At 42.0% G+C, this 131758-nt stretch overlaps 1 protein-coding gene across 3 annotated transcripts; it reads left to right on the top strand.

Annotated features, from left to right (window-relative positions):
• The first annotated feature begins 2198 nt into the window (after positions 1–2198).
• On the top strand, positions 2199–75897 carry SLAIN1 (SLAIN motif family member 1). Of its 3 annotated transcripts, XM_038387955.2 has the most exons (8): positions 2199–3082; positions 6969–7108; positions 52640–52789; positions 54569–54718; positions 58593–58931; positions 67532–67687; positions 69422–69704; positions 74787–75897. In XM_038387955.2, the coding sequence occupies exons 1-8, from the start codon at positions 2571–2573 to the stop codon at positions 74860–74862; spliced, it is 1806 nt and encodes a 601-aa protein (XP_038243883.1). In that variant the 5' UTR covers positions 2199–2570; the 3' UTR covers positions 74863–75897. The 3 variants fall into 3 exon arrangements, with proteins under 3 accessions (XP_038243883.1, XP_038243884.1, XP_038243887.1); XM_038387956.2 differs by lacking the exon at positions 52640–52789 and having other exon boundaries at positions 2202–3082; XM_038387959.2 differs by lacking the exons at positions 2199–3082; positions 6969–7108 and adding an exon at positions 47342–47716.
• The last annotated feature ends 55861 nt before the right edge of the window (positions 75898–131758 follow it).

Raw genomic sequence — 131758 nt, forward strand, 5'->3', positions numbered from 1 at the left:
AAACAAGATCTGAGGCCTATTGCGCTAGGCGCTGTACAAGCATAAATTAAGACAGTCTGGCTCCAAAGAATCTAAATAGACAAGACAAAATGGTGCTGGACTGAATGAATCCAATGTCTACTTGGATTCTGGACAGGGAAATTAGGGTTAATCTTCTCTTCAGGTCAAATCCTAGGTAGGGAGTTGGCACTGTGAACATGTAGATTAAAATAAAAATATCATAGTAGTGTATCTGGTGTAAACTGGTATATATACAGCATGGTTTGGACATATTTGGCTCTATAATTAACTTCTTAAGTGACCTTGGGCATATAACATCACTACTCTTGCTTTTTCATTCTATAAAATGGGGATAGTACTCCTAATTTACCTAAAAGGGATGTTATGCTGATTAGTTTAATGTTTATTCAGTGATTTTGAATAGGTCAAATGTCATTTAAGTGCAAAGTGTTATTCATTTAGCTACTGCTTAATTGGCTATGCACCAGTACTGTTATCTTCACTGTTAAGAGTGAATAACTTGGAGTTAGTTTACTATTGTATCTGTAAAAAGAAAAGGAGTACTTGTGGCACCTTAGAGACTAACAAATTTATTAGTGCATAAGCTTTCGTGAGCTACAGCTCACTTCATCGGATGCATCCGATGAAGTGAGCTGTAGCTCACGAAAGCTTATGCTCTAATAAATTTGTTAGTCTCTAAGGTGCCACAAGTATTCCTTTTCTTTTTTCTTTAAATTTCTGTTATTAGACTCACTACATGATCCCTACCTTCCATCTTGGAAGGGCAACACGCTACGTTTTCTGAACGCCAGCATTCAAGTAAAAACAACAAGGAGTCCGGTGGCACCTTAAAGACTAACAGATTTATTTGAGCATAAGCTTTCCTGGGTAAACCCCCACTTCTTCAGATGTAAACTCCCATGTGGAACAGACATAAGCTTTCAGTCTCACTGCCAGTCGGAAGTGAGTAAAGCAACAATAGTGTTGTTTAAACACTGAACAAATTCAGCTCTATAAAAATTATTAATCATTCCATTATTAAACCAAGACCCAAAATGTAGTACAAGATAATCGAAATGTTTTGAGCAAAGAAAGGAAATCTATCTCGTGGGGAGGGGAGTTAAAACCAGTGACTCTGAAATGTATAAACAGTTGTTTGATTATCTAGTATTTCACTCAGATTCTTTTAAATTTCTTTCCAGCTTCATCTATGGGTACTATATTTTCTCGACTACATATTTGCACATTCCTTGTTCCCCACTCAAAGATCCCAACTCACTACAGGTTTCAGAGTAGCAGCCGTGTTAGTCTGTATTCGCAAAAAGAAAAGGAGGACTTGTGGCACCTTAGAGACTAACACATTTATTTGAGCGTAAGCTTTCATGAGCTACAGCTCACTTCACTGGATGCATATGAAGTGAGCTGTAGCTCACGAAAGCTTATGCTCTAATAAATGTGTTAGTCTCTAAGGTGCCACAAGTCCTCCTTTTCTTTTTGCAACTCACTACAGGAGCACAAATCCCTATATTCTCCCACTCACCCACATACATATCCATGGCTATAGCGTGACAAGTGAACATCTGGTTAATGCATTTATTTCAGAATAAAGGCTTCTATGTGCGGTATTTTTTTTTTCATCCCAACCAAGCTAAATCTGCATAATTACAACCCCCCACGCTACCAGCCTCTAATTATATAGTTTATAAAAAAAGGAGATGCCAGCATAGGAGCCACCCTGTGTAACAGTACTGGTGCCTAGCCAATTAATTCAGCATCAGACTCGGGCAGTAGCTATCACCGCTGGGTAGACAGGCTATTTTTTTGGAAAGACTCGGGTTTTAATACTTCCCTAGGGCCGCGGGGATTAATTGTATTTTAAACTCCCAGGTAGTTTGGCCCGAGGGCAGGCTGCAGGCTCAGCGTGTTCACATAAATAATAATGTTTAAAAAAGCGCTGTCCTCCTTCGCAGGTCCACGGAAGGCGGGAGGTTCAGGGGCAAGGCGCGGGGGGGTGGCGGGTCAGAAGCTGGGTCCCAGACAGTCCCCTTCTCCTCACGATATTGTTTTGTGCCCAGGAGTCAATGTCAGTGTCTGGGGTGGGGCGGGTTGGGATACAGGAGCCCCCCTCCTGCAAGGCACCCACCTAGGCTTTAATGGGGTTGCAGCCAGTGCCCGGGGGGGGGGGGGGCGAGGCTGGCGCCGGGCGTGGCGGCCGCTCCCCCGCGCGGCGAGGTGGGGCGCGCCTCTCTCTAGCCCCGCTCCTCCTCAGGCGCTCGCTTTTTAACCCCCCCCCCGCCCGCGGCTCATGGCTGTGGAGCCGGGCCGCTCTTTGTTCCCGTCGTGCGGGTGCCTCTCCCGCGCCAGAGTGGGAGGGGAGCCCCCGGGCTGTGTGGTCGCGGCTGACAGGAGGCGCAGGAGCAGGCTGAGCGCGAGAGGCCAAAAGCCGCCGCTGCCAGGGAGCGGGGACCGGGACCGGGACCGGGGAAGGAGGCGAGCGAACGAGGGAGCCCGGCTGGCCGCGGCCCGGCAGCCTTGCGGCGGGCAGGTGCCGGCGGGGCGGGGCGGGGCGGATGGAGGCTGCCTGGCTGCAGGCGATGGCGGAGGGGCAGGCGGCCGGGCCCGGGGCGGGCTCGGGGGTGAGCGCCGAGCTGGAGGTGAAGAAGCTGCAGGAGCTGGTGAGGAAGCTGGAGAAGCAGAACGAGCAGCTGCGGAGCCGCGCGGCGGCGGCGGCCGCCCCCCCGGCCCCGGCCCCGGCCCCGGCCAGCCCACACCTGCTGTTGCTGCCGCCGCCGCCGCCGCCAGCCCCGGCCTTCGGCTCCCCCGCAGCGGCCGGGCTGGCCCCGAGCGGCAGCCCCGGGGCCCTGTGCATGCCCGGCCCGGCGCCCGCTCTCCTGTGCACCGCTAGCCTGGGCCCGCCGGAGCCCTTCGTCTATTTCAAGCCCGCCCTGGCTGGTCGGGCCGCGGCAGCAGGAGGCGGGCACGAGGCCGGGAGCATCCCCGCGGCGGGGGCAGCCACGGTGCTGGACGAGGTGGAGGTGCTGGACCTGGAGGACGGTGACTGCAGCCAGGACGAAGACACATGGTACGTAATCCCCGTATGGGCTGAGCGCCCCTGTGCCCCAGGGCAAATCCCCCTCGGCGGGAGCACCAGGGGCCTTGGGAGGGACGGGACGGCAACGGGATCCTCAACCCCCCCACCCCCGGTAGGCATGGAGAACCCGGCTGTGGTGATGCAGCCTGGCTAAGTGCCCCCCCCCCCATTCTTACACCGCTGGTCCCTTCAAGTCGCTGATTAGCATTAACCCTAAAATCCACTTGATCTTGTTTTGCTGAATCTTAAATCTGCTTTTTTTTTTTTTTTTTAAACGTGTCGTCTGGTTTGTGTGATTAACTCTCTCAATGAAAAAGGGCCGTTTCTGAGACCTCTGTTGTTTACTTCTCAAGTCTAGAGTTTATCTCCTAATCACCTCTTTATGCTCCATGTTCTCTGCATGCCTAATTTCAAGCCTTTCTATATCCCTTGGGAAGAGCAGGACTACAGGCTGTCTTTGCTACTGTAATCTACTCAGTAATGATCCAAAAAATAGGGAGCAATATTTTGCACTGAATAGTGTTGTTCCTACGAAGCACATTTATCTTCCTTGCTCATCTCTCACACTTGACTGAGCTTCTAAGATTTGGTGACGTCACTGGCCATTCATTCAGGACATTAAATTAACACTGTCATAAATGTGGCAATTATGAAGTGGTAGATGTCAGGAAAGGAGATGAAAAATCTGGTTTAGGTTAAAACCTAACTGGGTAAAGAATAATGAAAAGTTGTTGCTGAAAAGCAACATGACTGATAAGTATATTGGCTTTTAGTCTTGATACTGAGACTTTTGCTTCCTTTAGAATAGATTTACTACAGTCATTTTAGGAAGGACTAACAAAGAGATTACAGCCTTCTTTAAAAAAATAAGGAATGCTTTCAGTTCTCCTTGTACTGGCTATACTCTCCTTAAAATGCTATCCTCTCTCAAGTTGAATTTCAGTCCTCAGCAATATAGGAGGGCTTTGGACTTTTGGGCATTGTTGTGCAGTTATATTGTTCAAATACGTACATGGTTTCAGAGTAATGTATGAATATGTGTCAATAAACTGGAAGAAGCAGAAAATAAAATTGAACTAGGGGAATATTTGTGGCTGTTTCTTTATGCCCAGGAAAGGAAAATGATAAACAAAGATATGCAGTGGTGTTGTAACTGTGTTGGTCCCGGCATATTAGAGAGACAGTGTGGGTGAGATAATATCAAAGAAGAGCGCAGTGTAAGCTCCAAAGATGCTTTCTCTCTCTCACCCCAACATAAGTTGGTCTGGAAAAAGATATTACCTCACCCACTTTGTCAGACCAAACATACTCAGAATTGTCTAGTGTCTTGTAACTTGTATATCTCAGCAGTTTGTGTAATAATCCTCAAGTGTGCTAATAAATACTACGAAAAATGACCCGGAAGGCCTGATCTGTACTACAGAACTAACCACATTTAAACGTAGTTGTAGCTCAACTGTATTTAAAATACGTCAGTGAGAAAAAGAATGTTATAATTCTACTGAAGAGCCATATTTTAGCCTGGGTGTCTATCCAGGTGATGATGTTTCCTTAACATGTTCTAATATAGTTTTAAAATCCATGCTGATAAGAGCATATCATGATATAATGCAGTTGAGTCAGAATCATGTTTAAACATGGTTATTGTGGTAGTATAGGTATGGTCTTAAGACTCATCAAAATGTGATTATCTCTATAAAGACTTTTAGATAACGGGCCTAAGTTTTGAAGCTCTTCTCTTGGAAATCACTAACAATTGTAGATAGTTAGTTAGTTTTATTAGTGATTATCATACTTGACTTATCGGTACCAGGTGATTCTGCAGATGATTAGATTGTGCTGGACTGTTTTGGGAACATGACTAGGATGAATCAGTTTTATAATTTGAAACTTCCTTCATTGCTCATGACAGATAATGAGGTAAGGGTGTTTCTCTGGTCTCATTTAGTTGATTTGGGGTGACCACTTTGCTTGGTCAGTTGCATTTAATAATGTTTTGTACATGCTTACCTTTTAGGGCTGTATTGGATCAGTATTATTGCAAGTCTTGCAGTGCAAATGTCAAAATGTTGCAAAAATTGTGATTATTTATCAGGTTTGGTTTGCTCTTTGGAAAGAATCTTGCTATTTGGGGCAAATTCCACCTACGTATGGTATCACTGGGGACTGAACATTTGTATTGAGGTGCAGAATTTGGCCCTTGGTGTTCACCTGAAGGACAGTTACTTTCTTAAAATTATTAAAACTAAGGTGCATTACATATTTCCTTCAGGGATGGATCTCTAATGACCTGCATTGCTGGTCAGTGGTAGTTTGTCTGTTAGCTGCTGTGGGGTTATTGTTAATCTTATGATGCTTTTTGATGATTATTTAAAGAAAGGATTTAACAAATGCGTCAAATCTAGAAAGCCAAAGGCCAATGCAGTCCTAATGTTGACTTTTTAGTATTGGGGCCCTAACTGCTTTTGTAACAGCTTTTGTTCTAAAAAAAATTGCAGCTCAAAAAAGAAAAAAAAAAGTTACAAAAAAAGTAAAAACTTTCCCTTGGTTGTCATCTTTCTGCATAAACATCAAATTATTTAGAACTTGTCAGTCACATATTTTACTTTCAAAATACTGCTGAAAGTTAACCATGGATCTGAGACATTATTTTCAGTACATATGTGGCTCTTCATGGTTTTTAATTCTGAGCATTAATTGTGTAGCCAACCACTCTATTAAGTGAGGAGGTCAGCTCTATTGTCAGACAAATTCAGTCCTGGAACTCTGCTGGGATTGCAGACAAGGGTACCAGTTGTGATGAGGACACTTGTCCATTCGGCTCTGGAACGCAAGTACCAATTTATCTCCCAAACAATAGACTATTAAGCAGGCATTACATAGCAATAGCTCACTATTGAGCAGAGCAGGTTTTGCACAATAACCTAAATGTGAACAGCTCTGTCTCTAATTAGTAATCCATCTTAGTCCCTTTGTCTTGACTAGCCTTTTTGTATCTGCTATTCACATTCCGCTTCCTGGCCAGTGTGCCTTTTTGCCCAACTTCTGATATCCTACTTAAGAGTTTGTTTAACCACACTGTGCTTTAGAAACAAACAGGGTATGATGTTCAGTGAGGAAGCTGAGAACTAATGATAGGTTCACCTGGGAAAGCACACATCTTCCTGGATGAACTATGTGTACATGCATGTCAAAATCCGTGAGGACTCCAATAACAGTGGACACTGGCTTAGAGAATTTAGCTGTGAAAGCCATCAAGCCCCCTACCATGAGGTGGTTTAAACACCCGTAGAAACGTAAACTCTACCCCGGAGGCACAGGAGATGACCAGATACTCAAATATTCTTGTCTCTGTGGTTAGCTGCCTATTGTATTCCAAGCCCAGACAAAAATAGAATAGCTTCTCCTACACTTCTTTTTCTGCACGTTGGTTCATTTGGCTGGAACCAGGAGTGTAAAAATCATCATCATAATCATCCAGCAAACTTCTTGAATTTCCAAAATCTGTACATAATGTACAGTATAATATATAAAGTCTTTGTATCCATGTTGGAGAGATACTGCCTGTGAAAACTGTAATATTATATCAATTCTGACATGATTGGGTAAATCACAGAAAGTAAGAATGTAAAAGATGTTACTATTAGGTTCTTAAATACAAAGTTAAGCACTGCAATGATTTAATCTTCAGTGAGTAAATATTAACAGAAAATATTATAAAATCTGTCTCTGGGGTATGTGTACTGTCTATAAAAACTGTAGTATTAAATTACTTTAGTGTTAGAAACAAATTCTTAATATGCAGTCAATCAAGTGTCCAAAAACATAAAGCTTATGTACTGTGTACATGCTAATATTTCTGCATATTTTAATTGAGGTTGTATGTCTCGCCTACTAAGACCCTCACACTGCAAGAGAAATCTCTGAGTCCTCTGCAATGGTGTAGACATATTCTGGATCATCCAACTCCTGAGATAGAAGCTGCAAAACGTTCCCTCTGCTTTAGACTGGAACAAGGTAATCCTATGATCTTCTTTTTACTTGTTATATTTCTTTGAATTTCATAACTAATCAGTTAGCATCTGTGCTTGGCATTCAAGTTTGAAGTTCTATATGCTGATCGGTTTCAGCAGCTTTCTCTGTTTAGCAAATGGTAGATTCATAGTTTTGTAATAAAGTATATACAACTCCCTCTGTTATGAGTGGCAGTTATATTTTTAGGTTTTGCTTAGTGTGCGTTTTTAAGCAGTCTCCTTTTTGTTCTCCTCTTCTTTTTCTTCCACTCTCCAAACCCTAATTTTTAGCTATCTTATTAATTTTCTGATGTCCCCATTTCCTCTAAATAAGGGCCCATAGACTTTAATGGGAGAAATCTTGGGCCCTAACTTAGAGTATCAATCCTGCAATGAGATGTGCACAAAGCACCTCTGTACTTGCACAGAGCCTCATACATTGCAGTGGGACTCTACACAGGGGATGGGTTCTAACTGCATACATCTCCTCGTAGGTTCAGGGCTTTATTGTTTATAGGAAATACAACAAGAAATCTAACTTGATCACGGTTAATACTGTGTAGGACTTTCTATTGCTCGAATATTGGGGGGCCGAGTTCATTGCTGGCATAAAGTTGTTCAATTCCAATTACCTTTGTATGGAGTTATGTCTAATAGTGGTGAGTCTAGCTCCCTGGGTATATTGCAATGCTAAATAGAAATCAGCTACATTATTATTTAATTATTTTATTCATTTGTTGTATCACCCCCAGGTCCCAGTTAGGATTCCAGTGTGTTGGATGTTGTACAGTTGTGTGGTTCCTGCCCCAAAGAGTTGATGATCCAGTTTCAAGCAAGACTTGACATGGGAGTTCAGAAAACAATTGGGGGGGGGGGGGAAGCAGGGAGGAGAGGAGAAGTAAGACCAGGTTAATGTTAATATAGCCATATAGTTGTATAAACTAGCTATGGCCATGCACTTATAAAGCACTTAAGCACATGCTTAAGATTAAGCATGTACTTATGTGCTTTGCTGAACTGGAGTCTGTGAGTCTGATCCTGTACCACTGACGTCCATTGAGTTTTATTACTCACTTCAGTGGGAACAGGATAGGGGCTCATATTTACAACTTGGCGTTTTCCAATTTGTTTGAAAATATATACTTCATAAAATTAAATATTGGCTATTCCTGACTATCCTTCAATTTAGCCATACTTAGTTGCTGATTGAATGTGTGGGTGCACACACATGTGCGTACTAAAGCAGTAATATATCTTGGTGAAGTATTTGAAATAGGAGAGGGTAGTGTTCTAATGGATTAGTTCAGGAAGTTTGTACCCTGTCCAAGAGTTTACTTCTATTGATGATGCATGAGCTGGAAAGGAATCCAATTTAGACTCCAGTTTTGGAAAAAAGCATAACGGAGCAGATTTTAGTTAGTAATAGTTTTATTTTTTTGAAAAAATTAAAAATACAGATGCAATACAAACTGTCTTCTGCTGTCATTCTCAATTTTTAAATAATAATGCGCAACAGAGGCAGCGCTCAAAGGCAAGACTGCAAATTCATAAAAATGTCATTCACTAAATTGAGTGTTAAAACCTGTCAGAGATGGGTAATTTATTTATTTTTTCCTCCAAGGTATTGTTTACAGTTACTAGGAAAGCAATTTGCTTTCACATTTTCCTGTATATTTAAAATTTAAGTGAATTGCTATCTCTCTGGTTTTAGTTTGTACATTTTTTCAACATCTGAGAGATCATAGCAAATTTTAATGTATAATGTAATATTTTAGTCAAGGCTACCTGTGACAGAGTAATTTTTACTACATATTCTAATTATGGTTATTGCTCCATGAAGTTCCATTATTTTAAAAATAATTTGAAGATTTATATTCTCTTGAAAGGCCATCTGTAAATCTCATCTTGGGAGCTATGTGTTAAAGGAGAGAATTGTCTCAAATGTTTTTATTGCAACAGTTTTTATAATAGAATTGTTATGTTGTTACTAATTAACTATCTTTGCTCAGATGTGAATTTTTTTTAATTGGGCCATTCCCCTATAAGTAATAGTTAATCAACAAATGTCAGGTATTAAATATTAACATTCATTTCTAATTGTAGTAGGGTTGGATTAGGTTTTATAGGAGTCTTTCCCCCTGTTTTGGAGCAGGATGAGACAATTGGAACAATTTAAAGGAGTACTTGTGGCACCTTAGAGACTAACAAATTTATTAGAGCATAAGCTTTCGTGAGCTACAGCTCACTTCATCGGATGCACACGAAAGCTTATGCTCTAATAAATTTGTTAGTCTCTAAGGTGCCACAAGTACTCCTTTTCTTTTTGCGAATACAGACTAACACGGCTGCTACTCTGAAACCTTGGAACAATTTAGTAAATCTGTTTTATAAAGTAAAACTAACTTTCTGTAACGTGTCCTTTCTCATTTTATTTTGTATCCCCGTCTATTGATGATCCCTTTTATTTATATATTACAATTTGATTCTTCCTTAAAAAGTGACTATAAAAATGGCATTATGGATTTCCATAATAGTTGTATTTCAAGTGATAACATATACAGTTTACTCAGTTTAAAGGTAAAAAGTCTTTCCCCCTAGCTAACAGCCCTTCAAATTCACCATGGTATCAGAAAATCTAGTTGTGCTCTTTCTAGCTTGCGCGTCACCACCAGTAACCCTGATTCAGCTGATGAATATTATTGTGTACTTCATGTGCAGTAACAATGTACAAATCTGTATTCTGAGATAAAGTTTGCTGTTGGAGTTTACTTAATAATTTTGTTGATGATCCATGAGCTAGAAAGGAATCCAGTGGAGCCACTCCTAGCTATCTTAGCATTATAGTGGTAGCAAGAATGCAAAGCAGCAAAAACTTATTTTTGCCTTGGCTCAGTTGTTCCTTCTGCTCTTCATACAGGCCCCAGTACAGCAAGTTACTTAAGGACATGCCCAGTTTTAAGTGCATGAGTAGCTTCACTGAAGCAAAAACTACCCAGACTGGTGTACCTTGATGAATACAGTGCACAAGATCCAACTGCAGCTCCTGTCTTCTCTTCCTGAGTTTACATCTCACTCAGGCTTGGTAGCAGTTTCTCTTCTATTCTGGGTGCAATGGTTGCAGGTCCTCCTTATAACTTTATATTGAGAGGAAATAGTGCTCATGACGTTTTAGAGGCACTTGGGCTTGAATTCACAAAAGGAGTTAGGGCTGGTGATGCTGAGTGTCCTAATGTCTAACTATCAGGCACCTAGAATATCATTGTGATTCACAAAACCTGAGTTAGATGTCTAGGCTCCCATACAATGAATGGGGAGATTGTGATTCACAAAAGCCAGCATGCTAGGAAGGGAGCTGCCTACACTAGCCAATCGGATTTGCCAATGAAAGGGATGCATGCTAAACCCTCCTGCCCACAACAGGTGCCTAAGTCTGGGCTGCAGAAAGATGCTTATCTCTTCCTGGGATTCTCGGCTGCAAACCCTCTCTTGGCAGTAAGCACCTATGCTGTTAGTAAGAAGCTAGGGGAGAGGAAAGGAGAGGAGGAAGACTCTTAAGAAACCATTTGGGTGAGAGAGAGAGAGAGAGACTGATTCTATAATCTGGGGGTTAGAGTGCTCACTTGGGAGGTGGAAGACCAGATCCATTTTACCTTTGACAGTAACTCTCTAATTATTTATCCAGAATGCATCAGCTTCAACAGGGGAGATTGAGGGAGCAGCATATCAGAATAGCCCATAGCCCAGTGGTTAGAGCACTCTCTGGAGAGGTGGCAGATCCCTGTTCAAATCCCTTCTTCCCCTGAGGGGGACTTGAACCCATATTCCACGTGAATAACTTATAGCACAGTGGTTAGGGTAAGAGGAAAGTCCTCTTCCCCACGCCAACTATTTTGTGTGAACTCGCCTTCGGGGCCTACTCTGATTGATGCCCTCTGAGTATGCCTACTGGATTGGGCCCTAAAGGTGATTTAGATGGAAGAATGTCTATATTCCCCTGGTTTGTGAATTGCTCTGGGGCTTCTGAGAGGATAGGTGGTTGGGCGCCTACAGTGAGATAGCAGTTGGCATGCCCAGAGGCAAAAGTTAGGCAGCTAGGGAACTTTTACTGCAAAGATTAGGCTCTGAGTGAGTTTAGACAGCTCCAGAGATCAGTGGGAGTTTTGTGCATCACAGTGGTCCCAAAACTGATTCTTAGTGCCTAAAACAGAGGCTTAGGCACCTAACTCCTTTTGTGCTTCCAGGCCTTGCTACCTTTTTACATTTCATAAATTTGATTTGTCAGTCAGAAAATTGTACCACGTGGGTGGAGTGGGTCGAACAATACCTTTCCAGGTGAGATTTGCCACTGCGATGCTGTAGCCAAAGTACAACTAAAAAACAAATGCCCCAATTCTGTAGTGTGTAAGAGTGAGGGAGATGTACGGTTTGGAAGACACTAAGGCCAGTAGTGCAGTCATGACATAGGATCTATTCTAGAGTATTTGCTGATGTTTCATATCTTCCTTGATTGTGCAGTTTGAGGGTTTAAAAAAATCAATCTTTTGGAGGCCTAAACTTAAGAATTGGCAGTAGATCAAAGATAATTTTCAAGCTATGCAGATAAGACTGCTGAGCCTCACTCATGTCATCAAATGTTTATGCTCTATTTGTCTGAGATATGCTCAGCAAGAAGACTCAGGAAGACTTCCAACTGAAGACTGTTAGAGTTTGGGGCCAGATTTCTAGTGGAAGTTTACACGTGGAGCAGAATTATAAGAATCCTGTATTTTCCCATTGCTTTTTCTATTTTGTGTGTGTTTGTTTCCTAATTGGGAGAATCCTGAAGAATTCTTTCTAACCTAGATAGTAGCATACAACACATACAGTGCAGTGCACAGAAAGAGCAATAGCATGAAACAAATTAGGATTGAACAATTCTAGTGAATTGTATGGTGCTGGGGAAGCAGAGTTTGACTATCCATTTGCTGCAGTGGGTGGAAAGGATAGATGAGCAAGGAAGAGACATTCAGAGAAACTAGGAAGAAGTAGGATGAGTGTCATGTTTTCACAAGAAAACTATTTCTCTTTGATCCTTTGCTTGTCTGAGGGTTTCCTTTTGTCTGATCTGCAGCAATTTGTTATCTAAATTCATACCCCCATTTTTAACACTGCTCTCCACCTTTTTCATTCTGTCAAGTCAGCAGGACCACATATTAGCCTTAATAGTGTGGTGGAGTCTGTTTTACATTCTGTTAGTAATGATGGGAGGTTTGGGAAACTGCTGTTTAGTACCAAATCCTCTGAGGAGAGAGATTTGATGGGCAAGTTGCCCATTCCCTATGCTGATTTACACCAGCTGAGGATTTGGCATGTAGCTATACTGCAGTAGCATGCCATTGAAGAGCCAAGTAGATAAACTGAGGAACTAAGAGCCATAGCAAGGAGTCACTCTACAGGAGTTCAGTTAGTTTTTGTGCAGGGCTTGAAACTCGGCCTTCCAGACAGCAGAGCCCACAGGATCTGTGTCATGCCCCAGCTTTTAACAGTCCTTTGGTATAGTGATATGTTTGTGGAAGATTATATTTGGGAGATACTACTGTCCCTTATGAGGGAGCATGAATATAGAAGTTTAGAGATGTGCCCTGGAAGCTGGGGTTGAGAACACAGTGTAGCTGTGCACAGCAATTCACCACAGAAGTGCTCTTAGTTTGTTTTTATTAAAATGTTATTCCTTTCTCCTTCACTGGTTTATTGATTAACCCCAAGATCTTTACACTTGGAGGAACCCCTTCAATGTGCCAGACCTCCAAGGGGGTCTCACTCTTCCTTAAGGGTAGGCCAGACAGCCTCAGTGCCTCTGAAACTCAGCCTCTAGACTCCAGCACACCTGTTTTACAACATGCGCTCTGCCCAGTGAGTCCAGCTGACAAAGTCTCTGACCAGGAGTCTTGTATACTTCAGGGACCAATGCACCTCTGCAGTTATTTGTAGTGACATCAGGAGGCTTTTCAAAATAGAGTAGGTTTTATTAGTGAACTGGAACACAGAATCAGGAAGTCCTTAGGTTAGAATAGAGAAATAAAGGTTTGGGCCACCTGGCATTGGACACTGTTGCAAGACAGGATACTGGGCTAGATGGACCTTTGGTCTGACCCAGTATGGCCGTTCTTATGTTTCTTAAAGCTTAAGACATAGTCCGTTGTGGCCAAGCCAGCATTCCACCCGGCCAAGCTGCTGTGGAATCCGTTTTTGGCCCTCTTTGTCAGTCCTATGTGAAAGCTTGTGTCTTTCCAAAAGCTAGCTGTATTCCAGACAACTGACGCCTTTCAGTCCATTGTCCAACTCCTGTAGGTCCATACAGAGTTCATATGTTCTGCCTGCTGATGTTTCCTTGTTATTAGGTATTAATTGTTCAATCTTTGGGGTTCTCATTGTCTTTGCCATTTGGATCCTCCATTGATATGGGTCAGTTTCAGCCAGTCCTTTAATGACCCATTCATTCCATTCTAGAGAGTTGTGGCACAACACCTCCTGTCTCCTTCTGTGCTCTAAGCGCAGCTTTTTAACCCACTGCACCCAAAGGGGAACAGTGCAAAGTACAGAGGGAAACTGAGGCACACATAGACGTAATAAAATTACAGAGAATTCCCACTCTGTCAAAATATAAAATACTGTTTAAAGTACACAGTTCATCCTAGATTTGTTCTCTTTTTAAGAAATGTTGTTTCAGCTGTTCAAAAATAATAGGGTCCAATCTTGGTTCTACTGAAGTCCGTTGTGGAAGTTTTGCCATTGCCCACAGTCTTCTTTTATAGTCTCTGGTTTTTTGTTTTTCTTTTTTTAAATGATAGAAACAGTACTTAGTGTATTATAATGAATAATGTGCCTCCAAACTAAAAAATACTGCCTGTATGTGATCTTTTGAAGAGAAGGCATATTATGACACTGAAACAACTATTCAGGAGCTTGTTTCCAATGGCTTAAGATCTTGCCAGAACCTCTCAATTAAATTATAGACTTTATGTGCATAAATATAGTTAAACACTATGTTGTGTATCAATTGAGGTTGGCCTGAACATAACATATCTAGCACAAAGCTTTTCATTTCTTTGCTTTTGAAGTCAAGCCATCTAAGAATATGTAACGTCTACTCCTCCATCCAGCGACAAATATACATCTGACCAGACAATGTACCATGACTAGCACAACCACAATGTACCACAACCATAATTTAGTTGGGATGCCAACTTTTCATCAAACTTCCTAACACCACAGAAACAGATTCTGCCCCTCCTCTCACCATTATCCCTTCTTTACAGTTTTGGGAAACCACACTCAGGTAATCACCCTGCACTTCATATAATTTTGACTCTTTTTAAAAAACAAGGCAATATTTGTGAGCTATTAAACCAGTGGTTCCCAAACTAGGGATGCCACTTGTTCAGGGAAAGCCCCTGGTGGGCCAGGCTGGTTTATTTACCTGCTGCATCCGCAGGTTCGGCTGATCGTGGCTCCCACTGGCCACGGTTTGCTGCTCCAGGCCAATGGGGGCTGCGGGAAGGGCGGCCAGCACGTCTCTCGGCCCGCGCAGCTTCTCGCAGCCCCCATTGGTCGAGAACGGTGAACTGCAGCCAGTGGGAATCGCGATCGGCTAAACCTGTGGACACGGCAGATAAACAAACCGGTCCGGCCCGCCAGGGGTTTCCCTGAACAAGCGGCGCCCCTAGTTTGGGAACCACTGTATTAAACAGTTTAATGATATAGTTGCTCTTTGACAGCAGAATAGAGCAGAAAATATTGGAAGGGAGCGAGAGTTGTTTTACGTGCTTGAACTGAAGCAATGGTGTTTTGATTTTCATATAGATTTAACTGATGTTTTGAGACATCAGGGGTGTAAAATTTTATGGAATTCAGGAATTGATTTAGATTTAATGCCATTTTATCATACATATTTTTCATATGAGATGGGGACTGGAATCCTGCGTAAAATGTTTTCAGATTATGAAGAGTAGTGTGCTGAAGCATGCAGTTGTCAAGATGGTTGTTTCCATCATAAAGAATACAAAGAATATAATCTGTAAAGCTCTAGAAGCAATTGAAGAAGCTGTAAGACTGATGCAGTTACTTTATTTCTATGGATCTGATACTGAGTGTCCTGAACTCCTATCGGTATCAGAACCGGTGCTCAGCATCTTGCAGAGGCACTCCACGTCTTCCAGAACTGGGCCTGTAGTAGTCTCTTGTGTAAATGCAAGGTCTTGTTCTCCAGGCACACAGTATATTTTCAAACATCTGAGTTCTCTGTTTAGACTTCATTAATTTGGGAGACCCATTTACTGCGTGTGCATAATTGGAGTTTTCACAAATGCTATATTACTGGATTTTTAAAAGCAACTATTGAAGCTGTTTTGCTTATTTTATTTATATGAAAAAACTCTATCCTTTGATTTCTACTTAGAGACGTGTGGTTTTTTCCAGTGTTTAAAATAGAAATTTTTTCTCCAGCAGTAAAACATTTTTACTTTGCAAACATGCTGCAAGATAGAAACATTCTATTGCAAAACCTTACAGCAGTGAATGTGTATAAAATGAGAGATACTGACCTTAAATCTTTCTTCTAGGGCTGTGAAATGATTTAAAAAATTGCAATGAATCACAAGATTAAAAAAAGTCATTAATCACACAGTAAAATAACATAAATTGACTATAAATATTTTGGATGTTTCTCCCTTTTCAAATATATTGATTTCAGTTACAACACAGAATACAAAGTGTACATTGCTCACTTCATATTATTACAAATACTTGCACTATAAAAAATAAAAATTAGTATTTTTCAATTCACCTCATACAGGTAGTATAGTGCAATCTCTTTATTATGAAAGTGAAGCTTACAAATGTACAATTATTTTTTTCCGTAATGGCACTCAAACAAAACCAATTTAAAGCTTTAGAGCCTACAAGTTGAAGCATGAAGGGGCATACAATTTTTTTTTTTTAAGCGTATCTGGCATGTAGATACCTTGCATCACCAGCTACATCATGCGATGCACGCTCCTGTTCTCATTTCCAAGAGATGTTGTAAATAAAAAGCAGGCAGCATTATCTCACGTAAATGTAAACAAACTTGTTTATCTTAGTAATTGGCTGAACAAGAAGTAGGACTTGGTGGATGTGTATGAGGCGAATTGAAAAATACTGTTTCTTTTGTTTCTTACTGTGCAAATATTTGTAATCAAAAGTAATATAAAGTGAGCACTGTACACTTTGTATTCTGTGTTGTAATTGAAATCAATATATTTGAAAATGTAGAAAAACATACACAAATATTTATAATAAATTTAAATTGGTATTTTGTTTAACCAGTGAGATTAAAACTGCTATCAATCATGACAGTTTTTTAATCTAGTTAATTTGTTTTGCATTAATCACATGCATTAACTGCAATTAATTGACAGTCCTACTTTATTCGCAGATACCTTTTCTTCTGATCTTACAATCGTTCTTGCATATCACACCTACTTTTTCATGAAATTATAATAAATACAATACACAAACGAATTCTTTTTTTGGAGATGATAGGTAGGTAATTTTGTATGAAAATGTTTTCTTAACCCTACATTTTTTTCCAACTGAATTTGTGTTTAAAAAAGGTGCTGGATTTGCAGACTAATGTCTTATATTTACTGGGTGTTATACAAGCAGCATTATAAATTACCTCACACCATGCCCATCCAATCCTTGAGTGAAGGTGTTTATATAGTGTCCACTACCAACTGAGCTGAGACTACCATCTTACCATGAGTAGGTCATAGGACAGCCAGAAATTGAAAAGATCTTTGGTATTATCATTGGGTTATGCAGTCCCTGTTCTGCTCACCTCATTTGGTTTGAGGACTGTTGCATGCTTTCTTTGAAATAAGAATGTACGCATGCTGTGTATTTTCAAAATCTATAATACAGCAGACAATGGAAAGCAATGGTAACAGGATCAAGCCTATCAATCATCCTGTCTAGGAGAATAGGTAAGATATTATATTACAGTATAGCACAAACTAAGATTTTGGAAACAAAAGTCAATCAATAGCTTTTATGGAGGGGGGGGGGAAATCCAAATAAAATGGATTTGTATTGGGAGACAGGTGCTTTTGGTGGCTCATCCCTTTGCAAGAGAAACATTCAGCTGGTATGGTTCCTTCCAAAACTGAGCTTCATACACTGGGAGCTCATGTTCAGTTAGTTGTCCACTGTGACCCCTAATTCTTTCTTTTTCAGAGTCATTGCTTTCCAGGATATGGTTCACCATCTTGTGTGACTTGCATTTGTTGCTAGATGTATGACATTGATTCAAGATGGCCAAATTCAATGTTGTTTGCTTGCATCCAATTTACCAAGGGATCGAGATCCGGAACATCTGTCATTTTCCTGCTGCTAGAGGGCATGGAAACATTAGTTTCCATAAGGAATTTGGGTTAACCTTGGCATCTGTACTGATATTGTTAAATTGAGCCCTAAAAGCAATGTGATTCTTTCTTTCACAGTTATAGCAACTTCTTTAAATGTTGTTTTGTGTGAAAGCTTACTGTGCCTGATATTCCAAATGAAACTACTTTTTTAATACAATGTTAAGTTTATTTATTTGTCTGATCAGTAACTTCTCATCCTGAATATTTTTTGATGAGAGTATATTGAGACTGGCTTGCATAGCAAGCAAAATAAGTAGGGTGAATGAGTGCAGCTAAGTAAGATGTAGGAAATTATTAAAATCAAGCTTCTTGTTGTGTTCCCCTTCCACCCCCCAGCAGCTCATTTGTTTTTCATGCATCTCTCAAATGTAATTTTCTTAATTTTACTTTAGAATGAAAAGCAGTTATAAATATTTCAATTTATAAAACACATTTTACAAAGCAAGTATTTACTTTAAACTTTTTCTTCATTGATGACTTTGATGTCTGTTGAAAATGTAGCTCTCTAACATCATAACTGAATGCCTGAATTAAAAACTTGACACTTTTGAGATGACTGAGGGGGAGGAGTTAATGTAAATACACCTGTGATACAAAAATTGCTTTTTAGAAGAGAAACCCACATGATTCCTGGTATGAAAGACAGTTGGAGGCAATTTTAAGGATTAAATTGATATTTAAAATAAACATCCATAAGAAATAGGGTTGCCAACTTTCAGAAAACTAAATATGCTTGCTTCGCTCCTGCCCTTCCTCAAGGCCCTGCTCCCACCCATTCTATCCCCCCATCCTCACTCACTCGCTCATTTTCACCGGGTTGGGGCAGGAAGTTGGGGTGTGAAGGTTCCAGTTGAAGATGAGGGGTTTGGAGTGTGGGAGGGGGCTCCGGGCTGGGGCAAGAGGTTGTGGGCTTCAGAGAGGGGCCACAAATGAGGGGTTTGGGGTGCAGGAGGGGACTCGGGGCTGGGCAGGGGGGTCGGGGCAGGCTCTGGGAGCGAGTTTGGGTGTGGGAGGGGCTCAGGGCTGGGGCAAGGGCACAGGAGAGAGTGCGGGCTCCCAGAGGGAGTAGGGTGCAGGAGGGGGTCAAGGATGGGGCAGGGGGCTCAGGAAAGGGGGGGGATTGGTGTGTAGGCTCTAGACGGCTCACCTCAGGTGGCTCCTGGAAGCAGTGATGTGTCCCTCCGCCTGCTAGGCTGATGCGCGGCCAGGTGGCTCTGCGCACTGCCCCTGCCTGCAGGTGCTGCCCCCACAGCTCCCGTTGGTCGCAGCTCTTGGCCAATGGGAGCTGCAGAGCCAGTACTCAGGTAGGGGCAGTGCGTGGAGCACCTGTGGCTGCCCCTTTGCCTAGAGCCAGAGAGAGATGCCAGCAGCTTCCGAGGAGCCACGCGGAGCTGGGCAGGTACCCTGCCTGCTCTGCTGCGGGCGACCAACAAGACTTTTTTAATGGCCCAGTCAGCGGTGCTCATTGGAGCCACCAGGGTCCCTTGTTGACCAGATGTTCCAGTCAAAAACCGGCACCTAGCAATCCTAATAAGAAATCAAAAGTTCAAGTTTAAAAACCTTCTTGGAATCTCTATTTGGGCATTTTGCTGAGGGAGGCTGTAGAAATCTAATATGACTGTCTTACATTGATACAAAGCTGATAGTTTAGATCTTATTTTATTTTGTGTTTCCATGATGAAAGGTTGTGCAAAGCCATATCAATCAAGACAATGGGTTAGATTTACTGGTACACTCTGGCCACCTTGACCTCTCCAGGAAAGTAAAGCACCTGTAAACCTAGTTTATCTGGCTGGTTAAGATGTATCTGCCTCGCAACACCAGTTTAGTTCAAAGCAGGCAGAGTACACTGGTGAATCTGATCCATTAATTCTAGTTCTTGTGATAGCAGGGGGTTTTAATCACCTTTTGTAGTTGCAGAAGATTCCACCTTCCTTACCTTGTATAACTAGCTCTGCTTTTGTCTGAAGTTATGTTCTCCTCTGTACAGCCATGGAAGTAGGGTGTTGGGTTGATGATTTAACTATTTGTCGTCTTTCTCACTATCTTTTTCTGCTACTGGTTTCTTCCTAATCCACTTCTCTTTGCCTTTCAGCTAGGCCTTCATTAGTACTCCACACGTTTCTCCAATCCTTGATAGAACCTTAGTATTTTGTAGTGGGGTGCTAAATAGTGCTACCTTGGGACTATGATTGAATTATTAGAGTACTATAGAACTTTTAGAAAGTGTTAACTATAATACTATAGCATAACTCTATGCAGAACAGAGATGCTATTGCAGTTTGGAAACTGTATTTGAAATCACTTGAGATAAAGAAATAAAAATATATTTAAAGGCCTTGCTATAAAAAGCAAGTATTTCTAGGCAGATTTAGAAGTTGATTGATGGCTGTTTTATCATTCATTTAAAAAAAAGTCATGGTATATAGTTGGCAAAAAGGACATGTATTGTGATAAGTGAAGAGACTTCAACATAGTAGTTAGCTTTCATAAATGCAATCTAACTCAGGATGAATGAGAGATTTTACCATCTCTAGAGGAATTAGTTTTCCTAGGATTCATTGGACCAGTCCTTTGTGTATTGGCAGTGTTGCTTTCCTGCTTTATATTGGTCTTGCATGCAACCTAGGATTTAACTTGTCAGTACTCTAAGTTCTGACGTGATGTATTTCGGCAGTGATCATTCATCCCATGATGTGAAAAAATTCTAAAATATCAAGTGATGGATTTTAAAAAAAACAAATCAGAATTCACGATTCTCTTGACAGACTATGCAATCTCTAAGCCAAAGGGGAGAGACTTAAAGTTTATTTTGGATTTGATAAAAATAGAATCTCCACACGGGAATTTTGTCTTAGGTCCTTTTGGACTATGTTGAGTTCTTAAAGAGCCACAGGAGAAGAGAAACCAAGGCAGGGAGTGCCTGCAGCACCACACTAGGTCAGGAGAAGGTGCCAAAGGGCACCACACTCTACGACACTAAGCATTTTAAATGTCATATTGGGTTTGACCACTAGAAAATTCTGTTGAGATTTTTGTACTAATTGACTTCTTCACCTTGCCACAAGATAGCCTGTGTCACATGAATGATCTAAATAATGTGAAATGACTTTTTTGTTTGTTTTCACCACAAAGTTTAGTAGTAGTAGCAATTGGACATCTAACATAGTGAATGCCAATGAAAATGAGGTAGGATCAGAGGCTAAAATAAGGAAAGAACAAGTTAAAAATCACTTAGACAAATTAGATATCGTCAAGTCACCAGGGCCTGATCAAATACATCCTAGAATACTCAAGGAGCTGACTGAGGAGATATCTGAGCCATTAGCGCTTATCTTCGAAAAGTCATGGAAGACAGGAGATATTCCAGAGGGCAATTTGAAAAGGGCATATAAAGTGCCCACCTATAAAAAGGGAATGACGACAACCCAGTCAGCTTAACTTCAATACCTAGAAAGATAATGGAGCAAATAATTAAGCAATCAGTTTGCAAACACCTAGAAGATAATAAGGTGATAAGTAAGTTAGCAGGGGTTTCTTAAGAACAAATCATGTCAAACCAGCTCAATAGCTTTCTTTGATAGAGGAACAAGCTAATGGTGGTGGTGGGGGAAGTGGTAGATGTGGTATATCTTGACTTTAGTAAGGCTTTTGTTGCTGTGTTGCATCATGCATGACCTTCTTGTAAACAAACTAGGGAAATATAACCTAGATGGAGCTACTGTAAGGTGGGTGGGGAGTAGTTACCAGTGGTTCACAGTCAAATTGGAAGGACTTATAACATGGGATCCCACAGGAATTGGTTCTGGGTCCAGTTCTGTTCAATATCTTCCTCAGTGATTTAGATAATGCCACAGAGAGTACACTTATAAAGTTTGCGGATGATACCCAGCTCGGAGGGGTTGCAAGTCCTTTGGAGGATAGGATTAAATTCAACATGATCTGGAGAAATGGTCTAAAGTAAATGGGAGGAAAATCAATAAGGACAAATACCAAGTATTTTACTTGGGAAGGAACAATCAGTTGCACACATACAAAATGGGAAATGACTGGCTAAGAAGGAGTACTGCGGAAAGGGATCTCGGGGGCATAGTGGATCACAAGCTAAACGTGAGTCAACAGTGCAACACTGTTGCAAAGAACACTCTGATTAGGTGCGACTCTCCATTCCAGCACCTCCTGCTGGCTGTCCTGGAGATTAGCTCTGTATGCCAGTGCGCCCTCCTCTGGTGGCATCTTACTGCTGTCACTTCTGCTCCAGGAACCGACTCACTCCCAAGATTGCAGTTTCCTCTTAGTGACACAGACCTCGGGCAGTGCCACATTCTGTGCTTTCCCCCTCAGTCCATTTGCAGTCCCTCAGTGATGAGTGGGGGTGGGGACCCAGGCCTGCCCACACTCCAGTTCCCAGCCCAGGGACCCTGTTGATGGCTGCCCCTTGCTGCGTCCCTTCCGACTCCTCTGTAGACCTCCCTGGGCCAATTCCCTGCGGCCCCCCAGCACCCTCTTTGCCCTGGCCTCAGGGGCCTTAGCCTTCAGATTCCTGAAGTCTGCCAGGAGCAGCCTTTAGCTCCCTGGGTCTTTGCCTGCAGCACTGCTATGTCCAGGGTGCTTGCTACCCTCCAACTGCAAGGCAGCCAGTCCTCCTCCTCCCTCCTCAAGTTCCAGGAAGTGACTGAAGGTACTCTGCTCCCCAGCCCTTCTTATATGGGCAAGTCCAGCCCTGACTGGCTGTTCCTTGCAGCCCCTCTCTAATTTGCTGCCTCCTGCACAAGCTCCCTAGGGCTCTATTAACTCCTTATGGGCCAGTGTGGGACAGATGCCCCATCACAAACAGGAATAACATTCAGGGATGTATTAGCAGAAGTGTTGTAAGTAAGACACAAGAAGTAATTCTTCCACTCTACTCCAGTCTGATTATGCCTAAACTGGAGTATTGTTTCCAGTTCCATGTCAGCAGGGGAATAGTCCTGCTCTTGTGGGGAACTTTCCTGGCTTCTGCACTACCCCGGTGAAGTGGGCTAGCGAATGGATCGGAGTCCTCGCTCCCACTTCCTTTAACCAGTGGCCTCCCTGCCCTTGAGGACTCCCCTTCCACTCTCCTGTCTGGCAGAGTCCTCGTAACCCCAACAAGGTTGGGCCCAGGATTCCTGGGGGGCTCGACTCCCAACCCTGCTGTGGTCATCTAGGACAGGGGCTAGGGTGTCCCCACTCCGGGGTACTCTCTCTGCACTTCTCTGACCCACTGACCATTACATACAAGTTAGAGCAAATGCAAGTTATTTAATCAACAATTAATTTTAAAAAGAATAAGGGAAAATGAGAGAGGTTAAAGGAAACACATCAACCCGCTCTGTGGCAGGGAACATCACAAACAGTGTCTCTGGAATGTCAGGGCAGTTCACAGTCTGGTCCTTGTAAGTCCCAGGCCTTCTTCTCAAGCCCTGGCTGTGCTGCAGGGATGCTGTGGGTTGGACACTTGCTCTGGTGGTGGTCTCAGGCTCTAAGTGGTAGGACCCTTCTTCCCAGTGTCGCCCCCGCCCTGTCGGGGTTATGATCCAAGCCTGGCCTGCAGAGCCTCTTAGCTGAGGCATCTCCCTGTGCTGGGCCCGCTGCCCAGGGTCCCCCTCTCTCTCTCTCTCTCTCTCCCCCAGCTGCTCACCACACCCAGCTCCGGACTGCTCCAACCCCAGCTCCACCACTTTGTCTCAGTGCTGCTGCTGCTGCTCCACCTCCAGCTCCCTGGGCTGCTTCTTTGGTCCCTCTGCCTCTGGTTGCTGCAGCTCTGCTCCCAGGACAGGTCTGCTCTGCAGGCTGCTTCTGTGACTCTGCTCCCAGCACTGACCTGCTTCGTGGGCTGCTTTTCTGGCCCCTCTGGCTCTGGTTGCTGCAGCTCTGCTCCTAGGGCAAGTCTGCTCTCTCTGGGCTGCTTTTCTGGTCCCTCTGGATCTGGCACAGCTCTGCTCCCTAGCTTAGCTTGGGCCTTTCTGTCTGACCCAAGCAAATCCAGCTCGCACGGAGGACAGGACCTCCCTGGCCTCCTGACTCTCTGATTAGCCTGCCCACCCTGTCATTCAGGCTGACCTGGAGCATTGGCCTCTCCCCATTGTTCCTGGGGCCTGTCAGTCTCGGGGTCCTGATTCCCCATCGACCCTTCCCCCTTTTTAGTACTGGGAGCTAGCAACTAAAGCACCCTCACTGAATGTTAGTAAGGGGGCAACAGTCCCCATATATCTGGATGCTACGTTTCAGTAAAGACGTGGACAAATTGGAGCAAGTCCAGAGAAGAGCAACAAAAACAATTAAAGGTCTAGAAAACATGACCTATGTTGGGAGATAGGAAAAAATTGGATGTTTAGTTTGGAGAAGAGAAGACTGAGAGAGGATTTTTTTTGGTTCTATGCTGTAACTTCTCTTGAATGGTGTGTTTTATGGCTGTTGGCAATAAGTGGTAAGGCTGGGTGAGCTATGGCACCCAAATCTAAATGTCCATTTATCAGAACCAAATAGTGCTGTTGAGCAGTTTACTCCATGTCTGGCTGGAAGCTCCTTGTCCTTGGATGTCATGTGTGTGTTTATGCAAATTCACGGGAGTCTGTATGTGTGTGTTATTGCATGCTATAGGGTGCCTTCACTTGAGGGAGTTAGTATATTGATAGAGAAACCTGCTGTAATTTCTCTGACTGGAAAATAATTTTCTTGTCCCTGTGAAAAGCATGAAAAATGTGTGTATTTAATTTTTTAATAAGCATTTGAATTTACAATCAAATGTTGAATGAATGTCTCTGGAATTTAATTGCACTTACACTGCATGTAGCTGTTGAATGCCTCTTCTATTTGTGTGAGTTTAAGGGGAAGCATTTTAAGAGTTTTTTGAAGGGAAAGTTGTAATTTTTTCTAATTATTCAGTCCTTGATTTAGTTAAAAGCTCTTAAATTATTAGTACATTGGCACATGGTTGTCAAGATTTTTGTGTACCAGAATTTGACATATGGCTATGTGTGTATGTGTTTTTGTTTTTTTAAAAAGTCTACATAAAGGGAAGATCTTGGTTGCTTACTTAAAACTTTATTATATTATTATTATTTGTCATAATAGGACCTTAGTTTTGTTGACCTGTAGGTTGCTATTACAATATAAATGTTATATGTGCCTGAAATAATATAAAACTTCTAAGCAAATCTTTGGTGCATGATTGCAACATGAGCTATTATTTAATTTTTAGAAGTAGTTGGAATTTGTGTACGTATGTGCATATTTGTGACTTTGACCTAAGATTTGCTACATTTCCATCAGCCAACTCAGCCTTTTGTGGAAATACTAGTAAATCCTCTCTGCACACACCTATTCTTCACCCCCTTAAATCCACTTCCCAGCAAAAAGATAGTTTTTCCTAGCTGGAAGTGGACTTACACTTCTTTTATCATAGTGGAAAATTGAAAGCGCAGCTATTTTCTGTGAAGCAAAAATGTATTGCTATAAAGCACTAGGGGGTCAGATTCTGAATCCTCCCAAAAGATGCTAAGCATCTCAGTTCCCAAGACAAGGCAAAATAAAGTGAGGAAAGTACAACAAAATTTTTTTTTCATTTCAGAATGCTTCAAACTTTTTGTATACAGTATTCGCAAAAAGAAAAGGAGTACTTGTGGCACTTTAGAGACTAAATTAAGCTTTCGTGAGCTACAGCTCGCTTCATCGGATGCATTTGGTGGTTTCCAATGAAGTGAGCTGTAGCTCACGAAAGCTTATGCTCTAATAAATTTGTTAGTCTCTAAGGTGCCACAAGTACTCCTTTTCTTTTTGCGAATACAGACTAACACGGCTGCTACTCTGAAACCTGTATACAGTATTGTAAAACTTCATGATTTTTATCATGAGTCTTGTGATGATACTTGGCTTTTATCCTAAATTGTCCTGCATACAGTTGATTACCTGAGAATCTCACTTTTTAATGAAAGCTAAGTTCTAGCCCTCATAGTTGGAGAGAGAAGCTTGAAATTGTGACCTGACAACACATGAAAGGCAAATAAAACGAGTCCCAAATAAATTATTTTAGAAACTTTGGCTTAAAAAAAAAATCTAGTGACTCTTGTGTTGGGGTGGGGCTGGGGGGCTAACATATGACTTTTGAATGCTTGGGATTGGCAGTACTCCTTTATATAGTCTCCCAAAAGAACTGCAATTACTTTGAATTAAGCTTGCTGGATTCTGTTTCCCACCAACAGGGTCAAAAGCAAGGAAATAAAGGATTACTGTTACTGATTACTGTTACTGAGGATCCTCTCATCTCCACTCATTGGTTCCCAGCCTCGGCTATCTCCTTTCTCCTCATTCTCAGCCTCGGCTATCTCCTTTCCACCACCCTCAACCCACATCTCCAACCTCCTTCTCAATAGCTAACACGCATCCCTGATTTCAACCTTAGTTTAGTTGTATATGTTCATGTATTTTGGTGATTAATGCAGGGTTAGCGCGGCTTTCAGAAATTATAGTGCACATGATTCTTACATGGATTTATACTGAGGTGTGTAAGTATATGAGGTGTAATGTTGAAAATAGCAGTGGTGAGATGGTTTTCTGTACTATTTAGGAAGTTCTGTGAATGGATGATCTGTGGTGTTAACGATCTAAATTGGGTATTAATTTTTATGCAGCAATTGTACATACGTATGTTTTGTTATAGCCAGCATTGTTTTACATGTGTGTGTTAGCCAGATATATATTGATTTGTCCAGGGATGGGGGTTAAGGTTTGTGGGTGCTGGATGTCATAAAAGAGGTAGCAGCAGGCTCTACGTGTAAACTCCAGGGGGGAAAAACCCTCTCCTGCTTCACTTAAAAAAAAAAAAAAAAAAAAAAAAAAAAAAAAAGAGGATTGAGAAATATAAATATTAGTTATTATTAAGCACATAAGATAAAAGGACATGACAAGAGTAAAGAAGAGAATCTTTTTGAGAATCTGCTTTGACCTGTTTCTTGACGGCTTGTGTTGTCTCATTTGTCATTTCAGCCCTAGGCTGTTCTAGAGTTTAGCACATCTAACATTAAATCGAGTTACATAGTTGTTTGGTTTTTTTTATTTCTTTTTCAGCAATGGGCATGATGTACTTAAATTAAATATATATTTTGAAGACCTGGTTTTCTGTTTGTAATTGGATAAACATATCTCCACTGTGCTGGATTTAGTTAAGAGTTTTTTATTTAAGACCTGTTTCAGAGTAGCAGCCGTGTTAGTTGGTATACACAAAAAGAACAGGAGTACTTGTGGCACCTTATAAATTTGTTCTTGTCTTAGAGCATAAGCTTTCATGGGCTACCGTCCACTTCATCGAATGCATAGAATGGAACATATAGTAAGAACACACACACACACACACACACACACGGTGGAAGTTGCCATAGAAACTGTAAGAGGCTAATTAATTAAAATGAGCTATATCAGCAGGAGGAAAAAAACGTTTGTAGTGATAATCAAAATGGCCCCTTTAGACAGTTCACAAGAAGCTGTGATGATACTTAACATGGGGAAATAGATTAAATTTGTGTAATGACCCAGCCACTTCCAGTCTCTATTCAAAGCCAAGTTAATGGTATCTAGTTTGCATATTAATTTAAGCTCAGCACTTTCTCGTTAGTCTGTTTCTGAAGCTTTTCTGTTGCAAGATTGCCACCCTTAAAATCTTTTACTGAGTGGCCAGAGAGGTTGAAGTGTTCTCCTACCGGTTTTGATTCCTGTTATGATTATGATCGTGTTATCATGTTATGATTCCTGATGTCAGATTTGTGTCCATTTATTCTTTTGCATAGAGACTGTCCGGTTTGGCCAATGTACATGGCAGAGGGGCATTGCTGGCATGTGATGGCATATATCACATTGATAGGCGTGCAGGTGAACGAGCCCCTGATGGCGTGGTTAATGTGATTAGGTCCTGTGGTGGCGTCACTTGAATAAATATGTGGACAGAGCTGGCATTGGACTCTGTTGCAAGGATAGGTTCCTGTTTTTGTTGTGTGGTTGCTGGTGAGTATTTGCTTCAGGTTGGGGGGCTGTCTGTAAGCGAGGACTGGTCTGTCTCCCAAGATCTGTGAGAGTGAGGGATCATTTTTCAGGATAGGTTGTAGATCTTTGATGATGCGCTGGAGAGGTTTTAGCTGGAGGCTGAAGGTGACAGCTAGTGGCATTCTGTTATTTTCTTTGTTGGGCCTGTTCTGTAGTATGTGACTTCTGGGTACTCTTCTGGCTCTGTCAATCTGTTTTTTCACTTCAGCAGGTGGGTATTGTAGTTTTAAGAATACTTGATAGAGATCTTTTAGGTGTTTGTCTCTGTCTAAGGGATTGGAGCAAATGTGGTTGTATTTTAGAGCTTGGCTGTAGACAATGGATCGTGTGGTGTGTCCTGGATGGAAGCTGGAGGCATGTAGGTAAGTATAGCGGTCAGTAGGTTTCCAGTATAGGGTGGTGGTTATGTGACCATCGCTTATTAGCACAGTAGTTCCAATGAGAAACTGTTGAGCTTGAATTAATTATGCAAACTAGATACCATTAGCTTGGCTTTGAATAGAGACTGGGAGTGGCTAAGTCCATTACACATATTGTAATGTGGGATGAAGTGATGATGAAGTAGTGAGCTGTAGTCCACGAAAGCTTATGCTCAAATAAATTTGTTAGGTGCCACAAGTACTGCTTTTATTTAAGACCTGTGTGAGTGCGGAAGTTAGATGGTTGTGTGATTAAATGTAAATATTGCTCGATACTTCTGAGATTTTTTTGTAGAGATGAGTTTGAACAAACATTCCATAATGATATAAAAAGAACATGGATATTAAATGGATTAAAAGATGACTTATTTGGTAGGTCCCAAAATGTAATTGTAAGTGGGGAATCCTCCTCCTCAAGGGGGTGTTTTTCTAGTGGTGTCCCACAGTGACCTTTTCTTGGCCCTATGCTATTTAACATTTTTATCAATGACCTGGAAGAAAATATAAAATCATCACTGATAAAGATTACATATGACCCCAAATTTGGGGGAGTGATTAATAATGAAGTAGACAGATCACTGATATAGAACAATCAGGCTTGCTTGATGGCCTGGATGCAAGCAAACAATGCGTGTCTTAACACTGCTAAATGCAAATATATACATCTAGGAACAAATAATTGTAGGCCATACTTACAGGATGGGGGAATGTGATGGAGTGTCCGCCCCACACTGGCAAGAGCCCTGGTGGGGCTGCACAGAAAGAAGCTAGTAGGAGAGAGGCTGTGAGGAACAGCCCATCAGGGCCCAGTTGTCCATATAAGAAGAGCCACAGGACAGAGCAGAGTCAGTATTAGCCTGGAGATCGAGGAGGAACAACTGTCTGGGGTAAGCTGCAACCCTGTAGCACTTTGGACAGAGCAGTGCAGGAGAAAACCCAGGGAGAAGAGAAGGAGCTCCAGACAGGCTGCTGAGACTGAGGAAGGTGCTGTGGGGAAATGGCTCAAGGAAATGCAGTGATAGTAGAGGCAGGGGCTCAGCAGGAGGTTGCAATCCATAGGGTCCCTGGGCTGGAACCCAGAATCGTGGGCAGGCTTGGGTCCTCCCCACTCGCCACTGGGGAAGTGGCGGGACAATTGACTACATTTGCCACTGGGGAAGTGGCTGAATAAACTCCCCCAGAAGCGGGGGGAATGGATAGGGACACTGACGGAGGGCTGAGTCATGAAGCGGATGCTGTGGTTTCTGTGGGTGCGAGAGAGGCCACAGGCAGACTGCAGAGATGGAGTGACAGTGCGCAGACTGTGGATGGGGAACATCAGCCTTGAGCTGATTCCCAAGACGGCCAACAGGAGGCACCAGCCCAGCAGTGGGTGATGTACACTGTGACCTGGACTCTATCCTGGGAAGCAATGAATGGAAACAGATTTTGGAATCGAGATGAATAATCAGCTGAATATAAGCTCTCAGTGTGATGCTGTGGTTTTAGCTCTTTTGGTGATCCTTGGATGCAAAACAGGGGAATTTCAAGTAGGAGTAGAAGTTATTTTCCCTCTATATTTGGCACTGGTGTGACCCCCTGTTCTAGTCTCCACAATTCAGGAAGGATGTTGATAAATTGGAGAGAGTTCAGAGGAGAGGCACAAAAATGGTAAAAGGATTAGAAAAGCTTAACAAAGAGAAGGTTAAGGGGTGACTTAAGTGTATAAGTATTTACCTGGGGAACACACATTTGATAATGGGCTCTTAAGTCTTGCAGAAAAAGGTGTAACAAGATCCAGTCAGTAGAAGTTGAAGATAGATAAATTTAGGCTGGAAATAAGGTGTAAATTTTTAACTGTGAGAGTAATTAACTATTGCTGTGGTCTTCAATCTGTGGTTGGTAGACCTCTGGTGGTCTGCAGACTATACCTTAGATTTCTATAAGGGTCCACATCTCTATTAAGATTTTTTTGAGAGATCCGCAAATGAAAAAAGATAGAAAACTACTGAATTATTGGAACAACTTACCAAGGCTCATAGTGAATTCTCCATCATTGGCAACTTTTAAATCAAGATTGGATGTTTTTGTAAAAGATCTGTGCCAGGAATTATTTCTGGTGAATTTCTATGGCCTGTGTTATACAGGGGTTAGACTAGATGATCACAATGGTTCCTTCTGGCCTTGGAATCTGTGAATCTATAAAGTTTTTAGCTCAGGCCCATCTCTAGTAATATTGGAAATGTCTAGAAAGACGGTGGCGGTGGTGGTGGTGGTAACTTTTAAAAGTTACCTTGAAATAAACTGCAGGGTGGCTTTTATCTTGGCAAATGTCACTGGAGTAAGAGGATTTAGCAGCAGTGCATTAACTATATTGATATACTTCAGGAGTTGGACAGCAGAAACAGTAATATGCAAATGTAACTTTATCAAATGCGTACAAAAGAGTTGACAATGTTTAGTAGCTAGTGTGCTGTTACCACTGCTTATTGTGATGCTCTAATGGTCTGGTGATTATGCTGTGCTCCCCAGCTATTTGTTCTATCCACCTCTCGGCTGTCCTATGATTAGACTGCATGCTTTTTGGGGTGGGGACTGTGTCTTTGTTATGTTTTATGCAGTGCTTAGTATGATGGGCATTTTGGGCATTGCTACAATACAAATCATGATAATGCCATATCTCATCTCTCGGATCTACTGTTGTCTCTTTCCATAAATGCCAACAGATCCATACTCAAGACTTGAAAATGGTGCCTTTAGGAGACGGACGTGTGTGTGTGTGTGTGTGTGTGTGTGAGAGAGAGAGAGAGAGACCTGAATGTACCCACTGGGTATTTCAAATACATTCTCACTAACTTTAGTAGTCATTTTAGCCATCAAGGCTTTTCTTTATCCTAGACTTTCATGATTTTCTACTGTTTGATGTTTAGAAGTATGAAAATCAGATTTTACAGACTTTTTTATTTCTGACATTTTTAGCGTGGATGTGCATTTTATGCACGCTGCCCAGTTTGATTCTTATGAGAAAGTGTTGAGATTTTTTTTTAAGTGCTTCATTGGGACACCAGTTATATTTAGCCTATGAGCCCTGAGGGGCACTCCTGGATTTGAGTTTAACTTCTAAATTTTGCACTTTGGTTCAGCAGAGACATCAAGTGTTGTGTAGAAAAACAAATTATGTGAGAAATAGGGTGGCAGACTCGAAAACCCTGCATAGAGTATTCAGGACTCTCTTGCTGTCAGGGACTTGAATCCTGCACAAAGATGCTGGGTAATTCCTGTTAAGCCATAAGGGCAGCTGGATCTTGTGGTTGGAGTGTGTCTCTTGGAGGTGGAGGGATCTTGGGACTGACCTGGACAGAAGTTCTAGGAACAGCTATGCTTAGGGAGAAAGCTTATGCTGAGATTTGATACTTTATTATTGGAATTACCAAGAAAGCTAAACCCCAGCGAAGGGGTGAGTTTGGATTAGGTGCAGTATGTGAAAATATTAAGAGAAGGATGGGAATTCCACCTGCTTACAGTATTATATTGGGGTTCATTCTATAATGCAAGAATTTTACCTTGGGCTCCAGATTCTGTAGTGTGTCTCATCTCGCTCCTGTGTTTTTGGGGCAAGCAGATCTGGTTGCCCATAGCAATACTAACGGTAACAACGCTATTAAAATTAGCAGAAGAAATAATTCTATTAGCACTGCTAAAGCTATTAGTGCTAATGTTCTTGTAGTGCTAATAGAGATGAGAAGAGCCACCTCTTGGCTGAGATATGCACATGATCACATGTATATCTTCACTGTCGCCCTTCCTTGTGGCACAGTTCTCTCTGGATGTGCAGGGGAAGGGGTGAGGCTGAGGGTTTGTCTTCACTATGGGGAGATCGATGCTGCTGCAATCGATGCAGCTGGTGTCGATTTTAGCAGGTCTAGTGAAGACCCACTAAATCAAGGGCAGAGCGCTCTCTGGTGGACCCTGATACTCCAGCTCCCTGACCAGAGTAAGGTAAGTCGACCGGAAAGCATCTCCCGTCAACACAGCGCAGTGAAGACACCGGGGTAAGTCAACTTAAGCTATGTCGACTCCAGCTACATTATTCACTTTTAACTTCGGTCTGAGTTGTTAGTAGCCTTAGCCCTGCCTACCTGAAAAACTTCTCCCAGTTCAGATCTTGGGCCTCTTCTCTTTCCTGTCTCTGGGTGGAATCATGCAATTCTTTTGCTCTTAGACTGGGACTTGGGTATAGCACCTGGTGTATACCAGCCTGTTATCACCCTCCAAGTCCAACTGGATTTCAGGGACCTGTGTTTCTTCCCTTCAGTAGCCTATGACTAGTGATATAGTGAACAACAGCCTTCTTAAAACAAATTTTTTATTTAGCAGTTGAACAAAGGATTTTAAAACAGACACACACATTTAGTCTCATCTAAACTTATGCTTCACTACAAGCTAAGTTAGATGGGCTGCCCTCTTAAGTTACAAGAAGCGCAGAACAGAACCAACTTTTATTTGCAGTGTTGTAGCTGTATTGGTCCCAGGATATGAGAGAGACGAGATGGGTGAGGTAATGCCTTTTATTGGACCAACATCTGTTGGTGGAAGGTACAAGCCTTCGAGCTTCGCAGAACCAAGTTGGTCCAATAAAAAATATTACCTCCCCTACCTTGTATCTTGCATTATCTTACATTCCTTTATGAAGCCAAGGAGCTCTTCAGAGCCAGCATGGTCTCAGTTTAACTCCCAGATACTCTATTCCCAGTCTGTTTCCTCTAGGTCCTCACCCTCACCCCATGTATGTCTGGATGCAATTACCATATATCACCCAATAGATATCATTATAAGGCCCAGGTGTGATGTCTTCCTTTTGTATCAGACTGGTTTTTCCTAATCAGACAGGCAGGCCATCTGGGACCTTGCCCCTGTGAGACAGTTACTCATTCAGCCTTAATGGCTTGTGATCAGTGGCCTTGTGACAGTATTTACATGTGGGGGAGTGTGTTGAAATAGTGTTTGGTCTTTGAGAGTGGAACAGACAGTCTCAGAAGTTAGATACATGAACCATATTGAGGTACAGATCAGTGTTAATTATCAAGCACTCCCACATTCATCACAGTGAGATTTTTGATGTGCATGTTCCCAGATCATCGGCAGGACACATTTTATAATCCTAAAATCAATATAATAACCTAATTTTGCCAAAAAAGGGGGGGAGTGGGGGGAGAGAGAGAAACATAGAATTAATTCACATGGTTTTAAACCAAACAAAATCTAGGTGGGGTGTTCCGGGGCGGGAAGGGATGGTGTGTACTGAAAATAAAATCCCCGGGCTTTTGCCAATTACAAAATCAAAGAGATTAAAAAAGAGAAGCTTAATTTTCTTGGGGGGGGGGGGGGGAAACAGTGCCAAAATTCCTGGGCAAAGGTATTAGAAAAGGGCCATAATACACCTTTCATTTACAATGTAAAATGTGGGCTGTTTCTGTCCTATGGAATATGTGAAAATTGTTTGCCTGGAAAAGAGGCTACAGTAGACTAATGCTTTCTGTAGTATACCCAACACTGTTCTCTGGTCTATGTAATCTTGTTATACAACAGACAGTCATAACTTTTTGAATCTGAACAAGTCTCCTTACAAACATTCTTTCTGACAAAGGTTTTTGGGAAAAAAGATAACCTGCAGCTTGTATGGGGACTGATTTTTTTTCCATGGCTTAAATGGTGGTTAGAACTTAAGTACTAGAAATTCACTGGGTACTTAGGGTTGCCAGGTATCTAGGTTTTTGACTGGAAAGTTCAGTCAAAAGGGGACCTGTCATAAATATAAAGGGAAGGGTAAACACCTTTAAAATCCCTCCTGGCCAGAGGAAAAACCCTTTAATCTGTAAAGGGTTAAGAAGCTAGGATAACCTTGCTGGCACCTGACCAAAATGACCAATGAGGAGACAAGATACTTTCAAAAGCTGGGAGGGGGGAAGAACAAAGGGTTCTCTCTGTCTGTGTGCTGTTTTGCCTGGAACAGAAAAGGAATGGAGTCTTAGAACGTAGTAAGTAATCTAGTTAGATGTGCGTTAGATTCTGTTTTGTTTAAATGGCTGATAAAATAAGCTGTGCTGAATGGAATGTATATTCCTGTTTTTGTGTCTTTTTGTAACTTAAGGTTTTGCCTAGAGGGATTCTCTGTTTTGAATCTGATTACTCTGTAAGGTATTTACCATCCTGATTTTACAGAGGTGATTCTTTTACTTCAATTAAAATTCTTCTTTTAAGAACCTGATTGCTTTTTCATTGTTCTTAAGATCCAAGGGTTTGGGTCTGTGTTCAACTATGCAAATTGGTGAGGATTTTTGTCAAGCCTTCCCAGAAAAGGGGGTGTAGGGTTTGGGAGGGTTTTGGGGGGAAAGACTTTTCCAAGCTCCAGGCTCTTTCCCTGTTATATAATTGTTAGATGCTTGGTGGTGGCAGCAATGAAGTCCAAGGGCAAAAGATAAAATAGTTTGTACCTAGGGGAAGTTTTAACCTAAATTGGGTTAAAAATAATCTTATGGAATTTTTCATGCAGGTCCCCACATCTGTACCTTAGAGTTCAGAGTGGGGAAAGAACCTTGACAGGACCTGTGCAGTGTATGGTCAGCACAGTAACTGCAATTGGCCTCTGCTGCCGGGAGGGTGGGAAGAGCGGCTGCTGCTGAAGGAGGAGGGTCCTGACAGTACATGGCATTTGAGGAGCAGGGCTGGCAGCTGGGTTCACTGCCCGTGACAGCTTGTCCCGCCTTCTCAGCCTCCCGGAACCCCGGCTCTCTCCAGCCCCTTGCTCCAGAGACCTGACCCCTGCTCTCCCCATCACTCCTCTGAGCCCAGCTTTGCAGGCAGCACGCGAGTCCCAGAAGAGCAAATGACTTTGAGGGGTGTGAGCGACGTGAATGGGTGGAAGCGAGTGATGGGGGGCCATGTAGTGTCCGGTTTTGAAAAACTGGAAAGTCAGCAACCCTACTAGTACTTCCAGTAACAGACATGTTGAGACTGCTAGTTATGCTACTCCTGACTTCTCCTTCTCTCTTTCAATGCCCATGATTAAAGCTGCTGCAAAAAGGACTTCCCCAAATCAATGGTATTGTGACTGCTCATGTTGCATTACAATGCAAAAGGAATAATATGTACTATATAGAAAATTAATGGGAAAATAAGTACTGGTGGCACTGATAACTCTAGAACTAGCACTCTGGGAAAAAATATCAATACTCTGGGGATCATGAAGGAACAGTTTCTCAGGGGATGATAAATAATGTTGCCAAAACTATGGAAAAGGCCATTCAGACAAAGTGCTATCATTGTAGGTCTAAAAACTGTTTCTTTGGCAGACTAAACTAAACCCATCCAATAAACAGATACAAGAGATTAATGAGACTTCTGTCTGGAAAAAGAACAAAACCCCCTAGTATAGATAAGGAAGAGAGGCTACATACTTCTCAAACTATGGCTAATGAAATGTGGGACACTTCTTTCTTAGATATAGAGAGCAAACTGACGACAAGATGAAGACCTCTCCTAGCTTGAAGACAAAAGCACATAAATAGGAATGCAGAGAACAATCCCTTCATGCTTGCTTGGTTGACCCACAGGTTATGAGAGCAGCTTAGTGCCCTCAAGTTGAACAGAAGTTGGAGGGTATCCTGCACTTTGCATAACTGGGCCTCATGTAGCTAAAATTCAAATTGGGTGTCAGACCCTTTTGTTGCCCTTACTAGACCCTGGGCTGGAGCCCAGTGGAATGGAAGGATCCTGGCTCCCATACCACAAACACCTCTGCAGGTCAAAGGGCCTATGCCCCCCATGAGCAAAGACTATCACAATTTGGTGGAGAATGTGGGCAACTTTCCCACTCCTGGAGAGAGGGTGGACTGACGGATCCAAACGGTCAGATAATCCCAGATCAGAAGACCTGGGTTTGGGAGGTTAGTTGAAATGGCCTAGAGTGTCTATTTAAGTGGATGACTGAGAACCAGCAGCAAGAACAGGTAGCCCAGCAGCAGCAACAGCTCCTGCAGTAAATGGCTGCCCAGCAGCAACAGCTGGTCTGAGATTTAGGGGCACGACAGCAGGAACAGCAGCAACGATTGCACAACAAGTCATGGCCTTAAAGCAGCCCCAAGGTCCTGCCGGTCCCCAGGAGCTATAAGCCAGAGCCAGGGGACCCCCTCCCGTATCCATGAAACTCACAAAGATGGGCCCTAAGACCCAGAGAGCTTCTTAGTAACAGTTGAATGGGTGGCAATGGCAGCCCAAAGGACACCTAGCCAGCTTGGCCATGTGTTGGCACTGTACCTGATGGGACCAGTCTGCTTGCAGCATCTGTCCCTGGGTGAAAGCAGCTATATTGGACTACCTCAACATCATGGAGGAGACTACCTGAAAGAAGTTCTGGGGGAGAAATACCCCAGAGGAGCCCGACCCCGCATGGTTGCCTAGAAACTGAGGGAACCTGTGCTGGTGATGGTTGAAGCGAGAGATGCAGACTGGACTCAAGGTGGCCAAGCTCATTCTGGTGAAGCAGTTCACCTGTCTGCGGGTAGGGGCTGGGTGCTTAAACACCAGCCAGAGTTCCTAGCCAACATGGTATGACTAATAGAGAATTATTTATCAGCAGAGACAGCCCTAACTGCCTTGCCCAAGCAGCTGCTGGAGGCCATGGGATTCCCTTGACTCAAAGGAGTGTCCAACCTTGGGAACTGGTGAGCAGACAGGGTGGTGTCTGAAGCCTCTTAAGGAGCCCAGCTGGCTACCAAGCCTGCCATCCATAGGAAACCCCAGCCTGTCTGACCCAAGCCCGGACAAAGGACCTTGGGACCATGTGGACTCCCCTGCCTGAAGGCCAGGAGGGAGAGCTAGACAAGGCAGCTACGGAAGGGTGCCCCCAGATATCAGGCCCCTGTCCAGTGGCTCCTCAGCCAACTGCAGGGGTATGCTTTTCACATGGGTGCCTGGGTCACCAGTATCATGAATGCTTGTATAGGGAGTGTGACTGACAGGTGTGGATGGCAGAAAGCCATGCCCATAAGCCCACCCTAGCAAAAGTAACTGTCTCTGTGCAGATAAATGGATCTGAGATTATGGGACTTGTGGATTCTAGATGTGGGCATGCCCTAGTCTGTGACAACTTAGTCTTCCAGGGGCCTTCAGGGTCTGGAACCATCTTCCTGCAATGTATTCATGAGGACGTTAAATCCTATCCCAGTGCATGAGTGCTGTTGACTATTGGGAAGAACACTAAGTCCCTTATAGTGAGGCTGGCCTCAACACTAGCCTACGCCATTATCTTGGGTCAGGATTGGGAGTATTTCTCTGAAGCATTGACCATCTCCTAAGACCCCAGAGGAAGTAGCCGAGGAGACCTGGGGAGATTGGCTGGCGTAGGTGAGAGCTGGACTCTGAAGAAGGGGGATCCAGCCACAAGGAAACTCCACCAGAAGGACATCTTAATTCTGAGGCCCTGTTAACCCTCCTAGAGGAGCGGGACATTCTGACCAGAGAGACCGATGTCAAAGGATCAGAGGGAGGACAAAACCTTAAGCTGGGCATGTAACTGACTGCTGGTAGTTAATTGGAAAGTGATAGACTGGATCTCATTAGGTTTGAATTTTGTAATAACTGAACGGTTCCAGAAACACCACTGAATGTATTGCTATGCAGTGCCAAATAAAAGTGCACAAATATAACAATTCAGACAGACCTTCTGATTATGCCTTTCCAGGAATGCTATATTATGCATATTGGGTCAGATCCTCAGCAGGTATATCCAGGGACTTAAATGGAGGTACACCAGCTGAGACTCAAAGTTAATTTTGAGGCCTTGTACAACAATTTTATAAAGAAGTTGACTGGTGTGTAATAACGTATGAAATAAACTTCTTCAGGTACTCCCATCTCTTATATGCTCTAGGACAGGCAGTTTTGTTTTGTGCATGCGTGTTTTGTTTTTGTTTTTTTCCAAAAAAATCTTTGTAGAGTTAGAACTGAACTGTTCTTTTAAAAACTTTTTCTCAGGTATCTTCTAACAAATATTCTTTAGCTAAACTAAAGTTGAAAAGTCATTTAATCAAACACGTTCTACTGTATTTGAAGTTGTATTTGACTGTTCTTGATTATATTAAACTAATGTGGGAAAAGGATTTAACTCCCCCTCCCCTCCTCCTCCCTCAGCAACCTTTAACTTTACTTTGATAGAAACTACCCTGGGTACTTAGAATTTTGGAGGTAAATTATGTTGTTGAAAATGAGAGAAACAAATACAGGGAGTATTCTATGGTTCCTCAGTAATCAGATGGTCTGAGAGCCTGTGAAGTCACATTACTTGGGTACCACAGGGATCGGTGCAATATAAAAGTTGGAGAGAGTTTATTCTTAATAGTTTCATTTTTAACTGCTTTCAGTTTGGGGTTTAGGCTACAATAATATTATTTTCATCTGAATATAGAAAAAGTGCTTTGGGAATACAACTATTGATGATTACTGCCAAGAATTTTGATATTTGAGAAAATGTTCTGTAACACTTTGCTTGCCATTATGTCATTATGACCATTGATAATGTATTTGTGTATTCAACTGCAGTACACTTCTGGGAAAAAAAACACAACAAAAGCAGGCTTTAAATGTAGGCGTACTTAACCTGTTGTGGGTAACAAACTTTTGACTGGGCAACTATTTTAGACCAGGCCTTTTAATATAGAAAGTACTCTTCGGTGTAAGTTGCACTGACTAAAGGTTGTGGCAGTTAAATCTAATGGGAATTACACTGTTTAAAATAAAATGCAAATGTGTCAAATATTTTCTCACTGTGTTTTACAGGCCGTTTCTTTGACAATGTTTATGGTCACGGATTATTTTATAGGTGGTATACAATTGCTAGTTGGTTCTCTCTAAAAATAAATAAATAAATAAAAAATTAAGGCATAGAAGAGGAAGGATGGTCCAGTAATTAGAACACTATCCAGGGCAATACAGACATTTTTGGGGGCCTGGGACAAAGTATGAAACTGCCCCCCCACCCCCAATATTGAAGGGAGGTGAGGGGAGTGGGTGGATTGGAGAGTGAGCTCAACCCACACTGACCTGGCAGTGGCAGCTTGGCTTCTGTCTTACAGGGCTGGACCAGGCTCCACACTCTGGGTGTTGTGACCTGGTGTGCAGCGTCTCAATGCCACTCAGGTTTGCCCTGGCTGCTCCTCCATCATGAACTCCACTCTGCCCAGGGGTCCCGGAGACCAGAAGATGCCCGCCGCCACCTTTAACAACCCCATGAATTTTTGAAATGCCTTTTCCTGATTGCCTGGCTTGGCAAGCAAACCTAGAAGCTCTCCATTGTTGTGTGCAGCTGCCCAATCGACCATGCCAGCTACACAGTCCAGATGTGATCATGCCTGGAGTAGACAAGAGGTATTGGATTTCCTGGGCTCGTGGAGAGAAGATGCTGTGCAGGTGCTGTTACAAAGCAGTGGTAGAAACATGGACATCTATGAGCAGATTGCCTAGGAGTTGCAGGCAAAGACATACAACAGGGATCAGCAGCAGTGCTGTGTGAAAGCGAAGGAACTGTGGCAGGCATACCAAAATCCAGTGCCAAGATGCAGACCTGGTGCTTTTACAATGAGTTGCATGCTTTACTTGGTGGAGTCTCTTCCAGCACCCATCAGAGCACTCTGGGTACATCAGAGGAACCCGAGACACAACGCGCCGCCCCCCACTGCCAGGAATAGCCAGGTGGAGGAGGATGGGGATACATGCCACTGAAAGGGTCCAGCTATGGCGCAAGCCAGGACCTGTTTGGGACCTCAGTCTTGGCAGTTTAACACGGGCAAGCCTGATGCAGGGGAAGGAACCTTGGGTAAGTATGTGTATGCATTTCCCATTACAATGTTTAAATGTAATGATGGGGCAGATAGCATAACATATGTTTTTTTTCTTCATTAATTTAATTTACTTGTACTAGAAGATGTAGTGGTACAACAAAGAAAAGTAGAGCTATTATCTGCTTTTCATTCCCCTGTAGAGTTAGGGAGGGAGGGAGATACAGGGAAGGTTGTTTATGTATACCAGAATGTCCGTTGAATCATCCTGAGGGAACTTGATGAAACTTTCATGGAGGTACTCTGCAGTCCTTTCCTGAAGGTTTCTGGGGATGGAAGTCTTTCTTCTTCCTCCGTGGTAGGACACTTTTTTTCCACAACACAACATGATAACTTCGGCAGGCACCACTGCAGTAAACAGGCTAGTGGCATACGGTCTCAAGTGGCTTCAGGACACCAGCAGCAGCTGTGCTCTCTGTGCCTTTGTCACCCTCCAGAGTGAGAGATCTGCTAAAATCATCACTGCCTATGGAAAACCGTGCCAGTATTCAGAACCATTGCACTATACTTGTATTGTTTCATGCAACTGAAGAATTCCCTCCTCATTTTTCCTCCAACTCCTTCCCTCTGGCGGGCCATACTTATGGCTGGTACTGTGAGTTGTGTGGTATGCAAGCGCTCCATAGCTGAACTATCAATAAACACAGGGCCATCCTTACCCATACACAAACTATGCAGCTGCGTAGGGCACCAGGACATTTGGGGCACCAAATTTCCTGTTGCCCTACTGCTTCTCCAGCGGCCAGCCCAATGCCCCCAGCCAGCTGAGCCATCCAGGAAAGCTGCTTCTGCCCCACTCCAGCCCTTACCCTGAGCTGCATCCCAGGGACTGCAGCAGGGGTTGGGCGCGGCGGGAAGTGGAGAGACCTGGCCCCAAACAGCTCCGCCGGCTTGTGCTGGGGGCAGTTTCCCCCTGCACCCCAAGCCTACTCCTGCCTCCCCTCCCCCGCAGAGGCCTGGGGCTGCCCCTCTGCAGAGGCCTGGGGCCAGCATAGGGCACCACAATGTCTAGGGATGGCCCTGAATAAGCATGTCTTGCTTAAAACTTACGGGATCAAGGGAACAGAATTCTGCAATGTTAACTTTCACTTTGTTATGACTGTACTTAAAATGATACCTCTGTTTGTTTGTTTTGTCTATAGCTGATGTTGTTGTGACCTTGAGTGATTTTCTTTCCCCCCCCCCCCCCACCATACTCGTGGAATACCTATGCTAGATTAGGAGGAGAAAGAAGCGGACTCAGGATGAGGTGTTTAGTGAGATACTGAACACCACTGATGAATAGAAGGCCTAGAGGGTGAATATTTCAGACACAGGAAAAAGAGGGAGATGCCCCAGGATGTAATGGGACTTCTTCAGCAGTAAACAGATGCTGTAGACTCTTGTGCATCTATGGGTTCAACAAGCACAGGTTTAACTCCATTTTAGCACCTCCTTCCACTCCACCCAATCCCCATCATTTGATGTGGCATCAGGGATCATATCTCTACCTCTACTACTCTACACCAGCGGCCAGAAAGGATAATCACAGTTTCACATAACCTGACCACTGAGCGTGAAGATTGATATATGTATAGCCAAAATGGATTGAAGTGGACATGAATATTCTTTTGTCTTGTTTAGTTCTGTTCCTTTAATTTATTTCTGAAGTTTTGATTGTATTTGTTTTTTTAATCACACAGTTTCTATGCACTGGTTTTGGTACGCAATTAAATCTATTTTTGGGAATATAATTTTTTTATTTCACAACATATGATACAGAATGCCTAGCGCTACTGAAATAACCCACTACTTGGTATTGTACAGTTCAACAGAACTCATGGGATTAGTGACAAACACAGACTAATAATTCTAAAGGTACAGGAAGTACTGCAAAATTAATAGGTAGATGGCCCTTATATAAATCCATGGTATGCCCCTGTCTTGAATACTGCGTACAGATGTGGTCCCTTCATCTCAAAAAAGATATACTGGTATTAGAAAAGGTTCAGAAAAGGGCAATTAAAATGATTGGGGGTTTGGAATGGGTCCCATATGAGGGCAGATTAAAGAGGCTAGGACTTTTCAGCTTGAAAAAGGAGTCTAAAGGGGGATATGATAGTTATATAAAATCATGAGTGGTGTGGAGAAAGTGAATAAGGAAAAGTTATTTACTTGTTCCCATAATATAAGAACTAGGGGCCACCAAATGAAATTAATGGACAGCAACTTTAAAACAAATAAAAGGAAGTTCTTCACTCAGCACACAGTCAACCTGTGGAACTCTTTGCCCTGAGGAGGTTGTGAAGGCTAGGACTATAACAGGGTTTAGAAGAGAACTAGATATATTCATGGAGGTTAAGTCCGTTAATGGCTATTAGCTAGAATGGGTAAGGAATGGTGTCCGTAGCCTCTGTTTGTCAGAGGGTGGAGATGGATGGCAGGAGAGAGATCGCTTGATCATTACCAGTTAGGTTCATTCCTTCTGGGGCACCTGGCATTGGCTACTGTCAGACAGGGTACTGGGCTGGATGGACCTTTGATCTGACCCAGGGTGGCCATTCTTATGTTCTTAACAAACAGTGTTATAATCATAAAGGTACAACACAGTTCCTAAGAGCCCCCCAAACTTAAGGGTCAGGTGGAGCAGTCTACCACACCGTATTACTGTCGCTGACTGTTAAAATGCTCTTTCAAGACTTCCCTCAGCCCCATAGCTCCACATTGAGCTCTTCTAATAGCCCTTAGTGTCTGGTTTTTCAGACTCATCTAACAGCCACTCCACCTCTGTTCTCCACCCCAATGGCAACTTTTTCCCCTTTGCCTCTCAGATATTATGTAGGACACAACAAGCAGCTATAACCATTGGGATATTTTTCTGAGATTCAATCTCATGAGTAAATACCGCCAGTGTCCCTTCAATCTACCAAACACGCATTCAGCTGTCATTCTGCATCTGCTGAGCTGGTCGTTGAATCTTTCCTTGGTGCTGTTGACATGGCTAGTGTACAGCTTCATGAGCCAGGGTAGCAAGGAATAGGCTGGATCTGCTAGGATCACTATTAGCATTGCAACATCTCTGAAAGAAATCTACCGCTTGAGGAAAAAATGTCCCTGGTTGCAGCTTTCTGAACAGTCCTGTGTTCTTAAGGATATGAGCATCATGCACCTTTCCTGAACAGCGAAAGCTTTTGTCAGTGAAGCATCCCTGGTGATCAACTGATGTTTGCATAACCACAGAAAGGTAGCCCTTTCTGTTGATGTAGTCTGTGGCAAGGTGGGTTGGTACCAGACTAAAAATGGTAATCTGCTGTCAAATCCCAGACAGACTGAAGAGCTACAAAATGATTTCTCAAAACTGGATGACTGGGCAATAAAATTGCAGATGAAATTCAATGTTAATAAATTCAAAGTAATGTATATTAGAAAACATAATCCCAACTATACATATAAAATGATGGGGTCTAAATTAGCTGTTACCACTCAAGAAAGAAATCTTGGAGTCATTGTGGATAGTTCTCCAATGTGCAGCAGCAGTCAAAAAAGCAAAAAGAGAGTTGTGAATCTTTAAGAAAGGGATAGATAAGACAGAAAAAATCATATTGCCTCTATATAAATCCATGGTACAGCCACATCTTGAATACTGCGTGCAGATATGGTTGCCCCTTCTTGAAAAAGATGTATTGGAATTGAAAAAGGTTCAGAAAAGGGCAACAAAAATTTTTAGGGGTGTGGAACGGCTGCCACATGAGGAGAGAGTAATAAGACTGGGACTTTTCAGCTTGGAAAAGAGACAACTAAGGGGGGGGATATGATGGTCTATAAAATCATGACTGGTGTGGAAAAAGTAAATAAGGAAGTGTTATCTACTCCTCATAATACAAGAACTAGGGGTCACCAAATGAAATGAATAGGCAGCAGGTTCAAAACAAACAAAAGGAAGTATTTTTTCACACAATGCATAGTCAACCTGTGGAACTCCTTGCCAGAGGATGTTGTGAAGGCCAACAAAGGGTTCAAAAAAAAAGCCATAGATGGACCTATTAGCCAGGATGGGCAGGGATGGTGTCCCTAGCCTCTGTTTGCCAGAAGCTGGGAATGGGTGACAGGGAATGGATCACTTGATGATTACACAGTTCTGTTCATTCTCTCTGAGGTACCTGGCATTGGCCACTGTTGGAAGACAGAATACTGGGCTAGATGGACCTTTGGTCTGACCCAGTATGATTGTTCTGGAACCCTGTTGCTGCTAATCCATCGACTATGTCCTGCACATGGCTGAGAGTCAATATCCTGCATCACAGGACATCCTGGACATTTGCATGACAATGGCCCTTGCTGTGGATTTTCCAACTCCAAAATTATTTCCCTCTAACTAGTAGCAATTTGATGTTTGCCTCTCATTCTGGTGTCCCTGCGCTGGAGGTCTTGGGCGAGCTTGGCCCGTAGATCCAGGAATGTGGCCTTTCACATCCAAAAGTTCTGCAGCTGCTGCTTGTTGTCCCAAACCTTCATTACTATGCAATCCTACCAGTCAGTGCTCATTTCTCAGGCCCAGAAGTGGCACTCCACTGTCTGCAGCTGCTCCATTAATGCCACCAACAACCTGGAAGTGGTTTTTGCTGTATCCCACAGTGCTCTCTCCTCTGTGAAATTGTCATGTTCCTCCCTGCTGTGGCGGTTCTTGTGGCTCTGCAAATACTGAAGGATCATGCGTCCTTTGTTTGAAACACTCATGAAAAGATGCAGAGCTTTGTGTGATCCATGCTTCTGTCCAGTATAGCAGACAGCAACAAGTGCTTTGTGGGTTTGTGAGATTTTACAAAGAGCAAAAATTATGGGATTGGGATGGCATTATGAGATGGAGATGGTGGCATGATGCAAGTTTGACTTCTCCTTCCTAGTCACCCCTGCACACTTGTTTCTGCCCCACTATGCATTGCCTGTATTTCCCAAAAGACTGTGTGCTGGATTATGGCGAGTTGCACACTGGGATACCAACCCATGGTGCACTCCACTGTGCATTGACACCAGCACTCCTAGCAAGCAGGTGTAATGCTTGTGCAAAGAGGCAAGTATGTACCTGCATGAGTGATCTACTGACTGTGGTGGCTTTACGCTGATGTAACTTGCATTGACTGAAGCTTGTAATATAGACATGGCCGCAGATATAGGTGGTACTGAGATCCCCAAAACTCACTGCTTGGCTGTTGCTTAAACTCATGTGGCACCTCAGTTTGCTGTAAAAGTTCCTGCCTCAGGGGAAATGCACTGCTGCCTCAGGTACGGACATGGATGCCTGTCTCACAGGTAAAGCCCTGTGTGATCATTAAACTGGATAAAGATACACATTTCTGTGCCTAGCTCTCTGGCAGAGCCTGATTCAGAAGGTGTGCTCAGAGGCCACCTAACTCCACACAACATGGATGAAGGAAACCATCTACCTTTAGCCCAGTGGTTAGGGCACTCACCTGGGATGTGGGAGACCCCAGTTCTCTCCTCCGCTGCCTGATGAGGAGAAGGGATTTGAACAGGCAGTTCTCACTTCTTAAGTGAGTGCCCTAATCACTGGGCTATAAAGTCATTCTTTGTCTCTGCTGACCCAATTAATATTCAGTTATTTAATAGAGAGCAGAACAGCTTCACCAAGAGGGATGGGGGGAGACCCACATCAGACTATCAGAGCAGCTGAGATTTATGCTGGGGTTATTTGTGTTAGCTTTGCACTCAGGAAAAAGGCACTTTGCATCTTCTGAACAAAAAAGCAAAAAGGAACATCAAGGAAGCCGCAAGAGGTTTGTGTGGGGTGGAGAGAGAGTTGGAGACGATAGATTCAAAGTGACTACAAATGTTCATGAAGCAGTAGAAATGTGGCTCTCTGCTGATGGCAAAGTTCCTACCGCTAACTAGATGGCTGAAGAAATTGTTGCTATCGTTCTAAAAGTACTGAATAAACTTCTAAAACAAAGCATAGAGGCTACCTCATCTGATGATAGTTGAGATTATTAACCTGGAATCACCACCACAGCTAGAAAGTCAAGATACTGACTGTGTAAACATATTGCACCTGATGAATTTAGTATATGTAAGTGCCTCTGCCTAACTTCCAATTTTGCAGGTACAATTTGGTGTCTGCAAACATCAACTCTAGTAATTTTTAGCATGAATTTCACAATTTTTTTTCTTTAAAGCCCCAGCCCATGGAGGCATTTAATTAGTGAGAATCTAAACTCACATTTAAAAAAAGTTTCTAGCACTCATGATTGCAGAGAAAAAGCTCAAAAATATGGCCTGAGTATACCCCAAAATTTAAAAAACAAACAAAAAAACCCCACAAGGTGTTACAGTCCTGGCTGTCCCCCTTGTGGACAGTGAACAGATTGCTATATTGGATCCAACCTTTGAATTCCTTGTGATTTCACACTCCCTGGGTCTTACTCCTAGGCACTCTGGCAGTACAAATAAATAATAATAATAATAATAATAATTATGATTACTGCTCCTAGCCCTACATCTCTCAGGTGTGCTTCCCAGGTGCAGACCCCATGTCTTGACACCTCTCTTGGTTGCAAAACAACATAGCTCAGTTGCCTTGACCCTGGAACTAGTGCTCAGCCCTCCCAAGCTCTCCTCCCCCACCAATAGTTTTATGCACATTTTCCCAGAGTTCCAGCCTCCATGACCTCTGGTGTGTAGGTTAGCTCTTTGGAGATAAAGTGGCAGAGATACCGTAAGGAACACATGCTTTGCAGACAAACTTCTTAAACATATTGTGACAAAGTTCCTGCTCTACCTTGGTGGGTTTTGCGCTTAATGGCGGATTTGCTCTCCTTGGAACTTCACAGCAGCCCTCAGCTTGGCCATTTTTCTGAATTCACTGTCCAAGTCAACTCCTCCTGTGTCTGACCAGGAGTTGGGAGGATTTGGGGGGAACCCAGGCCTGCCCTCTACTCCGGGTTCCATCCCAGGGCCCTGTGGAATGCAGCTGTCTAGAGTGCCTCCTGGAACAGCTGTGCAACAGTTACAACTCCCTGGGCTACTTCCCCATGGCCTCCTCCCAACACCTTCTTTATCCTCACCATAGGACCTTCCTGCTGGGTCTGATAATGCTTGTATACCTCAGTCCTCCAACAGTCCACGTTCTCACTCTCAGCTCCTCACACCACAAACTGAAGTGAGCTCCTTTTTAAAACCCAGGTGCCCTGATTAGCCTGCCTTAATTGATTCTAGCAGCTTCTTGATTGGCTGCAGGTGTTCTAATCAGCCTTTCTTAATTGTCTCCAGAAGGTTCCTGATTGTTCTAGAACCTTCCCTGTTACCTTACCCAGGGAAAAGGGACGTACTTAGCCTGGGGCTTCTATATCTGCCTTTTATTACTCTCCTATAGCCATCTGGCCCGACCCTGTCACAATATATACACTTTAGTCAGACAGCACAACATATTTCTAGATCTATGAAAAAACAATCACCTGAATACAACCCTTCCTCTGGACTTCTAACCACTCCCTGAAGTCTTGGGAGATTTGGTTGGTGTCCTTCAGCAGGGCCCAGTCCCCCTTGCCTAGAGCTGACTGAAATTCAGAATTTCCTGGGCTGCATGGCTCTCATGGCAGCTGGCTCATCAGGCTGTGGGAGTCAAGTAGGCCAGGAAAGTAGCTGCCCTGGGAATCTGGAAGCGCTGAGGACTCTGGCCCTGGGGCAGTTAGGATGGCTGGGCTGCTCAGAGCCACAGACCTTGGAAGCCTGGCGTCCCTAGCAGAGCACCGGACAATCTGACCAAAACCAGACGGTTCTGATGGAATCCTGCTTGTGGTTTGTCATAAGGTCATAGAACATGGTATGTTTCCACAAAACTTTTTGGGTTTGATGAATTGGAATTTTCTGATGAAACTCCTGCCTGTTCTGCTTCTCTTGCTAGAGAGCCTGTCTCTTTTTAAAACTAGTCTTAGACACGTTTTCTTTTTCTGTCCTTCTGCTGGGGTTTTTCCATCCCCAACCCCTCTCCACTGTGGGCTCCTGGCATAGAGGGTGGTTAACCATCAATGGCTCTGCCCCCATTGTCCCACCAGGACAAGGCTAGCCAGTTGTTGATAGCCCTTGGATGACTCTCTCATTCAGGGTAGGTGACAGCAAGACACCAGCCTCCGCCACCCCCCAACAGAAGAGAGATGATGCAATCCAAGAGGATGGTTACACAGTGTACAGTGAAGGACGAATCAAAGTTATATCCAAAATGGAGCCTGAAATACAACTTAGTTTTCACAGAATCAAATTGGGAACACGGACATAGCCCCAAACTATCATAGAAGGCAAATATTTGTTTATTTTATTATTATTTATTTATTATTTAATTTTTAAATCTCATGATTTAAGGTAAACTTATGATTTTGGGGGGGCTTGACTCATGACATTTGAATTCTTGGGGCTGCCAATACTGTAAATGTACCTTCAATTGTTGGCTCAAATGACATTGCAAATAAGATGTGGGCAGCGGTTCGCTGTTCCAGGCCAATGGGGGCTGCGGGAAGTGGTGCGGGCTGAGGGATATGCTGGCCGCCGCTTCCTGCAGCCCCCATTGGCCTGGAACGGTGAACCGCGGCCAGTGGGAGCTGCGATTGGCCAAACCTACGGATGCTGCAGATAAACAAACCGGCCCGACTCGCCAGCGGATTTCCCTGACGGGTCGTGTGCCAAAAGTTGTCCATTTACTAAATATAGCCCAAGACTAAATCCTCAAATCCAAAGAATTTGTAAATTCCAATTTGATTTGAACTTTGTTGTTTGAGGCCATCTGAGATTATTATCAAGTTACAGTACTTTAATTCCTTTTTCTGTGTGCCATGCAAACAGCTTAATCTGTCAGCACATCTTCTGAACCTATATAGAGTATACTCAGGTCATTTTTTTCAAGTTTTTCTCCATAGCTATGAGGGCTAGAAACTTGATTTTATTTTTTAAAATGGAAGCTGCGCTTCTCACATAATTTACTTTACTCTGGGAGCTGGGGCTTTAAGAAAAATACCAATCAGGCATAAGCATTCTTTGTTTCCTTATTTTGCATTTTATCTTATATTCTGTGGTGGAAGACTGCCTATCGGCAACAGTCAATGATGTGCAAATCCTTGCATGCTGTAGTAGCTTTTTATTATGTTAATCGGTGCAGCCTCAGAATCAGTCTAGGGTAAAATCATTACCTATTCCAGATTTTTGGTGAGTTTATAAATTTTTACATTAATTTCATATTTTCTCACACATACATACCCTCTTCCTCCAACCCATCTGTTTATGACTTCAACTTGGTATGTGAGTTCTCTGAACCTTGCTCTGTTGTCTTTGTGAGTACTGTGGAAATATTTATTTTGTGTGCTTTTGTTTTGATTTGTTTTTAAATTCAAGTGTAATGAAAACTTTTTGTAAATTTGATTCTAAACAATGGTGCTTACTAAATAAAATAACCCTAGGGAAGTTTAAAGGCTATAAAATGATTTTTTAGCATATGGTGCTTAAAGCTTCCAAAACAAGCAACATTAGTTTTTGACCCGTTTCCATCTAAAATATATTTGTTCCCCCGTCCAGCTTTTCCTGAGATCACATACTGAAAGAGTAATGTGGAATCATCTTGTTTGCCATAAATACTAATTGTGTTCTTAATGTGAGTTCTACCCTCAGAGTTGCAATAACTGTAGCTTTGTCCTTGGTGGGCCTGTTAACAGTAGTTATTGTACAAAGTAACGAATGCTGTTTGTTTGTGCTGTATTGTTTGACCGCATCTGTGGGTGAGAACATGCAGGCAGCAAATTGGCCTGGCAAATGATCAAACTCTTGCCTAACAAAAGATACTGTTTGTAAGAGAATAGAATCACAAGAATTGTTACTATAGTCCTTTGCTATTGAATGATGACTTTTTTTAACTAAAGGTACTAAATGTTAGAGTTAAAAAATTACACGTACAGCTGCCTTGTGCCTTTTAGTTTTAACTCCTTTTGAAATTGGTGGGTTTCAGTAACTAATGCTAAGGACTGATAGCACTAACCTATCTAGAGCTAGGAATGATGTTGCTAGGCATTTTTCAGTGGTCTGTGTACGACACTGCCAGTGCACCTATGACCTCAGAACTTTTTTCTTTTTTTTTTCTTTTTGAGGAGTGGAGGAAGTGTATAATCTTGCAAAATGGAGAGAGTAGCAATAATTTCTAGGGGAGAGGGGGGCAGGATTTCACTTTGTATTATTATGTCCTGATCATTCTCCAGTCTAGCTTTCGCTCACTGAGAGAGGGACTCTTGGGCATTGCAAATCCTTCACCTCCATGCCTGACTGCTTTGTTCCTCATCTGATAATAATGAGCTGTTTCTTTTTTCTCTGTAGCAGTGCTGCCTCTGTTTTGTGCAATAGCAGCCCTAGAGGGAACGGTTCAGTACTGGCCCCAGTGGGTGGTGCAAAAGGACCAAAATTCCCTACCTGGCCCAAGAATACCCTTTGATGGGAGATGGGAAACCGGGGTTGAGGAGGAAGAGGGAGGGGAATCCTTTTGGACAGCCGACAAGCCACTTGAACCTGTAGAGTTGAGCAGGGAGACTTGGTACACTTCCTTCCCACCCCATGAACCATCAACAATGGTTATGCTGAGAAGTGGGACATGGTGTTTCATCATACTACTTATCTACCCTGCAAAATAGTTTCCAGCTGCATGGAACTATCAAGGATAATGGGTGGATGGGCTGAATAGTGTGTAAAGATATTACACAATATAGAGCATAGATCTGTCTCAACCGTCTGAGTGTCAAAAGGCTTTTTCTCAGTGGGTCTGGTAGTCACAATAGGCAGAGGCCTGTGAAAACTTAAAAGGCATATATATGATCATGGTAGTGTCTCCCCTATCCCTGCCAGGGCAGAAAACTGCAGAGAGGAGCCAGCCAGAGAATCCAGCTGGTAGGAGCAGAAACAGCCAAGGCAGGGACTTCTGGCCATTCAGAAACTTTTCTGCAGTTTTGACTGGATTTTCTCTGCCCTGGGCTGATTGGCTGTTTGCTCCAGCCCTCTCCTTTCCCCACCGCTCCTTCACAGTCTCTTCACCTCAGCTTCACTCCAGACCTGCCCCTTGTACTCTTTTCCTTTTCTCAGTCCCACTGAGCCGCTGTTCGGTTTCCAACTAGCCTCTCCCCTCCTAAGTAAACAAACAAACAAAATATTGTAGCACTAATATGCTGTTTGCTGCCATCATCTTGTTTAATCTGCTTGTGTGTTAGACCGCTTCCCTCATTCTGTGCCTATCCTGTTTATTTAAAATAGATTGATAGCTCTTTGGGCGGGGACTATCTCTACTAGTCTGTCTGTACAGTGTCTAGTACAATAGGACCCCATTCTTAGTTGGCCCTTAGGCATTAGTGTAATAAACATGAGTAATAAGTAAATTAGTTAATTTAAAGTCCTGGACCTGCAGGTCCAATTTGGTTACATCTATCATCCCAAACTCTACAGCATATTTGTGATGTCAGCTAACATTTATGATAGGTATATTACATGATGCTTGCAAAAACTTCACTTTAGAACATTCACTTTTTACTTGCAACTTAAGCCAGTGTCGAAAGCCGGTCTCCAAAGGTGTAGACTAGTGCGTGAAGACTCAGCCTAGCAAAGCACTTAGTTTTAAGCATTAAGCAGTCCTGATGACCTCAAAGTTAACCACATGGTTAAGTGCTTTGCTGGAGCAGGACCTAGCTCCCTGATTTGTTTTTGCCGTAAACACTATAATGTTTCTCGGAACAAAGCAAACTCTAGTATTTTTTTTTTAAGTCAAAAGTACAAAAAAAGTTAGTATTTTTCAGTTTGTGCCACCCTTCTGCTCTTCTCGGTTCTAAATGTTTGATTGCAATTTACATATTTTTCTTTAAAAAAAATACACTTTTTGTGTCTATAATATAACATAAGTGGTTGCAGGATTTACTTTCTTAAGGTTATATAGATAGTTTTTATTTTTGTGTTACATACATACCACAAAAAACAGCCCTGCCCCCAAACCAATTTAATTCAATTTTCCTAATTACGTTTTTTTTTTTTTTTTTTAAAGTGTACTGAATAAGCCTTTTTTGCCTTTGCTTATTGTGGGCTCCCTCTTTTGTTGCTGAGCAGACCAGATACAGTACCTTGCCATCTTTGTTAAGAAATCTGTCGAAAAATAGGTGGCCTGTTTTATAATTTGCTTGATCCTCAAAAAAAAAGAAAAAAAAGGTCATGCTTATGTAACCAGGAATTTAATACAGAAAACGGAAGAAAAATGTATGACAAGAAGCTTAAAAGCTTGGAAAGGGATTACAGTTGTTTTTAACACTTGATGGGTAAGTGTGGTTTAGTATTCTGTATCTGAACTCTCATAGCTAATAGCTTAGTTGCATGACAATTATCAGAAGCAATCTCTTGCAGAAACTCCACAGTAAATTTCAGTTGCTTTATTAATTGCAGTGGATTTGATTTTCTCATGCTGTTAGTGTGTTGATATACAGTAGGCTAAATATCTACTAAAAAATTAGAAAATTTTAATTTGTGGTACATTTGTTAAAAAACTCTTCAGAAGCCACAATGCCATTATTAGATGTTGAAGGCTTTTGCTAATTCTCTGTTTTGCTACTGAGCTTCAGACAATTTTTTCCTCGTACCCTAAACCAAGAAAAGAGAGTGAACAGATTATGGTTTGACAATTTTCTCTCCCTAAAACAATATTTTATTTATAACCTAAAATTGTTCTTTTCTACATTTGTAACAGCTAGCCGATGGCGGAGCCTCTTCTCTACACCTGTTTCCTTGGCCTTTCCCTATAGTCCTGTTGCAAGACTCACTCCATATAGCAATGGCTTTAATACTCCCAGCTTCTCTAAAACCTCCAATAAAGCAATACTAACACCTGAAAGACCAGGTAATCCTTAACTTTTTAGTGATGTATGATGCTTACAAAATTGCTTTACTAAATCTAATCTTGCTGTACTTTAACTGCAATACATTGTACCTGCTAAAGGATGTATAAACTATTAGCTTACTGGTGAGATTTCAAGAATTTTAGGCCTAACGCTTAATTTAATTATAAAATGATCATGTAGTGGAGTTCATCCTCTGTGTTATACAATGAGGTAGCTTTCCACATCATAAGCAGAGTTTCACTATAACTAGCGAAGATTTACCTGACCAAAAAATTTGTCCCTGCTTGTCGCCCCCTTGAAAGGGGCATGGATAATTGTGGGTGGCTGGGGAAGAGGAGCTTGGGAAGGACATAATTGCATTTCCAAGGAGCAAGTGGCAAAATGATAGTGTTGTTCCTTTTACGGTGCAGGGATCAGGAGTACTTCCTCTGCAAAACTGCAGTGGGGGTGGAGGAGATAATCCCCTTGGAATGAGAAATTTCACATGTTTCTGGTAGGTGGTGATAGCTGCAGTCCAAGGGGATTAGCACCAGAGGGGTATGTTGATCTGCGCTGGCTCCTCTTCCCTAAATCAGGATCCAGCTAGTGCAGAGAGCCAAACTTAGTCATTGTCACAAGGGGACTGGGGATGGGGAGCAGTAGTTCTTTACACTGAATGGAAACACGATGCATTCCAGAGAGTGACCTCGTACTCTTGCTCTTCATGACTGGGCGCTGGAGAACCATGAGTGGGTCCTAGAAAGATAACTGACACCTTTGGTTACACAGGGATAGACAGTAGCCCATCCTGTTGCTGTGCAGTTGTAGGCAGATGTCCTGTGGGTGGCTAAAGCACCCGTTCAAGCAGAGAGAAATGATTCAGGCACCTCCTTTGCTGCTTCAGCTGTAGTAGGCTCCCCTCTGGCCTGTTTTTTTTTTTTTCCTCCTCTGACCTTCATAGTCCATGTAATAGTTTCCTCTGAGGAAGTTAGTCAAGAAAATGTGTAAGTTCAAATTCTAATTTTGGGAAGCTGGAACAAGAGAAGCTAGTTTGAGGCTGAGAACACAGTGGTGAAGGTTGACTATTGTTGTTACACAGTGGCAAATACACTAGATTTTCCCCACAAAGTTCATTATGATGTGTAAGCTGTGACTACAAAGAGATTAATAGGACCCCCTCACAAACTCCAGCCAGACTGCACATAGAAGCATTGAGTATACTCCAGCCACCCCACAGAATCCAGAAGAAATAGAATCCAGCTTCCTCTCCCGTTGTGCAGTGTTTGTGGAAGGGAGTGTTGTCCTATGTGTTTGTACAGTGCACTATGGGTTCTCAGTTCTTATTGTCTTTTGGTGCTACTCTAATTATAAATAATTTAAAAAACAATAAAATTTAAGTACATGAATATGACTTGGAATCCATACAAGGAGTCAATCTGTTGAAATTGGTGATGTATTTACACGGTTATGTTTCAGGGTAGAACTACACTTTCAATAAGAAGAGCTCAAACGTTCAAAATGTTTGGGGATGAAAGCTAGCCCTGTCAATCAAACTGTGCTGGGTTAATTGTTTGTTGTCTTTGCTGTACCTAATTTGGGAACAAACGGGGATTTGCACTCCAGGATTGTATCTTCACCTTTTCAAGAGCACTAAATTAACTAGCAAAATGTTAGTAAAAAGTTTTTTGTAGTAAATTTGCAAAAGGTTTCAATCTGTACAAAAATATTTGGAATGCAGACCCTTTGTGACATAGCTAATGTACATATTTACTGACTAAAGAATCTATTTTATTGCATAGGTTACATTTCCAGAAGTTCTCCTCTCAGCCCCCAGTCATCAATAGACAGTGAACTGAGCACCTCCGAAATGGAGGATGATTCCATCTCCATGGGATATAAACTACAGGACCTCACTGATGTTCAGATCATGGCTCGACTGCAGGAAGAGAGTATGTGGCTTTTTTTCTTAAATTATTTTTTTAAAATTTCAGTTACATAACTTTCTCAAGAGAACTTATCATTTGCGTTGAAACTTTTCATGCTTGGTCTAAGAACATAAGAATGGCCATACTAGGTCAGACCAAAGGTCCATCCAGCCCAGTATCCTGTCTACTGACAGTGGCCAATGCCAGGTGCCCCAGAGGGAGTGAACCTAACAGGTAATGATCAAGTGATCTCTTTCCTGCCATCCATCTCCACCCTCTGACAAACAGAGGCTACAGACACCATTCCTTAACATCCTGGCTAATAGCCATTAATGGACTTAACCTCCATGAATGTATCTAGTTCTCTTCTAAACCCTGTTATAGACCTAGCCTTCACAACCTACTCAGGCAAGGAGCTCCACAGGTTGACTTTGCGCTGTGTGAAGAAGAACTTCCTTTTATTTGTTTTAAAGCTGCTGTCCATTAATTTCATTTGGTGGCCCCTAGTTCTTATATTATGGGAACAAATAAATAACTTTTCCTTATTCACTTTCTCCACACCACTCATGATTTTATATACCTCTATTACAGTGGTTCCAAACTTGTTCTGCTGCTTGTGCAGGGAAAGGCCCTGGCGGGCTGGCTAGTTTGTTTACTGCCACGTCCGCAGTTTCGGCCGATCGTGGCTCCCAGCAGCTGCTGTTCACTTCTCCAGGCCAGTGGGAGCTGCTGGAAGTGGCGGCCAGTATGTCCCTCGGCCCGCGCCACTTCCAGCAGCTCCCATTGGCCTGGAGCCGCGATTGGCTGAACCTGCGGATGCGGCAGGTAAACAAACCGGCTGGCCCACCAGGGGCTTTCCCTGCACAAGCGGCAGAACAAGTTTGGGAACCACTGCTCTATCATATCTCCCTTTAGTCTCCTCTTTTCCAAGCTGAAAAGACATAGTCTCTTTAATCTCTCCTGACATGGGACCTGTTCCAAACCCCTAATCATTTTAGTTGTCCTTCTCTGAACGTTTTCTAATGCCAGTATATCTTTTTTGAGATGAGAGCACATCTGTACGCAGTATTCAAGATGTGGGTGTACCATGGATTTATATAAGGGCAATAAGATATTCTTCATCTTATTCTCTATCCCTTTTTTAATGATTCCTAACATCCTGTTCGCTGTTTTGACTGCCACTGCACATTGCGTGGACATCTTCAGAGAATTATCCATGATGACTCCAAGATCTTTCTCCAGATTAGTTGTAGCTAAATTAGCCCCATCATATTCTATGTATAGTTGGGGTTATTTTTTCCAATGTGCATTACTTTACATTTATCCACATTAAATTTCATTTGCCATTTTGTTGCCCTATCACTGAGTTTTGTGAAATCTTTTTGAAGTTCTTCAAAGTCTGCTTTGTTCTTAACTATCTTGAGCAGTTTAGTATCATCTGCAAACTTTGCCATTTCACTGTTTATCCCTTTCTCCAGATCATTTACGAATAAGTTGGACAGGATTGGTTCTAGGACTTACTCTTGGGGAACACCAGTAGTTACCCCTCTCCATTCTGAAAATTTACCATTTATTCCTACCCTTTGTCCCCTGTCTTTTAACCAGTTCTCAGTCCATGAAAGGATCTTCCCTCTTATCCCATGACAACTTAATTTACATAAGAGCCTTTGCTGAGGGACCTTGTCAAAGGCTTTCTGGAAATCTAAGTACACTATGTCCACTGGATCCCCCTTGTCCACATGTTTGCTGACTCCTTCAAAGAACTCAAATAGATTAGTAAGACATGATTTCCCTTTACAGAAACCATGTTGACTTTTGCCCAACAATTTATGTTCTTCTATGTGTCTGACAATTTTATTCTTTACTATTGTTTCAACTAATTTGCCCGGTACTGAAGTTAGACTTACCGGTCTGTAATTGCCGGGATCACCTCTAGAGTCTTTCTTAAATATTGGCGTTACATTAGCTATCTTCCAGTCATTGGGTACAGTAGCTGATTTAAAGGACGGGTTTCAAACCATAGTTCCGCAATTTCACATTTGAGTTCTTTCAGAACTCTTGGGTGAATGCCATCTGGTCCTGGTGACTTGTTACTGTTAAGTTTCTCAATTAATTCCAAAACCTCCTCTAGTGACACTTCAATCTGTGACAATTTCTCAGATTTGTCATCTGTAAAGGATGGCTCAGATTTGGGAAGCTCCCTAACATCCTCAGCCATGAAGACTGAAGCAAATAATTCATTTAGTTTCTCCACAATGACTTTGTCATCTTTAAGTGCTCCTTTTGTATCTCAATCCTCCAGGGGCCCCACTGGTTGTTTAGCAGGCTTCCTGCTTCTGATGTACTTAAAAAACATCAAAGTGTAAATTTAATAAAAATGTCTTATTGAATGGCAGGAGGAGAAGTGTTTTTCACCAGTGAGGAAATGGTTTGAATTTGTTATTGTGCTTGGATACTGGAAATGAATCTTTTAGAACTTCAAATTGGATCTGTATGTGTTGAATGGAGGCTGGCACCTCTGTCTCATTGGAAGAAACTTGAATGTAGGTGTTATACCTTCTCTTTCTGTTTAATGCAGCTCAGTGTTGGGGTTTTTATGATGAGGGGAGTTGAGGGAGGACTAAATCATCCCTCTCATGCACAAAATCTGTGGAAAGGGGGAAAATACACTTCACGGATTTTTGGTTACCTTGTGAGCTTCTGAAATAGATTCTCCCCTGACCCTAATGTTTGAGGTATTCAGAGCTGAAGTTTTGGGTTGACTGCACTGGTGATTTATGCATAAGCCCCAGAAAACAGCATGGTAGTTTTAGGCCACGGGTTGAATTACTAGCAGTTTGGAAAATATGTATATTTTTAGTCACAAATCATAAATTTTACATCAAAATCATTGAGAGAGAATTAAACATAGCCTTGCAACACCCCCTTTTTTGTGTCAGTCAAGCTGGGTAGATGAGAGAAAGGGAGATAGAAACAGTAAAAGGTAATGAGAGGAAAAAAAAGGAGACCGTAATATAGGGAAGAGGTGTGATGAAAACCAGATGGGAGTAAAGAATGGCTAAATGAGAACACTCATGTAATGCAGATGACAACACTCAATTAAATCTGGCTAGAGCAATGAGCTTAAACAGGCAAGAATAATCAGAGTGGTGAAAATAGGAGAACGCATTCACACCTCCAAAATCAGGCCATAGGTAAACATACTGGAAAAGGGGAGAATATATTTTCCCTCTACTTCAATTATAATTATCTTAAGTGTTATTTGTAACAATAGTAGGTATAAAATTTTCAGACAAAGATTATTTTTATATTGATGGCTGTTCCTTTAATCCTTTGGAGACGGGAGATGTTATGTGCATGCACAAAAACACACACTCAAGTTGTTGGGATATCAAAGTCAGATGTCAAATCTGAGAGCTCTTCATAAATCTAGGAAAAAGTACTTTTCAGTTCCTAATAATCTAAGGAACATTTACATCCAGCCATTCTCAGAATTTCTTGACTTCCAAAATTGTGTTATGATATGTTCTCCACAGCTGGGGTTCTCAACCTGACACTTGCAAAAAAGTGTCAAGGGCTCACAACCACTTTGTCCTACCCATAATGTGTAGAGCTTCCTGACATGAGTCATGGTATGGAAAAGTTCAAGAACCACTCCTCCAGAGTACTCATTTGGTTACAGATTTAGGAAATATTATTGTTCTGCTTGTTAACAATGTTAACTATCTTAACAGCTCAATGATAACCATTTAAAACATTAAGGACCAGCTCTTCAGCTGGTGGAAAGTGGTAGCCCCATTAACTGGAATGAAGCGGTGCCAGTTTACACTAGCTGAGGCTCTGGTACTAAGTATAGTTCAGTTAAAAAAAACAAATATCATTTTCTTAAAATTTACAGGTCTCAGACAAGATTATGCTTCTACTTCAGCATCTGTATCAAGACACAGCTCAAGTATATCTCTACATTCAGGAAAGAAAGGAACATGCAGTGATCAGGAATATGATCGCTATAGTCTTGAGGATGAAGAAGAGTTTGATCACCTGCCACCTCCACAGCCCCGACTTACTCGTTGTTCACCATTCCAAAGAGGAATTCCACACTCTCAAACTTTTTCCAGTATTCGGGAGTGCAGGAGAAGCCCCACTTCACAATATTTCCCTCCAAATAATTATCAGCAGCAGTATTACTCTCCTCAAGCCCAAACTCCAGAGCAGCAACCAAACAGGATTAATGGAGGTAGGTTACATGCTTTTCTGACTAGTGTTTTTTTCTTTGTCCCTCTGTACTTTACACAATTGTCAATACTTTTTTTAAAGGTCAGATTAAATAAACCAGTGAAATGTGTCCGAATTGCAGCAGTGATATCTGTCAGTGAATTATTGTGATATGATATTTGATCTCTGGACAGAAATTTAAATCTTTTAAAATCACTGTGACTTTGAATCATTTCAGGTAGATTATTGTTAAATAACTTGATGTAGAGTCTAATTCCTGAACAGGTTGTGAAAGTGGTTGTTGTCTAAAACAGTTTTAAAATGTTGGACTATAGGCACAAGGGAAGAGTCTGGGAGAGATTTTTATGTTCCCCCTTGATTTGATTTCTTCCTCTAGTTCTATTACTCACTTTCCTTACCTCCTGACTCTGCCTAAAATGAGGAACACTATTATTGCTGTCATTCAGAATTGCGTAGTGTTTTCATAAGACCCCTCTGTTCAGCCCTCTGCTCTTCACTCTGAGTTTCAGGCATGCCGGGGAGCACTGATAAAATGGGTAGGTAAGTGCTATTCATTACTCCCAAATTGCCAGCAGCCATCACTGTTTTTGTACCATGCCTAAGGCTGATGTCCTCCAGAATCTCTGAAAGAGACTTTTCTGGTGCTACTGCGGTATTAAGTTTTGAAACTCCCTGTTGTTCATTCTCCCCTTTCTCTCCATCATTATCATGGTGCTGTTGTGTCCCCTTCACCCTGCTTCAAGATAATCAGTGTCCAGTTTCTAGTCAGGATCTTATTTGTAACATCCCAGATTATTTCCCTCCCTTGGGTAAGAAAACAGACATTGTATCCAAAACAGTTATTTATAGAGTGCCACAGGTACACACATTACTTTACTGACAAATAATACATGACCGGTCTCTGCCAAAAGCACTTTACGTTTAAGTTGGACATGGCAAAGGAAGGATTGCGGCAGGTCAGTGAAGTTGCCTTCCCTCCCCTTGACATTCAGCAAGAGAACTGTGGGGTGACTGATGGCATTTAGCCTCCAATCCAGTGTTTCACCAGGAGTTGGCTGGATCTTCAGCGTGATTGATGGTGGTGACAAGCAGAGATGATGCTACCCTACCTGAAGATTGGATTTTAGTATCCAGTCTGAAATACCTGGTCTAACTTTAGATCTTTACTTTTGCAAAAATCAATGAATTAGTGTTGGAATTTTTGCCAACAGCACAAAAAGAAACACAGGAACCTCCACCTTCCCTGCCTCCTGCCCTCTTTGCTTGCACAAACATGAGGATGCTCTGTGTGCAAACACAAATCTTCTACTTTATGGAAGGATTGTACTTCTGGAAAATTGAATTAGAATTCTGCTTAATGTGAGAACCCATCCTCAAGTGTGGCCTTGGTATATATGATCCTATGGAGTAGGTTCAGACAGCTGGGGAGCTAGAGGATCTGTTGTGACTTCTGGAACAAACTTTCAGAGCAAACCCATATAGTTTTTGGGGGGAAATGCTTCCATTTGTGACACAAATTTCTACCTGGGAATGTTTTATCATGAAACTAAACTAGTTTCTTTCAAATCAGTTGAGTTTAATGTAGCTTTCTTGAGACATTTTTGTTTTTCAGTGGAACTACCCCTTCTTCTTTATAATTAGTACATTTTGATTTGCTAATATATCATTTAAAGACCTAGGAATTGGGAGACATGGAGGAGTAAAGGAATACTTCTCAGTGTCTATTTTAATTACTGCAGGCATTGCTGCTAAGCAGATATCTACTGTGTGCCTGGCAGATTTGAATCATTCTGACATATGAAAGAGCACCATCTAAAGTTAATAAGGAAAATATTTTCCAAATATTTTCACATGAATGAAAGGTTCAAGAAGCAGTGGGTATAATAAGAAATGAGACATGAATGAATATAATGTAACAAAGGTTTTCACATGTAGGCAGGGAGTAGACAGAATTTGTGTGTAATCTCCTTGATTTGCAAGTGAACAGCCATTTATTCTGAGTACCTGCTCTAAATCTACATTTCATGAAGCCTTTTTAAACTGAGCAATGAAAACTGTTTGTGAATAAGTTTATGATTAACAACTTCAAGAGTTACTCATTAATGACAAGTGTTGTAAATTTGGTTGATCTTATGTACTGTAATAAGGACTTGAATCATCATGCTTTTAAAGGAATAAACTGGTGTCCATTTCACATTGTCCAATATGCAGAAATCACTTTGTTGTGACACAAAGGTGGTCTGATTCTCTCCTGTGTGTGTGTGTGTGTGTGTGTGTGTGTGTGTGTGTGTTTGTGTGTGTTGGGCTGGTGTATTCTTTTTGGAGTATTTTAATTTTCGTGCCCTTCATTACATCTTGTTTTCTTCTGAAACTGGAAACGACAGCATGTTAGTACTGCGAAAAAGATTTATTTCCATGGTGTCTCTAGGGAGACAGAACCCAAGAAGTGCAGGAGATTGATCTGAGATTCTGGTCCAGTTTCTAGACCAGGGATCCGCAACCTCTGGCACACGGCCCCCCAGAGTAAACCCCCTGGTGGGCCAGGCCGGTTTGTTTACCTGCTGCATCCGCAGGTTCGGCCAATTGCAGCTCCCACTGGCTGCGGTTTGCTGCTCCAGGCCAGTGGGGGCTGTGGGAAGCAGTGTGGGCCAAGGGATGTGCTGGCTGTTGCTTCCTGCAGCCCCCATTGGCCTGGAGCGGTGAACCGCGGCCAGTGGGAGCTGCAATCTGCTAAACCTGCGGACGTAGCAGGTAAACTGGCCCGGCCCGCCGGGGGCTTACCCTGGTGGGCCGTGTGCCAAAGGTTGCCAATCCCTGTTCTAGATCAAAGCTTTAGATAAAGTTACAATCAAACATCTGAAATGCATTAATTTATTTTAGAAGAAGTTTTAAGATGATAATCACCATAATACCTGGATATTTAAATAAATAAATTAAATTTCCCTTTGAAAAAAAATTTCCAACCCAGGAAATAATTTGTTATAGAAAGATAAGAGAAAATAGTAATAAAGTGCATCCTTCATCCAATAGGAGCTAGCGCATTATTTTAATACCTATTTTCCCCTTGTTTTTTTAGATGCTTCTAAACCTCACTTAGTTGCGACCTTCATAAGCATGCCATACATATTCTAGGTTCCTTTTAAAAGCTGTATTTTCCTTTTGGAAAAAATAAATCAGGAGCAGCTTTAATGTTCTCTTTAAAAATTTGGTGAGGGCATGGCAGCTGCCTTGAGTTATTAGAAATTATTCATTTTTCTTTGAATTATGACTCCTGGCTGTATACACTCAACATCGTATTGCGTAAATTTGGTCTCCCTCCAGACATCAGTTCAGTATAAAGAGAGTAGGGAAAGCATAAAATTATTCTAGATTCTATGAAAGAGAAGAAAAGGAAATGTATCCCAGTTGCCTCTAAAATGCTGTTAAGAATGGTGGCTCATGGGGAGAGGGCATGGAAGGGTGTGCCCATAAGAACCTGTCAGTGCCAACTGGTAAAGAGGGTTACAAGAATATTTTGATCCTAGTATGGACATGCTGGTCCATCAGAGTACCATGTAAGATCTTAAATGAAAGCCAGGATCATTGTGAAATGCATGTATAGATACTGTGTAAAAAAAAAAAAAAAAAAAAAAAAAGTGTATGTGTATATATTTAAAAATATACCGGAAGCATGTTCTTATAGTTTGAATCAAGGTGTTAGTTACCAGCAGAGGTGAAAAACTGGTTTCTTGCCAGACCAGAGATATTCATCCGTCTGTCTGTTGAAATGCAAATTGGGTATTGTCTCCTTTACAATCTCCAGTCTGAGTCAAATGCAGATGAAGGATTATGAAATTTAACAAGAAGAGAAGAAGAGCTGGGGGAAAAGAGCCTTGTCTGGGGGTGCACTTCAAAGGCTTATTGGACTATAACAAGGGAATAAGGAAAGCACCCTGTTATCCTGCACCTAGGAAGTACTCGGGCCCTGTGGCTACCTTCTTGAAAACACTGCAAAGAGCATTTGGGGTAAAATGAATTTATTGAGATTGCAGGTTAGCCTGTTAAGTTTAGTCTCTAGAATGCTCAGGTAACCTGCTGTTTCTATTATCCTTACTCTTCGTCTCTCAAATCATGATCTTTATCATCAAACTTATTGCTGTGGTGTTAACAAGGAGCTGATCCTGAGTTGAATCATACAAGCTGGTGTATGCACTGTTCCCTTGGGGACAGCAGAGCTGTTATTTCTGTGAGTGGAGAAGGGTCTGGACCCTACAGGGGAATACTTTGAAGGTACTTGGGGCCTGGAGTACACCTATTGTTAACTTGCAAGGCAAAGTAAGGGCTGGCATAGCCCAGAGGAGATTGTTTGGGCAGCTGACAGACTGGAGGTGTCAGGAAGCTGACACCCAGTTAAGCACAAAGAAATCTCTCTCTTGCTGGAGGCCAGGGTGTACTGGTGTGACTCATAGTCATGGACACCCCGAGAACCATCACAAGGGGTAATGGAAGATTCTTTTGTGTGTGCAACTATTCTGCTTTAACTAACAGTGGAGGCAGTTTTCAGCTTATAATTCAAGGGTGATATGAAATCATACTTTTAAATAAAATGAGGTATTTTAAAAAAAAATTAAACAGAATGCAAGTGTAGACATTAAAAAAATGACAAATGCATCTTAAAGGTGAACTGAAAATTATTTCTACCTGTTAGGATGTGAGTTGAGAATCTTGTACTTTTTGTCTCTCTCTTGTATCAGTTGATGATACCACAGACCCATAAACCATACCCTGAGATATTAAGGATGTCATAACTGTACATAGGACAGTGAGGAAATCTGAACACAGGTCTTGGCAGATAAATAAAAGGAACTAATTTTCAACTCATCTTTGCACAGCATTAGTAAATCTATATTTGAGATAAATACTGATGGATTGAGTGAGTGTAAAAACTTAAGTTATGTCTTCCCTGTAGAGTTAACCCAGGCTCTTACTTGGGTGTTGTTCCTAACACAGTTCCCATCCATACAAAATACCTCTGACTTGAGTTTGGTACTGCTCTGTCAGCCCAGGCTAGCTGGCCTGTCTGGGGCTATAGTCTGAGTGCTGCTTACAGTCAGTCTGGTAAGCTGCCTTCTTTGCCATGTGGATTCAGGATAATCAGCTTGGGCATTGCCAGTTCTCCAATGCCTTCCAACAGTTATCCCAGGGTTGTAGTATTGTGCCATGTACCTACTCCCTTCTTCTGCACTGGAAGTCAGATACCAGCTTGTATATCCCCTTTGACATTGAAACAGTTATATACCACCTTCTGTGCTCACAAATTTTCTACTGCACTCCCACAGCACTTGAACAAGGGATGGCATTCAGGAAATCATCCTCCCAGTGTACTGCCATCTGGCCAGAGGCTGACAAGGTTGTGGTGGGCTTGTGCTATGAGATCAGGAAGAGCCATAATTTGGTGAGCTGTACCTGAAACATACAGTTCTATGAGGCCATCTCCAAGAAGCTGGAAAAGTAGGGACCATTCAGGACCTCAGGGTAGGGAGAAAATAAAGTCCTTCAAGAGTGGGTACTGGAAGACTGAAGATCAGAACCCACAGTCTGGCAACTCACCAAGACCGTGCCTAGGAGGTCACGGATGGTCAGAACCTCTGGGGGATAAGCAAACAGACCAGGGATGACCTGCTGAAGGTGATGCAGCAGGATCGACCAGCTCTTGCAAGTCTAAAGGGAAATGCTGGAGTGAGGTCAGCAGAACCTGGCTGCAGCATAGGCCATACTGGAGATGGAGCAAAAGATGGCATTGAATTTCATTGAACGTGATAGGGCGATAAGGGAGCAGGACCACTAGCCGCAGAGGAAACTGTTTGACTGGCTGCTGGGTGTGATGGCCTGCAGACACCAGAACGTACCTGCTTAGACCTTGCCCTGGTCCCAGTCCAGCCTGCTGTAATGGCCTCCCTCCTCACTATTGTATGGTACAACCACTGGACAATTCTGGGTGGGGAATGAGCCAATTATTGCAGTCCATGAATGGAAGTGCACATGGGCAGATGTACCCAAAGCACTCCATCCTTGCATATCCACTGGCGACAAAGAACAAGTACACTGACTATATGCAATTCAGTTACATGGAACATTGCACTACTTAGCTTTATTTTTATATTCATTGCACTTTGGGTTTGTTTTCACTTTCTTTGGTTTATGGCAGCTGTATTGTTGACTTTGAATAAACTGTTTTGCTGTACAGTCCCTCAGTATGAGAGTACTTGCAGAAACAATTATGAAGTCTCAGAGCAGTAGTACATAAAATTGATGATCTCATGAGTAAATTGATACAGCACACTGATTTTGTGCTCACATTTCTCCTTTCCTCATTTTCGCCCTCCAAACCCAAGCTCTGGGCATACAAGGCATATCTTATTTCCATTGTTCTCATGGACCCAGCCCCCTTACCAGAGGTGCCCTTTCTGGCTGCCTGTATTGTGCCTGCGAACCCATGCAGATATCAAACCTGCCTCACTGTATCCTCACATATATTGTGCAGTGAATAGCATGGCCCAGTAACATGAATAGTATAATACCCACTGGCCTCAATGATTTTGTAGGCAGCACCATCTTGCCTTCAGTCAGCTAAATGCAGCTAATTCCACCACTATCCTGCAGTCTCTCAGTCTGCAAGTTAAACCTTCCTCTGCCAAGTGCTCTCACATCTGGGTAGGGCTTAACAAGCCTGGACAGCAGAGGATAAGCTGGGTCTCCCAGAATAACAGTGGGCACAGACTGATCCACATTGATATCCATATTACCGGGCACAGATTGATCCATGGTGGTATTCATTTTAATATGCAGGAATAAAAGTTAGTTTGAAAATGCCAGATTCCTGGCATCATGTTGATACATTCCATGTTGGTGTCCATGGACCTCCCTCTGTGGTTGACCAGGCCTGCATAATGAGCAAGTAGTACCATTTCTGGTTTACATATTCATGTGCACCATTTGGGGGTAGGGGATGGACTATGGGCACGTGTGCCATAGATGGTCCTAGAATGGTTTGGGAAGCCCATATGCTCAAGCCCTGCTCTTATTTTGGGACTGTTAACTGTCTTCACCAGCCGTGGATGAATCAGAGCAATAATTGCCTTGAAAACATCACCATAGCACCGACAGTTACCTTGCCAATGCCAGTCTGGTTAGCCACCGACGTGTAGCAAACTGTGGTAGCCAGCATCTAGATAGGTGATCAACTGGATTAACTCTGCAATGAAAACATACCCTGTAAATTTCAGAGCAGCAGCCATGTTAGTCTGTATTCACAAAAAGGAAAGGAGTACTTGTAGCACCTTAGAGACTAACAAATTTATTTGAGCATAAGTTTTTGTGAGCTACAGCTCACTTCATACCCTGTAAGGTAGTTCTTCTAAATCAGGACTGAGATCCACTGGCAAGGGATTGTGGAAAAACTTTACTATACCTTTAATATGGCTAAATAGTGGTCTTCAGGGCTCTCAAACAGCACCTTCAATTGCATTAAATTAAAAAGAAAAGGAGTACTTGTGGCACCTTAGAGACTAACAAATTTATTAGAGCATAAGCTTTCGTGAGCTACAGCTCACTTCATCGGATGCATCCGATGAAGTGAGCTGTAGCTCACGAAAGCTTATGCTCTAATAAATTTGTTAGTCTCTAAGGTGCCACAAGTACTCCTTTTCTTTTTGCGAATACAGACTAACACGGCTGCTACTCTGAAACCTGTGATTAAATTAAATCCAGCCTCTTATTTAAGTTTTGATTTCTAAATGATAGCATTATACTTCAGTAAGATTACTTAATTCATAGTGATAGTTAACGTTAAGCTATTGCCTAGACAGACATTGCTTTTCTGTGTGAAGTAAGATGTGTGGAGACTTCAGAACAACTTTGATAACTTGAGTAGCCTATTTTGGTGGGGAAATGTTTCAGTGGTGTCCTCATCTTATCCTTTCAAGGTGGGAAAGGACAGCAAGGGGGCAATAGATAGCAGTGGGGCCAAGAGATACATTAAACAAATTGAGCCTTTGAAAGCACAGGGTTTGATGTGACTCCACCCAGGGCCCTGTTTTTGAAGTTATAATTGGTAAATGAATAGTTGATACTATAGCACCTGTTATAGGTCTATGTACTGTAGTTATAAAGGCAATAATATTAGTTACTGTTAGTGACTATTAATAAAGTAGTTAGACAGAACTCCATTGTCACTGTTTGTCTCCAGTTAGCAGCTTCAAGGATTAGTAGTGCTCATGCTTGAGCTAAATTGGATCTGTGTTTAAGTGAAGTGATCAGTGGAGACTGAACTATGACAAAGAAACTCAATTCACTGTGACTGTGACCTGGGCTCGACTGTAAATCCTAAAATTCTTTATCTGTGAATCTCTCTAAGCTGATTTGGCATGATATGTGAATGGCTTGCTATGTTAATATATTACTCAGAAGGGTTCAAGCAGTAAACAAATATTTAATTTTTATTTTCTCTCATGGAGACACTTATTATTGAAATAATTTTGCTAATTTTAATGATCTGCAGAAGTCAGATGTTTGTGATGAAAATCTTGACATGACTATGTAAATGGTTTGCTTTTGCTTCAGATAAACTCAGAAGAAGCATGCCTAACCTAGCTCGGATGCCAAGTACTCCTACCATTAATAACAATGCTAGCTCACCAGTCTCTGTGAGGAACAGTCAAAGCTTTGATTCCAGTTTACATGGAGCTGGTAATGGGATTTCAAGAATACAATCTTGTAGTAAGTATACATCTTTTACTGCTCATTGTTGTACTGAAACTCACTGCCTTATGCAATTGTGAAATATTTTACCCAATGCTGTGTGGGTAGTGCTTTGATGTTACACCCTCAGGCTTCAGAGGGTGAGCTGCAGATTCAAAGATTTTATTAAAGCTAATGTTAAATTATAGTACACAGGTTAAGAAAAGAGTGCATGTACATATGGTATAGTGCTTAGATTATCCACAAACAAAGTTTGTTTTAAAAGTAATAAGATGCATATAATACATAATCAGCAACAACCCAAATTTAACAATACAGTTTAGATATTAGCATGCAAGTATTCAGGTACATCTCTTATGAAAAGTTACAGAGAGTTGGTTGTGGAAAGCAGATATACCAATGAGTGAAGATTGTCCCTCAGTAATTGAGAATTTAGGGTAGGTTGTCTGTTAGAAAATTTTTGGTGCCCTAGAAGGAGCCCTGTTAGCATGAGTTTGTTGACCCAGGCTGGGAGGTCTGTACCCATATGAAGTATAGACATACCTTAGATCAGTGGCTCTCAATCTTTCCAGACTACTGTACTCCATTCAGGAATCTGATGCGTCTTGCATACGCCAAGTTTCACCCCACTTAAACTTCTTGTTTGCAAAATGACATAAAAATACAAAAAAGTGTCATAGCACTGTTACTGACAAATTGCTTTTTCTTATTTTTACCTTATAATTATAAAATAAATCAATTGGAATATAAATATTATACTTACATTTCAGTGTATAATATAGAGCAGCATAAACAAGTCATTGAATATAATTATAGTTTGGACTGACTTCGAGTGTTTATGTAGCCTGTTGTAAAACTAGGCAAATATCTAGATGAGTTGATGTACCCCCTAGAAGACCTCTTCGGACCCCCAAGGGTATGCATATCCCCAGTTGAGAACTACTGCCTTAGATGTTTTAAATACATGAGGCCCTTTGGGTGTTTAGTTTCTATCTTAAAAAGAAAAAGGAGTACTTGTGGCACCTTAGATTAACAAATTTATTTGAGCATAAGCTTTCGTGAGCTACAGCTCACTTGATCGGATGTGGATCATAAAATGCATGCAGTTAATGCACACCAGAGGGCAGAGTAGTGTAGAGAATCTCTCTATAAAGCTTTTGGATGTTCCAGCACTAATATGAAATGATAGTTTGTGTAACATTGTATGTGGAATGGATTGTTATACTCAGGAGACTTTAGAGCTTTTGGCTGTTTTTATACATAAAGCATAGACCCGTATGATTTTTTTTTTTTGTAATGCCAAAATAATTGTCTTACTACGGAAAAAGTATCGTGGTTTATAATGACTGACTTGTGATCTGGGAAAAAGAATAAATTACAATTTCAACAAGTCTGTCATGTTAAAGCTATAATTACATTAGAGGAATTTGGCTTATAGTTGCCTAGAATAAATATTAAATCATTGCAGAGCAAAAGAGGAGTGAGAAGTAGGGTTGGGATTTTTGTCTGATCTTTGTTTGGTAGTGATTTAAAATTTTTACTTAAACTGGACTAACAGATGCAGTCTGTATTTGTACTGGATCTAAATATTTAACCTGTTTTACAGCTGGTTTGATTGAAACAAAAGGTCACCTCCTCTAATGAGAAGTGCATTCAGCACTGTTCAGACTTGTTTAGAAATAAGTGCTGATACCTGGTACTATGTGTTGTGCACTGATGTTGTATACTTCCTTTGTTACCATCCTTTTACAGTTCCATCTCCAGGACAACTTCAGCACAGAGTTCATAGTGTGGGACATTTTCCTGTGTCTGTCAGACAGCCTCTCAAAGCTACAGCGTATGTAAGCCCAACTGTACAAGGCAGTAATAGTATTCCCTTATCCAGCACCTTACAATTATATTCTAACAGTGGAATCCCTATGCCAAACAAGACTGCAAATCCTGGCACTGTAGGACGTAGTGCTCTTCCAAGACCATCGTTGGCCCTAAGTGGGAGTAGTATACCCAGGAGTAAAATTGCACAGCCAGTTCGAAGGTAAGAGAATGTTCTTATTAATGAAAAGAGTTAAATGCACCTCCTTTACATATAGATAGCGTTGTTTGAGAACTCTTCTTTCTTTTTTAAAAGAGTCTGAATTAAGGCTTTTAAACAGAAACACTTTTACAGGCTACTGATGCTGGGCTGAATTCTGTCCTCTCTATACATGTCTTTCTCTCTAAGAAATGAGAACTGCCCATTCATAAACCCCAGTGAACCTTAACAATTAATGATAACCACCCAGCAATGTTAAATAATCACATACAGGTAACAATGTAATTCAGTGAGCCAACAGTAAATTAAAACTACTCCCATTTTACCTCCCCTCCCCAAGAACAATCTCAACCTTCCTCACAAACCCTGACAAATACTAGTTTGTGCAATGTGCCCCAAAGGTAATCCAGTTCGTTATTTTGGATAAATGGTGTAGCAAATTCAAATGTCCCAGAGTCCATGCAGAGAATGGCTTGCTGAGAGCCTCCTCCTTTTTAAAAAAAAAAAAAAAAATTGCATCTTTGACTACAGCTGTGGCAGAATAGCCCAGTGAGAAAGGAAATGTCAGGTAGGCAGCTCCCACACCATGTAGGACTGTGTAGGTCATGACCAATACCTTTTAAATTCCATCTGGAGACCAATAATCAACTAGTGCAGATTCAGAGCCCTAATGTCATCTATTCCCAGAGAAATGTCCTGTTTAGCAAGTGAGCTGCTACAGTCTGTGCTAACTTTAGTTTCCAAATGGTTTAAAGGTATAGCCCATGTAGAGCAAGCTTGAGGTGATAAAGACTGTGATGTGATGATCTATAACAGCAGCTGGGGGGTCTAAAATAACCATCACTTACAAACTCTTATGACTGATGGGGGATGGATTCCCTCAAAAATACTTTCAGCTGCTTCCTCCAACTCACTGTATTATCACCTTGGTCTTGTCTGGGTTGAGCTTTGGCTACCTAACTGATCCAGGCCTGAATCTCAAACTAGATATTGGCTAGATCCAGAAAAACTTTTGATTCACAGTTTTGCTTCAGTGGAGTTACTCTGGTTTTACACCAGTGTAAATTAAAACAGTTTGGCCCAGTGTGTTGGTACAAAGGGGACTTCAAAAAACAACTGCCCGTTTCCTCTTTCATGAAGTGTGTACCCTTTGATTTCCAATATAACTTTTTTTTTGTTTTGTTTTTTGTTCCCCAATGGAACTCTTGCTCTTCTGTTTATTGTAGAGGTCTGTCACAGGGCAAGTATACCCTATCACCCTGGGGGGGTTGGGCAAGGGCATCATAGCCCCATGGTTAAATCAATATGGCTGCCCTCAGTGTTGTGTGGCCCAGTGGCTGGAGTCACTAGGACTACCTCTTGGCTGCAGGGAAGTGCAGCCTCATGGCCAGAGTCAATAGGAGGAGGTCTGGTGGGCTGCTCCCCAAAGGGGGTGACTGGGGTAGGGGGACCAAGGTCCACTGGGTCCCAGCCCAGGGCCCTGGTAATGGCAAATGGGTTCACCACTAAGTCAGCAGGGAATCTGCACATAACACACCACCTGCTGCAGGGACATTAGCCCGCTCTGGGCTAATTCCTACCATGACTTCTACAGTTGAAGTTGGGATGTCTTCAGAGTCTCTGAGCTTGTCAGTTAGCAACTGCTATCTCCCTGGGGCTTTGCAGATGCCTAAGCACTTGTCCGGACCTTGGTATCTCCTGCTCTCACAGTCCTGGATCCTGGCTGCTCCTCAACTGGAGCTAGCAAGGTGCATCCTTCCTCCTCAGTGGTCAGCACAAACTGAGCTAGGCTGCTCCCTTTTATACTGCAGCAGGAGTTGGAGCGTGCCCATTAGGGATGAGGAGGTGTGGCTTCTGCCATCAAGAGGTGCTGTGTTAACCCTTTTGTCCCCGGTCTGGGGCAAGTACAACCCGTCCCAAGGTCTCTGTCTCCTTTCTAGAATAGTTAGTCATACTTTCCTTCCATGTCTCTTGATAAATATCTCTTGATATTCAAACAACTTATTATAGAGAAAAGTAAGAGAAGCCACATGTCAAGCTGTCTGGAGTAGCTCACGTGCATGAGTGCCTACCTCAGGCCAGACTGTCAAGAAGGAGGGCACAAACCCCAAATTAGTTGAGAGTTCTATACTTTAGATTTCACCAAGCAAGTAACAAGTGTGAATATTTCAAGCACTATAGCAGCCTATCCATGGAGTCACAGTCTTCTTGGGTGCTCTGATCTAACTTGCCACCCAGACAAACTTGTCTTCGTAATAGATGGTCCCTTACACCAAAAAATCACAATAATATTCAGGTTATTCTCAGTCCCAAAGGACCAATTGCACCTTAGACCTCACACCAAAGACAACGCTTTAGCCAATCTGATAATAAACTAACTAAAGATTTATTAACTAAGAAAAAGAAATGATTTATTTACAAGGTTAAAGCATGTAAACATATGCAAATGAGTTAATCTTAGATTCCAAAAATAATAGAAACTGCTGCAATATGCAAGCTTTCTATGTCTCTAGAGCTAACCCAATCCAAGCAGCTTTGGGATCCCTTACTTATGCTAAGAAATATTGCCCTCTCCAAATTCCAAGTAGCATAGTGATATAGTTCCTTCTAGTCACAAGTTGTTATGCCCTTTGCCCTGAATTGAAATGGATGGGAAAAGTGCCCTGTGGTCTTCATGGGCAGGTGTGGGGGGGGAGCCAATCAACAAAGTTTTTGTCCTTTGATATTTTACAATGGCTCGTTTGGTTTCAGTGGGCCTTCTTGTGTGCAGGACCTACGCTTTACATTAATTAATGCTTCTTTCCTATTTGGTGAATTACACAGTTACAGAGGTTTACGGTGCAAACACTCAATATACCTTTTAGGCCCTGGGGTACAGATGTTATAAGCGAGATCAATACATGCAGCAGTTTTGAGAAAATGAAAGCAGTTCTTTTCTGCTTACAAAAAATGAAAATGTTTTGAGAACTGCTAGTAGGCTGTTAATTATGGCAGTAATTTTTTCTTTGAGAGAATTCTGATTATGTGATTAGTTTCATTACACAAAGTGCCATTTAATAGTTCTGCATCCTTTCTAATAGTGCTGATAGGTTAAGTAATGTGGTGTTGCTAAACTGTACATGTCAGTAGTTAAAGGTTGAGTCCCACCAAATTATTTCTCTCTTCTACCTAACCCCAATGGTTAATTAAAAAAGAATAGTTCACATAATTCACTCTAAATTCCATCCCCTGCCTTGTTGCAACATGGACTGGAAATTATGGTGCTGGAAATGCTTAAGCTGCCAGGAAGAGTCATGGGTGACATTGCTTGTGTGTCAGTGACGAATCTTCTGTCTGGTGCCCGAAGGCTCTAGCATGGGAACAAGGAGGGAGCATGGAATCCTAGGGGGTTGGACACTGAGAAGGAGAAGAGTGTGTGAGGGGAGCCAACCGGGTTATGAAAGAAAAGGAAACTGATGGAAGTCCAGTTCCACCTCCTAGTAATGGTATAGGGAGAGCTCTTGCTGCTGTTTCAATCTACTTTTAACCACTAGAGCCACTGATGGCAGAGAAATGCAAGAATCAGCACTGGTGGCTGCTGTTTACTTACTGGTTCCATCTTCCTTGCAGCAGGCTGCCCCCCTCCTCCAGCCCAGGATTCCTGATGGGAGAGGAGCAAGCAGAATCAGCAGTAGTTGTGGCTAGAGGGGGAGCAGGGAAGGGACAGAGCTAGGACCTGAGAGGATGAAACCTGGCTTTACAAGAAGCAGTAGCGGGGAACTGGAGCTGGCTATGGCTCCACCAGTGCCTGTTGATGGCTGCTGGTGGCTCTCTTCGCAGATTTCATATGACCATATCCACTAGCATTTCCAGCCTGACTCCGACCCCCCATTTTATTTAAGCAAAATGATGTAATAAAAATATGGTGGCTGTAAAATGTATGTAGCCCTCCTGAAATTGTTAAAGAAGCAGATGGAACAGAGTTGGATACTGTGTCAAACTAATTGTCCGAGGCAGGTTTTCTTTAAATCTCATTTGAAACAGCTTCCTCAGTAGTGTTTAGAGGTTTGGGGGATAATTAATTGCTAAGGAATTTATAATAAAAATTAAACTGGCTGTTATATTATGGTGCTAATGTTTCCCAGTTTGTTTTTAAAACATGGAATAGGCCAATTTCAGGAAGGCTTTCTCTCTCCTGGACAATACTAATGCTGCCATTGGCAGGAAAAAAAACAAGGTGCTATTTTTAGAATGCACTGATTTATTTTTTTCAAATGCATGTTGGGTGCAACAGTTTATGTGCGGGAATGTCCTCTCCCCCCTTTTAAGATGGAATTCTTTTCTGCAGCCTATTTGTATTGGGATATAGCTACTGTTTTTAGTGACAGAAATGTATTTGCACTGCTTTTTAATCCCATTAGTCCTGCAGAGCCAAAACAGTTAAGGGAGAGGGAGAGAGGTTCTGTTTGATCTTGTGCATCGTCAACAGAATTGTTATTAAATCCCTCGCCTGTGCCATCTGTGTGAACCTATTGAAAGAGGTGAGATTTCACAGGTCTCACCGAGGGCCTCCTTTGCAGAACTTCTATTATTGCTGTTATGTGAGGAGGAAATAGTTTTTGTAGGCTGGGGGCAGAACAGTGGGGAGAGGGGAAAAACAAGAAATGAGGTTTTTTTCTTTGTATGGAGAAGAATGGGATGAGCAGGGCAAAACATTGGAGTGAAGAGAAGAGTTGGTGGGGGTAAGAAGGAAAAGAAGGATTGGCAGTTTTACATTTTGTGCCAGGCCACATTGTTCCTGCATCAGATCAGAACCACATCCTACAGTTTAGGATTGAAATCCTGGTCCCATTGAAGTCAATAGCAAAACTCTCATTGACTTCAGTATGGTCAGGATTTCACCCCAGGTCCTTAATTATTTATAATTTATTATATATTTATATATATATATAATTTATAATATATTAGCGTAGAGCTGTAAATATGCCATGGAAGAGTGTACATGCATGTGTATATGGGAACACCTAAAAGACCAGCTTCATTACATATGTGACTGATGCATGTCTTATTGTTCTCTTACCTGAAATGTCTTATTTTTTAAAACAGTTTTCTTCAGCCTCCAAAGCCTCTTTCTTCTCTTAGTACTCTACGAGATGGAAATTGGAGAGACGGCTGCTATTGATGTCGGATGCCCCTGAACAACGGAAAGGAAATAATGTGGTTTCTATTACCCAGCTGGCTGGGTAACTATGTTACAGGAAGGGAAGGTTCCACAAAACTATTTTCATTGAGTTTTAATATGTAAGAATATCCGTTATACCCTGTCATTTAAAAAAAAGAAAAAAGAAAAAAAAGAACATTGTTCATTTGCACTTAGTCATTTGCCTGGAAAACTGCAGTGTTATCAAACTAACAGTTGCGGTACTGTCATTTAGAACTTAAGAAATTTTTATATATGTGAAAAATATCGGACATACTTCCTTCGAGAGAGCTAAGAAATGCCACTATTTCAAGCAGCTTTGCCATATAGTAGGATAATTTATTCAGTGTACTCTGTAAAGATATTATGCATTTTGTTGCAAATTTGAGGCCTATGTTATATGCTTGGAATTTTTTTTTTAGTGTTTCCAAGAATTTTATTTTTTTCACTTAATTTCGTTCACACTTGCTTAAACCACAGAGAGAAGATTAAATTTTTGTGTGTGCCATAAATAATATTTCTGTGGTAATGTATTATTTTTTAGCACTAGGAACATATCCTTCAAAAACAAACCATGGGCAATATGAAAGCAGTAATTTTTATGTTCCAAAGCACAAAAGAGTAGCATTCACTGGAAACTGCCATACAACTGGGTCAACATAATTTTGTTATTTGTTCAAATGTTAATTTATTATCATAGTGTTTTGTATTTATAATGGCAGCATAAACCACATTTCACTAAAAGGTGCAATGGTCACTAAACTACAGTTAGTTTTTCAATACTTTATTACAAAAAATAAAATTGTAATGTTTTAATAATGGTTGCTTATGGGAAATGAATGAGTTTTAATGCAAATACATCTTTTTGATAGATCTTTTACAAAATCCAATTGCACTAATCAATGCTTTCTTATAATGGCATATGATTTAATATTTGATTATAACTGTGTATACTGCTGTTTTGGATGTTTCAGAAATAAAGAATCTATTTCAGCAATATCATGCTGTTCTTTAGTGTGCAATGTAAACATTGTGTTTGTATCTGTTTTTTTCCCCCCTCTCCATGGCATAACTTTTTATTACAACACTTAGCTACTGAAGATTTTACTATTCAGCCTTTAGAACTCTTTGAATTTTTTGCAAGAATATGCAAATCTCCAAGAACAATAAAAAAAGGAATCTCTTTTAGCCAAATGTTGCTTAGAAGACGTACACATTTCTTATTGCCTTAAAATTACTTTTGGAAAATATAAAATCTCTTGAGTCAAAGCAAGGTCTGCAAGTACACTATTATAAGAGTCAGAGTCCTATGTGTATGATCTGGAGGATGGTGTGGATTGCACCCTCAGCAAGTTTGCAGATGACACTAAACTGGGAGGAGAGGTAGATACGCTGGAGGGTAGGGATAGGATACAGATGGACCTAGACAAATTAGAGGATTGGGCCAAAAGAAATCTGATGAGGTTCAACAAGGACAAGTGCAGAGTCCTGCACTTAGGACGGAAGAATCCCATGCACCTCTACAGACTAGGGACCAAATGGCTAGGTAGCAGTTCTGCAGAAAAGGAGCTGGGGTTACAGTGGATGAGAAGCTGGATATGAGTCAACAGTGTGCCCTTGTTGCCAAGAAGGTCAATGGCATTTTGGGCTGTATAAGCAGGGGCATTGCCAGCAGATCGAGGGACGTGATTGTTACCCTCTATTCGACATTGGTGAGGCCTCACCTGGAGTACTGTGTCCAGTTTTGGGCCCCACACTACAAGAAGGATGTGGAAAAAATTGGAAAGCGTCCAGCAGAGGGCAACAAAAATGATTAAGGGACTGGAACACGACTTATGAGGAGAGACTGAGGGAACTGGGATTGTTTAGTTTGTGGAAAAGAAGAATGAGGGGGGATTTGATAGCTGCTTTCAACTACCTGAAAGGGGGTTCCAAAGAGGATGGATCTGGATTGTTCTCAGTGGTAGCAGATGACAGAACGAGGAGTAATGGTCTCAAGTTGCAGTGGGGGAGGATTAGGTTGGATATTAGGAAAAACTTTTTCACTAGGAGGGTGGTAAAGCACTGGAATGTGTTACCTAGGGAGGTGGTGGAATCTCCTTCCTTTGAAGTTTTTAAGATCAGACTTGACAAATCCCTGGCTGGGATGATTTAGTTGGGGATTGGTCCTGCTTTGAGCAGGGGGTTGGACTAGATGACCTCCTGAGGTCCCTTCCAACCCTGATATTCTATGATTCTATGCAGTGTGATTCTGGTACTATGGAATTTATCTCAGAAACGTCTGGCTTCCTTAATTTGCTTTTAAAAGGTAGAAATTTTATACTTGTGAGTAAAATATACCAAATGTGAAATGAGTGTATAAAGCTGATGGAGTCATGTTTTCACACAGCCAAATACAATAGCTCAGACATGCAAAATGCATTTTAACTATTACAACTCCCAAATGGATGAGCTTAGAATTTTTACTCACTCACTCATTGAGTTCCACTCAATTTTTTTTAAAGTCATCCTACAGAAGATAAGATGGAGCATGGAAAATTTGGGCTTCAAAGGTACATGTTTTGGAAAACTGAATATTTGGAAAACTGGAAACCATTTTGTAAGACATGTGTGAGTTTATTTTAAAGTAGTGGATGACAAAATATCTGGGGGTTTTTTTGGTTTTTTTTTTAAGTGTAGTAGAAATTGCCTTACAAATGGTAATACATCTGTTGTACACAAGAGGACAGTATGCACTCTGAAAATACTTTCCTTTTATTAGGTAAACCTTGTGTGTTCCCCAGACTCTTGGTTTAAACTTTATGCATTTTTTCCAGTGATTGTTGTATATGATGTTATCAAATTACCCAGCTGATTATGATTTGGATTTAAAAAATCACAGAGTATGTATAGAGAACTGAAGAAACAAGCCTCACCACTATTATGAAACTTAAAAAATGGAATAGGGCACTGTTTTTCAATTATTTCTTGAACTGCTCAAGGTTTATTTAACACCCACAGTTTAGCAATGCATCCCTTGCTCATTTAAGGGTTCTCTAACCGTATAAAACTATTGCCTCCTAGTCATAGTTAGTCCTTCAAAGTCTTTTCTGATACTGCCAAATAATACTCACCATGAAATCCAGGTTACAAAGAGTTGGATCGGTTCTAATCTTCACCCCGTTCCAGTCCACAGAAACCAGCATTACTTTTCTCCCCCTGTAGCTGGCATCTCCTGTGGAACTAGTAATGACTAACCAGATATTGAAGAGGTTTCAGAGTAGCAGCCGTGTTAGTCTGTATTCGCAAAAAGAAAAGGAGTACTTGTGGCACCTTAGGAACTAACAAATTTATTTGAGCATAAGCTTTCGTGAGCTACAGCTCACTTCATCGGATGCATGAAGTGAGCTGTAGCTCATGAAAGCTTATGCTCAAATAAATTTGTTAGTCGCTAAGGTGCCACAAGTACTTATTTTCTTTTTTCAGGTATTTGAAGAGTGCACAAGTGTGACAGATACTTCACCCTGGAAGCTAAATGCATGAGATCTCCAACACAAAACCACCTCTGTCACTCTTAATTTTGCATGAGTCAGAATCTTCCCCAGGCAATGCAGAATGCTAACAGCTTGACCGTACAGTGCTTGCTATCTTAAAAAGTCAACATTTACCAAGATACCACAGTTATTGCCTATTCCAGGTAAGGGAAAATAGTTTGGCATCTTTGTATGGTAAATATTGATGTATGTTATATTTTAATATGAATAGATGTGTATGTACAATTATGTGGTATATGTGTTAATTGCCCATTTCATTTCAAGTGGTTTCTTGCAACATATGTTAACCCCTTATGCTTAACAATCTGTCCCATCTTCTATTTAGCTGTCACAGTCTGGTTAAATTTCCCAGACCTGAAGAAGAGCTCTGTGAAGCTCTAAAGCTTGTCTCTCTCACTGACTGACATTGGTCCAATAATAGATATCACCTCCCCCACTTGCCTCTATGTACAATTAGGCAATTTAGGGTAGTGCACACACTCTCTTCTTTTTCTAAAAAAATAATATTTGTTATGTTTAATTGCAGGGCAGGAAATATATCTGTATTAGTGGGAAATTCTTGGTAAGAAAGGAGAGCCCTTCAGTGCCACAGCCAATGGGACTTAATGCAGCTCCCTCAAAAATTAAGCAGTTAGAGCTGTACTGAATTAATCTGTAAAGAACTAAAGTTAAAAGTGAACTTGAAAACATTTTTACATACTATGATCTCTGTTCAGAGGTGATAACATCATCTGGAACACACTTGTTCTGTGATATAACCAGACTGGCAATTGCTTCTGGGTGCAATTCAAGGTATTGGGTTTCACCTATCAAGCCCTAAATGTGTCTCTTGGCTACCTGAGAGATTGTTCTCTCCTTGTGTGCTACAGCAGCCTTGACAGAGCAGCCCAAAGAAGGAACAAAGCCAGTGGCTGGATATGTTCACTCTTTGGTCTGAAAAAACCTGAGTCAACTGGCCTTTGTGGCAGGCTGCCCAGCTGCATTGTTCTCCCAGGCTTGGAAGAAGGAGCTGGGCTAGGGAGGGTGGTGAATGTGAATCCTGTCAGATTGAATAGGTGAAAAGAACAAAATCTGCTACTGATTTATTTTTTCTAAGATTTGTAAATAGAAGTAGCATAAAATGTGAACTTAGATCTTAACAGGTAAATAAAAGAACCAACTAGTTTTCAGTTTATTTTGTTTTATGTATAAGTAACTTTCTTAGTTTACACAGTACCTGGATTAGAGTATAAAATGAAAGTTAAGGCCAGTTTGGAGGAGTTGGCATCTTAGGCTATGTCTACATTTCAAACTGGAGTGGAGAAGAGTGTAACTCCCAGCTTGAGTCGATGTACTCGCACTAGCGCTCATCGACCTAAAGTGCTTAAAATAAAATACTGCAGTTGCAGGATAGGCAAGCCTCCCACACTACAAGCCGATCTGAGATTCTGGGCATGCACTCAGAATGGCTAGCTTGTCCTGCCACTCACTCTGCCATGGCTACTCTCTGGTGGGCTGTGTGCCAAAGGTTGCCGATCCCTGCCCTAAAGTAACATTAGCAGCATTATATTAAGGAAAATTCGTTGGTTTAATATTTTTGAGATTGGAGTACCTCAATCTTAAAATCAATAAAGCCTTATATAGAGATTAGTATTCACAAATGATTTTCCTAAAACGGAATTCCAATAATTTTTGTTAGCCCAGAAATATGAAAGTTCAAGTAGGAATAAGTACATCTCAGGAATAAACTGCCAAATGTATTTGAAAACAAGTCATTATAACATCCACTAAGCAGGGCTAGACAAAACAGCGGAGAAAACACCAGGGCGCACTGTCTATACTACAACCTCAACTACTACAGAAAAACGCTTCCAAACATTCCTATGGTGCAGACATCACAGCACGGATCCGGGTTCAGATTGGTCTTTGCCACTTGAATCTCTTCTCTACGTCACGGGCTGAATAATGCTAATGCTTTGCTATTTTGGGAAATTCACTGGGTGTCCAGACCTCAGACCCCCAAGCTTGGAAATATTTGTGGAGCCTCTAACTGAAGTTTGGAGGTGGATCCAGAGTTCCACTCTGGGATTTTTCTTCAGGCCCATCTCTAAAACAAATCCAAAGGTGCAGGTTATGAGGTGAAACAATATCACTTTATTTACATATGCCAACGAGAAAAGCTAATGATGAAGTGGGTGGGGAAAGTAAAAAAACAGGAACATTATTAAAAAAAAAATTAAAAATCAAGACCATATGCGCAGGAGAAAAAAACCCCTTTAAATATGTAAACATGGAGAGAGATCTCTATGAAGTGGAAAGAACAAGTGATTGACATTGCAGGATGTTATCCTTTGGCTATGACCATGGAAGAAAAACAATATGCTTGAGTTATCTTTATTTAGAAACTTGTTCACTCTGGCCCTGTAATTAACCCTTTCCTAATTTTCACTTCAGTTTTTACAACATTATTGAGTCTGCTCCTGCAATTGGATCCACTAGAGAGACACTGCACTAGTGTGGAGCTTAACTCTCTTCAGTGGAACTCTCCACAGAACAGGGTCTGAGCTAGTGTATCCAAGTAACTGCTGGATCAGGATCATTATCATCACTTAGATGGTGCTAAGACCCAAAATACATCAAGTACTCGCCAAAGGCAGAGGAAGACACAGTATTGACTCTGAAGAACTTACACTTTAAAAAGACAAAAACACCTCAAGGATGTGGGAAAGGAATATAGCATAAAAGCAAAAGATTGTAAGGGTACATCTACATATTAAAATAAACCAACCTTGCAACATCAAGTCTCAGGGCCTGGGGCTACCTACTGGGGCTCGCACTGCAGGGCTAAAAATAGCAGTGTAGATATTTGTACTCAGGCTGGAGCCCAGGTTTCCAGAGCTGGGTCTCAGAACCCGGGCTCCAGCCCAAGCCTGAACATCTACATTGCTATTTTTTGTCCCACAGCATGAGCCCTGCAAGCCCAGTGCCGTGACTTGGGTCTGATACTCACTGCTGCAGGGTTGGGTAGTTTTTTTGGCGCTTTGTAGATGTACCCAGAATGTATACACATATTGTTTGTTCCATGGATTTTTTTTAAATTAAGGTTTTTTGGGTATTTGTTTCAAGTTGGCTTTGTAGAGACACAAGCTACTTTCAATCCTTAAAACTGCTGGATGGGTTATCATCAGCAGGGATGGACGTCTCATATCCTCCACATCTTAAGGGCATTTTACATTATGACACCATTTTCCGTCATTCACTTCCCAACCAGCTTGCAATCGTCTATGCAGCCCAGCCTCCTCCTGACAAAAAGAGTCATTTTTTAAAGACCTGCATCTGCTTCTACTCCCACTTGGGCCAGTTTGTTTACCGGCCACGTCCACAGGTTCAGCCGATCATAGCTCCCACTGGCTGCAGTTTACCGCTCCAGGCCAATGGGGGTTGCGGGAAGCGGCGCGGGCTGAGGGATGTGCTGGCTGCCCTTCCTGCAGCCCCCATTGGCCTGGAGCAGTGAACCGTGGCCAGTAAGAGCTGCGATCGGCCAAACCTGCAGACGTAGCAGGTAAACAAACCAGCCCAGCCCGCCAGGGGGCTTACCTGGCGGGCTACATGCCAAAGGCTACATGCCTATCTCTGTGTTAGGGGAAACTCAAGTTTCTTTGAAATGTAAAATAATTAGAATTGTAAGACAGTTGTATCAGTATGAAAATTTTAGTTTGGGAGAAAGGTATTTTTCCAAGCAAAAAGGACAATATATATTTTAAATAAATCCATAAAACTCTCTGCAGTCATTTATATTGCATTATACAAATTGACATTACAAATAATACATTATATGTATTCATATTATTTGTGAGGATGTGTGTGTGTATGGCCTGTCAAGCGATTAAAAAAATTAATTGCGATTAATCGCACTGTTAATAATAGAATACCATTTATTTAAATATTTTTGGGTGTTTTCTATATTTTCAAATACATTGATTTCAATTACAACAAAGAATACAAAGTTTATAGTGCTCACTTTATTTCTGATTACAAATATTTGTGCTGTAAAAAACAAAAGAAATAGTGTTTTTCAAGTATTGTAGTGCAATCTCTTTTTCATGAAAGTTGAACTTACAAATGTAGAATTATATACCAAAAAAACTGCATTCAAAAATAATACAATGTAAAACTTTAGAGCCTACAAGTCTAGAATATCAGGGTTGGAAGGGACCTCAAGAGGTCATCTAGTCCAAGCCCCTGCTCAAAGTAGGACCAATTCCCCCAATTTTTGCCCCAGATTCCTAAATGGCCTCCTCAAGGATTAAACTCGCAACCCTGGTAGGCCAATGCTCAAAGCACTGAGCTATCCCTCCCCCCACTCAGTCCTATTTCTTGTTCAGCTAATCGCTGACAAACAAGTTTGTTTACATTTGCAGGAGATAATGCTGCCCACTTCTTGTTCACAATGTCACCTGAAAGTGAGAACAGGTATTTGCATGGCACTGTTATAGCTGTTGTCACAAGATATTTACATGCCAGATGCACTAAAGATTCATATGTGCCTTGATGCTTCAGCCACCATTCCAGAGGACATGCATCCATGCTGCTGACAGGTTGCAGTGACGCCAACCCCATGTGGGAAGGGTGTCTCAGACTAGCGGCTCAGGCCAGCCCCATGTGGGTGGGGAGGGGTGGAAGGGGAGAAGAGGGGAAAGGGTTCGGGCTAATCCCACGTGGTGTCTCATTTTCCCTTTTGGGAAATACGGTCACCCTAGCCATATATAGGGTATAGGAGATAATTGTCCGGCTCTGTTCGGCAATGGTGAGGTCTCAACTGGAGTATTGTGTCCAGTTTTGGGTGCCACATATTAAGAAAGAGATGGACAAATTGAAAAGAGTCCAGAGGAGAGCAACAGCACTAATAAAAAGTTTATAAAACATATGAGGAAAGGTTAAAAAAGTAGTATGTTTAGTCTTGAGAAAAGAAGATTGAAGAGGAATCTGATAAGTCCTCAACTACATTAAGAGCTGTTAGCAGGAGACTGATGATCAATTATTCTCCATGTCCACTCAGGCAGGATAAGAAGTAATTGACTTTACCTGCGGCCAGAGAGATTTAGTTTAGATATTAACTATAAGGTTGTTAATAGAATAGACTTCTAAAGGAGAATATGGAATCTCTGTCACTAGAGGTTTTTAAGAACAGGTTGGACAAACAAGTATCAGTGATGAGGTCCTGCCTCAGCATAGGGGGCTAAACTAGATGACCTCTTGAGATTTACTTTCTTCAAATATAGATCCAAAATTCATCTAATCTGTTCATTGTTCCGACCATCATGGGCCTTTTAGATTACAAACCCTTTGGGTCAGGAATCTGTCCTTGATTTTGCCCATCTTATCTATCAAATTATGCCATGTGCATATCAGCTAGCTGCCAGGAGAGGTGCTGTAATAATGTAGATGCAGAGAAGGAGGGAAATTGTACTTACATTAATTGGAAGAAAATATGAAAAAAGGAGATTTTTGTTTGCTATGGACAAGAAAAAAGTGTGTTATCAATATATTTAAAGCTATAATGGCTTGGAGGCTGAGGTGCACCTGAATGAGCAATGCTTGGCACACCTTGGTGTGGGGTATAGCTGGCTTTCCTCCTCCTTTCCCTCCCTCAGCCCTAGGAGGAGGCTTGGTGCCTGACATGAATTAGAGCAGCCCTAGGACTGCTCTAACTTGTTTCAGCTAGAGCGGCTCCCATGTGGCTTTCTGCCAGTCCAGGATTGCCAGAGCACAGCATGCTTTGGCCACACAGCCCCACCACATCCTCTTAGTTGCCCTGGCGCATCCTGGAATATCTACTAAACTGAAGGATGGGGGTGGGGGCAGAAGTGGGTTGTATAGAGCCACTTATGCTGTCTTTAAATCACTCAGGGCTACCTGTGTTTAAGATAGCTTCCCGGCAGTCTAAAGGGGTGGGAGCAAGGCTGAGGCTCTGTCTCATAGTCTTGATTTTATTGTTCTATTAAGTTTTGAAATTACAAATAAAATAAAACAAATGAATTATTGCTGCCTCTTCCCAAGCCCCTGCTTCTGGGGTATGTAATTAACAGGTTTGTGCCTCCCTATAGAGGCTCGCACTGCTCAGAGGGCCTAGAGAGGGCAAATGGTGACTTTTCCTCTGTCACATATGGAGCTGTTCAAAACTTGGCAGCTAGGAACAAAGTTGCTGTGGACTTCAGAAAACCATCTCTCCCACTTCTCCTCAGTGACACGCAAGGTATTGCTTTTAGGCTCTTAATCCACAGCAATAAAGGCATAGGTAGTGGTGTGGGGAAAGTGTGGCTTCAAACAGTTTCCTGTGAGAGGATTTTAAACCAGCAGGGAGAACCAAAATTGCTGAAAGAAATGACAGATCAGTACCTGCTGTACAAACTTCTGTTCAGTGTCTAATGAGTACCATTCCATTAATGTTTCTCATACTCTTCCATTCCTGCTGCCCCCACCTTCCTCTTCTGTTTGGCTTATTTTATTCCATGACACAGATATTAGTTTACCCAGTGTATTAGTCTACTAGAAAAAGAATAAAACTTGTGAAGTTCTATGTATTTCCTTATGGATACCTCACAAAGATTTTTTCCCCCTGCATAGTCATAGACCATTGTGACTTAAGAGGTTTTGTTTTAAGGACAATAATCATTATAGGAGCCCATCCTACCTTCCTTTCATACAAGAAAGTTCCTTAGAATTGTATTTAATTACTTAATGACACTTCAATGATTACATCTAGCTGCAAGCATAGAAAAATGATTATTTGTATGACAGTAGTACCATGATCATAGCCCCATACTGGTAGGTGCTCTACAAACACATGGTAAGCTCTTCAGAGCAAGAACTATTTAAATGAACAAGACAGATGGGAAAAAAAAGTGAAGTGACCAGATCAGTTGTTGAGTGAAGAATAGAACCCAGGACTTCTGAGTCCCAGTCTAGTGCCCTGACTCTAGTGGACTCTATTCACCCAGGAGGCAGGATCTCTTTGGAGTTCAGTGTCAGTTGGAACAGCTATTGGCATGATAAGGTACACTCATTTGGCCAAAGTTGAGTAACCTTTAATTTAGGTAACGTACTCTCCTATATTGTAAGCTCTTTGGGGACAGGGACTGTTGTGATATGTTTGTACAGCATCTAGCACTATAGGATTCAACTTGGTTGTAATATAAGCATTAACTAATATTGTACAAGTGGGTGTATTTAAGGTGGGGGTTCACTGTGCTAGTGGGGTTCTATACAATGCATTCATTTTTATTACTTTCTGTTTGTGAGTCCATGACGCTGGTATGCCTCGTGAAGCTGTTTCTAGGGCCTTTTTTCCTCTCACAGTTAATGAAAAATTGTTACTTCACAGCAAACAGACCTTCTTTGTGGAATGCAGTGTAGTTGTAGCTGTGTTAGTCCCAGGATATTCAAGAGACTAGGTGGATGAGATAATATCTTTTATTGGACCAACTCTGCTAGACATGAAAAGCCAGGGATTGAACAGAGTTACTGGATTTATCATTTATTACAACAATCTTTAATCCACTAATCCTCTCTTTTTGTCTTCACCTTGAATGGTCCCTTACGATCTGTGCTAACTACTTATGCTAAAGGTTTCAGAGTAGCAGCCGTGTTAGTCTGTATTCGCAAAAAGAAAAGGAGTACTTGTGGCACCTTAGAGACTATCTGTTCCATTTTGCTGTGACATGGGAGTACTTTTCCTGTGTGGCTTAAAAGCTTGTCTCTCTCACCAAAATAAGTTGGTCCAATAAAATTTATTACCTCATCCCCTTGTCTTTTCACTGTGGAAATGATGAGACGTTTCAAAATTCAGGCTGAAATTTGCCCTGTTTATTGCTTCAGAAAGGATTAAAGGGGATATAGATGAGATATGCTATGCATATCTCCTTGAAGGAGTTGGTCTGTTTTTACATAAATAACCTTTTAACTTGCTATGCATTGCTTGCAGTGAGGATATACAGTAGACAGGATATCAACTGATGCTATATACTGAAGCAGAAGGAAATGAAACCTTTTTCAGCATAACATCTTATTTGTTTTTAAACACTGTTGAAACTATTCTGCTTTTCCACATTTTAATGTGTATTTTGGAAGTGTACTGGTGCTTATATAAACCTGACAAACTATTATTTATATTTTGAATCCTGCCTTGAGCAAAATTCTTGTGCAAAATGTTGGTTCAGTGTGTAAGCTTACTCTAAGGAACACTGCTTAGACATAGTGTGACTGAGTCCTTGTTTATCACCAGTGGCAATGTCTCTGGGGTGTAATATTAGCTGTATTGTGTTATATAGTTAACAGGGACTTTTATGAATATTTGCACTGACACTCAATTTTGTTCTGACCAGTAGAGTGTTGGAGGAACCTGTCATACTAGCTGTCTTGAAATAGCTTGTCAAAAAGTCAAGTATTCGTCTTAACATTAATGGAAAAGATGTCACTGAAAATATAAGCCAAATGTGAAAGGATAACTACATTGGAATATTTACTACACTATATTTTGAATTCCAGAAAAAGTCTGGTTCAGGAGAGAATATCCTTATCCATATGGTGAATTCTGTTTCTAATAATTTCACTCAAAGCCCTTGTCATGGAGTCACCAGGCGATGCTCTGGAACTACTCCTTACGAAGCCAGTCAGGACTCTGGGGGAGCCTCCTCTGTGCGAGCAGACTGTCTCCAGGGCAAGCAGCTCACACAGCTTCCACCTGCCCGGGTCTGATCTCGGAGCATTCAGCATCCCCTTCCACACCATGCGCTTCCCACAGTAAGTCTACGCAAGCGGGGCTCCTGGGGAAGCCAGAGGATCTTGCACCCCAATTCTGCAGTCAGACGTAACTCTCAGCCAGACAATAAAACAAGAGGTTTATTACATGACAGGAACATGGTCTAAAACAGAGCTTGTAGGTACAGAGAACAGGACCAGGACCTTCCAGCCAGCTCCATTTTGGGGGGCAGTGAGCCAGACCACCACATCTGCACTTCACTCCATGGCCCCAGCCAGTCCAAAACTGACTCACACTCCGGCCCCTCCTCCTCTGGGCTTTGTCCCTTTCCCAGGCCTGGAGGTCACCTGATTCCTTTGTTCTCCAACACCTTTAGCTATCACCTTGCAGGGGGGAAGGGCCCAGGCCATCAGTTGCCAGGAGACGGAGTGTTGGCCATTTATGTACACTGGCCCTTTGCTCTGCAACAATTACACCCCCTTATCGCACCACCTAGAGAGACTTAAGAAATGCATAGGGGAAACTGAGGCACCCCTACAGTATTCAGAGGAAACATTAAGAACAGTCCCACTTCTTCAGAGCCCTGACAGAACATTATGCTGTGAAATACATGTTTCATGTGTCATGTTATGATTTTTGTGTGTTTGATTAAATTGTGCCTGAGGCAAGGGCCAGCAATGGACTTGGGTGTAGCTATTGAAGGAGTCCTCGGGTATGTCTACATATAGCAATTTAAACCTAGATCTGAGCTTGGGCTGAGGGCATCACCCCCTTTCATCCACACTGCAATTGTACTCACCTAGAGCTCGGACCCAGAGTGCGATGGATGGTGCAAGCCCATGTTAAGTCGACACCTAGGGTCCGAGTCCTATTGGTTTCCTGTGTACACATGGCCCCAGATTGACTTTGGCCCTGGAAGTCCTCCAAGCAAATCCCACAATTCCTGGCGGCAGAGTAGCAGTGCTACAGGCAGCCAGCGCAGTAGCTGGAAGTGCCACTACTGCCTGGCTGAACGTACTCTCCCTTCCAGCTCCTCCTGGGGCAATGGCAGCAGCTCTGGCTCCTCCTCGCTGCTGCACGGAGCTTGCAAAGTTGCAAAACAGAAGGCAACTCCTGGCTGCTGGGGCATCATCTCTCCATGGGCAAGGCTGAGCTAAGAGCTCTGCTGCTCCCACTTCCTACCGGGCAGTGCTTGGTCCCTGCTCCCAGCTCTGGCCCTTACTCCCAAGCTTCCCCTGCCCTCCCTGGGTCTGCATGTGCATGCACTGTCAGGGCAGCGAGTGGGAGTCAGCCCCAAAACTTCCCCCACAGCCTCCTGGGGTGCAGCAGAGGCAGGACTAAGGGATCCCTGATGGGTGCTGGAGCACCCTGTACCCAAAGCCCTGAGGATGCACTCCACTACTCTGCAGTCAGCAGCAGCCAGGTAGGATGTGTGTGTTTTTTTCCCCTCTGGTACCTTCATTTTATGTCTAACTTCAAAACGAACAGATAAAGCCAAAGACCTTCATTGAACAGCCCATTTGAAAAATTAAGAATGGCAGGTTTCATTTTAGTAGTTTGACAGCCCTGGAGACAGATGTCCTAAGTATTCTCAGGACAGGTGCACAGAGGCATTTTCCTGCCCATGTGACTCAGCTTCAAGGTGGAGAGCCCAACTCTCAGATTAGATGGTAGTGCAGAATAAAGCCATCTCAAAGTGCATTCATTCCACTGAGAGAGCCACAAAAGGAGCTAACTATGCAGTTTGTGTACTCATGTGCTCCTTCTGGCACCGAGTCCCATCAAGAGCACCGCTACAGTTAGGAAACAGGGTGGGCCATAGAGTTTGCCCATAGTACACCACATTCCTAGGACTAGAGGGTCGACATTTGGGGTCGGGGGGCAGGGTTACTTTGGCTCAGGTCTGTGCACTGCAGCATGAATGCTAGAGTCCTAGGTTTGAGCCCGGGTCAGAAAATCCCTAACCTAGGGTTAAAATGCAGTGTATACACTCAAGCCCAGGGTTCCCAGACATGGGTCAGCTGACTCAAGTCCCACTAGCCCTAGGCTTACATTGCTGTTTAGCCATAGCCCAAGCAGGGGCAGCAAGTTACATGGGCCCATGGTGCCCGGGCTCCAGCAATATTCAGGGCCGGAGGCCCAGCTCCACCAGTGTTTGGAGCCAGGTCTCTCCCCTGGCCCCGCCTGCGCACTTCCCCCCACCCTGGAGCATCCCTGCCTGATTGAAAGCGGGCGGCTGCCCTGCCGCTCCGTGCTGCTCTCCTTTGCCTGCGCTACCGCCTATGGCGGGGCTACAGCACGAGAGCAGCCTGAGGCAGTGGGCTGCTGCTGCTGCACCGGAGGAGGTGCACGTATGATTGGCAGCCCTCTCCTCCCCCGGCGCCCACCAGGAGGAGACACCGGAAGACACCTCTGGACCTCACTCTCCGGAGCAGCTGCTGGGGCTTCCTTGAGCGTCTGATCCTGTAATCCTGCCCCCCTGAGCCCACAGCCATGGGGCAGCCCCTCCCTGTGAGGCTATGGTGTGGGGCAGCAGGCTGCAGCAGGGGAGGAAGCCCCATGTGATGGCAGCCCCCCCTCCTCCAGCACCCACCCACCCACCACAGGGGAGGTGAGGGGGCTTCCTAGACCTGAGCAGCTGGGGCTTGGGTGAGTGTAGTGACCCCCTGCACCCCTGCCCTCAGTCACTGCTTCTGCCCTATGCTGGGCAAGGGGAAGCCCCATCCTCCACCCCCAGTGAGGGGCAGCAGTGGGGGAGAGGGTTGGGGAGAGTCCTCCTCTCTGGCCGTAGCCCTGGGGCAGCCTGTCTGCATCCCTGCCCCATCCACAGCCTATGCCCCCAGCCAGAGCCCTCACCCTCTGCACCTCAGCCCTGAGCCCCCTCCTGCAACCCTGTCCCAGCCCAGACCCCTCACCCAAACTCCATCCCAGAGCCCTGTCCCAGCCTACACCCAGGGCCCGACACCTCCCCCTTCCCACACCCAAACTTCCTCCTAGACCATGGGGGGGGGGGGATGACTTAGACCCATTCTGGGCACCACCAAAAATTACACAAACCTGCTATCCCTGAGCCCAAGGTACCATTTGACCCTATTCTCTGTTTAAGGACAGAGCTGATTGGACTCAGTTGAGAATTCCTGTTCAGTGATTACTAAAGCTGAAGTCACTCATGAGCAGGTGTAGTGGGCTAAGCCTTGGAGCTGGTGTGGAGACAGTAGTGCAGTGAAAAACAACAAAGAGGGGCAGTAGCCCAGAGATGCCCTTCAACCTAGTGAAATTGCTGAAAGCTGAATCACTAAGCACTGGGCAGAATACAGCATTGCAGAAGGGGCAGTGAGTGGCAAGCAGTAGCAGAGCTAATGGTGGCAGTGAGCAGCAAATGTAACAGTGGAAGTAAAAAGCAAACAGCAGCCACAGAAATAACAATGACAGGTTTCAGAGTAGCAGCCGTGTTAGTCTGTATTCGCAAAAAGAAAAGGAGTACTTGTGGCACCTTAGAGACTAACAAATTTATTAGAGCATAAGCTTTCGTGAGCTACAGCTCACTTCCGATGAAGTGAGCTGTAGCTCACGAAAGCTTATGCTCTAATAAATTTGTTAGTCTCTAAGGTGCCACAAGTACTCCTTTTCTTTTTGAGAAATAACAATGGCTGCAGCGCTGAGCCAGTTGCAAAGGTGATCACAGCAGTGGAGGCATTGCTAAATACCCCCCAGCTTTCTGGGGGAGGAGGTGGACCTATGGGAATGCACCTCTGAACCCTGGGTCTTTACTGATTAAGGACAACCAACTGTGAGTGGGGTGCATCGGAGGAAAAAGGGAGGGGTATGTTAAAGGGATATCCGTTCATTGGACTAAACACTGGAAGATGGGAAACTGAGGCAAAGGACACTGCCCAATGTACTGTGGTGTGGATGTTTGTTTATGGCTAGATGCTTTTGATTCATGGTTGTGATATTTTCCCAAATTAAGGCTGGGTTCCCTTTCCCTTTTAATAAAAGGTTTTTTTTTTCTTTTGTGATACACAGACTCAGTGCTTCCAGGAGTGGAAGCATTGCCTCTTAGAGGCTCCCAGGGAAGATGTTTAATTTTTTCCAGATTTCTAGGTGGGGGTGTGAGCTGTTTTTTGTTTTTGTTTTTTATATTGTTAAGAGGAGCCCCTAGATCAGAGGTGGGCAAACTATAGCCCAGGGGCCACATCCAGCCCTCCAGATGTTTTAATCCGGCCCTCGAGCTCCTGCTGGGAAGTGGGGTCAGGGTCTTGTCCCACTCCGCATGGCTCCCGGAAGCAGTGGCACGTCCCCACTCCAGCACCTATGTGTAGGGGCAGCCAGGGGGCTCCACTGCTTCCCCTAACCCAAGTACCGCCCCCGCAGCTCCCATTGGCTGGGAACCGCAGCCTGCTCACAGGGCAGTGTGCAGAGTCGCCTGGCCATGCCTCCGCATAGGAGCTGGAGAAGGGACATGCCGCTGTTTCTGGGAGCTGCTTGAGGTAAGCACCACCAGGAGCCTCCTCCCCTGCCCCTCTTCTGTGCCCCTACCCCAGCCCCGATCCCCTTCCACCCTCTGAACCCTTCGGTCCCAGCCTGGAGCACCTTTCTGCGCGCCCAACTCCTTATTGCCAGCCCCTTCCCAGAGTTCACATCCCCAGCCAGAGCCCTCCTGCACCCCAACCCCCAATTTCCTGAGCATGCATGGACCGCCATACAATTTCCATACCCAGATGTGGCCCTCGGGCCAAAATGTTTGCCCACCCTTTCCCTAGATATTGACCCCAGCCCTTGTTGCTGCTACCTCCACCTGACAGAAAGGTTACAGAGATGTTACTAACTAGCACCAGGAGACAGACTCTGTGGCTTCTGTCCAGTCTCTTGTCCTGAACATGGCTTATCCTTTTACAGGAATGGTAATTATTCTTCCAACATGTGATTGAGGAGAGGATTGAAAGGGCTTAAAAGGAAAAATTAGCAGTCTTAAACAACAGCATTAATGGTCTGATTTTGCTATGTTTAAATCTGCATGCCAAATGACTGTATTGCTTTCTACTGTATAATAAACAATTGAAATGCTATAGAAAACTGCAAACACAATCATCTGCAAACCTTGCCTTTTCAAAAAAAGTACTTGTGCTCAATCATGAGCTGCATCCAGTATTCACAGGGCACAGCTCAGGATAGGAGCTGCAAAGAAGCCATCTTCAGCTTCCTGATTCTGGGGTGAGTAAGGGGCAATTAACCATCTGGTTAAACTATGGTCTGATAGCCTGGGATTGCTAGAACATAGCAGTACTCCAGTCACAACCCTTCTCTTGGAGTCCCCTTTACAAGCTCCTGAAAACATGGGGTGATCTAGTTGCCAGTTCTATGAAGCCAGCCGGGGACTCCCTCATGTCTGGGGAATCCCAGCTGGGGAGATCCACTATCTCTAGTCATTGCACGACAATGGAACATTCATTATTGTTTGCAGAGTTGTTGTAGCTGTGTTGGTCACAGGATATTAGAGGGACAAGGTGGGTGAGGTAATATCTTTTACTGGACCAACTTCTGAAAGAGAGGAGCTTTTGAGCTCTTTCTCAGCTCTGTGGAGCTCAAAAACTTGTCTCTTTCCCCAACAGAAGTTGGTCCAGTAAAAGATATTACCTCACCCACCTTTTCTCTCTCAATGGAACTTCGTCTATTCTAAATAGTCAAAAGAAAAGGAGTACTTGTGGCACCTTAGAAACTAACAAATTTATTTGAGCATAAGCTTTCGTGAGCTTGAATCGGATGAAGTGAGCTGTAGCTCACGAAAGCTTATGCTCAAATAAATTTGTTAGTCTCTAAGGTGCCACAAGTACTCCTTTTCTTTTTGCGAATACAGACTAACACAGCTGCTACTCTGAAACCTCTACATAGTCAACATCCTTTGTTTAGGTTTCTCTTTAGCTTTCATGATCCAATCTCACTTGTCACATTCTCATATTTTACTAATCTCCTCCCCTTTTCTGAAATCTCTGCCACCAGCTATTCTTATTTTCTCCTTTTATGGCTCTTTCTTCTACTTTTCTCTTCCTTCTAAGACACTAATGCCTTCTATCCTCAGCAGTGTGCCCTGTCTACATATCACTACCACTTCTCAATGGGCCTTAAAAAATAGCACAAAGGAGTCCTGACAACTGCTGTCTTCAGACTTCAGCACTAATTATGGTGGGGACAAATGTTCTCAGTTGAAAACTCACAGTGACTGTTATGGTACTGAACTGCAATTTAGATGAGTAAATTGTCAGTTAATATTTGGCTAAATCAAATAGGCAACTGTCAACTGATATGCTAAATTCTGATTTTCAGCTCACAGCAAGAATTAATGGTGGCTGCTGTAATATAATAAGTCCTAATCTAATTGTCCTGTCTCTGAGCCAGAGGCAATGCGTGGGAGGTCATGTGTCTTCCTCCTCTCCCCCACCACCCCACTTTGCTGCGTGGCTTGTACTGAGCATGCTCTCGTGGACGGAAGTCAGAACCTGCTGAAACTGGCTGCCCTCACTTTGCCCTCCCACTATTGGCAGGCATGGGTCGTCTCTGAGCATTCAGAGCTCACTTAGCATAACCCAAATTCTCATTTTCTTTGCTACATCTGTGTCTCTGCCCATATTTTGATGTTTCAACTTCCTGAACCTTAACTGAACTCCACAAAGTCATCTATCAAAATCTGTTTCTACTGCTCCATGGGAATGAATTTTTGAGACTTAAAATATTGTTTATGCTTCTTCATTCCTGATTTTGGTGAATTCAACTCAGTATTTACAGAGCATTTACCCACATTGGTAACAATCCTGAGAGCCACTACCATCTGATGGCTGTTCTATGGACTCTGTGAACTGATGTAATGGGCTCAGTCTAATTCTCCATGGGCAGGTGTCCAAATTACAAAAAATAACAGCACAACTGGCGCTATTATTATTGAGAAGGTTGTGGCAAAGCAACTCTGGCAATAAGTGGAGTCCTCAATTTTCTTGACACCTTTCAATCTGCTTTTAGGCCTACTTATGGCACAGATGATATTACACTAGTTTTGTTGGGTGAAATTTGGACACTGTACTGATGCTAATTGTTTTAGACCATTCTTATTATCATTATTGTTTTTTTAAATTATTTTCTCTGGAGACTGGACTGTGACTGTACCTTGACCAAGAAATTTGGACCTTGACAAAAAATAGACTACCCCTGGCCTAGATAATATTTAGTCCTGCTTCAGTGCAGGGGACTGGATTAGGTGACCTATTGAGGTCCCTTCTAGTTCTACATTTCTATGATACTTGATTGGTGAGGTTTTTCTATCACGAAGAAAGAACAACTACCAATGCCATTAGAGGACCTCACAATGCTTTACAAGCATTAATGAATTAAGGTGTACAACTGTCATTTGAGTGACAGAGGTGGGTATTATTACCATTTTATGATAGGGGACAGAGGTGGTTTGTCCAGCATCATACTGTGAATCAGTGACAGGGAGGAACAGAATGTTGGTCTCATGACTCCCAGCTCTGTGCTGATCACTCTGCATCCTGCAAAAGCTGTATTCACACCATATGTTGTGATCAAATGCATGCATAATATCTACCTGTATCCTGTTCATGAATCAAAGCCAGGTTCTCAGGAAATGTTAACGTGTCTCCAGCACAAATATGGTATTGACGTAGCCAAATAGTTTCTTCTCCTCTGAGAAAAGTTGTAGTAAAGCTATTAAAAAAGTTGCCTCAAATCTTCTTTCAGGAGTAGTTTGCTGATGAAAGTGTTGGCTTAATTTTGATCTGATAAGAGAATAAATGTTTGAGTTGAATTGTAGCACAAATGTCCAATTTTTTTTACTACAATGAAGGAAAAGATGCTTTGGATAACTCTTTTTTTTTTAACTTGTGTGTGTATGAGTCTGCTACGTACTAGTTAATTAGATATCGTTGATGAGATTGGTAAACTGAATGCCTAAAATGCACTCATAATTACTGCTATTATACATGAAATAACCAGAATTGGCCATATGCGCAATTGTCTCCCTACACTGTTTGAAAATCTGCTCCCTAAGAAATTGACGATAAACTTTAAAACCAAGAGTCTTGAAGTAGAAATATAAGCCTGTCTCCTTTGTTTGAACATATGATGCATTATAGAAACTATGGCTTTTGAAAATTTCCACACACAACAGATGATGGAATAAAATAGACAGAAAAGCAACCAAGTTATTCATGTGCATGTAACTCAATCAAATGGCTCCATGTTTGTATGAACCATCCAGAATAACATTGCCCATTGTCATGGGACACTTTCTTTAAAAGAACCTCATTGCTCCTTGGTGAACTCTGCACCAAAAAATTTAAAATTCTGCACACAATATTTTAAAATTCTGCCTATTTTATTTGGCAAAATAACACTATATAATCATGCCAGTTTCAATTATTTTGATAGTTGCTGACAGGTATTTTGAAATAAATTATGTCTGTAACAATACGGACACACACAAAATTTCCCCCAAGAGTAGAGAGTTAAAAAACCCCTACGAGAACCCAGTTCCTGTTTCTCTGCCCCTTCCCTGACAGAGCCTAGCTAGCGGAGGAGGGCAGACAACTGCACCTTCTCCCTCCCCCCCATCCCCGCCAAGCCCGGCTGCAGGGGCACCCCAGCCTAAACACTCACACCCTCTACCTCCAGAGCCCAGCTGCGCCCCCCCCCCCCCGGCCAGACACTTGCACCCCTCATCCCCAGAGCCCAGGGATCTAGAGGGAGAAAGAGCCTGATGATGGGTCCCAGGCTTGTGTGGAGTTTTCTGAACACCACCAGCTCCTTCCTCCAGGATGTGCCAGGAACTGCAGCTGCCAAGAATTCTCCAGCTCCCTCCCCACAGACAGTGTCTTCTACAGCAGTGCTATTCAAAGTGGTGGTACTTAAAAAATCGTACACAACTTTTTTATTGGTATAAATATATTTTTTTAAAAAACATCAGAGTCAGGGTATTTAGTAAGTTACCACCAATGATTTAAAGTGCATTTTGAGAGAGAACAAAACTGCAAGTTATCTTTTCACAGGGCAAGGGGAACCTCCCTTCCTTTCACACCAGTTACTCTTGATGGCTAAATTGTCTTTCTGCTTCCTCCCTTTTAGATTTCATTTTTAAAGCTGCTGAAAGTTAAGATAAACAGGAGTTGTCACACTAAAATACGACCCATTGATATTGCAGTGCTTCTTTTTCTACTTTTGGGCCTATTTGTGCTGCTAAGGTTTGTTGTTATGGTCTTAAAATATAAACAGCTGGGTATTGCTTCTTAATTAGAATTGACTTGCTCTAAACAGAGTTGCTTCCCAGGCTTACACTTGAACTATGGTTGTCTTTTTACACCACCAGAGAACTTACGCAGGACTTCCAAATCTCTTCATCCTCATTATGCGTTTTACATTCATATAGTGACTTTCATCCTGAAGGATCCCAAAGCTGATGTATACAATGCTGCAGAGCAGTAAGGGAAGGGTTTTACCAAGCCAAGTTTAAAAGAACAAAGCTCTACTTTTTTGAAATGTGTCACAGGATCTTTACAGTCCACTTGGAATAGACAGGACCTTGTTTTTAATGTCTCATGCACAAGACACTTCGCACACTCTCTCAAACATACCATAAACTACATAGAACTTTCAATGTATCTATCTCAGAAAGATGAAGGGCCAAGTTAGCAGTGTCAGGATCTTAACCTATAGTTCCAACAAGCCAGCATATTTCAAACTTGATGTTTAAATATAAATCCCCTCCCCTTTTTGTTTTAGTGAAACTCATAATGTCAAATAAAAGTTCTTTTCTAGACATAAAGGATATGGTGTCATTCCATTAACTTTAATGGGCATGCAGCAGGGTTATATTTGACCCAATGTGAGCTGCATGCTTTCATATCCGCTTATTGAAATCAATCACATTTTCTTAAAGGAGGTGAATCTTTTCAGACAAATCCTTTTTCAAACCCTGTTCTGTCTGAGTTTGGGGCTTGGATTAGGGTAAAATGGCTGAAAATCAATCTAGATAATAAGTCTGGGGTTATGCTTGTTGGCTGGGGAAAACAACCTGATGAAACATTGAAGGTTATATCCATTGCTTTTGCTTAGGAGATTTGATACCCTTTTGCTTTACTTGGATCTGTAGCGTAAGAGTTTTACTGGATCTCAACTGCTTCTGGAGGACTGCAAAGCAGTGCTAGCCAAAAGTGCTTTTTGTCTTTTCTTTGCCTATGGCATGATTTAAAGCCTACTGAAATCAACGGAAAGATTTCCATTGACTTTGGTAAATCTTGTGACCTGAAGCTGTCCTAGATAGTAGCGATTTCTGCTCACTACTGACACCTGTTGGTGAAATGGGAGACATGTGACCCAGAGTTTCTTGAGCATTCCAGTTGGGCAGGGGTCCTATAGTAGAAAGGGCTGGTGAGCAATGGGAAATGACTGAATGGGCCAGGCTTCATTGGCATTTCAGTTATGTGACAATTTGGGTATTTTGGTTGAATTTACAGTTAAGTTGTGAGTCTGGGTGCAATAAAATGCTGCTGTTCCTATTGGGAAATGAAAGGACAAGAAACCTGCACAGATGAGGTTAACTCTTATTGTTGAAAGTTCCATTGTGCCAGAGGAGGGGAGTTGTGGATCACAGTCTTCATCCTGTAGTTTTAGACTGTCCTTTTAGGTATCCTGACCTGGGCCCAGGCCATAGAGTGCTTTGAAGATAAGGACTGAGCTCTTGAACTTGATTTGAAATTCTATGGGAAGCCAGTGTAGAGAGCAGCTAAATAAATAAATAGCATTAATGATAAGAGACAAGAGAAGGGGAATAGGTAGGGGCAGAGCTGAGAGGTTTTGAAGGTGGGGAGAAGCTTGTGCTTGATACTGTGAAAAATAGAACCGAGTGGATTAATCAATGGGGGCTTGGGACAAACTCAGAGTGACAGGCCAGGAATATGGTCTTAGTAGTTGCATGATACTTATCTGAAAAACATTGATTCCTGATTTCAAGAGATTAATTTCAACCTTGAATGACCATCAGTCCATGTTGCTGGAGTTCCCACATCAATCCAGCTCTAACAGAAGCTGGGAGTTTACTGTCAGATCCTAACTGAATAACAAAGGGTTAATTTATCTACTTAAATCAAAGAATTTTTCATTTTACGTTCAACTCTTTCAACTACTGTCTTTTGGAATTACTCCCAATAATATTAACAGCATTCCCTCAGCTCATTCATCATTTAAACATATAAACCAATTACACATTAATTTTGCCTAGATTTTGAACTGCATTTCTCTGTATCTTTGTATGTAGTCAGGCAAATAAATAGTTGAAAGTCAACAAATACATCTTTTATGTTAATATATGCAGTGTTTAATATATCCAAACACTGAGAGAAATGAAATATTGCAACCATTTCCCCACTAGATTGGGAACAATGTAATTTGCAAATGTAATTTGAGGTTTAATTAGCCATTTCATTTCAGGATGCGGGAATGATACAAAGAAGACACTCATTTTTGTATTGTTCCCCAAAGTAACTTTGTCAAATTAACTGACATGAAAATAAAATGAGCTCATGTGAGAAATGTAAACTACAATGAAAAGATGGAATCCTGCTATCTTTAAGCCTTTAAAGTATCCATTGCTGTAGTATCTAGATTAGTTTTTTCCTTGATTCTTTTCTGCATGCTGTGATAGAATTGCATCTTGTGAAAAAACTCTTCCAGACAGAGAACTGGCTGTGAGGGACATTGTGGACAATAACATCTTGTGTTTACATGTGCCCTCTTATAGTGAACACCACGCTTTGAGGAAAGGGAGAGAAATTTCCCCCCCCCCCGAATATGGGGCAGGGTTTGTGTGTGATCCTTGCTTTCTTTCTGAAATGCTACTGACGGAGTTATCCCACAATTTTCCTTGCCTTTAATATGAGACTAGAAATTACAGATGTCTGAAAGTCTCCTGAAATGTCTTTGCTAAATAAACCATATGTTTACAAATATATTTCCACACTGTGTTTTTCTGTAGCATCATATGGTTCATATTCTCTCTTCTCACACATTTGTTGCAATTTAGAAAAAAAGCAGCGATTTGACGTGTGTATGGCTGACACAGCTGAACTGCACTCTTGGGCTGCTCCTGGACACCAATGAGGGGGTAAACATCTTTTATGTCAATCTGTTTAACTGTCATGGAGCTGTCCTATTACAGACAGCTGGGCTACCTATGTATCTGCTTTTACCTATGTATCTACTTAGCAACCAGGTTTAGATATAATCCTTTTCGGATAACATGTGTCTTTGCCAATATATGACTGACTTTCTACCTTCCTTGCTCTTTTAGGTTGTTTTCTAAATGCACAAACTGTTAACACTTCACCACGTTTCCTGTCTAAATGGAAACTTAAAGTAAGGCGCATCCACTAAATTTGTTCAAGCAAGATTAGATTAGATCTCTCGCTATGTAGTATCTGAGGTGTGCCATATAATCAGCAATGATAAATGCAGGGAAAAATCTGCGTGGAGGTGGTACTCATCAGACTGGATTGCACTGCAAGAAGCTCACTTGGGAAATAGATGCTGGGAAACACAATGATGAAACATAAAAGAGTAATAATAAAACACTATAATGAGAGTTAAATGAGGAAGACAGGTCCGTCTGGAAACTTCTGGACACATGAGCCAGTTCAACAATATACAAGTCACCATTTTGAGAAACCACAAAGGGTTGTCTATTCTCATTAACGGTAATATTTTGCATGTATGTAGCACCTACCCTCACAGGATCTCAAAGTGATCACAATATTAATGAACTAAGCTCACAACATCTCTGCAATGCAGGAGATTGCTATCCTTATGTTAAAGATGGAGAAACTGAGACATAGCGCACTTAAACGATTTGTCCATTATTATACAGGAAGTCTGTGGTAGAGCCAGGAATAGAACCTACAGAACATTTCCCACTTCCCAGCCCCATGCCGTGACCACAACCATCCTTGAAATGTGCGAACTCTTAAACAGTATGGGCCAGATCCTCAGCGGTTGTAGACTGGCATAGCTCTATTAACTTCAATTAAGCTATGTTGATTTACGTTAGCTGAGGATCTGGCCCTATTTTTCCATATGATGTACTGCATTCCGCCATGTGGATGACCCCTCTCTCTCTCTCACTCCAACATTTGTCTAATGCAACACTACAAACAATTCACTATCTTTTGTTTTACTGAGTAAATAAATAATATAAAATGAAATCATTATTTGTAGAAGGAATTGGATTTAGGGAAATAGTGACGGCACATAGTGGCTTTCACCTCTAGGTTTCTGGTTAAGCTTGGCCCAGCCTGGTAAGAAATCAAAAAGCATTTTGGTAGACATCTGGTAGACTTTCAGTGACCTATGTGACATGAGATGGTGATTGGTGCTTGATCAACAATGGCATTAAAATGCATCCTTCTAAAACAGAATCTGTGTAGATTGGACATACGTTGAATGGACACGGGAATAAGCTAACCACCAATCCAGCACCCAAAGGTCCTTCCACCTCAGAAATGAGACCTATTAGTGGCATGGGGGACATTGCACCAAAATAGGTAACCAATGGAATGTTTGGTAGCATGTGCAGTAGAGATAAGTGTCTAGAAGGTTCTGTACACTGTAAAAGGCAGACAGTCAGTGGGCAGCCAATAGAGTTAGGAGGGCAGGCGTTGAGAGGTAGCTGGGGGCGAGGGGGAACCAAGGAGGAGCTGGAGAAAGATTGGGAGAGAAGCAGAGCTGACAATGAGAAGTTGGAGTCCGGGTCAGAAAGCTGACAGACGCTGATGGAGGAGAAGCAGCAGCAATAGACTAGAACTGCAGCAGAGGGTCTCCTGTTATAGACGAGAAGTCAGAGTGATAGAGTAAGCCTGCCAGTCATAATTTTAATTCTAGCATAGTATGGTATAGCGTAGTGTAGTATTTGTATGTGTGCGTTAATAAAGATGTATGAGTGTGTGTGTTAAAAGGGAAATCATGTAAAATACATGTAAAATTTAAAGTATACTTAAGAATTGCTGTCAGAGATCTAGAAGAGACTGGCCATCTGTGACAGAGTGCAGCTTAGAATCATTTGAGCTGTATGTTGTTATGGTTTAAAATGCTCTTTAACTTGTAATAAGGGATTTGTGTTTCTAGATTATTATTGTAATACGGGTTATTATTTGCACCAATAAAATGCTGTCTTGTTTGGAAAGAGTACTGCCTGTGTCAATTATTTATTGGAAGTCTGTATCTATGTCTTCCAGGTATTTCCATACTCACCTTGGAGACCCATACCAAAGGTAAAACAGATTAAAGGGGCAATAGGTGGGTTATTCCAGGAGTAACACTAAACCTGTTTTTTCGGGTAACAATTACTACAAAAAGAAGGGGCAGATACCCCAACGGATCTCTTTCTCTCTCTTTCTGCCCATCGATTCACTGTACTTGAAGGGACAAAGGAAGCAGTGGGTTGGGGGAGAGGTCCTGACCTAAGAATTTTTGTCAGTAAGACTGCTAAAAGCATGTGGTGAGAAAACTTTGCTTTTAATTTAACCTTGTTTTTTAAGTTAGGCATCAGTAGTGTGTTATCTTTCTTTTTCTTGTAACCATTTCTGACTTTTATGCCTCATTACTTGTACTCACTTAAAATCTCTCTCTTTGTAGGTAATAAACTTGTTGTATTGTTTTATCTAATCCAGTGTATCTAAATGTAACTGACTGGGAAACTTCATTTGCAGTGACCAGTTGTGTGCATTTTGTTTCTTTTAAAGAAATAATGGGACTAATATAACTTGTATTGTCTGGGAGAGGGCTGTGCAGTACAGGACATACATTTCTGGGGGGAAATCTAAAACTCGGGGTGTGTTGGGGTCACCCTGAAGTATAAGTGAAGCTGGAGAGAGTCTGAGTCTAACATGTCTATGTCTGGCAGGCTGCAGTTGCGCGCACACACTCAGGGTGTGGCTTGCATGCTGGAAGGTTGTTTGTGAGCAACCCAAGTGGAAGCTACTTCAGCAAGGCATTGTAAGACACCCAAGGTTGCAGGGTAGGGGTGACACAGCTGCTCGTTAGTCTGAATAATACCCTGGTATGTCACACTGTGTCCCATTCATTATCATCATTCCACCAAGTTTCCGTGATGCTAATTTCATCAATATCCTCTTTTAATATCAGGCACTCATGTTCACCCATCTTGGTATTTAGACGTCTTGCATTTGTATATAAGCTCTCATAACACTTGTGAATATTTACTTGTCTGCCTTTATGTGATATAACTGAATAGGTTTCAGAGTAGCAGCCGTGTTAGTCTGTATTCGCAAAAAGAAAAGGAGTACTTGTGGCACCTTAGAGACTAACAAATTTATTAGAGCATAAGCTTTCGTGAGCTACAGCTCAGTTCATCGGATGCATCCTAGGACTCTTTTTCATTTGACTGATTCTCTTCAGTTCCTACCTATACTCTATCAACTTATATTGTCTCCTTTTTAGTAGGATATAGAGTATTCCCTTTAATAGAGGGGATATGTTATCCAAATCATGTGCTCCTCTACACCTGTCAGCTTTCCCCAGGTTCTTAGTTTTAAAACTCCTCTATGACCTTTTAAATGTTACATACCAGCAATCTGGTTCTATTTTGGTTTAGGTGGAGCCCATCCTTCCTCTATAGGCTCCTCCTTTCCCAGAAGGTTCTCCAGTTCTTAGTAAACATAAATCCCTACTCCAAACACCATAGTCTCGTCCACTCATTTAGACACTGTCTAACTGGCTCTGCATGTGGAACTGGAAGCATTTCAGAGAATGTTGCCATGGAGATCCTGGACTTTATTCTCTTTTTTTAGCAGCCTAAATTTGGCTTCCAGGACTTCTCTCCCACCTATCCGTATGCCATTGATACTTACATGTACCATGACCACCAGCTCTTCCCCAGGATTGCTCATAAGTCTATCTCAATGTCTCTACAGGTCTACAACCTTCACACCTGGCAGGCAATTCACTATGTGATGTTTCCTTGTCATCATAACCCAACTATTTATTTTCCTAACAATTGAATCCCCCATTACTGTTACCTGACTTTTCCTGATAACTGGGGTTTGGGGTCTGTTTTGAAGGTGTATCCTCAGTTTGAGAGGAAGCCATGACATCATCTGGAAGGAAGATCTCAACTATGGGATCATTTCTGTCTGCTTCAGCTTGATGTTCTCCTTCCCCAAGACTTTCCTCCTCCTCAACAGCACAGAGGCTGTCAGACTGTGGGTGGGATCCCTCTACTGTGTCCCAGAAAGTCTTGCCTATGTTCCCGTCTCTGTCTCCTGTAGCTTCTCCAGTTTAGTCACTCTGGTTTTAAGAGTGCTACTTGGTCTCTGAAGACCATGAGTTGTAAGCACCGAATGCACATGCATGCCACCTGCCCACAAAGGAGGTAAACATACCTATGCTGCATTTAATGCAATAAACTGGATAGCCCCCACTCTACTGCTGGACTTCTGCTTGCATTATGTTTACTCTTGCAGGGGTAGTAATAAAATAAATAAATATACATACATTTAATGTAAATAGTGTATACAAACTTTTATGTAAGCTGTTCAAGAAGGGCTACTAAGCAAAGAGCAGAAAAGTGGAAACTGTGTAATTCTTAATGTAGGGGGAAAAACCCAGAATTATTGTCCAGATGCAGAAATGGTACTCAATATTTACTGAATAACTCATATTTAAGAACTCCTCTTATTACATATATGTGTGCTCTAGATATTCTACAGGTTTTGTACATTCGGTGCCTGGTATGCAGATCTGTTTTTATTTTTCAGTGTACTGTCTTATAATAAACACTGCATGTGTTTGCACAGTTTTGTTTTTGTTTTTCACTGTGGGAATGAGTCTCTTCCCCCCCCCACCCCCCATATGCATATTGAATAGTACCTTACTCAGGGAGTATCCCCTCAACTTCAGTGAGACTCCATGTGGAGTAAGGTATTGCTCAGCATGAGTCAAGGTGGCAAAATTGGACCCTATATGTTTAGTTCATATAAGAAGGCAATTGTATAAAAAATGTTATTTCTTCTGTATTTAAAGTGATTATTATGACTAGCCAATGTATTTTACTGCTCTCGCTGTATTTGTAATGATGTATTTAGTGGTTGATAGAAATAAATGGGAACAGAGGTTAGCATACAAGATGACCAGTTATTTTCATTTTTAAAAAAGTAACTCATTTTAGTTAGAGGAAAATAATATAACTTTTTTGTTTCTGAAAAAAATAAATCTCTTATATCCTCTGCAACTTGTGTCCCCATCTAACAAATTGTCAGTGCTGAGTTCAATGGGAATGACTACAGTGCAGCTGAGAGTGAGTCTCCCGACCTGGGTAGCCGGACTCACACTAGCAAGGTGTTAGCTAGCACACTAACAATAGCAGCGTGGATGTTATGGTTCAGGAAGCAGCTTGGGCTCTCAAGTTCACACATCGCTCTGCGCCAGAGCTCAGGCAGCTAATCCGAGTCTCTTTAGAAGTCACAACATCAATTGCATGTTAACTGTAACCATTTGGTAACAATAAAATATTGTTACTAGCTGACTCTACAACATTTTCCAAGATTATTGAAAATTACATTTTATTTTATTCAATATAAAGATGTAATTTGACCTGTGTGTACTTTCCAGCTTAGAAAGTATTGCTGATACAGAGCAACTTTCTGAACATAAATAATCTGCTTGTTATAAGACTTGCACTTTGGTCAGCTATTCAAGAAAACACATTTGTGGATTTTCCAGAAACGGAGTTGTACTGCTGAGATGCTAGCATTGTGCTGTGGAAAAGTTATTGGACTGGAGATATGTGAGAAAGGGAATCACAGGCCTTATCTACACAGAAGCCTTTAGCCATGGTATAGCCAAGTTAGAGCATAGTTGCAGACAAACATAATTTGAATTTGTGACATCATGGTTCCGCTATGGTTACACTCCATGCATTAAAATAATATTTTAACTCTGATCTGTACAATAGTTTTTGTGCTACTATTGTACTCTATTACTTCTATGTACATGGGAATGCAACACCATTTCTGTGTAAAAGGGCTAGATGGTCTTTCTAATTGCCTTCTCTTTCTGGGAGAGGTCATCCCATAGCACTGTGAAATGCTTCTTATGGAGAGTGCTTGATTAAACAAGTCCTCTTCCAGCACTCCATCCCCTGTGTCAGCCATGCCACAGGGAATTCTGCCTGTATAAACAAATAGGACTTTGCCAATTTGTATTTCCTATTCCTTGTTGCAGGTAGAGCTAGCTGCTATAGGTATGCATATCCTGCATGCTAAGCCCTGGCTCTGACTGAGATTTGAGCCCAAGCCTCCCTTCTCTCCACACACAAATCAGTCTGACTTGGATCAGCAAGCACTCAGGACCTAGGTCCTAGGACCCCACTAAGGGGGTGGTTGGTGCTCGAGTCCTGATGTGTCTCGGGTCTAAGCCCTGTTGTTTTACAATGTAGATGTAGCTCAAGCTGCAAACCCGAGTCAGAATGTCTGTGCAGTGCAGTATGGATGCATTAATGTGGCTGAGACACCAGGTCCAGCAAATGTAAGCCCAGGTTTACAAGGCAATGTGGAAGCTCAAGCATGGGCTTTGAAATGCGTAGTCCACAAGCCTGGGTCCCACCTGGGGTTAGAATGCAGTGTAGACATACCTATTATGTGCTTCACTGCCAACAGCCACTTCTGCCTGAACTGTTGTGGTAGTAAGAGTTGTTCTCACCCATGAAACATTCTGTGAACATGTCTATGATCGAGTCCATGCTGGTGTGAGGCTTCTCATTGGGTATGGGGTGAAAAGATCTTTCAGGCTAATAAAATGTTTCTACAAGGACTATATCTGCAAGGAGAGAAATTCACTGATGGACAATGACCAAAACCCTGGTAATTTAATGAACCATCTGTTCATTTTATAATGAACTGGATGCTACTATTGGCACTGCTGATCCAGCCGATCCTTTGTATTAAAAAACTGTGTACTTTCCACTTTTTGGTCCTGTCTAAACTAGGACAAATGTGAGTTAGCTACCATTTTTTAATTAAGTACTGTTTAAAAATGTGTTAGCACCTAATGTAAGAGAGGATTTATCACTTTTGCAAACTTGTTAGCTGGTCACGGTTATTCCTAGGATTGTTAACTTACAAAGCAATTAAACAATATGTTCAAGAAGTCTCTGGGAAGTTTTGCACAGTAGCATGATTGCTACATTGGCTTCCATGTTGAAATTTCCTTCCAGGGTTATCATCACTTGACAGATTCTGCGATGAGCATTGATTTTCCCAGAATTTTAAGTGACACACACAAAACATCCACAATCCCCTGCCCCAAATACGAACAACAGAGACACTGCTCAATTGCTACCCAGAATTCCTATATATATAATATATATGGGACACAGGTGGCACACTGTTATACCAGAAATAGCGTTGGTGAGACAGATCCTCAGTTAGTGTAAATCAGCCTCACTGATACAGAATTAACATTAAATTAAAATTAAAATCAACAATTGTAAAGCACTGTTACAGTTAGGTTTAAGTGGCTGAGTAGATGGGGCCAAGGATAGAGATGAAGAAATACTCTGAAACCTGTCAGTAGGAAGAATATCACTGCTCAGACTTGCAGTGGGGGAAAAACAGTGATTACATGAAACCTTTTCATCAATTGGCAAAAATAATAACTATCAACCTATCAGGATAAAAATGTATGATGGGGAGTATCTCTGGGGCTTGTTTTTAGTCATTTAACAGCACTTTGGTTTATCAAAATGTTGTTCAATGGATATCCACAATAGGTTTACTGTAGTAGAGATGTATTGGTTCTGAGTGCATTATCTATTTCATAGGGAAGCAATATTTGCATCTTGATTAATCCATCTTCTGGTAGGACATGATAAAGATCTGAATTAACTGACAAAAGACAAATTGCAGTAGGCATGTGACGGCCACTCCTATCTCTATTAAACCTTTGTTAACGTGTGAAAGAGTAACAACAAAGAGCTACTGTGCTCATTTTAAAGCACCCTTAAGGGCAGATGCAACTTGTAAGAAACCATTCTTTTGCTAATGGAGGCTGAATTACTGAGAAAGCCCAGTGTTTATAGTCTACTACAAGGATCTAGTGACTTTCTAATGACTGTCAAAGGTTTGCAGCCATCGAACAAATGGAAGCTTTGTAATGACAAGACACAACACTGTGGTTATATCTGCCAGGAGCATAACTGTGATGAGCCATAAGCACTCCAATGACTTCATAAACAAATTAGAAATTTGACTCATGATTCAGAGTCACTTCACCCTTACTACGTGACTTTTTCTTTTTTGGGATAACTTGAGTGTTATTAAGACAACATCTTGTATCAGTCTAAATATTTTTTTCCAGTAAAATTGTCTAAGCTTTTCAAAGTCCTCAGCATTCTCTATCACACTAAATCTTTTTGCATCTGAGTTAATACATATTACCATCAACTTATCACCTACAAAACATAATGGCTTTAATCTTCATCACACTTAGCCATACATTTGCTATGTGACTCTAAGGTTTATGTTTGGTCTTTACAGTATCTGAGAGGTGCAACCATGCATGGTTACCCAAAGAGGAATTTAGTCCAAGATACATGTTTCATTATACTTTTCAAAATAATACATTGGGTAGCATTCATTTTCACCACCTAATGAAAAGGCAGTCCTGTCTCTATGCTATTTTAACATATTGTTCTCCTCAAATATGGAACAGTTGCAAGAAAAACACTGTAATACTTTCTCAGTGTGTCATTTTACAATATATGAGTCACATCATCACTTAATCCCTGTCTGACCTCAGTTAGCTACAAGTCATATAACTATCTCGCTTGCACATCAGGAGTTCCCTCCTGCAGCTCCTATTTGGGCAAAACTTGTTGAAAGGAGTTTGGGCTACTCAAAGAATTCAGGATCAGGATCTCAGTTTATAATGTTCCTTCCCAGAGCTGAATATTCAGCATCATCCTTTTCTAGATGATATAATATTTCCAAATAATATATATATAAAATATGGTTATAGCAAAATCAGTGGGTAATTATGCCTAAGGAAAGATCTTAAGACCATGCCCAAAATTACACTAATGCATATAAACACAGATAGCATGCCAAAATAAAATAATAATAATACAAAAACCTCAAGATATAAATTGGAGAATTTGCAAATACTTCTAAATGTCCAAAATTTTGTCAAAAGGTTTGTCAGAATGGTTCCAAAAGACTAATTGCAATGTAGATCTTATGTTTCAACATGCGTTGAAGCAACAGTGATATAGACAACTTTAACTGATTTTTGGGGTGGGCGGGAGGAGGACTAGATTTAAAAAAAATAATAAAAGAGCTGTTGAATATAGTTTTTACACTATCTAACATGCCTCTGATAACTCAGTTTATTCTCTTCACCCCAGGAGGGGTACAGTCATCTGATGGTATTGACAGCTTTAAGACCATCTCTTTTTCCCATTTTCCCTGGGATCTTGGTTGCCAGGACTGGGTTGAAGTTTTATCCTGCAGCAGGCTCTGGTTCCTTTCTTCCCTGGGTAGGAAATGGCCCAGCAAGCAAAGTCTCCTCTCCTCCATGGGTGTTGGATATTAAAGGCCAGGGGAGGCTAAGCCTCTCCTAACCCTGGCCGTGGCTCCGCCCATGTTCCCCAAGAGGCCCCCCTGTCCTGCCACTCTACCCTGAAGCGGGGGGTGGGGGACTTAGCTCCAGCTAGCAGCCAGGAGGTCGGGCTCACCAGTGGCCTGGGGCAGTGCTTGGGCCAGCTGGTGGGGGGAGGAGTCCCGGGGCTGGTGGCTTGGGCCGGCACTTGGACCGGACTGGCGCTTGCAGGGGGTGGCAGCTCGGTGCTTGGGAGTCTTTCTGCTGATTTTAGTAGAATTTGAATCATGCCGTTACTACTTGGTTTCTGTGTTGACTTGAGTGCAAATTATAATAGTGGCTTTGTGATGTAGATATCACTGTACTAGGAACTGAATGGGGACAGTCAATTTAATTTACTTTATAGACCACCGTACAAGATGCATTTCTGTAATGTCTTTTAAATCATAACAGTTTGTATCCTTCAAGAAAAGGAAAGTGAAAATTTTCAGGCATTTACTCTACTACTTTGCGACATATAGACCATACTGGCATTTCTGAAAACTGAAAGAGGTGATTTTAGTTTGAAGACAAAGTTGCTGTTCATAATTAATAAAGTTTAAAACCAGAAGTGACCAAAATGATAATCTAATCTGCTCTCCCATGACACAAGATATACCTTTTGGTTCAACCAGAGCATATCTTCAAGTGATGGAGAATTCATCGCATTCCTTGGTAAATTGTTCCAGTTGTTAATTATCCTCACTGTTAAGTGAGGGTGTACTTTCACCTGCGTCAGTGAAAGTCTGTATCTGGCAAGATAACATATACGACCTAATACTTATCATAAGGATCTTCTTGTTTTCATCTTTATTCTGAAATTACTGAAAATTTAGCATGTTATCAACAATCTTTGGGTCTTTTAAAAGATGTCAGCTGTCTCGTAGTGATACAAAGAAGTGTGCTACCTCTCAAAATTGTTTTGAGCTCTTTTCCATTGAGAGGTTTAGAGTAGCAGCTGTGTTAGTCTGTATCTGCAAAAAGAACAGGAGTACTTGTAGCACCTTAGAGACTAACAAATTTATTAGAGCATAAGCTTTCGTGGGCTATAGCCCACTTCATCGGATGCATAGAAGGGAACATATAGTAGGAAGATATATATACACATACAGAGAAGGTGGAAGTTGCCATACAAACTGTAAGAGGCTAATTAATTAAGACGAGCTATTATCAGCAGGAGAAAAAAACTTTTGTAGTGATAATCAAGATGGCCCATTTAGACAGTTGACAAGAAGGTGTGAGGATACTTAACTGTCCGGTTTGGCCAATGTACATGGCAGAGGGGCATTGCTGGCACATGACGGCATATATAACATTGGTAGATGTGCAGGTGAATGAGCCCCTGATAGCGTAGCTAATGTGATTAGGACCTATGATGGTTTCACTTGAATAAATACATGGACACCTGCACAGTCTCTACTCAAAAGACTAAATGGACACAAATCTGACATCAGGAATCATAACATTGAACAATCGGTAGGAGAACACTTCAACCTCTCTGGCCAGTGAGTAAAAGATTTAAGGGTGGCTATCTTGCAACAGAAAAGCTTCAAAAACAGACTCCAAGGAGAAACTGCTGAGCTTGAATTAATATGCAAACTATTAACTTGGCTTTGAATAGAGACTGGGAGTGGCTGGGTCATTACACATATTGAATCTATTTCCCTATGTTAAGCATCCTCATGCTTTCTTGTCAGCTGTCTAAATGGGCCATCTCGATTATTACTAAAAAAGTTTTTTGAGCAATCAAATGCTCAGTCTTGCTCTAAATGTCAAGACCAATGGTACATAATGATTTGTGAAGGAAGATGTTTTGATGGACTGGAGGTCATGTTCACATATACTGTGTTTTCTTCCCCATTATTACCCTGGAGATATAAAAAATACTTCTTAACATTATATGAAATGGGGCCTGATCCAATTCCCAGTGGAGTTATGCCACTGATAACTATGGAATTGGGTCCATAGTTACCAGAAGTGATCATATCACATTTAACGGTTCTCCCCTACAACAGAGTTTCCGATAGACAAAGTCCAAAATATTAAATTGAAATATTTTTCATCCGTCATTTACCTCACCATGGTGTGCAGTGATGCATAAATAATGTGTGTGTGCAGCACTTGTAGTGATTTTTGCTAAAGCTGATATTTAAAACTGTGTGTGTTATGATGATATTTGCATTACCTATTTTCCCTCACTTTGATGGTTGTTCAGGATGGCATGTTCCCTTTAGCAAAAAAAAAGAAAAAACAGGGACAACCAGGGGGAAAACTTTTGTCAAACATTTTGACAAAACCAACTTTTTTCACAAAAGTTGCATCGATTTTGGTGAAATTTTGTGTAGAAAAAAATTGGAAAACAAGTTTCAAAAATGTTGCAGTGTCTCATTTTGACATTTTTGAAACAAATGGTTTTGATTAGGACTGTCAAACAATTAAAAATATAATTGCAATTAATTGCGAGAGTAAAAAAAGAAGTTATTAATAGCAGTTTTAATCGCACTGTTTATACAAAAATAGAATACCAATTTAAATTTATTATAAATATTTATGAATGTTTTGCTACCTTTTCAATATATTGATTTCAATTATAACACAGAATACAAAGTGTAAAGTGCTCACTTTATATTATTATATTTATTACAAATATTTGCACTCTAAAAAGGATAAATAAAAGAAATAGTATTTTTCAATTCACATCATACAATACTGTAATGCAATCTCTTTATCCTGGAAGTGCAACTAACAAATGTAGAATTAGTATTTTTTTTTACCTAATTGCACTCAAAAGCAAAACAATGTAAAACTTTAGAGCCTACAAGTCATAGCATGAAAGGGCATAAGAATGTTTAGCATATCTGACAAGTAAATCCCTTACTATGCCAGTTACAACAGTGCCATGAGAACACTGTTTTCAGTTTCAGGTGACGTAAATAAGAAGTGGACAGCATTATCTCCCATAAATGTAGACAAACTTATTTGTCCTAGTGATTGGCTGAACAAGAAATAGGACTGAGTGGACTTGTGTGAGGTGAATTGAAATATACTATTTCTTTTGTTTATCTTTTTACAGTGCAAATATAAAAAATAATAATATGAAGTGAGCACTGTGCACTTTGTATTCTGTGTTGTAATTCAAATCACTATATTTGAAAGTGTAGAAAAACATAAAAATATTTTTAATAAATTAAAAAAGTTGCCCTGGTAACCATGACTCACATGACCAGTTCTGAATCAGGTAGGTAAAATTATCCCCATCCTTAAATGTTTGCAGGATTGAGTTTTTTGTCCCTGCTCCTGCATACCTTTTCTCACATTAATAATCCCAATGATTTAAAAGAGAGCATATTTCAAGTGGACTATTCATGTGATTAAAGTTGCACATGTGCTTAAGTGTTTGGAAAGCTTGAGTAGCTCCTCTTTTGATTTTTCTTTTAAATATACTAGATCCTGGCTGACAATAAAACCAGTAATCCAGATGCACTGACATCAAAGGGAACAGAACAGAAGTCTTTTTGTGACAGGAGGGGTGGGAGAGGCAGAGGGGAAGGAAGAGGAGAACTTTCAAGATGGGATGATAACTCTCGTATGTTTAGATTAAGCAAATAGGTGTGTCTCTTTCTGTATCCTGCTGGTCTGCACATGAGGATATTTGAAGAGAGGGTAAAATAAAAGGTAGTTTCCAGTAACAGGGAAGAGAATTAACAATGTTAAAGTCATCATGTGAAAAGAAACAATAGAAGGGACATTAACATTTTTAACAAGGCTATGATGTAAAAAAGAAAGCATGTATATTTAGAATTGAGAAAGAAATGTAACTGTTTTTCAAAGCATTGCTGGTTATAATTTATTTGTGGTTGAGTTACATGGAAATCTCTAACAAATATAATGCAAATATATTCAGCTGTTGTTAACAGGTCACATTCTGCTGGCCTTACTCAGGCAACACTCCCATTGAAGAATGCAGTGGCACAGGAATCAGCAAAAAGAGCTGAAAAAAGGGAGTTTGAGTGGCAATCAGCTGGAGAAGGGAGGTTCCTCTGTTCCTTCAGGGCAATGAGTTCGTGGGTATGTGTGTGTGTTGCTTACTGGTTTGTTTTCCGTTTGCAAAGTCTGACAGGGAGCAGTGTGCTGTTTGAGAGGCAGAGCCTTTGATTACAGCTGAACCTTGATAGGGGGTGAAGCTAATCAGCAGGTCTATAAAGGCAGCCACTTGGCCAGCCAGCAGCACAGGAGACGGGCAAATAGAATTGAAAACAGGGGAGTTTGAGTGGAGATTTGTAAGGGCATGGCTACACCTACAGATGTAGAGCGCTTTGAGTTAAACCTGCCTTCGTACAACACGGTAGGGAAAGCGCTGCAGTCTGTCCATACTGATAGCTGCAAGCGCACTGGCATGTTCGCATTTGCGGCACTTGCAGCGGCATTGGGAGCAGTGCATTGTGGGCAGCTATCCCACAGAGCACCTCTTCCCATTCTGGCGCTGTGGCTTGTGGGAAGGAGGTGGGGGGTGAGAGGCATTCTAGGTCCCGTCCCAACGCCCGAGATGCATTGGTTCGCATCCCAGCAATCCCTCTGCTTCCGTCCACTATTGGCGCCATCTTTCAACGTTTTTTGTACTGCACGCGCTGTCTTTCATTTCGGTCTGCGGGAATGGAGCCTAAACTGCTGAGGAGCATGCTGTCGAGTCTCACCAGCATGTCATGTTTGGCAGTCAAGTTACTCCTTAAGATCCAAAGTGACAGTGAGGACTCCGACGATGATATCGACACGAGTAATACATACGACACAAGATTGCTTGTGGCATTCACGGACATGCTCACCACTGTGGAATGGCGCTTTTGGGCTTGGGAAAGAAGCACTGAGTGGTAGGATCACATCGTCATGCAAGTCTGGGATGACAAGCAGTGGCTGCAGAATTTTCGGATGAGAAAAGCCACTTTCATGGGACTGTCAGGAGCTCATCCCCACCCTGCGGTGCAAGGACACGAGAGCTGCCCTGACAGTGGAGAAGCAGGTGGCTATTGCAATCTGGAAGCTGGCAACTCCAGACAGCTACCGATCAGTTGCTAACCAGTTTGGAGTGGGGAAGTCGACCATTGAAATCGTCTTGATGCAAGTTTGCAGGGTCATTAATCGCATCCTGCTCAGAAGAACCGTGACTCCGGGTAACGGGCATGACATTGTGGCTGGCTTTGCACAAATGGGTTTCCCTTACTGCGGAGGGGTGATAGATGGGATGCATATTCCAATTCTGGCACCAGCCCACCTAGCCTCCGAGTACATTAATCGGAATGGATATTTCTTTATGGTTCTCCAGGTGCTTGTGGATCACTGTGGGTGTTTCATTGACATTAACGCAGGCTGGCCCGGAAAGGTGCATGATGCACGCATCTTTCAGAACACTGGCCTGTTCAGGAAGCTGCAAGCGGGACTTTTTCCCAGACCAGAAGATCACCATAGGGGAACTGGCTCATGAAACCCTACACAGGGAGCCTTGATAGCAGCAAGGAGAAGTTCAACAACAGGCTGAGCTGGTGCAGAATGACTCTGGAGTGTGCTTTTGGTCGTTTAAAGGGCTGCTGATGCTCTCTGTATGGGAAGCTGGACCTGGCCGACGACAGCATCCCTGCGGTTATATCTGCGTCCTGTACCCTCCATAACATTTGTGAAGGGAAGGGTGAAAGATTCACTGAGGCATGGACCTCAGAGGTTCAACCCCTGGAAGCTGAATTTGAACAGCCAGAGAGCAGGGCTATTAGAGGGGCTCAGCGTGGGGCTGCAAGGATTAGGGATGCCTTGAGGGAACAATTTGAGGCTGAAAGCCAACAGTAATGTCTGGTGCCCTGCACGGGAGTGAAGTGCAGTGGTTCCAGCGTTAGTAGGAATCTGTGTTTGCTACGTGTGATACACTGATTTGCAGTGCCTGCTGCTTTCCTGGGCTAAGATATCTTTTATGTTATTCAATAATAAAGAATGTTTTCAAAGCAAAAAAAATCCATTTAATGAGAAGAAAATGCATTTATTGAAAAGAAACACAACTGCTTGGTAAACACAAAGGGCAAGTGGGTGGGCTGGGGAACGGTACAATCACAGGTTTGCGTATATCCTGTTATCATACTCAGCCTTCCTGTTTGGAGTGATGTACAATGAGTGCTGTACTTCAGGATGGCTATACAGCATGTTGATGGGGGTTAAGTGCAGTGGGTAAGGGTTGTAGTTTTCAGGGCTGGGTGATGAAGCTACAGGTGTTGGAGGCAGCTGGTGGTGATAAAAACCCGGATGTTGGGGAAAGTGGGTTGGAGGTGACATGGGGGCACAAGGAAAAGAATTTTTGGGACAAGGGATGCAGGTGGGGTAGTGCTCCGCCTGCATGGCTACAAGCGCCTGTATCAAGTCTGCTTGTGTGCTCCATGATGCTTATCAGCCGCTCTGTGCTTTGATGCTGGTGATCCGCATTCTGTTGGCAGATCCTCCTTTCACTCTCCCGCCACTCGTGCACTTTTTGATTTTCGTTAACGGAGTGCTGCATGACTTCATGCAGCATGTCTTCTTTGCTTCTTCATGGCCTCTTCCTGATTCTTTGCAGCTTCTTGGCCAGTGATAACACAGATGGCTGAAATCTTAAGGTTACATCTGTAAAGGCAAAATGCAACACTTAACAGAGGCAGCATTGTTCACACCAGACAGAGCAATGATTCCTCTATACTTAAGGAGGGCAAGCACAGTCTACACAATCGCATAATTTACCTCTCCCAAAGCAAGCGCACATAACTCACGGGATCCCCAAAATGGTGAGTAAGCACAGGGTGAAGGGAGACTGATTCTTTCATGGCTGTACTGTCCTCTGGGTTTCTGTACTTTGGGGAGACCCAACAGCTGCAGGGGACCCCTATGCTGAACACTGTCCCCACATTTTCCACAGGGGTTTGTCCTGGAAGATATCTCGCTGCTGAGGGTGACTGGGAAGCAAGGGAGGGTCTTCTACTACAATGCGGCTTCCGCACTGGTCCATATGCAGTTTCCCTGTGTGCAGCAATGGTCTCCCCACCCCTCACAGCACAGTGGCGCGGACATGTTAGTCTGACTGGGACAAGAACCACAGTGGCTCCCCCACGAAACCTGTGCAAGCGCATTGCCCAAGTTCTGGATGAGACCTTTGAAGAGATCACTGAGGCCGATTACCACGATGTGAGAAAGCACATCAATGCCCTATTCCGCATCTAGGCATGCATGCAGCCCTAACTCTCCTTGCCCCAAAAGCCCGCACCGAATAACTTCCTTCCCAAAATAAAAGCCACTTACTGGGAACCTCCTCTGGTGTTTGTCCTTCCCCAAGCACCAGCACCACAACTGGCTACCTTCCTCCTGGCTTGAGAATAGCTCCTGGCTGCATGCATCTAGGGATGCTGGGGTGTCTTCCTCCACCTCAGCACCCTCGCTCCCGCTTTGCTCCTCCTCCTCCTCCTCCCTCCTTGTTGGACTGGGCTCTGAAGTGTCCAAGGTGGTACTTGGAGAGGAGGTGGGGTTGCCCCCAAGTATTGTGTCCAGCTCTTTGTAAAAACGGCAGGTTGCGGGGGCAGCACCGGAGCGGCGGTTTGCCTCACGGCCTTTGCGGTAGGCATTCCACAGCTTCTTCACTTTAACCCTGCTCTGCAGAGCGTCCTGGTCATGGCTGCTTTCCATCATATCCCTTGATATCTGCCCAAAGGTATCGTAATTCCTACGGCTGGAGCACGGTTGGGACTGGACAGCTTCTTTCCCCCAAACACTGATGATGTCCAGCACCTCGCCATTGCTCCATACCAGGGATCGCCTGGCACGTGGAGGCATGGTCACCTGAAAAAATTAGTTGAGAGCCCTCCATGCCTGGCTGAGCAAACAGGAAGGGGATTTTCAAAATTCCCAGAGAATTTAAAGGGCAGGTCTGATGGTTGGTCACCTGAGGACAGGGTAGTAGAGTTTGAAGTGATGACCAGAGTGGCTAGAACAGGCATTGTGGGACGCTTCTGGAGGCCAATCAGAGTGCATTCATAGACCAGGGCATCCACACCGGCACTGCGGGTCTCCAGCGGGGGCGCACAAAATGTTATTCCACTCGCCAAGGTGGAGTACCTGGAGCACTCTAGCCGCAGAGTCAGAGTGCTCTACGTGCCTTGCCAGTGTTGATGCATCATGAGTTAGAGTGCACTGGGCTGTTTTAATGCGCTCTAACTCGCAAGTGTAGCCATGCCCTAAGAAGAGTTTGGGGTGTGTGTTTAGTTTTTTTCTTTTCATTCTCGACAAGACCTTAGAAGGCATGGCTGTGACAGCTACAGTGATAGTGACCCAAAGAATGGGAGAGACAATGAAGATGATTGGAGGTAGAAGCTCTGGGATGTACATTATTCCAAAGAGGGTACCTGAAAGGTGTTTCATGTGTATACAGTGCTGCCTGTATGATCTGATGGAAGAGGAGATCTGAAAATTGGAGATGCAGCTAGAAGGGGATGTTTGAAGGGGATTTGAGCAAATGATGGAGGGAAGGAGAGAGGAGGGTGAAGAGAAACCTCAAGACTTGTATATGCATGCCGGACCAGAGAACGGTGAGGGTAGACTGCTCGGGAGAGGAAAGAGGCCAGTGGAAATATGTGATTATGAGAACAAGGCAGAGGAAAAGAGCAGCTAGTGAAGAAGAAATAGAGCTTTGGAATACCTTCACTGAGTTCAAAACTGAAGGGGAGAAGCAGGCTGTAACAGACAATGGGAGATGAAGGAAGAAGAGAAGAGTGGCTAGTCCTACAAGAAGAGGGGAAGAGACAATGGAAATACCCAGAGTTCAGAGCCCAATAAGAGGATGAATCGCAGAAGATTGCAAGTAAGAACAGAAGACAAGAAGACTTGCCATCAGAAAGAAAATAAGGGGAAGGCCAGAGAATCTCACTAATACCAGGAAAGGGCAGGTCTACATGTTTGGGGACTTCCTATTAAGAAGAACAGACAGGCCTTTAACCAGAGCCTATCTGAAAAACAGGAGGACATGCTATCTGCTGGGAGCTGAGATATGGGTTGTGGACCTGAGACTGAAGAGGATCATAATGGGAGCAGGAAAGAATTCACTGTTTGATCTTCATGTGGGAACAAATGATACTGATAGATTCTTGCTGGGATGCATCAAAGAATATTACAACAGTCTAGGGGAGATGCTTCAATAAATGGAGGCTCAGGTGATCTCCAATGGTGCTTTGGGGTCTTTGGGATGTACTAATGGGGTAGACTACACCTGAGTAGGAAGGGAAATAGACTTCTGGGATGTAGGTTGACATTCCTAAATTAAACTAGGAATTTAGAGGAGATGGTTGGGAGATGCTACTGTAATCTTTACACTTAATTCTAATACTGAGCAGAAGGAAAATCAAGTAAAAAAGGATACAAGAATGGAGAAAGGATCAACAAAAAGTAGGAGAATGGAAAACAAGAGGAAAGATAGTGCTAATGCCACTGACAGTAACAGTCAGGTAGGCAATACAAGCAGTAAAATGACTGTAACTAATCAGGCAAGGAATCTGGGTGAAGCCAAGCAGAAACAACTAATATGGCTGTATATCAATGCAAGGAGCTGGGTAACAAAATGGAGTAACTAGAACTACTGGTGCAGGAAGTGAAACTAGATATTCTAGATATTAGGGGGCCCTGGGGAAGAGCCGGCGCAGGGGCTGGAGCAGCATGCAGCTGCGTGGGGCACCAGGACACTAGAAACTAGTGAAACTAGAAGTGAAACTAGATACTGGGGCAGGAAGTGAAACTAGATAGGATGACAGAAACATGGTGAAATGATAGTCATGACTGGAATAAGGTATTGAAGAGTATGTGCTGTTCAGGAAAGACCAAAATAAAGGTTAAAGGTAGTAGAGTAGCATAGTATATTAATGATGAAGTAGACTCAGGGCTGTCTCTAGCAATTCTGGGGCCCTATGCAGCTCCCCTGTGGGAGCGGAGGGCAGGTCTCTGGGGGGTTGGGGGAGCAGGTGGACTGGCTCCCGGCCTCTGCCGGGGGTGGGGGGAACAGGACTCAGAACTCTGTGGGGGTGTGGGGAGCGGGTGCCAGGCCCCAGGCCTCCTCGGGGCGGGAGATAGAGTGGGCCCCAGGTTTCCATGGGGAGGGGGTGTCTTGGTGGAGAAGGAGTGCAGGGCTGGGGTGAAGCAGGGGCGGGGCTGGGGTGGGTAAGGGGTGGGGTGGAGCAGTGGCAGGGGCCCTGGGGAAGAGCTGGAGCAGGGGCTGGAGCAGCATGCAGCTGTGCAGGGCACTAGGGAATGTGGTGCCCCAAATTTCGTGGTACCCTATGCAGTTGCGTACTTTGCATATGGGTAAGGATGGCCCTGAGTAAACTGTAAAGAAATTGACAGGTTTCAGAGTAGCAGCCGTGTTAGTCTGTATTCGCAAAAAGAAAAGGAGTACTTGTGGCACCTTAGAGACTAACAAATTTATTAGAGCATAAGGCATCCGATGAAGTGAGCTGTAGCTCACGAAAGCTTATGCTCTAATAAATTTGTTAGTCTCTAAGGTGCCACAAGTACTCCTTTTCTTTTTGTAAAGAAATTAGAAGTGATGGAATGGATAAAACAGAATCTGGATCAAAATCAGTTTGTGTGCCTCTATTGAGTGACACTTGCTTTAAGTATTTGTAATAACAGCAATAAAAACAAATTATATGTGCACATAAAACTGTATATAACCCTCTCTCCTCACTTGTCATTTATCTTTTTAGGTCATAATCTGCAAAGATTTATAACTGTTAGTATCTTTAAAGATGTAAGTAGTCCCCCTGAGCAAAATGGGACTACTCACATGCATAAGTATTTTCAGGGTCAGGCTTTTAGATTATAAAATCTTTGGGCATGTTTTTCTGCATGTTTTTACAGTGCATAGCATACTGGGGCCCAGATTGGGACCTCTAGGTTACTGCACTATAAATAAAAAGAAAAGGAGTACCCGTGGCACCTTAGAGACTAACAAATTTATTAGAGCATAAGCTTTCGTGAGCTACAGCTCACTTCATCGGATGCATTTGGTGGAAAAAGCAGAGGAGAGATTTATATACACACACACACAGAGAACATGAAACAATGGGTTTATCATACACACTGTAAAGGAGAGTGATCACTTAAGATAAGCCATCACCAGCAGCAGGGGGGGGAAAAGGAGGAAAACCTTTCATGGTGACAAACAAGGTAGGCTAATTCCAGCAGTTAACAAGAATATCAGAGGAACAGTGGGGGGTGGGGTGGGAGGGAGAAATACCATGGGGAAATAGTTTTACTTTGTGTAATGACTCATCCATTCCCAGTCTCTATTCAAGCCTAAGTTAATTGTATCCAGTTTGCAAATTAATTCCAATTCAGCAGTCTCTCGTTGGAGTCTGTTTTTGAAGCTTTTTTGTTGAAGTATAGCCACTCTTAGGTCTGTGATCGAGTGACCAGAGAGATTGAAGTGTTCTCCAACTGGTTTTTGAATGTTATAATTCTTGACGTCTGATTTGTGTCCATTCATTCTTTTACGTAGAGACTGTCCAGTTTGGCCAATGTACATGGCAGAGGGGCATTGCTGGCACATGATGGCATATATCACATTGGTAGATGCGCAGGTGAACGAGCCTCTGATAGTGTGGCTGGGAATGGATGAGTCATTACACAAAGTAAAACTATTTCCCCATGGTATTTCTCCCTCCCACCCCACCCCCCACTGTTCCTCTGATATTCTTGTTAACTGCTGGAATTAGCCTACCTTGCTTGTCACCATGAAAGGTTCCCCCCCCCCCCCCCGCTGCTGGTGATGGCTTATCTTAAGTGATCACTCTCCTTACAGTGTGTATGATAAACCCATTGTTTCATGTTCTCTTCTCTTTGTGTGTGTATATAAATCTCTCCTCTGCTTTTTCCACCAAATGCATCCGATGAAGTGAGCTGTAGCTCACGAAAGCTTATGCTCTAATAAATTTGTTAGTCTCTAAGGTGCCACGGGTACTCCTTTTCTTTTTGCGAATACAGACTAACACGGCTGCTACTCTGAAACCTGCACTATAAATATGAATTAATAATACATATAATTTCTCTATATAAGAATATTGCCCTAATTATTGCAGCCATACTTTTGTATACTGCTATAGTGTATTTGAAAGAAACACACAGAGAACATATGAGATAATTATCAGAAATTTTGATCTTATAAAGGATGACACAGTACTGAGCCTGTCATTTTCCCAGAATAACATTTTTTCATCTGGCGTTTCTCCAAGGTTTAAAAAAAATGGAAAAAGTTAAAGAAATACAAATGAATCATACTTTTAAGTTAGAGCCAAGCAATGGTTAACCACAGTCTGTATTAAGAAATTATTAATTTATTTTCCTATAAGAAATAGTGGCTCCCCATGTTATCTTTGGTGCATGACCCCTGAATACCTACCAGCCATTAAATACTCCTGCTAGCACTTTATAAAGTCCAGACCTGATCTACAGACTGCAGAAAGGTAATAAAAGGATTCTAATCATTTAGAAGTGTCTGTACAGTAGAAATACTTCCCACAGAGAAATATTTCTCCTGATCTCACTGTTTGCATTTGACACAGGAGATGACAGTATCCAGTTAAACAGGCATGAAACTTGATGTTTGAATGATTTAAATCTCTACATTGAACTGGAATGATGTCCCTTTATATATCTTTGTACATAATGCAGGGTTTTTTTGTATTTGTTTTTTTCTAGTGGTGAAAGTGGTGGGGTGAGAGAATGCTGGGAATTCAGAGATTTTGAGATTTTTTTTAAAAAAAATAAGAGAGCATACCAGGCCATTGATTTTTTTTTTTTTAAAGGAAGAAGTAATATTTTGTGTTAAGCAGAAAAAAAATATAATTGAACCTGATAAAACTATGACTTTAAAAAGATGGTACAATATGGCTCCAAATTAAGAAACAAAAAAAAGACTTTGTTTAGGTAGCAAATATAGTATGAAATACTGCAGGACTTCTTTATCTTAAAAGAAAACAAGCTGATCTCCAAATTCATGGCCATGATAATACATGCAGAACTAGAGAATCCACAGGCTGCAGGTGATGAGGGAGAAGAGAAGAAGGTATGGGTGCAAAGGAGCTAGACGGAGCTCCTGATTTTGAGAGGGCTGGTTCTACATTATCTCTGGTCCTGGCATTGCCTAACGGTGACTCTAAACTACTATGACTGGTTGTAGTCATAAAGGGACCATATTGGGAGCCGTTGGCAGTGATATGGTCTTATGGGTAAAGATCGGCAAAAGAGCTGCATTTTTGATCTTTTTAAAATAAGTTTCAAAGGATTGTGGGATGTGGAGAAAAATATTATGAGCTTCAAGACCACGAGTGAAACAAGGTTGGGAACTTTGTGCTATCAATAGATAGACTACAGGCTTTACAAACATAAGTAACAAGTTCCTGGCCCTAAGGAACTTGCAACTTAACTCTTATGGTGTACTATACAACAGATAATGGCTCAAGAACAATGACATGCAAATGTTATTGAAGAGGTCAGCATAAGAAGGCATTGTAAAAGAAGTATACTTGGATGCAATGGTGACTAGTGCATTATAGGAACCTGGGAAGAACAGAATTAAGAAGGGATTTGAAAAAGGAAAGCGAGTCGACCTGACACACAAGAAGTGGAAGACAGTTCTAAGTATGGAAGAAGCATGATGACAAGATTGAGTGAAGAACACTAGAATGGAAGCTTAGCAGGGTCACGGAACAAGGGGAGTAGGGAACAATTAAAGCAGAGATGTAAGCGGGGAAAGAGTTGTGTAGAGTCTTTAATGTGGGGACCAGGAACTGAAATTTGGTATGTGATAAGAGGAAATCAGTGACAGGAATTATAGAGTGGGAAGTGATGTTTGTGGGGAGTGTTAGAAGTCAGTTCACAACATATTATAGATGTATGTTCAAGATCTCTGAGTATACGTTAAAGGTACTATAGATAAAGCAGTTAGTAGGACTGATAGAAAAAACTGATGGAGGTTGAAGGAAGTTTTTCCATAGACATCTTGCTCCCATATAAAACACTATTTGTGTGTTTCAGCTGTATCTGGGGGCAGTTTAAAGGGTTAGTCTTAGGAAGGCAAATTTTCTCTTCAAGACAAAGTTTAAAAATAACAGGCAATGCATTCCTTTCTTATTAAAAATATGCCACTTCTGATTTTTGTATATTCGTTTACAAAAGGAAATCTGGAGACTTTAAGCCCTGCTAAGTCCCCAGTCACCTGTATCAATAACATTCATCCCTTTTTGAAAGAGGGGAAAAATATTTCAAAGAACACACAATTCGTCTCTTTATCAAGTCCACAATGAGAGATTCCAGCACTGACTGATTTCATTCTCTAAACTTTCTCAGACACGTATTACATGAAATCCTTCTGTATTGAATACAATTGTCACAATACCCTGCAGAGTCAGTTTGAAAATAGGCAGGTGTGTGTTGTCAGGTCCAATGAGCTCCCAATTCAGCAGATAAACAGAACCCTTAGTAGAACAAAGACCCATTGTAGGAGGATAAAAGTGCAAATTTATGTAGTCTGTTCATAGAGATACAAGGAAGACAGAAGAAGTGGAAATTATGGATGACTTGTAAAAGCTGTGCACAATATATATATATATATATATATATACAATAAAAGTAGTATGCCAGCAATGAAACAATGATACTAACCGTCCTCCCTGGCTTAATGGAGGAATGTTCATGACAAGCTCTGAAGGTCTCTGACAACAGAAGGGAGGTGTTACAGAAGTGCCCCATTGCAGTGGCTATTAGCCAGGACACAACGCAGTTGTCAGTCAGTTGGATACATGAGACGTTCAGAGGAGGGACCCAAACTAGATCTCAGGACAGAAACCCAAGGCTGTCACTGCTTTAAATTAGTGCCATGACTGTTCCTGCTGAGATCCATGGTGGTTTCAGTTGCAGGGAGAAGATAATCTTATGGTGAAGGCACTGGCCTGAGACCCCTCCTCTCCTCTCCAGGTTTCCTGAGCTTCCTGCAATTGAACTGTTTGGAGGCGAACAAACTTTTATATTAATTTGACTCTTACCCCTCTTTCTCATCAGCTAATTGCCCATTTACCTTAATAGTAGCACTTATTTCTAAAGGTACTGTATTCTAAGATTTGAGAAGTATATATATATGTGCTCATCTCTTTCTCAAAAATAAAACTTTTAGACTTAGAATAAATTGCAGCTGCTGAAGCTCTAACCTTTGAACAAAGCACAACTGTAGTCCTCACTGAGAGATGAAAATCCAGCCACAATTTAAGAAAATCAATTTTGTATTTTACCATTATGAAATCATGGGTTAGCATCAGATCTCATTTACACCAGTGTAAATCAGGAGTAAAACTATTTAAATAAATGGGGTTATTCTAGATTGATGGTGATGTTACGGATGTCAGATTCTGGCCCTATGTGTCTGCTCATTCACAACAGAAGATTTATTATTAATTTCTTTTAGGCTGCAACATTTTATGGCCACCACAATATAGTTAAGAGTCCTTCGGTGCAAAAGGGTTTCCTATTTTGTTCTTCTTCTCTTACAAATTCCTTCATAGCTAGTTAGGAAAATGGAGTAAAAAAATTTTTAATCAAACATCAGATCTGAGAAACTAAGCACCCCAAGCCAAAGTTTCTTACAGCGATGATTACTCATCCATGCTGCACAAATGATATATTATTGAACAATATATTAAGGTATCCCATATACCTTTATTTAACAGGTACAAAATTAATCTACATAGGTGTTACATCGTTTAGTTAATGGTGATATAGAAATTTAACTCTTGAATGCCAGGGTTTTTGTGGGCTTAATTTCTCATTGTTAGCAGTGCATTCACATAAGTTTTTGGCTGTTTAGAGCAGTGTTTCTCAAATGCAGCCACCGTGATAAAGCAGCGGCCCCTCCCTGCAGCATCCAGCTGTTGCTCCTGGGTGTGCTGCCTTGATGTTTGCTGGCATCATCAGCAGGGGATTGGCACCATGCAGCCTACTGTGGGCTCCAGGTAGCACATCTGCAGACATGTGAGGCCAGGGTGTGTGCTCAGTGAGGGAGGAACCCTCAGCACTGCAGGCAGCAGGTGAGTTCATGACCCACCTTCCAGAGGGCGGAGGGGCTTCTGGATTGGGCTTCTGGCTTCAGAGCCCCTTCCTCTCCAGTTTCAGCCCTGGGGCTCTGGGCTTCATCTTCCTCCCACCCTGGCTCCAGCTCCGGGCTTCAGCCCAGGGCAGTGGGACTCCAGGTTGGAAAAACTGTTAGAGTAGCCCCCAGCAAGAATTGGTGGTCGCACTCTGAGGCCACGAAAAAATTTGTTATGGGAGCCCCAGTTTAGAGCATGTGCGATACGTTGCTTAGTGACAATGATGTTTCTTTTCATTGCTTTCACTTTCTATGCAGAGTAACAGTGGATGGGATATTTTCAGTTTCTCAGCCCCCATTGGGCTGAGCAAAAGCACATTCATCTTCAGAATCATGAAACTGGCAGAATGTCTGATGCATCTGGGAGTCATGGCCCTTGAAATGTAGCCTGGCTTTCTCTGTTTTATCACACTGCAGTTTATCATTGATTGTCAAATGTACAATTCACTGTAGATCATGTGTAGGTGCCTTTTGCTTGTTCTAAAATAAATTGGATACTCCACAAAGTGCTTGATTCTTCTAAGGAAAGGAGAATCTCATCCTTGGTGAGATGCTATATTTTCCTTGCTGTATTTTGACTTTTAGCATTTTGAAGTGATTTATGTATCTGATGCTTTGTGAAGGCTTAAACAGTAGAGTATATATTGTTCCCTTCGTACATCAGCTACACTTTTGATTATATTATCTCTAGTTTTCTTAGATGAATATTGCACTTGGGCTTTGATAAATGTGATATTCCTACTTCCAGGAAGTATTAGTTTGGGAGAAATACTTGAAGAGAGATTGCAGCTGATGGAGCCACATCACTTGTATTCTAGAGGAAATAACTGTCATGTAAATGGCCAACTCTTTTGTGAGTAACAGTTTAAAAAAACAAAATCCTATGCACATTTGTTGTCTGTAGCAAACATCTGTAGATAAGAGAGTGCACCAGGATATTTCTCTCATTCCCTTTCAGCAGCTGATTGTGTCCACTTCACAGTTGGATAACATAAAAGGAATTGTTTACAGGATGGGATCTCATCCTGCTAAGTATCTTTGGTTTCCTTGGAATTTTCCAGCTCTAATGCTCTGGTTTCATCTTACTTTATTCTGCCTGCCCCAACCAGGGTGTCTAGATGTTATAGTCACATGGATCACATAAAAAGTCAGTATATAAAAATAAAATGAAAACTCATAATTAAAATTACAGATAATCATTGCCTGGGTATTACAGAACTCAGCTTTGAGAATTCCTGGGTTACACTGTGTTCAAATAATGTATTGACTGTTAGGCACTCTGTATAGACAGACAGATGACAACCACCACAGAATAATTCATGTGCTTCTTTTAAAGGATCTTGAACTGCCATTGGAACTGCCAATCTACACACACAGAGTTCTGGTGTTGTTTCCTATGTGGCTTATGTGTAGGGACACGGTTAAGAAGTTCTGCTACAATGAAGGGGAAGGAATTGATATCACTTGTCAGGTAGGGAGGCTTTCAGGTGGAAGTCCTTAATTAAAATGGACAACTTTTTTCCTCCACCTGTATAACGGATGGTAAAGAATGTGTTTCTTTATCGCCATTAATTGTTTTTGACATCTGTAGGTATAACCATGTGTCTGAGCTGCCGTCCTGCTTTTCATGAAATACGGTAAAATCAAAGGATTACAAACACTAGAATTACTATTTGAAGGTCCCTATAAATGCATGCATCTCTTTATTAGATGAGGGTGTACATTGCTTCCAAATGTATTATTTTGCTAGTTTTCTCCGTTATGAGTATATATATCTTCTCTGCTCATGTTTTTAAGTGAAATTACAGAAAAAATGCTTTGATAAATGAAATCTTATTAAATTATCTCTCTATACCACGGATTGGCAACCTTTGGCATGTGGCCCGTCAGGGAAATCCGCTGGCGGGCCGGGATGGTTTATTTACCTGTACTGTCCGCAGGTTCAGCCAATTGCAGCCCCCATTGGCCTGGAATGGTGACCTGTGATCGGCTGAACCAACGGACGCTGCAGGTAAACAAACCATCCTGGCCCGTCAGCGGATGTCCCTGATGTGCCGTGTGCCAAAGGTTGCCGATCCCTGCTCTATACTTATCTGTGTACTAACATCATCAGCGGGTAATAAGCATAAATCCAGGGGGATTTTCTTACGGGTGGTAGGATAGATCAGAAGCAACAGATAAAGCTCCCCGGGAAAAGAAGATGATGGCTTTGTCTATTTATTTATTTAAACATTTTAAAAAGTCTACTCAAGGTTTTGAGATGTCATTAAAAGCAGTATCTGTAGCAAAATGAATTTGCAGCACAATAGCCAACAGACACACAAAAGACAGTCAGCAAAAATATAAATAAACTTTCCCAGTTCCACCTCATCTCTCACAAAATCCTCAAGTCTCCCACAGCTCAACTTCCCTAGTGACCTGCACAAAAGTACAAACATGAAGGATCTTTACAAAAAAACCCCTTGTCAGTGACTTCTTCTCCTGCACACCAAAAGGACTCTTCAAGTCCCTCCACTGATTTTAGCTGTACTAGAGTGTCACACAGGAGCAAGTTAGTCTTTTATGTAGGAAAGATCCTAAGTGATATAGAGCCACATTTTCCAACATGGGCACTGATTTTGGTTGCCTCAATTTTGGGGTAGCAACTTCAGACACTTTAGCTCTAATTTTCATTTCCCACTGACTTCTGTTGGGAGTTGTAGATGCTCAGCATTTAGGGCTTTAAAAATGTCTAACCCAACACCACAAACTCCACCTGGAAACAACATGCAGCCAGTGCAGATATGAGGATGCAGGAAACATATGCTCATGCTGATCTGATAGTTTAGAAAGTTAAATATAGTTTAGACATAGTTTAGCTATAGATAAAATAATTGAGTATCTTAAAATCCTGTTACACATAACCATCCTTCCAGACTCTGTCAAACAACTAAAGCTGATAGTACAAGCCCATCATCGAAATCCTTAACGCCATACTAGAATTGTTTGGAAACCAGAATTTCCTTTCCACAGGAAATTCCAAAATTTTGAAAAAAAAATTATTCTGAATTGGAACAAATAAGCCAAAATTTTCCTATGGAACACAAATTCTGATTTTTTTTTTATTCAGAACCATTGACATTTTGTTTGGATAATTTCAATTAATTTTGTTTTGACTTTTACATTAAAGTTTTAAAGATTATATTTATCATTAAATATGAAATAAACCTAAAATCAATATTTTAAAATACTATCAAAGTTAAAACAAAATCAATGATAAAATCAGGACAGCTTCGATGTTATCAAAACAAAACATTTCAACATGAATGAAATTAAACTAGAAAGTAAAAAAAGAATCGTTTAAACTTTTCCCATCTAAAGTTTTGTTAAAATTGACACTTTCCCGTGAAACATTTAGACTTTGACAAAACTGAACTTTCTGACAGAAAACTACTTGGCCAAATTTTTTTTTTTGACCAGTTCTACCAATTACAGAACATTACCAGGACAGAGGAGTGATCCTGCGAAATGCTGAGCATTTCCTGTGAGATGATGAACAAGATCAGTATTTCTAATGTCTTGAGCATCTCAGCCTTATTTTAGGGATGCCAGTGTACAGCTCTCGAGAAGTCAGTCATCAAGAAAAATGAAATTGAAGCTTTACATCCTCCCATTAATGCCTGGCCAAATTCTCAGTTTGTGGAACTCAATAAACACAGTGCGCTTCATTGATTTACAATACTTGACAACCCTGTCTCCATGTCTTCATGTGACAGCTCTTATTGGGGGGAAAACTTTGGGGCAACAGCCTCAATGAGCTCCAAATGCACTGAGAACATACTGAAGAGAGGAAAATAAAGAAGCTATCAGTGTAGAAAATGGATGAACAAATGGCCTGTTTGGCGTGGCACTATGTCCCCCTCTAGTGGCACCTATACCGGCTAGCGATTGATGAGCCTGATTCAGCCTGGGCTAAGTGATGTGTGTTTTCTCCTGCCGTAGAAGCTCATGCATTAAGCTCCAGAAGTCCCAGGTTTGATCCCGGCCGACGACAACCAGGGTCTGTCGGCGTTACATGAACACTGCTGAAAAGGATCTGAATAAAGATGAGATTCTATACTGTGACACTAAAAGGTGCAGCATAGAACCCACAGCCAGAGTAGTCTATGATTAACCCATCTTTGCAGCCACCAGCTCCTGGACTGCTCTGAGAGTTAGGTAGGCCCCTGGCATAATTTAGACAGCCATTACCACGGACATCTTAAAATGCTGTATGAGCTGCAGTGCTGCCCAGAATCTCCACAGTGCTGCTTGCTTTGGCTCTGCCCTGATGTGCCCTGTTATACCAGGGCTTGTGAAGTTGTCCTCAGAGGGCAGCTTTATGGATGTCTTCTACCTGTAGTGGAGGAATCCTCACCCAGCTAGCTTTGGAGATTTTAGGTCCCCTTTTACACTACTCTGCCCCTCTTATCAGTGTAAAGGGACCAGAGCCAGGGTGAGGATCTTGCCTCAAGACCAAAGGAAAGAAAAATCAGGGAAGCTGATAGAAATAGTCATGACTTAATCTGGTTGCCAGAGGAGTATTGTTCTGTATAGTTTTAGTCTATTATCAGTAATGCTACAATTTAGCCATGGGTATTTTTAGTAAAAGTCATGGACTGGTCACGGGCAACAAACAAAAAGTCACAGCCCGAGACCTATCCATAATGTATACTATAAATACCCCTGACTAAATCTTGGGGGTGGGGGGGTGCTGCTGCAGGGCAAGGCACCCCAGGGGGCTGCTGCTGGGGGGGGCTCCGGGGATCAGCAGCAACAGCTGCAGGGGCCACCGAGCCATGGCTGCTTTGGCTGCCCCCGGGGACTACTGCTTGGGTGGTCCTCTAGGGCCAGCTGCCCGGGGCTGCCCCAGCAGCGGCTGGCTCTGAGGCCTCTCCAGCAGTGGCCGGTGTGGCTGGCTGTGGGGCTGCCCAAGTGTCTGGCTGTGGGGCCGCTCCAGCAGGGCTGGTGTGGCTATCCCCGGAGCAGCCTGAGCAGCTGGCCCTGGAGCCAACTGCTTGGGTGTCCCTGGGGTCAGCCATACTGGCTGCTGCAGAAGTCACAGCGGTCATGGAAAGTCAAGAAATCCGTGACGGAGCCCTAATTATCAGTTGTAGTTGTGGATCAATCCACAACCTTTACAGCAGCTGTAATTGTGCTGAAGTTGGGCCTAAAGCTATAATATACCAAATTATGTTAAATAAATCCAATTAAGGATTTAATTATTCTTTAAGTAATAATTTTGTGATTTTTTTTTTGGCATAAGCTGAAAGATTTGGAATACAATTATACTTGTTTGCATCTGTTGCATCAGGATGAACATACTATTTTTCAAGTCTTTCATTTGCAATTAAAGTCAAGTTGAAATCCAAACATATCAACTGATAGTTTTGGCAAAGTAAGATCCAGGAGATTCTATTCTGACAATTGTTATATCTATTTTTCTTTCGCAGTATCTTTCTACAATATCTACAATATTTTCTTGATCATTAATAACCCAGAGCACATTTTTGTTTTTGATTAGTTTAACTTTTCAATATAGAGGCTGACATATCAGTTAGATTTTCATTTATGAATATAAAAATACTCAACTTTTTTGTAAACTATTTATATTCCATTATTTGTGATAAAATGTTTAATTATTCACACTTTGTGGGAATGGGAAAAAACTTAAAATACCATCTGATATTTTTACAGTCTTTTGTTATAATTTGACATTGTGGGTTAGTATTTTAGTCATTAAATCAATAAAATATTCAGGTGTAGCCTCTGAGTAGAAGGTACATTCAATTTAAATAGTTTAAAGGCTATCCAAACTCTTTAGTTTTATTTGATGTCTTTTAGGTCATAACAAATCTTTCAGGCTCTACAAATCAAAGATACACACAAAATGAAAATGAAAGTCTTCTTAAAGAACATATTTATAAAACTATTTAACAGAGCCAGGAATTCAGATCTAGAGCGAGAAGGTGGTGAGGTAATGTTTTATTGGACCAATAAACTACATTGTATAATTCAGAACTAGACAACATTTGTGTTGACATATATTGAAAAAAAGGGTGAGGATAAAATCGCACTAATGATCTTACATTTAATTTGCCTTTGCCACACATGACATTAAAACACTGTGATTTAATTATTAACCAATCAGGATGCTTTCTCTATGTTATTAACCAGCTGTAATTGATATAATAATACTTAAAATTAGTCATTTTGCTGTGAGAATAATATAAACTAAGTATTTCCCCTGTCATACTGTTTAAATATGAATACATAGTACTACAGTAAATGAAACAACAAATTCATACGACTATGGCTCTTTTGGGTAATGTTGATCTCTAATTTGGCTCCTGAACCACTGCCATCTGATGATTACTGCCATGGACAGTTTAAGTTCAAGGGGTCTCTAAGATAGCCTCTGGAAGTGCTCTCTGTTCCATGCATAGGGGAAATGAAAGTCCTGGGAACATGGAGAAGGGAGGACCTACATTAATGGAATAGGCAGCCCTTTAAACACAGGGGAACCAAATTGTTTGCATAAAAATAAAAAAAGAATAGATTTGGGGAGTATAGGAGTTGTGAGCATAGGAATTTATAAACATAAGTAAACCCGTGGAACATCTAAAACTATGAAAAATAGTACACTACCATCATATAAATGCATGCTATATTTCCACTTTGAATGCTGCACCATCAAGGATA

This window comes from Dermochelys coriacea, chromosome 1 (assembly GCF_009764565.3).
Source record: "Dermochelys coriacea isolate rDerCor1 chromosome 1, rDerCor1.pri.v4, whole genome shotgun sequence".
Classification (NCBI taxonomy): Eukaryota; Metazoa; Chordata; order Testudines; family Dermochelyidae; genus Dermochelys; species Dermochelys coriacea.

Coding starts and splice junctions, on each gene's coding strand:
- SLAIN1 (XM_038387955.2), top strand. CDS start 2,571: ATGGAGGCTGCCTGGCTGCAGGCGATGGCGGAGGGGCAGGCGGCCGGG. Junction 54,719..58,592: donor GGCTCGACTGCAGGAAGAGA/GTATGTGGCTTT, acceptor TAAAATTTACAG/GTCTCAGACAAGATTATGCT. Junction 69,705..74,786: donor ATTGCACAGCCAGTTCGAAG/GTAAGAGAATGT, acceptor TTTTTAAAACAG/TTTTCTTCAGCCTCCAAAGC.